At 33.7% G+C, this 144,179-nt stretch overlaps 2 protein-coding genes across 5 annotated transcripts; both read left to right on the forward strand.

Moving 5' to 3' along the window:
* Positions 1-12,534: 12,534 nt before the first annotated feature.
* LOC149530562 (floral homeotic protein APETALA 2-like) lies at positions 12,535-99,711 on the forward strand. Of its 4 annotated transcripts, none has more exons than XR_016358433.1 (11): positions 12,535-13,470; positions 13,563-13,588; positions 15,267-15,297; positions 15,472-15,559; positions 47,333-47,478; positions 47,638-47,682; positions 47,804-47,910; positions 48,039-48,095; positions 49,318-49,444; positions 98,024-98,058; positions 99,333-99,711. XR_016358433.1 is itself a non-coding variant. In XM_089808598.1 (11 exons), the coding sequence occupies exons 1-9, from the start codon at positions 13,025-13,027 to the stop codon at positions 49,435-49,437; spliced, it is 1,077 nt and encodes a 358-aa protein (XP_089664724.1). In that variant the 5' UTR covers positions 12,535-13,024; the 3' UTR covers positions 49,438-49,444; positions 98,024-98,058; positions 99,333-99,711. The 4 variants fall into 4 exon arrangements, 2 of the variants coding, with proteins under 2 accessions (XP_089664724.1, XP_089664723.1); XM_089808598.1 differs by having other exon boundaries at positions 48,028-48,095; XR_016358432.1 differs by lacking the exon at positions 99,333-99,711 and having other exon boundaries at positions 98,024-98,368.
* On the forward strand, positions 54,903-55,706 carry LOC149530563 (uncharacterized). The gene has a single exon (XM_089808213.1). The coding sequence runs from the start codon at positions 54,903-54,905 to the stop codon at positions 55,704-55,706; it is 804 nt and encodes a 267-aa protein (XP_089664339.1).
* Positions 99,712-144,179: the final 44,468 nt, after the last annotated feature.

A 144,179-nucleotide genomic window follows, 5' to 3' on the forward strand; every position in this document is an offset into this window, starting at 1 on the left:
AACCTTGATTATCTTCTATTTTGCTCTCTAAATAACATTATAAACAAGTTTTTAAGTATCTCATAACATAAACACAAAGAAAGTAAAAAACTTTATGCTCTACAACTTGGATTTGACCTCCGCTCATGGTGAACTTTTTTGGGTATGTGCAAGATCATATTGGTGGGCAAAAAAGTAGCAATTTGAAGAAAAAAGCAAGTCTAAACATGTCCAAGCACGCTTTAGAAATTGTTTTGATTCCCCCTGCCCCCCCCCCCCCTCAATACTAATACCAAAGAAAAAAAATCATTACCTCAACAAATCAGATACTTGATATATCTGGTACCTGATCCTTTGCCACTCATACTAGAGGAATCCCATGGAAATTGGAGGATTTGGATTCAAACTTAGCAAGAGGTTGAGATTATCTCCTCCTTGATCCATGTGATTAAAATTCAATTGGTCAACTTTATTCCTTTTTGGTTGTTATACAATGAGACAAATAAACAAATTTGTCTATATAACAAGTTTATAGCATATACTATATAGAATAGTATAATAATATATAGGCTGGTATTATGTTATATAATACATTAGATAGGATATTATATAATATTGTATATAATATATATTTTAGCATATATAATAATTATATAGTATAAATTTAATATACTATCTATATTTAATATATTTAATTATATTATATCTTAAACTATATTGTATATATTATTTTATAGTATATATTTAATTATATAGTATATATTATAATAATTATATAATGACATATCTCAATTGTTCGAATGTGTCGAAATGGGTCCTTTCAACCCATTCCATGACAACATACACTCTTAGGAGTCCTAGGATCCCTATAAACATATATAATGTTATTAAATGAGTTGAAAGGGGTCATAGGGTAACTTAGGACTCCTTTTGACCCATTCCATGATAAAATATATCCCTAGGGGTCTTAGGAGCTCTAGAGACATATCTTATTTGTTCAAATGGGTTGAAAGGGATCACGAAGTATCCTATAACCCCTTTCAACCCATTTGATGACAACATATGTCCCTAGAGGTCCTATGAACCCTAGGGGCATATCTCATTTGTTCGAAAGGATCAAAAGGGGTCATAGGGTATCCTATGACCCCTTTTGACCCATTCCATGACAACATGGATCCTTAGGGGTCCTAGGATCCCTAGGGACATGTCTCATTTGTTCAAATGGGTGGACAAGGGTCATAAGGTATCATATGACCTCTTTCGACCCATTTCATGACAACATACATTCTTAGGGATCCTAGGATCCCTAGGGACATGTATAACATGATTGAATGGGTTCAAAGGGGTCACAATGTATCTTATGACCCATTTTTGACCCATTCCATGATGAGACATGTCCATGGAGGTCGTAGGAGCTGTAAGGACATATCTCATTTGTTTGAAACGTGTCAAATGGGGTCATAGGGTATCCTATGACCCCTTTTAACCCATTTGATGACAACATATGTACCTAGGGGTCCTAGGACCCCTAGGGACATATCTCACATGTTCTAAAGGGTCAAAAGGGGTCATAGGGAAACCTGTGACCTTTTTCCACCCATTCGATGACAAAATGTGTACCTAGGGACCCCTAGGGACATATTTTGTCATTGAACATGTGGAAAAAGGTCACAAGTTTCCCATAGGGACATATTTCTTATGTGTGAAAGCAAAAAAAGGGGTTATAGGGTAATCTATGACCCCTTTCAACCCATTCAATAACAACATATGTCCATAGGTAGCCTACAACTTCTGGAGAGGCATCTCATATGGTCAAATGAATTGAAAGGGGTCATAGGGTATGCTATGACACCTTTTGACCCATTTGATGATAACGTATATCCCTAAGGGTCCTAGGACTGTTCGACTCCCTAGGGACATACCTCATATGTTGTAATGGGTCCAAAGGAGTCATAGGAAAACTTATGATGTCTTTTGATCCATTCAATGAAAAACATGTATTTGTAGGACCCCTAGGAATATATCTCATATGTTTGAATGAGTTGAAAGCAATCATAGAGAAAATATGATCCCATTCAACCTATCTGATGACAACATATGTCCCTAAGGGTCCTAGGACCCTTAGGGACATATCTTATATGTTCAGCTAGGTCAAAAAGGTTCATAAAGAAACTTATGACCCATTTCAACCAATTTGATGATAATATATGTCCATAAGGGTCTTAGGTGTTACAATCTAGAGTTGTTGCACCAAAAGATCGACCCATTAATGCTAGATACAACCACTAGACTTATAGAACATAGGAGGTAGTTAAGCCATGTCACAAATCTCGAAGGGAAACGTTGGCAGTTAGTCCAACAATCCCCTCCTCAGCGTTACCCGAGGAGATTCAAATTTGTGACCATGCTCTGATACCACTTGTTACAAGCTAGAGTTGTTGTTGTAGCAAAAGATCAACCTGTTAATGCTTGATACAACCACTAGACTTATAGAACACAATAGGCAATTAAGCCATGTCATGAATCCCAAAGGGGAACATTGGCAGTTCCAACACTAGGACCACTAGAGACATATCTCAAATGTTTGAAAGGGCCAAAAGGGGTCATACAAAAACTTATAACCCCTTTTGACCTATTTGATGATAATATATGTCCCTAGTGGTCCTAGGACCCCTAAGAACATATCTCACATGTTAAAAAGGGTTGAAAGGGGTCATAGGTTTCTTTTGATCCATTCATTAACAACATATGTCCTTAAGGGTCCTAGGACCCATAGGGACATATCTCGCATGTTAAAAATAGTCGAAAGGGGTCATAGGTTTCCAACCCATTGAATGACAACATATGCCCATAGGGACCCTAGGACTTGTAGAGACATATTTTTTATGTTTGAAAGTGTCAAAAGTGGTCATAGGATAACCTATGACCTCTTTTGACCCATTCAATCACAAAATATTTCCCTAGGGATCCTAGGACCCCTAGGGACATATCTCATATGTTTGAATGGATAGAAAGGGGTCACAGGGTAGCCTATGATCCCTTTCAACCCATTCAATAGCAAAATATGTCCCAGGTATACTAAGATCCCTAGGGACATATACTATATGTTAGAATGGGTTGAAAGGGGTCATAGACAAACCTATGACCCCAAATGACCCATTTGATGATAACATATGTTCGTAGGAGTCCTAGGACCTTTAGAGACATATCTCATATGTTTGAATGGGTCACAGGGAAACCTATGACCCCTTTCAATCAATTTTATGAAACTATATGTCGGTAGGGGTCGTAAGAACCCCAGGGACATGTATTATATGTTTAAATGGGTCAAAAGATGTCAAAGGATACCTATGATCCCTTTCGATCCATTTGATCAAGTTATATATGTGTCTAGGGGTCCTCGATACCCATAGGGTACCTTATGACTCCTTTTGATCCATTTGAAGGTTATGAGGTGGCAAGTGGGGATCATTATTTATTCCATGTTTACTTATGATAAACCCAAGTGTTACCATATTGTTAAGGGCCTTAATACCATTGATATTTAGTGTCATTTGGAAAATGTAATTCTTCTCGATTCTTTACAATTTTATCCTGGTTCTACTAGTTTCTTGGCTGAGGATATGGAAGAAGTTGTGGAAGATTTGGTGATCAAACTTGGACATGACGAAGCCATGGAGACTAGAAATTATCATATTGAGCCATTAAGAATTGAGTAAGCCATTAGAGAGGACAAAGGTTCTTGAACCTATTTGTGGGAAGGGGTTTTGATTCCTTTAATGAAATGCATCGAGGGTCATGATGAGAGAGTCTTAAAATAGTTTGTTGACTCCTAGAAGGGCTGAAGGGTGACTATTAATGGAATTTTGTTTGAAGTTGGTAAGGAATTCATCACGAATGCCACTAATTTGGCCATGGAAGGAAACAAATGGAGATAACAAGTAAGGGTTGTGGATGATGAAAGTTTGAGGAAATTCTTTAGATCTAACGAGGCCCCTGAACATTTTTGTGGTGGGTTTGCTTGTCAAAAACTTTCCAAGCCATGGCTATGGTCTTCTATATGATTATAAGGTACAATACTCTTGAAGACAAGTTTAAAATGATATATTACTACCATTTTCATATCCTTAATCAATTTAGGAATATAGAGCTTATTTCATTTCCTTACATGTTATTACACTCAATGGATGATTGTGTTTGGAATGTGCGTAAGAAGAGGGAGGAGGGTGAGAGCTATATTATATACCATCAAGACCTACTGTTCTACCTCTTTTAATTTTATAAAGGCCTTAACCCTCAAGTACAAAGTTTGGCCCCTTCCCCTCTCAAAATCATTGATTCTCCCAAAACTTCTTCCCCTTCAAAAAAATCCTTGGATGATAAGGAACCCTCTATCAATGTTAAAAAATGGTTAAAACGGTGAAGCTTGAGATCCTTGATGTGGAAAATTCTGGAGCCACTTCCATGAAGTGAACCCATAGGTCCAGCAAGAGAGACAGAGACAAGCAGTCTTCTACCCCTTCAGGTCAATAAAAATTGATTTGTTCAGAATCCATAAAGAAAACATGTAAAAAAGGTCATCTTATGCCTAAATAGAAAGCCACAAGGATAATTTATGGGGAGAAGGAGGAAGAGGAAATAAGTAGTGAAGATATAGGTTAGGATACCACAGTCAGGGGTCAGGATAGTCCCATTCCATCCTGGGTGTCAGATACTTTTAAGGCTGAGGTTGACACCCTTGAGTCAAAGATGAGGGATGGAACTAGAGACCAAGGGATAGTTACCTCCTCTTTTAGGAAATTGACCAAAGAAAAGCAGAGCTAAGGAACATAAATTAATATGGAGAAACAGGTTGAAAATCACATGGGAGGTGATAGCCAGAAGGGGGATAATCTTGAACCTTAGGAAATTGGTCATAAATATCCCTCTATTAAGGAGGATTTTTCCAAGTTGGAAGAAACCGCCACTAGTCTAATCAAGAAGAATGAGGACCTCATGGATAAGCTTGACATAATGAAAAATCTTTATGTTCAAGTCATGCACTTGGTGACTACCACCCTTCATCTTCTGCAGGCTAGAAAGGAGCAGAATAATGATGCCAAAGATATGAAGACTACCTAGACTCACTTTATGGTTTCCAAACATATGATTGGCTATGACTCTTGTTAGAGAACCCGAACAACCAAATGAAGGAGAGTTATCTCTAGTTCGTTGTGTTTTAATTTTTGGCTCTTTCTATTTTAAGCTTAGTGTTGGGCCCATGGGGCCTTTTTTGTTAGAAATCATTGGACTTTTTTTATGCCCAGGAACTTAAATTGGGGTATGTATAATTGTAATTATGATAATTGTTCAAGTGATAAATATAGTAGTCTCAGCTATAGGAATATGGTAGTCTGGGGGTTTTTGATATTAAGGAAGAGAGTTGGTTAATCTATTGATAATGACTTCCAGTTGATTCTCAAGCTTTTTTTTTTGTCTTTGCATCTGCCCCCATTATGGCTGCTTTTTTTCTGTTAAAAACCTAAACACAAATATAGGAAACTAAAGTAATGGTGCACATCTAGATTGATAAATAATGATACTAATGTTACACTAAATATTAAAATGAAATGATAATGAAGAAGCCAAAGGTAAGTAGGACGAGCAAAACATATAGTAATTTATGAAAGATAAAACCTAAAAGAATATGCCTGTTAATAAAATATAAGGAATTACATACATAAACTCTAACAAGATCTAAAAATTTATAATACAATTTCAATAAAATGTATAATAAAAAATAATCCAGTAATGAGGGTGTTTAAACGATAAAGAAAAACCATATGATACCAAAATAAGATAAGATGAGCTTAAAAAAAGTCTAAATTTTCTAATAACTAATTTTTATAATTATTAACTATTTTTAGAACATGAGTATTAGTGTAATACTTTTGACCAATATAATTGATATTATGATACAACATTTTAAACCTAAAAATTACTACCACTGACTTACAATTTTGTGTGTGTTAAACTACCATTGACCATGTGCATATTTAAAGTATGTTTTATAACGTAAGATGAAAATATTTTCTAGATCCATTAAAAGTATTTGAATTTAACACAACAAATTTGTTTAAAATTTATTATTCTTTCTCAAGGAAGAACCCATATATTTCAATTATTTGTCATGCTTAGTATTTATAAATTAGTAACTTAGTATTCAATATGCTTCATGTAACACGTTGCTAACTGTCAATTTTTACTCTATATGATTATAAAAGAAAATTACAGTTTTCCTAATCTCAAATATAGACTTGTTTAATACAATGCACATGATTTACAATATAGAAAGAGAGGGGTGATCACTAATATTTTTTAGGGATTTTTAAATCTAAGCAGTTCAAAGAATTTCATTCATAAATTTTAGCTCCTAAATTTAAGAAAGCTAATGGTCCCATGAATTGTATATTGAAGATCAACTTAAAATTTTGAATTAATGGTGTCATATTTTATGGCTAGATTCATTTTATTTTGGTGGGAACATAACAAACATATTAATTGTTGAATTGACACAAATTTCTCTAAGATAGTGTGGCTATTTCCAACACCACTCCATTTTTATCTGCTCAAATTGAGAGGGCTAAAAAGTAGGATCTCCTATTTTTTAGGAGAATATTCCCAATAAACCTTTACCCCCCTCAAAAAATTCTCATGGGACCTTCCACTCTTAAAAAATAGAGCCCAAGCCCCCTCCCCCACCATGAGACCCCTTCCTAAATGTGATGTAAATAGAAACCTAGTTTAGATTCTCAAATCTATTATTTTGGTATAAAATTATTAATGTAGGTTATTCATTATCTGAAAATTTCTATAATTAACAAATTTCTGTGCGAGTTAAACTATTATGTTTTCCACATTACCAGTTGCCAACTTTTATTTTCAATTTCATTTGGTATCTTCATTATTTATAGTAATCTATGAGCGATGGTATTTATAAGTAACTTAAGAACTTGTTTGTTGACAGTTAAGGAACAAGGTTCCTTGGGTCAACCATTAAGAGAGACTAGTTTGTAAGGTTGCGTTGAAGATAAATAAGGATGTAGACACCCTAGATGAAGATTTAGAGGTAAATTTTATTCCTCTTAATGTGCTGATTGAAGTTTTTTTTTTAAATACTTCTTAAATGCATTGGGAAGTTGAGTGAGGCGAGGTTAATAAAATGAGTACAATTGAATGTATTTTAATACATGAGTATATAATACTAATCAAATGAAATGTGTATCTTGAGTTGCATCATGACAAAAATAAAACATGTGAGAATGTGATCTAATTTTTAAATTAAAAAAATTAAATATGAGAGATTAGATCTATAATATCAAAGAATCTTTGAACATTTATCAATATCTGATACATGATTATATTTGTAATTAGGAAACTAATGTAGGGGTCCCATGGAGGGGGGCTTCCTAAGAAATAGAGGGGTTAAGCATTGGGATTTTTTAGGGGTTTTTAAAGGTGAAAAATTCCATGAATTTTATAATATGTTTGAGCTAAAACTTTTAGCTCCTGAATTGAAGGAAGCTAGTGGTACCATGAATTGTATATCGAAGATCAACTTAAGATTTTGAATTTATGGCATCATAATTTATGACTCAATTCATTTTGTTTTGGTGGGAAAATAACAAACATATTAATTTTTGACATTGACACAACTTTCTCCTAAGCTAGTAGGGCTATTTCTAGCCCCACCCCATCTTCACCCACTCAAATTGAGAGGGCTAAGAAGTAGGAGCTCCTACTTTCTAGGAAAAGATTCTAAATAAACCTTAAGTCCCCTCAAAAAGTATAATGGGACCTTCCACTCCTCAAAAAATAGAGCCCAAGCCTCCTCTATGGGGCCACTGTCTAAATGCGATGTAAATAGAAACCTAGTTTAGATTTCAAATTATTAATCTACATTATTCACTATCTCAAATTTTCTATAAAACATATTTCTATCGGTGTTAATATTTTAATTTCACTCTATGTCTTGATTATTTGTAGTAGTCAATGATTAGTGGTATTTATATGTACCTTGATAATTTATTTGTGGATAAGGAAAAAGGATTCTTAGGTCAACCATTAAGAGAGACTAGTTTGTAAGGTCATGTTAAAGATAAATATGCATGTAAACACCCTAGATGACAATCTAGAGGTAAATATTGTTCCTCTTAATGTGCCCATTGAAGTGTTCTTTTAACAAAAACTTCTTAAATGCATCATTGGGAAGTTGAGTGAGTTGAGGTTAATAAAATGGATACAATTGAATGCTTTTTAATACATGAGTATATAATATTAATAGAATGAAATGTGCATCTTGTGTCGAATCATGACAAAAATAAAAATTTGTGAGAGCGTGATCCAATATTTAAATTCAAAATTTTAAATATGAGAGATTAGATCTATAATTATAAAGAATGAATAGTTATCAATATATTTTCTTAATTAACAACCCAAAATAGCCAATTGAAATAGAATATAATTTCAACACACTTTAATTAGATTTTGAAATTTATAAATATTATATATAATAATAATAAAAAAATTGACATAAGTTGTCCGTAATCCATCTTGTATTTACAAGAATGCTACAAGAATTGATTGTGTAATATTTGATATCAATGTTTTGCATTATACTCTTCCTCTTTCCAATGGAGGGTTACTTAGTGTTTAATCCAATCTTTTAGAATACACTCTTCCTCTTCTTGAAGCAAGATTATTGAGTGTAGTCCAATATCTATTACTCTCTACCTCGTTCTGATGATAGATTACACAATGCAATCTAAAATTTCAAATTAAATTCTTTATTTTCTATAAGAGAACTTATTGATAGCAATTTGGCATTTAGGTTACACTTTTTCTCTTCACGACCATAGATTATAATTTAATTCAATATTTTAGATTACATTCTTCCTTTTTATGCTCACACTATTTGTCTTATGAATCATAGAGTATGACATTTCAAAGTACACTCTTCCTCTTCATAATGCTAGAGTATTGAGCATAACTTAACTTTTCAAAGTATACACTGCCTCTTTCCACGATGATATATTATTAAGTGTAATCCAAATTGTCAAAAAAAAAAAAACACACAAGTTAATTCCAAAAACATCTTTTAATAACAAGTGACGCAAGCATCATAGTTCCTGCCATTTGAATTTTTAGTTTAAACAAAATAGAAGTAGCAATGTTTCCATTCAAACATTGATAATTGCATGAGATGGTCTATGCTGAATCTTGATGTGAGTGACTTGCTATGGTTTGAACAGTGTAAAAATAGCTTATTTGCATTAGATAGAAAATCTAGCTTCAGATAAGATGGTGCCCTGGTATATTAGCACCAAATTCACCTTATAATATAAGAAATATAAAAGATAAATAAGTTAAAAGAAAATAATGGAAGAATAGAGAAAAATATTCATAACAAAATATTTGAATTGTTGGTCTTTATATTGTTTAAAATTTACAAATATAATTTCAAATGTAAAAAATTGCTAAATTTTTATCGTAATTTCTTTGGTTTTTTAGAATGTAAAAGTTTAATTCCTAAAGTTATTATAATGTTCTTAAATAACCTTTAATCAATAAATAATTATGAATAAAATAAAATCTAATATATTTATATTAAATTATTGTGATTAAATATTTATATAAATATTCTGGTTCACAATCAATAATTGAAAAAGTAAAATAGAAAATTGAACATAATAATATAAAATATTAAAAAAAAATAAAACTATATTGAACAAGAGACGCAATGCGTCATAGTTCCTGCCTAATGCATACTGGTTGTAGAGGTGTAGATGAGTGAGAATCTAAATTAACACTATGAATGCATTAATGTTTGCCTAGAAATGCACTTGTGATCTGATAGGATTGCTCATATTTTGTTGTTAAATTCTCGTCCTAGAAATGCACTTGTGATATGATAGGATGACTCATATTTTGTTGTTAAGTTCTTGTGCTATATTATTTTATCTTTGGGCATTTAAGCCCAAGAATAAGAGGCCAAAGTTCCCAATATGGCACTAAGTACTTAATATCATACTATGATCAATACATATGCTTTAAAGACAAATTTGCACCTTCTAAGTTGACAACTTAAATTATGTGCAATGAGGAAAGATATCCATACCAATATTTGAATAGTAGAACTTGAAGAAGTGATGAAGCATTTGGAATATCACATTATATGTTTAAGCATACTATGCATGCTACTAGAAAACCATAAGTAGTTGGAATAACTCCCCCAACTATGTATTATTCTCATCTTGATTATCAAATGGAACTCACACTATTTTTAATCATTAGCATTGGACAAAAATTAGGATAAAGATATAGATAGAGATAAATAATAATATACAACAATAACAACATAAACATATATGCAGAGGGAAAAAAGATAGATAATATAGAGGAGGAAGAGGAAGAGAGAAAATAGTAAGATAGAGTGATACCAACATAAGTTGTGTGTGTGAGAGAGAATTAAATATAATTAATTTTCTTAATAAAACAAATAGTCAAAATAAAATCATGGTTATAATAAAGAATTAAAATATATTATATTTTAATTAATAAAATTAAGAATTTAATTTTTATATTAAAACTCACATTTCTATAAGAAAAAATGAAATGTATTGAAATATAAAAATATTTAATAAGTAAAACTAATTGTTTAATTTTACACAATTAAAGAAGGTTTACTATTTAATGTTTTGTATTTTCAAATTTTTAATAAAATTAAGTAATTTTTAATTATGAAATAATATCTATATAATTTAATATGTACATTTATAAATAATAAATAGATGTAATACATATAAATTTGATGTTGATGAATAAATATGATGTAATAAATAAGAAATAAAATATTACTATTTAATTTTTAATACATAGTTTATAAAAACCTAATAATAATTTAAATATCTTTTAAAATTGAATTATTTTTATTTTGTGGTTATTTCTTTAGTATTTTTTTGATATAAAATATAATTATTAATTTAATATTAAAATATATATTTAAGTTTTAAATGTGTTTAAACTAAATGATAAATTGTTTAAATAAAAAATATTAATAATAAAAAATACTATAATTTAAAAATTGTAACACTTATCAATTATACATATTACAAACACTATTATAAAATATAATTAAAAAATAATATTATTTAATTTATTTTTATAAAAGTAAAATAATAGTAATAACTTAACCACTTTTTTTAAAAAAAACAAAGTTTTAAAAAAATTAGAAATTTAAAATACAAAGATATAACATATTGAAATTATGTTAAAAAGACACACACAACACACATACACACACACATAGATATAAGCATAATTTTAACTTATGCATTAGAACAAGTTATATCAAATAGTAAAAAATAAACATCAATGTACAATTAATAATAAATATATTTAAAATAAGAAATTAAAAATATTTAATAGATTGTGATAATTAATATTGATATGAATGTTAGAAAATATTTGTATTTTTTGTTGAAAAAAATAGTACAGACCAATAGAATAGATGAAAAATATGATTTATAAAATACTGAAAAATTAAAAAAAGATATAAACATTTGAAATCTCATATAATCTCTTAAATTCTTGAATTTGATTGGTTAGTGTTAATATCATATTTTGGGATTGACATGAATGCATGAATATTCCTTGGCACGAACTAAAAATATTAAGATTTAAGTTTTATTTCTTATATAAAGAAAATAGTCAAAATGTCATGTCATTGATATAATTACTATTTGATCTTTATGTTTAAAATAGTTCTAAAAATGATTTTCTATGTTAAAAGAAGATTTGTATGAAAGATGACATAAGTTATAATTAATGCATTAAATATGGTTAAAAAATATTTTTAGAAAAGATGATATTATTAAAAATAGAGTGTACAAAATATCTTAATTTTTAATTTTTTATGAAGAAAATTAATTTTACTCCCTACTATTATGGCTTGCTCTAAGCCAATCAAAAAAAAGAAAAATTATTTTGTTTAAATCATTTAATAGATGAAAAAATTAAAACTATAATTTGTAGACATATGTTGTAAAAATTCATGACTCTGATTGGCTATTTAAAAGTTACTATTGCATCCTATGACATCTAATGATTGCAATAGTATACTAGCATGTCAAGAACTAATAATAATAATAACAATTGACAATATTGTAGAATAGAAATACTGTATATCCCTTACCTTGAAAGAACCATTAAAATTTTAATTCTATTTATGATCATTTCCAAACGCCAAGAGCTTTCTAATTTTATTTTTTTGGCATAGACAAGGGAGAAACATTGAAATATGTAATCTGCAAAAACATCACATCTCTGAAGAGGCATGATGAGTTCGCTATACCTGTTTGTGTATATAATTACGTACACTACTAATTCATCGAACGTCTGCATCAGGCAGCCCGATATTTTGGTCACGTTTTCCCAAATTTACAAAAATCACCGCATTTTTTTTGGCGGTGTTTGAATCTCGTTTAGCTAAAACGACTAAAATAAAGCCCATTTCTGAATGTTTTCCGTATGCCTATTTTGTACTGCGCCTCGCAATAATGCCGTTGTCGGGCGTCCTTGCTTTACAGTTGTCTTCTTCTACCCAGGCTCTTCTCTCCCCTTCAATGGCGGACTGTGAAAAGACCGGATGAAAGATCGCAAAAGATGAAGAGAAGCAAATCCATACTTTGCTTCTAAGCTCAGGAAAAGGTCATCTTCTCAAGCTTTCCGAGGATAGCTTTGAAGGTTGGTTTATCGTGATTATGGAGACATAAGCGTTTGAAGGAGCTCAAGCTTCCGGATTTTCATTTGGCGTGGAGAAATTCTGCAATGGATTACATTTTCTGAAAGAAATTGTGCGCTTTTTCTAGATGATCCGCAGATCTTTGACAAGGAGCGTCCTCAAGATTGGACTTCTAGGGTTTGAGGAGGCCGGAGAAACCCCAAAGGTTGGACTTTTAGGGCTTGCCAAAGCAGATCAAAGAGTGCAGCGCCTTTAGGGCCCGAGATGACGGGTCAGGTGGTGGATTGTTCGGGCGCGGAGCAGGAGGAAGTGAGAAGCAATAGGATTGAGAGCTGTAAAAGAGCCCTAATTGAAATTGAGGGGGACGAGAGTGGAACCTCCGACTCGTCCATAACTGGTACTAAACCGGAGACTGGTGAAGGCGAGGGGGATATTTCGTCTGGTCACAAGATCTTTGGCTTTTCTCTGAGGCACAAGGTGGCTGTGAGCAGTTCGAGCGAGGATAGGAAGTTGTTGAGTAATGAGGAAAAGCAACACCGCCCGGTGTATGTGACTCGGCAGCTTCTACCAGTGGAAGTTGAAGCGTCGGGTGAGCAAAGTACGGGTGGCCGTGCCGTGAAGAAAAGCAGGCGAGGGCCGAGGTCGAAGAGCTCGGAGTACCGCGGGGTGACCTATTACCGACGTACCGGCCGGTGGGAGTCTCATATATGGTAACAACTAACAGCAAGACCCAGCCTTTTTGGGTTTTTTGTGCCTTTTTCGGGCTGAGCTCCAGATTGATGTTCTCTTTGTACAATTGCAGGGACTGCAGAAAGCAAATCTATCTAGGTACGAGCTTCCCCTATTTGGTTATTTGTACTGCCGGGCTTTGAAACTGTTCGTTGTGTTTGCAGTGAAATGGTGTCAATGTATTGGCTGCAAGATGTGAACTTTTTAGGGAAGTAATTCATAATGCATTGGCTTCAATATGTGAAAATTCTAGTGAAATGATTGGCTTCAAGATGTGTAATTTTTAGTTCTTATTTGAAGATTTCTGGAACTTAAGCTTTTATTTTTAACCACATTTTCGGTTTTCTGAGGAAAAGCCGTGGAAAGTGATTCGAAATATTGGAAAAAAATACAGAGGGAGAGGATGATCACAAAGTCCTTTTTCTTCATCAAATTCTCTTCTTTTGTTTGTTTATTCTGATGATTGATTGGAAATATTAATGAAGAAAACTGTGACAAACATTCTATCATTTGTTTGTTTGTTATGATGATTGATTGGAAATATTAATGAAGAAAACTGTGACAAATATCCTATCATTTGTTTGTTTGTTATGATGATTGATTGGAAACACTATTGAAGAAAACTATGTCAAATAGTCTATCACGCTGATAGAAACATGTGCATATTTTTTTTTCCCTTCATCAAACTCTCTTCTTTTGTTTGTTTTTTCTGATGTTTGATCTTGAAGTTTGAGATCTTGAAAGTTTGATCTGAAATAGTGATGAATAAAAGTGTTCACATAGTCTATCACAGCGACAAAGGCAAATGCCCAGTGTCTTTTTCCTTCATAATTCTTTTCCTTCTTTTGTTTTTTAACTTTTATTTTGATGATTTACTGAAAAGTGGGATTTCTAACATTGGTCAAGCAAAAACCTTCACATAGTCTATTACAATGGCCAAGAAAAATATTCATTCTTTTTGCTTCAACAATCTCTCTTCTTTTCTATATTTATGCTGATGATTAATCTGGACTGTGATTCAAAACATTGGTGAAGAAAACTGTTTAAATAGTGTATCATACTGATAGAGGGAATTTTTTAGGCTTTTGTCTCCATCAAATTATCTTCTTTTGAGCGAGGATAGGGAAATTTTCAGGCTTTTGTCTCCATCAAATTATCTTCTTTTGTTTATCTATTCTAATGAGTGATGATGGAGTGTGATCATAGCATTGACAAAGAAAAGTTATTCACTTTTAATATTGATGAAATCTTCAGAGATTTTTTTTTTCCATCGAATCAATCTATCTTGTTTACTCATTCTGATGGAATGTCATTCAAAATTTTGGCATAGTATGCCATATTGATGAAGCAAAATATTAACATAATTTGTTTTTGTCATCAACTTGTCTCTTCTTTTGTTGTTAATTTATTCCAACTGGATGCCATTCAAAGCGTTGATGAATTGTTTTTTTCATATAGTCATATTATATTGACAAAGAAAAATGTTTATGTAATTTTTTTCATCAATTTTTTTCTTTTGTTTATTTATTCTGATGGTTGATCGTATAATGTGATTGAAAATATTGAAAAATATTGTTTATATGTTAAATCATATTGACTGAAGAAAACTGTTAGCATAATCTAATTCAAAATAATTTCAAACAAACATATGATATATCTTGTTATTATGTGAAATATAAACTTAGATTTGCCAATATGCAAGGATTTCATAATGAGGGATACTTTTATCTTTTATCTCTGAGGTTTACTAAGCTGGAGTATCTGTTTTGAAGTGCAGGTGGCTTTGACACCGCTCATGCAGCTGCCAGGTATAATTTTACAGCCCAATTTGGCTGTTTAGGCTCCACTATTTGTTTCTTGATGAGTAAATCCATAACTGACGCTGCTTTATTAAGTTACCGAATATGGTCCATGCTTAATATGGACCAAAGTAGTAAGAATTGAAGTTTAATAGTAATACAGTAAACTATGTTGCACGGCAGAGCTTACGATAGAGCGGCCATTAAATTTCGTGGTGCCGAAGCCGATATCAATTTTGTTCTCAGTGATTACGAAGAAGAAATGGGCCAGGTCAGATCACGCTTCTCTCTGATTGACTTTGTATACTTTCTAAATGCATTTATTTCTATGCAGTTGCAAGAGTTCTTGTATGATAATCTGCGTATCAACATTCATGGTTCACAGCTTTAATATTATTTACGAACTGGACTATTTGGAGGATTTTTTCAATAAGCTTTCTAATATCATCACCCAACTACCATCAGAATTCTAATTTGCTATTATATCATTTGGTAATGAAAATGTAGACATTCTGCTTTATCACTTTTTGGGATTATATTCCATGACATACCATCAGAATTCCAATCTGATACATATGATCAACTAATACAAAATAATAATGACACTCTTGATCCATCATCACGATTCCAATTTGACATATCTCAAATGCAAATGCATCAGAATTTTAATTTGAGATATATTATCTATTAATAAAATAAATGGAATTCCATAATTCATTATCAAAAGTTATCAAAAGTTTTAATGTGATATAAGCTACTAAAAAATATAACAATGTTAACAAAATACAATCTGTCCAAGATCTATTAAACCTCCATTATTCAACATGATATTCTTTTGATTGGACCGGTCTCCCTCTAGACTAGTTTTGTTTCCATTACAAACTATAATGTTATCAATCATTTTTTTTGTGATAATTCACACTACATAACAGTGTTAACAAAATACAATCCTTCCAAGATCTATTAAACCTCCATTATTCAACATGATATTCTTTTGATTGGACCCGTCTCCCTCTAGACTAGTTTTGTTTCCATTACAAACTATAATGTTATCAGCCATTTTTTTTGTGATAATTCACACTACATAACAAGTTTTAAAGTTAATTGTATAATTTGTTGAGAAAATGAAGCTCAAGTGGAGGATATTTTCAAACAGGATATTTTTGGGGAGTAAGATAAAATGAGAATATAAGTAATTAATGAATTTAAGTGTTTTCTTGGATTAAGGTAAAAACATGTTTTACAAGGACTGGAAATCCAATAAGTAGCACATTACATGATTATAACAATGAAGCCCAAAAGAAGAACTATGTTGGAAAACATATGAACCTTCATAATGTCTAGCATACCATCAAAAACCAATGACTAAAATCAGGCCCAAGAAACCAAAAACTGCCATGATGAGAGAGAGACTATGAAACTAAATTAGATCCTTAAGAGCCTTAACTACCTGAATCTATGGTACCTTAGGATCCCCTTCAGTGTACTTTAGTGCCAAGGTCATCATTTTCCTATTTTCTTTGCTCCTTGTCCTTTTTCCTGGATCATCAACAACCTCCCCATGTTGGTCAATTTCCTTGCTGCTCAAATCCACATTAAGCTCAATGCCCTCAAAGTCCATCTTGCTTTTGCCAATCATGAGCTTATAAATGGAGGCATGGATTCCATTGTCACTATCCTGAACAATTTTCTTGATTTTGCCCCCAATCTCCTTGAATTGCCTCAGTAAATGCTCATCCTCTTCTTTTCCTTGTCTCCACTTCTTCTTAGGCCTTTATCAACAATGAATTAAAGTGTAAGTAATATTAATTTAAAAATAATAATTAAAAAAGATAGAATAAAATGAGAATTTTAAAGTTAAAATTTAATTACAAAGTGTTGCATGTTATGTTGTGATTTTGTAGAAGTTATCATCATAATGAGATTTCAACTACACATAAAATCTTGAAGAGTTCAAAAATGACAAGGAGAAATTTAACCTCAATAGTTCCTTGAATATGTTCTTCATTTAATGGGAACATTGTGGTTGATCTCATTAGAAAAAGAGATAAACAAGATGATTATGAAAAACTTAGTGTTTAGTGGAATGTTTTATAATAGTGCAATGAAGGATAAAGAAGAAATAATAAAATGAATTAAATTTTTAGGAACATTTTTAGAGTGTTATACATGTGAGAACGTTTTTAAAAAGGAAGCATGGAACATTGGAGTCTCGACACTTACCATAGCACAAAGTAAGTCAAATTGGTAATGAAGGATTGTATAATTGCAATTATATTTTATTTTACTCAAAATATAGTGAATTAGCTAAGCAACCTTTTAGAGAAACCAGTAAAGATCAAGGAATTTGGAAAAGTATCAAAGAAAGAATTTGTGACGTGATACTAATATATTTTCCAAGGAAATAGAATTATGTAGCAAACATAGTTAAGAAAATTAAGTACTTTATATAGATGAAATTAGATCAACCAATGTGATTATCATTATCTAATGAGAGTAGCTAAAATAGAAGTTAAAAAAAATAAAAAGGGATTTAATTGAAAAGAAAACAATTAGAGAAGGAAGTAGAAGGAAACAACCAATTCAATAGTCCTTAAGAAAGAAAAATGTGGATCCATTTCTAATTTATAGATGGAAGAGTAGAGAGGTCAATGGCTACACAAGTATAAGACATATTCAATTAAATACTTGAAAAAACAATATAGAAAGTCTAATAAGGATTGTAGAACCAAGCAAACTCACATATATAATATTAAAGTGTATCGCATGTAAGCTCCACAATCTTTTTACATGTCACATGCACAACTAATGATCAATCAAGTTGTAATACTATCTATCTTGTAGTAGAGTTTTATTTGTAGCTATTCAAACCAACAATTAGGAGGTAAAATGTAGTTAAACTACTTTACTACTTGACTATCTTGAGCATAAGTTATTGAGCATAGGGTTTTTTGTCCGTTGAGAACAAATGAGTCAAGAGAAGCTTAAATAGATTGTAGACTCAAAATAAAAGAATACACGTGAGGAATATTTTTTCACCTTTAATATAGAAAAAAAATGTTTTATTTCTTGATTTAGGTTATTTAGACATGTATCTTATAATGGAGTTTTATATTTGTAAGTGAATAAATTAGCTATGAAGTTAAGTGAATTTTTGAGATAATAAGTAGTGGAAATTGTTGGAAAGGACATACTAGCTATTTACACTAACAATGGGAGGCAAAATACATTCAAAGTATTTTATTACTTGATGGTCTTAACATATTATTGAGTGTAGGCTTATTTTTTGAGAACAAAAGAGTCAAGTGTAGCTAATGGACAATGTAGTAGTAGAATGTGTTTTTGATTAAAAAGAAAAATTAGGTTTTAAGGAGACTCGAGACCCCATATAGTCAGTACAAATGATATTATATTAAAGCCCCAATAAAAGAATTGATTGTAGTAGTAGAATTTGTTAGAAAATGGACATTACATCTACACATATCTATTCACATCAACAAAGATGTGGTAAAAATAATTCAAGATAATTCAGTACTTAATGGTCTTAGATCATAAATGATTGAGGGGAATATAGCTTTTTGAGAAGATTTATAGAGAAAATGTGAACATATTTAAAAATAGAACTTACAAATGCTTTGATAAAAATCTTAGCAAATAAATTAATTAGAGCCTCCTTTATTATTATTAGGAAGATCTTCCATTGTGAGTAAATTTAAAAAATGTATAGGAAAGTAACATAGTTTTGATTAGGTAAAAACAGGTTTTGAAAGGACCTAAAACCTTGTACAACAAATCTAAGAATATGACAATATAAGGCCCAAAAAAAATAGTGTGAATCACCAAAAAAAGAAAGGGAACAACCGAAAAATTCCCACAACAACGAACATCAATCCTCAACAAGGGAGCTTAAAGATTTAGATTTAGATTTAGAACCTCCCTTGTAGGACCACAAATTCTTATCTAGAGGAGGGATCACAAAGTAACATAGTTTGTTTGGTCACTTGATCAATAAAGTGTTAAAATTATTGCATATTAAGAGAATGAGATAAAGCTTGCTAAAAAATGAAATAAAGCTAGAAGTTAAAAATGGTGGTGTATTATATTTCTTGATGGGAATTTCTAACAACTTTTAAATAGTTATTATTGATACAATCAAACATTTGTGGCCTTGTAGAAAGACCAAATTAGAGAAGTCTTTATTTCTTAATAGTATTTAAAACTATTTCATAAAACATAAATTTTTATTTTTAGTTGAAGCACAAATTTGTTATTTAATTCACAAAATTAGTCAAAAAGGGAGAACTAGTCAAAGGGGAATGTGGTCATTTATTTTAGAGTGTGAAGCTTGATCGTGGAGAGATCTCACCTAAAAGAAATCTTAACAAATAGTGCAATTAAGGTGAATGAGAAAGATACCTTGATATCTTACAACAACTTACACACCACATTAAAATAATATTATTTAGTGGAAATATAAAATGATTGTTGAAGTGACAAGGTCTATATTACATGAAAAGAATATGAGAAGGATTTATGGGTTGAAAAGTCATTAGGATTATGTATTTCTTCATTTGAAGTCCTATGTTTGGATTTACAAATCTTATAGTATACTTTAGCATTGTTAAATATAGGTCTAAGTCCATTGGTATTTATTGGCTTATGTGCACGTGGTAGATCAAATTAAAAAAAAGGATGTCAAGAGTATAGGAAATTAATGTACATCTTTAATTGAGGCCATACATTAGGATTGAAAAAATCTTATTGTATTTAAGCATGGTTAAATATAGGCATATAAGTCTCTTAGAAATTTGAGATTTGTTCTAAAAAATTTATTGGCATGTGCATGGTAGATTAGACCCAAAAAAACAATAAAAATTGTTGGATGTAAAGAGGATAGAGAACATATCTGTGAGATATTTTGAAAGAAATAAATGTGTAAGTTTTGAAACAAAAAATGGAAGAAAGTATTTGTATCTTGTGATGTTCATTACTTGATGAAGTTGTAGGATTGAAGGGACATAAATGACATAAAATGAATTAAAATTATTGTGGATATTGATTCATTGCAAGATGACACCATTTGTCTCTAAAATAATTTGAAGGACATTTCATGTAGAATCTGACTTTATATGTGATATTTCATTCAATAAGTTAAATCAATATTATGAGATCAACACCAAATACAAGGCATACATGAAGCCTCAAGAGTTTTAAAAAAATTATTATAACGATAATAATCAAGGTGATATATATTATCTTTTTAGTTTTGAATTGTTTTCTCAAATTTCAAGAGAATTAATTGTTTGATAGGTATAGATCTAACAGAAGAGGAACATAAGAGAAATTGAAAACAATACAATAAATCCATCATCATCAAAGAATAAAGATATATAAGAGCTGAGTAGATTTATATAATCATACTTGAGAGTGGAGAGATTGACAGACTAATGGTTGAAAAAATTTAAGAGGTAGTGAGACCTATAACGAGGTGTAAATATATAGAGAAAATAAATAGAATGTTAATATTATTTATTAGGGGTAGGAAAGTAATATGAGTTATTTGAACTTATTTACCTTTAAGAAGGATGTGTTTGCTAATGAAATAATTTTAAAATTTATTTAATTATAAAGGTTAGTGAGATGAATTAATCAAATAATAAAATTATTTAGTTAAAATTAAATGAAATATTACAAATTAATCAAACAATTAAAACTATTTAATTAATATAAATAGAAGAATCATGCTAGAGGTGGCATGACAAAATGAATTGTCAAAATGGTAAATCATTTATAGATGTCTACATAAATTAATTACAAAATTAAAATTAAGGAAAAAAATGGTAAGAAAATAATGTAATAATGTATGTTGATTAAAGAAACACTCTATTTTTAACAAATAAGTTGCAATTAGTTGCAATAGAAACCAAAGAAGGCTAAAAAAAACTAAGTAACAAGGGAAAATGTCTAGTTTACTTTTAGGAAGTAAGATGTTCATAAGAAAAAAAATGATATTTCTTAAATGACAAATGCATTTAGTTTATTTAGTAAAGATAGTATAATTTCTTTAAATATGTTATACTTAAATCTTGTATTATTATATTAAAAAAATTATCTTTTTATTCACATTTAAATGTTATTATGTGGTGTTAAAAAATCTATATAGTAAGAAAATAGAAAACAAATGTGACATTTTATATTTTGTAAATAATTGTATTTAATTATATTCTTTTTCAATTTCACATTATTTGTTTGCTTTAAATCTATGTTAACTCTCTATTGTAAGGGTATGTTCACAAGCCATTGTTTAGCATATTATCTTTAGTCCAATTTTTATAGGTGATATTTGTGGAGTTGGTGACCTTACATATGTATTTTGTTGCTTATTTTTCAGTAAAAGACTTGAAATTTCAATTATTAATTTAATAATAATTTTCAAATCAAAAAAGAAAAAAGAAAAAAAACTTATAAAAATAGAGGAAAAAATATTTGTGGAGCATGATTTTGTTCTTGAGATAATGATAGCAACTCCACTAAAAGAAATAAAAGATTCTAAATTATCCTTTTCTTACACTAGAATTACTTAACTACTTAAATTTAATCACAAAAATTACTTAAATAGTGGTATGAAAACATAAAGTGAGCTTTTTCATTTTTCCATTTTGATATCTTTAATTTTAAAGAATTAAAATGGTAGTTACCTTAACCCACTACATCTAAATTTATTTTTAATAAAACCATATTTTAAGAACACAATCTTTTTTATTATTAAATCTATATAATAAAATCATTTTTAAATCTATTTTTATTTTATTTTATTTTTGAAACACTTGTAAATAGTTGAGAATTAGATATAAAGGTCAGCTCTATAGATCTAACACCCTATGTAAGTTTGACAATTTTAAACTTGTGAGGATACAAAAAATCTAAAATTACAATTAAATCAAAGATTATATTCATGTGTTCTATAAAAAATATGATTAAATTAATGCTTAAAGAAATAAATTTTATAGTTGATTATAAAATTAGTTGATTAATATTAAGTTAATTTTATAAATTAGCACATCTCTTTACATAACTTTAATGTAAAATTTTAACAATTTGTATATATATAAAATACTTCCATAATATTTAATAAATACAAATTTAACTAATTATTATTTTTGTTACAATAAATGAAAAATAATTCATTGGACAATAAGTCACATTTAATAAGTGAGCTTCTTAGTGACAACTTTCTTTTAGATTGGAAACTCTAAATTTGTGATTATGTTTGTTCTTCTTTCTAATGTATCTATATAAAGAAAAATTCCTTGTTTTCTAATACTTTTATAGATACAAATTAGTATATAGTATGCAAATTAAAATAAAATTTATATATATTCAGCCTCTTATTTGTAATAAATTAATTTTAGAATTAAAAATAATTATGAAAAGTCAGTATTGGATGATTAAAAAACGCTTACCAATTAAAATGATTACTAAAAGAAATTATAACAATTTAGTGGTTTTTCATATACAAGACAATTATTTAAATACAAATAATAACATATTATATATTAAAAGTATTCTTAATTATTTAGTTTAGATTCATGAGTACAACAAACCTTATTTTTGTTATACTGGCTATCCATGGAGGTGCGATTCACCAAAATGGGTGGTTGGCAAGGGCAAATACCAATATAGCCACCCACATGGACACTTCTCATATTTGTTGGTGTAGAAAACTTACAAAAGAAAAACTTTCACAAGAAAACTAGACTCTCAACCTTGTGATAATCAACATGCTCTCCATTTTGGCTTCGAAAGTAGGGTACAAAATTCCCATGGTGTTTTGTCTCTCCAAGAATAGGCTCAGATATGATCTACAAACAAGTTCAATCCTAAAGATCTCATATTTGTAGGGTTTTGATTTTCTGAAATCTAGATTTGAATCAACATTATTTTTAGTTTGATTCTAGGTACATGCAAGTTTTTTCTAAACCCTTTTTGTGCTTTAGTTTTAGTTCTACAAGCTCATTTCTTATATGATCTAGTCATTTGTTTACTTCTTGATTCTAAGCAACAAAGGAATAGGGATCCTGAAAGCATCGATATTGTTTTGGCATCTTGTCAATCGAATGGTGTCAATCATATTCATATTTAGTTGGTTCTATATTACAATGGACTTTAGGATTATGGGATTATACTCCATACATTGATTCATTTTTCTTATTGCAATGTTGTACTTATCTTATTCTTCACCTCATTATCTATTGCTAATATTACTCTAAAGTTTTTCATCTGTTTTCCATAACTTCATATAATAGATAATAGATAAATAATAAATAGGAAGCATTTATTAACTTATGAAAGTATATGGCTACACATACAAAGTTCTATATATCACTTATGGTAAGGTGATTCAACTAACTGACAACCACCATAATCTTGAATGAATCTATCCTTATCTTTCTATTACCAACCATTTAACCAAGGTACACCAACAAAATGTCATTATACTTACACTTCTTACCATTTAACAATAGATAATTCTAATTTAATTTCTCAAGAAAAAGATAGAATAAATAAGGCTCATGTATTTAGTTGAAAAATAATATGTGACTATCTAGAGAAGTTGTAATAAAGAATCCAATTAATGGTCTCAATACCTCTTTCACAAGACAATGAAAGTATCCAACACATTACACAAATTGAATGACAAAATTAGTCACTCAAAGAGTCCTTGGTGTTAACCACACTTAGTCAGTAAGACGTGTGAGTGAATCAATCTATTACCAATTTTAAACTTTTACTTCAAAAAGTAACAATAAACTACAATGAGGAAGGATATAACATTCAACATCACTGCATATATTGATTTCTAGATTTACATGGAAAGCCCAAGGAAAACTTATGGTAGAATCAACTCACAATATATGAAGAATATTAGAAGAGCTTCCCTAACCAAACTTGGTTCTATAAAATATTATCTTAGGATAAGATACAAATGACATAAAGAAGAGAATCATCATCTCAACACAAGATACATGAGATTAAGTATAACTAAATAAGCATCGACAAACCATTTCGAGCATTCTCCTTAGAATGTTTATGATTTTGACTTGATCTCACTGGCAACAACTATTGATTCAATTCCACAAATCCCACCACATATTGCTACTTCCTTAAATACACATCTTCCTCAATGAACATATACTCCACACCCTTAAGAAATATTCAATCTCAGATTTATAACATTTATGTACAAACTCTAAACAATAATTAGGGCAACCAAAATAAGGGGTAAGGGGGAAATCCTAGAGGTTGACCACTAAAATATAGTTCTCGTGAAAGTGGTTCTATCTAGGAGATAATTAGTACATAAACAACACAATACAATAACCGATGTTATTCCAAACATCACACATGCTTGGCTCACATTATCCAAAGGTGGAACTGGGTAATGTATAACAACAATGATTCACCCCCAAAACATGCCTCAAGATGAAACCACTTAATATGGATCTCTACCTAGAAATTTGTTACCCAGTACCAATTTAACACACAATCTACTACAATAAAAAAAGAAGAAGACATAAACAAGAGAGAAAACCCTATTAGTTAGTTAGCCACAACCATCCCCATAAACCAACTCTAGAAAAAATGTAACACTAAAGAGAATACTTGTAATGTTCCTTGAACACCCAATAATATTCCCCAAAACATATATCGGAATTCTTCAACTATCCAAGCTTCCATAGCTAATCTTCATAAAGTTCCTCATGACTAGAGAACTAGGAAAACACAAACATGGGGAATATCACCAAAAACTTACTTACAATACACATCTCTACTAAAAAATGAATTGAGATATTGCACCAATGTTATGAACATTTCCTCAAAGCCACAATATTGCAAACATCAATACAATGTATTTGTTTGTATTAGTGTTGACAGACATCAAAATTGCCAACATATTATACTATTATGAAACATTAGTGGCAACGCTATGGACTTGAAATGATAGGAGTGCAACATACATAAAATATATAATATATATTCCAAACTAAAAACTCATAACAATAAATGCAAATGAATGCAAATAATTCTTTTATCTATCTCCTACAACACTTCTCTACAAGCAAAAGCTTCAACATTATTTACATATATCTAAAACATCTCAATGATTCATTATCAACATTCCATCATTAATGACAGTGTCATGTTGTAATCCTCATATTAATAGTTTCGTGCTTGTAATCCTCATGTTTACATTGTCATGATTGCAATCTTCATCTTAATTTGAACTTTGATTAATAAAATACATGCATTGCTACTACTTCTGATTAGCAAAACAGTCAACATCTCACTCACAACATGGAGAGCATTTACACAATCATATAACATTTTCAACATACCAATACCAAAGAAACTATAAATCTTGTAAACATCTTAGATCACCCCACAATTATATTTGCAAGAGTCTAGCAATGGAGTCATCAATGAAACATGTTAAGAAGTTATTAGTGCCATCACAATAACTTATCTCATGTGGGATAGAAAGCCCATAGGGGCTTGGTGAAGAGCTGATTTCATAATTGAAAAAAGTAACTTGGGTGTAAATCAATGACAATATATACTACCAACAATATCCCCGTTTATAATTGATGGGAACACAACATTTATTTTATTCTTGTTGGAAACATGATCTCCACATCCTCCCCTCTTTTACCAATATCTCTCTTGCAAATTGAACTTGTACAATCTCTACTCATTGATGAGCACATAATGGCCAAGGACTTTGAATCTTTATTGGCTTTCCACTTATCAAAACCTATCATTTCTATCTTTCTATGATAATCTTTCCCTCTATCAATAATTGCCAATCAAAGAACCTACTCTCCTAAGGATTAGATCACATCAATCCATGAATTAAGGAATTTATATTGAGGTTACTCCTGTGCAAAGATGCATCATATTATGAATCTAGTTAGTAGGGGAAATAGCCCCTTAGTTCTCCTCGAGACACTCAAACGTATTCTAAGAAAATTTGCACAAAGAAGTGAGTTCCTCACACAAGGAAACTCCATGACCTGTATGAGAAAATACCCTTGCGCGAGTCCATTCACGCTATTCCACACAAAAAGAAATCCTTCCAGGGCTTCTTGTGCAAGAGATGGGTATCTCTCGCATGAGAAAACCTTGCCTTACATGTGAGAAAGTTCCCTCATGGCACTTTCTTGTGCGAGCTTTCATATAGGTTCACATGAGAAAATGGATTTCTCGTGTGAAACTTGATGACAGTGAAGTTTGAAAGCACTCAAAACATGCAAAATTTCAACTAAAATGTGACAAATTTTCAGTCACAAAGCGATTAATTGAGTACTCACCGAAGGTCCGTAGTCTGTTGGTTGATTGTTTTCAAAGATGTCTACAATATTATTTGTAGTGGGAACATACTCTAATTTGCTTTCTTCTTTTATGTAACCTTCTCTCTCAAAACCTAATATTTGATGTATTGTACTTAGTCCTTGAATACATTATAGGATTCTTTAAAATGTTTATAACATTGATATTCTCACTCATAATTGGGATGGGATCATCACACATTACTTGGATGTCATTTGAAGTTTTCCTTGAACATCCACAAAACTTGAGTGCAACAAGTAACTACAACAATATATTCAACTTATGATGTCCATTTAAATATTTCTTTTAAAGTGAACCGAGAGGGCATTTTATATCACAAGAAAAATACATTTCCACTAGTATTTCTTTCATCACCTACACAACCAATCATTCAACAAGAAGTAGCCTTCAAGAATTTAGTATATTTTTTATATCATAAACCATAATTCATAGCCCATTCATATATTTGACAATTTTCTTAACAATCTTCTCATGTGGTTGCTTAGGATTGGCTTGATATCTTGCAACCAAACAAACTACATGGATTATATCAAGTCTAGAAGTAGTCAAGTCCAAAAATCCTCCAATCATAGACCTAAAAATGACATGATCAATATGGAGAGAATCATCTTCTTTTCTCATACTATAGTTGATAGTCATAGGTTTACTCATTTGATATTGAATTCTCCATAACATTTATTTTCAACATTTTCTTAACATACTTAGCTTGAGAAATAAATTTATCATGATCCAGTTAAGCAATTTGAAGTTTAAGAAAGAAACATAACTCACCAATCATTGACATCTCAAATTCTATTTCCATCTCATTTTCAAACTTTTTACATTCAACATCATCTATAGTATAACTATCGACACGTTATTCTCCTCAACCTTAAATTCTTATTTGTAGTTTCTTTCTTTAAATCGTGCTAGTGTAAATACTTGTCTAACCTTGTATACTAGGCCCTTTGGACTTGTTTGAGAACATACTGTAAAGCCTTTTTGAGTCTGCAAACTATATCTAGGTCATTTAACAAATGAAACCCATTCTATGTAAACCTCTTGTTCAAGGTAACCATTTAGGAAGGATGACCTAACATCCACAAGATATACTTTGAAGTCCTTGTGAGTAGTTGGAGAAAATGTCTCCTCAAAGTCAATCCTTTCAATATGTGATTATCCCTTATAGACCAATATTACATCTTAAACTGTTAGCTTCCCCCAAAAAAGCCAAAATATTTTTGGGAGGATGAAATGTATAAAGTGAATAATCTCCTATAAGTGCACGCTTTCCTTTCAATTTAAGGAGAACTATTGCACATTGGGCTACTTTGTGTCTTCATCGATGGGGCAATATAACATGTATGTTCATGTTGGGGTACTTAACATAGAGAAAAAATATAGGGCCATAAATTTCCTATATAGGAGAAAGTGGAATAGAGTAAGTGGTAGATTAAGAGGGTTTATAAAGGAAAATGGGTGTGGGAGGTATTGTATGGGTGTTAGAAGGGAGTGAAAAAACAAGAGTTTAAATCTCACATTCCTCATCCGCAATAAAATTAGAAAATATTAACCAAAAGTATATAATATGTTCTCTAACTGAAATATACCACCACAAATTCTTACACTATTTTCCATAAATACTAATTTTTTTTTCCTATATTGAACACACATTCAACATAATCAGAAATGATTTTCTCTCTATACTTTTGATATCGAGCTAATTATTATAAGTATGACAATTTCTAAAAAAAGGTTTAGCAAACAAAGTCTATTAGAAGGATTGACTTTAGTTGTTGAGTAAATTTTAGATTAATGTAAATATTATAAAAGTAAGAGTATCCATTTCTAGCAACCATACATCCAAGTACAAATCTTTAAAAGTGTCGTCGTTCTTCAAAAGTCTTTATATAATTAAAACTGCACACTTGCCAATCAGCCTGTTAATTACTTCATACAATCAAGGACTTGAAATATTGTATGAAATACAACTAATTAAAGAAAATTAAGAATATACTAGTGCTCCACACATTGTAATTTGTGCATAAAAATTATTTAGCATTGTGAAAGAAATTGAATACTTAATATTTTTAAAAATTAATATAATTTGTAGGTAAAGTGAGTTAAAATAGATTAAGTATAGTAAGACAGGTTGGGAGTTCTAAGACTATATTATTTATATTTAAAAAAATATTATTATAAAATGTAAAAAAGTGATCAAAAAATTTTCAAATATATTTTATCATAGAGATATTGATCTATAGTTATTTATAAGAATGTTTGTATTGTATTAGATAAAATTAATTTCTTATTCATTACTTTTCTAAATTTTGATATTAAAAGGAAGATAAATGATCATACTCATTGCAACAAATTCCTAAAGGCTTGTAGAACACATTGTTGTTGTTGTATTTAATATTTAATATATTAGAATTGAGATATTTTGCTAAACGAGCTCTTGATAAAGATAGTTTAAAGAACATACATCAAGCTTACTCATGATTCAAACTTGATTAGCGAAAGGTAAAATAAGGTCAATTTTCGTCGTGTCTACTTATGGTTTAAGTGAAAAGGTACCTTTCCATGTAAGCAAATGAATAGCAACACATGCATATTGTAATCAATTTATTATATTGTATCAATTGAAAAATATATATAGAAGACTACCATCTAGAAGAAAACGTTTGAGATGAATATGTAGGAATCATGAAGTATATTAGACCATACAAATGTATTTTAGTTTAAAAACTTAAATAATATCAAGTGCGTGGACTAGTGATTCTCAAACAAAATATTGTTATGATAATCCTTAGTTGTTTAAAATAATCCTTTTCAAGATTATTGGTGGTACTAGAATCAAAGATCAAGGACATGTAGAGAGAAATATTAATACTAGTTCAAGAGGAAGTTAGAAGCAAGGATGCATGATTTAAGCTTATTGGTCTTATAAATCCATGTTATGTATGAAATCCTATGGCTTTCTGTTAGTTATGCAAAAGATATGGTCACCAAAATGACTCCTACAAAAAATTCCATACTATTAAAATGGATGAGAGAGAATATTCTTAAAACTATATGGGGAAATATGTGGGGACTTGAGAAACAAAACCCTCGATCAATTTGAGAGGTGGGGTTGGGCAAAAAAATAGTGTTGATGATTTTGTTAAAGACACTAGTACTAATTGTTAGGAAAATGGTGCCTCAACCTTTCAAAATAAGAAAATAAACTATTGATATTTGAGCATAGGGTGTTGCGAGGGTGGCGTGGGGGTTATTATTGTGAATCTTACCTGTTCATCATTAAGTGATAGATCAAATATTGGATATTCCGTGCACTTTTCTCACCCAGTAAGGCAATCTTATAAGGGAATTGTATTATGACTATGCATTATAATGTATTGGAGTAGTATAATAGCTTTTGGGGTGCATCTTTATCTCTATTATTCATACTTCTCTAAGAACCTTGCTGTACAAGTAAATAGTAATATTTTGTTGATTTCTAAATATATATTGGGAAGCTCTTGAAGTGTTGGGTTTTTATCCTACAATGGTTTTCTCATGCATAAATGGTACAAACCATTGCACCAAAACCTCGAGGTGTTAGTGAAGACCGCACAATAGGATCGTAACATCCGACCACGCTTCGCAATGTAGACTCTGGATTGGATGTGCATCCATATGGTGGGCCCTCCCTTGGCCATATGAGCCTCGGACGAACACTGCAATGCCGACATTATCACCCGCTCTGAGACTTGAACTTGGGTGGAGGCTCCAATACCACATGGTATGAGCCATTGCACCAAAACCCCGAGGTGCTAATGAAGGCCACCCACTAGGATCATAACAATAAATGATTGTATTGTGGAATGCATGTTATTAATGCTTAATTCTACCAAGTTTCTTACAATCATCACACTAGACTACCTTTATGTTACAGACTATTTGATTTTGAGGTTAACATAGCTAACTTACTATAGATTCTACAACATAAGGGTTAAAGGAAGGAGACAAATGAAGCAATTGAAATATCATGCATTGAAAGTCAAATTAAGAACACCAAAGAGGATATTGTCGTAGATCTAGAGCAAGGAAAGGAAGCCCCACCATAGGTCAACCTTATAATTAATTTTAATTGTGCCTTTGAAAAAAATAATAACACTACAAGTCAAGCTTTTGATAGAGGGAGAAATATAAACTAAGAATTCTTGTTTCTCTCTTTAGACTACCTCTTAAAATGGCTAGTCCATGAAGGCTATTATTTTTGAAGACAAGAATACTTTTGAAGACCCATTGTTTTTTTGATTCTTATGAAATTGGATGGAATAACTCAAGAAGAATAGACTTGAGAAAATGAGAAAAAAATCAAGAAGATAAATCTAATGTAGGAGGAGAAAACAAGGGAAAAGGACACAGTTCACAAAGAGACACAAAAGTGTGAAGTTTCTTGGGAGGCCAGGTCTCACGAAACAAATGGATTGTTAGATCTTTCGAGGTAAAAAAATGAAGGAAACAAGTGCCTTTCGCTAGGGGGACACCCCTTTCTTCTTAACAAATGTATTGTTAATATTTTATTTTTTAATTTTTTATGAAGGTTATCTCTTGGAATAATAGATGACTTGATAGTCATTTCAAATAGCACCCCATCAAGGGCTGGTTAATAGAATTAGTTGAAATTCTATATTATCATCAATTATGAAACTAAGATGATGCACTCTTTCTTCTCTATATCTATAAAAGAGCATTTGTTCGATTATTCTATTGGCTCAATTGATGGGGCTTGAAGAGGTATAGCTGTTTTATGCAAACCCTCAAGATTTAAAGGGTTTCAAGTATATAGATTTACTTGACCAACTTTGGCTTTCACTTTTGATGATTTCAGAACCACTACCATATGAGATCTTTCCAATATCATGCTCCCAACACAAGGCCTATGGGAATACAACTTAGGGACTCCTTAAGGAATTTAATGAATGGAAGACATTTAGAGAGATGAATTATTTGAGGAAATTCCCCCCTTATTCCATTGGAAAAATTAGCAAGACTTGAGGCGAACTTATCTAAAAACATGGAGGATATCCTCTACTTCATCTCCCATTATGGTTTATTAGATGTTGATCTCCAATGATTATAGTTTACTTTGCCAAATTGATTAGATGTTGGATATATTCTTAATCTCTAATGGCTAGAATATCCTTTTGAATATTGGATTCTTCTAACTAGTTCAGACCATAATTATATTCTACAAAACTAGTTGGATGGGGTGTCTAAGGTCTTTCCCTTTTGAATACAAGATAATGTGTGCTTCTCATTTAGATTATAGAGACCAAGTTACAGTTTGATAGAATATTCCTTTTGTACGAATCATATATTTTGTGTAATGAAAAAAATTGAATAATGTCACTTGGGTATGGTAAAATGTTGAAAAATGCCTTCCTTTGAAGACATCTTCACTAAAAGAGATAATATTTTTAGTACTCTCAATGATATCCTATAAAATGTGACACTTGAAAAAATGACCAAAGATTACATGGTAAATAAATGGATATTAGAGTTAAATGGTTGGATCTCTCAAAATTAAAGGAAATATATGTATTGGAAATGAAAATAAAGAATCAATGGTTGATTAAATAGGATCACAATACAATTTGTTATAACCAATCTATTATGAAACATAGGAAAATAAATCTTATTATTATTTTTCTGTAAATGGAGAGATTCTTAAAGAAGAAGACGACATACTTCAATTTGTAGTCTCTTTTTTTGCCAAACACACATTATTCAATTCTAACTCAGATTTATTTATTCTTTAAAACCTTCTTGATGTTATTCTAATTATTTTGAATGACAACATATAATAAGGATTTGCAAAAACGTTTATTTTTGTGGAGGAAGTTAGAAACATTGTCTTGTCTTTTTCTACCTTCAAAGCTCTAGAGCTGGATGACCAGTTCCTCATAGTATTTTTTAGGACCTTTAGAAAATCATTGCTAATGATATCCTCAATGTTGTGAGAAACTTCTTTATATGTGGTTTATTTCTCAACATTCTACTTTTATGGTTCCTATTCTTAAAAAATATTAGGCCTTTACCTTATAAAACTATAGACATATTAGTCTTTGGAACACTACATGTATATAAGATCTTTTGAAAGGTCTTAGTTAATGGACTAAAAACATGTCTCAGATCATCTTGTCTTCTTGACTAGAAGAGGTTTATTAAAGGTTGTAAAATAATGGATGTTTGTCTAAAATATCATGAAATTATTCACTCTATGGATTATAGAAAAAACCCAAGTATGTCTTCAAAGTGGACATATCAAAGGTATATGATTTTGTTTCTTGGCCTTTCTTGTTTTTCGTGATCAAAAGGATTTTTTTTGAAAGGTCATATTGTCAACTTGATCAAAGCATGTGTCCTTACAATTTAATGCTATTTTTATTATCAATAGAGTTCTAAGAAGGAACATCTCTTAAAGAAGAGGCACAAGGAAATGAGATCCACTAATCGCTTCTCAATTTTTTGTGTTGGCGAGATCCTAGGAAGAAACTTACAAAGAAAGCTTATTCAAAGGATTATCATAGTTGTTGAGGAAACCTTGTCCTTATCCCCCTCTACTCATTAAAAATTCCTTGAAAATCCAATCCTTTTTAGAAAGCCTCTATCTTTGAAGCTAGGTATTAGAAGACTACTCTTGGGAGTTATGCTAAAGTTTCTTGGTAGTATAGCAATTACAAAAAAAGTGATTCTTTTTTTTAATATTGAGAATTGTGTCACACATAAAATGTTAGGATATTACAACGTCAATGTGTCAAATTACCCAATACCTTTTAGCCTACCTTTCATTATTAAAAGTCTTAAGGATTCACTTCGAATAAACATCACAAAAATGTTTCACAGGAAAAGTTAGTCAGGTGAGAAGGAAAAATTCTTAGTCAAGCTAGTAAATTAATATTCCTCAAGGCCTCTCTTCGAAGTATCTTTGTTTGTTTATAATTTTAGATTTCATGTCTCATACTATGGAATAAATAAAGGTAATAAATTTCTAAATAGGCACAAAAGAACACTCTAGGATGACTTTGGAAAACTAGGTCACTATGTGCCTTTCCAAGAAACTTAAGGTTTGGGAATGATAAAAACTTCAAATTTCCAACAAAGATCTACTTCCAAAGTATGTTGGAGCTTGATTAAAAACTATATATACTAGGAAAATAATTAAAGAAAAATATGTTTCAAAACCGTGGTGTCCATTGCGCCAAAAGATCAACCTATTAATTCCTAGTATAGATTCCACAAGAGGTGGTTAGTATCTTGTCACAAATGCCAAGGGGAGTGGTGAACACTTTTCCAACAACCCCCTCTCCAGCAATTCTCGAGGGGATTCAAACTTGTGACCTTTGATACCACTTGTTACAAGTGTTTTTTTTCATTGCACCAAAAGATGGACCTTACAATGCTTGATAAAACCACTAGACTTATAGAGTGTATAGGATCTAGTTAGTCTCTTGTCACAAATCCCAAGGGGAGTGCTGACCATTTTGCCAACAAAATAAATGAAAAATTATGATTAGAAATGCCTACTCTCTAGTCACAATCATTCCAAAAAACTAGTTATATGACACTATTCTTAAAATTATAAATATTTTTAGGAAAGGGGTCTAGTGGAGGATTGGTTATGGAAATATGGTTGACTTCTAGAATGACTTTGGGAGGGAATATCTCCATTTTTCATGTAATTAAAGTTTTAACCAACTTAAAATATACCCCTTCCATAATGAATGATAATTCTATTAATGGTTGATATAAATTGGTATGGAGACAAACATTGCTGTTATTTTTCTTTTTGAGAAAAAGAGGGAAAGTTTTATAGTAAAGAAAATGCTGATATCAAAGTGCATACAACTTTTCTCAAATGCTTTAGTAATAGATTGAAAAACTTGCATCTAGTTCTCCTTAAGAGAGAGATTATTACATCTAGACTTCTAATTCCTCAAGAAACTTCTATGTGAGATTTTCTCATATCTTACAAGAATACTAAACTTGTCTTCCCATCTTCATTTGAAACTCTTGTTTGGTCCCTAAGATCAAATTCTGTAGGTGGACAATGACCCATAACAAGATCCTAACAATAGATAATATATAGAAAGAAGACATTGACCACCTAATTATACATTGACAATATTCTAGGGGATTCAACTATAATATTCTTCAATCTATCCCTTTTTATTTGATTTTATCTAACTTATTCAAAGACTTCATGGTTAGGTAGTATCATAATCCCTTTTCTCTCATAATGTTATACATTTGTTGGAAATTGTTTCATTTTTAGTTTGGGGTCTTGGAAAGAAAGAAAGGTCCTCATCTAGTTGGGGATAAGTGAGGACTAGCAAAATGTTATTTATAAACTAAATAGAAAGAAAATGGAAAACCCTCTTCACAACCCTAATTTTCAAAAGAAATGATCCAAATTGATTAAACACAAGAAGGCGTTCAATGTAGAAATGGATCAAGTGACGAAAAATAGGGAGAAAGAGAGGGGTTATGAGTGATCTTTCTATTATGGGAGAGTTATGTGCCAAAAATTGAAAATAAATAAAAGATAAATACTTAACTTGAATCTGGAAAATGCTGATTTCTGATGTTTGTACAAAGTTTCTAAAAAATCTGCAACCGGTTCTGGACTAGAAATGCCAAGATGGAGAAAACCTAGAAATATTTTGTCTTTTTGAAGGGAGGTCAATCTTGACCCTATTGGCGGGGCACAATCTAACCCTAGGGCACAATTGTACCTTGAAAAGTCAACCTTGACCTGTACTACTTCGAGAAAATTTATGTTTGTAGATCTTGCAAGTTTGATGTTCTACACCTGTATCTACAAGAAAAATGGCTTTGTTTGGATCAAGGGTTTGCCTTAGTCAAACCCCAGTTTGGAATCAACCTTAATAATTGAATTGAAATATAGAATGCTAGTAAGTAGTTGAAGTAAATCTAACAATGAAGCTATGATACTCAATAGATATGCAATTGTATTTGAAATGTAAACAAGTATATTGATATGAAAGCTTGAACATAACATTAACAAATGTAAATAAAAACCTCTATAATTGCATGCTTAGAATCCACCTTGATAGAAGAATGAATAGATCTTGAAAATGAACAAAGGATCTTGAAGGATGATCACACCACCATGATGGCTAAATCTACGATTTTTAATGATGAATCTTGAATGCTTGAACAAAATCCCTTAAAGGCTTGAATGCTTCAATCCTTGATCTTCAATGGAAAACTTGAATGCTTGAATGATAGAATGCTTGCTTGATCTTGAAAAGTAGATAGTTGCTCATATGGGCTCCTAGGTTCTTTGCTTGTATAATAAGTGGATTGATTGTGCATAGATTGTTGATAGTAGATGTGCTCATGAAGTTATGGATGGAAAGTAGATGTCAAATGAGGGTTGAAGGCTTCCTTATATAGATATCTAGGGTACAAACTTTTAGAGAAGGCCAACATAGGAGCATTAAATCTTATTTAACCTTAACCCTTAGGAATAGACCTAGATTAAATGTAATTTAAGAGTACCATTCAAAAAATTGAAACAACTGACCCAGAAGTGGAAAAAGAAGCTTTTCAAAACTCGAGATCTTGAAACTCCCAAAAATTGAAAATGGGAATTGGGGTCAGGGACAAGGTCAACCTTGCCATAGGTTAGGGTCAAGGTTGACCTTGACCCAGAGGCCAAAGTCTTCAGTTTCATAGAGCAGATTATTTGAAATAAGCTAGAAATAAAGAGAGAAAAGCAGAATAAGGGGAAAACTACTAGGTTCATGAAAAGACCCATTCAAGGCACTTGACATGACCCTAGACCACTTACTCGAAGGGCTAAACGCTCTTAACATGGAAGTGCTTCCATTTTAAGACGATACATAAACATTTTTTTAAAATATAAAGGATAATTTAATCCCTCCACATTATGGCTAGTTTAAAAGTCCTCCTTAATGTCAAAATCTAAGGATGAAACAAAATTAGGGAATTGTTCATGATCTATCCAATGTTAATAGTGTTGGAAATATAGATGGAGTAACTGGGTGGGGTGGGGGGTGGGTGGGAGTGGGGGGGGGGGTGGGTGTGAATCAGTTACCACAAAAACAAATCCACAGATCCCTTAGATGTTTTATAAAACTAGTTACTATTGTCACTTGGTAAACGTACAGAAAAATGTTGTAACTCGGTAGATGCAGTGTTTGTTAACTTTAATAGAACTTAAACATTCAGAATGATTAACATACACGCATAAAGAAAATAACATGAACACATGAGACATTAGATTTAATGTGGAAACCCAATATGGGAAAAACCACCAAGTAACTAGCTATTGATTTTCACTCTTCTGAAGTGAGCCCTGTTAGGAGCCATCTCGGTTAAAAGTTACAAAACATACTATTAGGTGTGATCTTGTTAGAGGATTTAATCACCCTGTTAGGAGTGGCCTTGCAAAAGGACTTTAGAACAATTCAATAGAATTGTCAGCTTGTTAGAGGATTTACAAATGGCTATTAAACCAACTTTGTTAAGAGATTTTAAGAATCACTACTACAATGGTGAGAAAGTAACAATGAATTGACCTGAATGAGATGCAACTAAATTGCTGATACAGATCTCTATTCTACTTCACTAGATCCTCTCTGATCGAATAAATCTTTATTGTTCCTCAAGGATATCTGACCATCCTTCAAAGTTTGCTCACACTTTCCACTTCAAACAATCAATACACTTGCATGCTCGCTCATTACACTTTAGAACTCTCAACTTGACCTTTTATTTATACCTTACAAATTATCAAGTCGGCTTATTTACAAGTTACAATTACCAATAATCAATATCTCAGTCGGCTACAATCATTAGTTGAAATAATTAAACTTTATTTCCCAAAGCAATGAAATCCTTCATTGGCCGATCCTGTTCGGTAAACACTGTTCCAGAACTGATTTCCAGTGTTAACCAACTGAAGCTCGGTTAATACTATGAACCCTACAAAATCCTTTGGAGACCGAGTGAACTCGGTAAATACTGAATTTCTTTTGTTAACCTTGTGAGCTCAGTTACCACTGACTTCTGCCACAAAATCTTTCGATGCCCGAGTAAGCTCGGTAGACACTGTTTTCACAGAGTAATTTCTAGGAATGCTCAGTAGACTCTGAAATTTGTGTTGCTGACCAACTGAGCTTGGTAGATACTGTCTGTCAATCGATATAACATTTGTGTAACATCAAAGACAACACACAATTAAACAATTGTATCCAACAATCTCTCTCTTTGGCATTGATGGCAACACAACATGTCATAGCGCAATGAAATTTGAAAACAAGTCTTTTCTTGACAAAACATTTCTCCCTCTTATATTTTATGCCACAAACTTCTCTAATGCAGTAATCTCCCTCTGTGAAGGAATTACATAGCTTCTTTTCCAAACAACAACCTCTCCTTTAAACAAATTCAAATTTCAAAAAGATATAACAGTAAACTCTCCCTCTTTGACAACATATGTCAAAGACAACACATACCAAATGAGTAACAATGTACCTTAAGTACTGATTTATATGCAATGCTCCCATGACTATGCTGCATCAACTTATAGATCTTCAACTTAGTTCCTGTTGATGCATCACTAAAAATTTATTTTAGTGAGCTTTAGATAGGGGAATGACCCCCAACTTACCTCTTAGAGACAAGAATACATCCTTATGTAATGGCTTGGTGAATATGTCAGCAATTTTTTTCTTTTGTATGAACATATTCCAATCTGATTTCCTTATATTGTACCAATTCTTTGACAAAGTGATACTTTATTGCAATGTGCTTGGTTTTGGAGTGCATCATTGGATTCTTTAATATGTTAATTGCACTTGTATTATTATAAAACATAGCAATTGGTTCTTTGATCTCAACTTTCATGCCTTCCAATAACTATTTGAACCAAACAATATTAGAACAGTTCACTGCTGTTGCAACATACTCTACTTTAGTTGTAAATTGGGATGTACAATTTTTCTTTTTACTTGTCCAAGACACCAATCTCTTTCCAAGAAAGAATGCTCCACCACTTGTACTTTTTCTTTCATCAATGTTTCCTACCCAATTAGCATTAGTAAATACTTTCAAGTCCAAATTTATACCATAATCCATAATTTTCAGTGCCTTTCAAGTATCTCAAGATCCTCTTGATTGCCATCATGTGATTTTCTCTGGGTTTTGTTGAAAATCTTTCCACTATACCAACTGCAAGAGCAATATCAGGCCTTGTATGAACCACATACTGTAGTTTTCCAATCAATAATCTGTATAAGGTCTGATCTACCTCTTTTGAATCATCATCTTTGGTAAGCCTTAGTCCAGTACACATGGGAGTTGCAATTGGTTTTGAATCTTCTATACCAAACTTCTTGAGTATCTCCTTGATGTATTTAGACTGAGTGATGTAGATACCATTCTTGGTCTGCTGAATTTGAAAACCAACAAAGAATTTAATCTCACCAAACATAGACATTTCAAATTTCTTATTCATTTGTTCCAATTTTTTTTTGCATAGATCATCATTTCCTATAAACAAAGCATCATCCACAAATATTTCTGCTAAAACAATCTTGTTATTTGGTCCTTCCTTGATGTACAAGCTATTGTTATCATTAGTTCTTTGAAAACCAATTTGAATAAGATAGTTATGCAATCTTTCATACCATGCTCTAGAGGCTTGTTTTAGACCATACAATGCATTGTGTAATTTGCAGACCATGTCCTTTTTGTTTGGATCAACAAAACCTTCATGTTGCTAAATTTAGACTTCATCCAAAATACCATTGAGAAATGTAGATTTGACATCTATCTGATATACTTTAAATCCTTTATGTGCAACATATGCAAGTAGGGTCCCGACACCTTCCAATCTTGCAATAGGAGCAAAAGTCTCTCCATAGTTAATTCCTTCTTCTTGAGAGTACCCTTTACATACCAATCTAGCTTTGTTTCTTGATACCTTACCATCTTCATTCAATTTGTTCCTGAATACCCACTTAGTTCCAATTACATTTTTATATTTCGGCCTAGGTACAAGAGTCCATATTTTGTTCTTCTCTATTTGCTCTATCTCTTCATTCATAGCCTCAATCCAACTTTCATTTTCCAATGCATCTTTGACATTTTTAGGTTCAAAATCAACAAGTAAACAAGTACCTTTTAGCTTACTTCTTGTCACAGTACCTTCAAATTTGTCTCCAATAATCTGATTTGGTGCATGATGTCTCTTGACATACTTGGCCAATACAGGTTCCTTGCCTTTTGAATGAATTGCATTTTCATCCTCTTGAACTTCAACTTTAGGTTTTGGCTGCTCAGACTCAATAGGGATTTGCTCGGTAGCATCAGAATGTGACTCAGGTTCCTGCAACTCGGTTTGAACTTCTTGCAACTTGGTAACTGAAGATTCGGAAGTAGAAATCTCCTGATTGACAAGTGTATCTAGCATTGTATCAAGTTCAATGAAAACAAATCTCCTGTAATCTTTTAGTTCCTTTTTGCTTTCTTCTTCAGTCCTTTCTACAAACTCATCAACTTTCACATGTGCACCTTTTATGAGTTTGTGAGTAGACAAATTCAAACATCTATATGCCTTACTCTTGCAAGAATATCCAAAAAATATACCTTCATCACCCTTCACATCAAATTTGTCTTTTCTAGATTCTTTCAAAATGTAACATTTACTTCCAAATACTTTTACGTAACTTACATTGGATTTATAGCCATACCATAACTCATAGGGGGTTTTGAATGAGTCCTTCCGTTGTACTCAGTCCAAGGTATGAACTGCAGTGTTGATAGCTTCCTTCTGGTATTTGATAGCAATGTTCTTTTTAATCATCAGAGTTCTTGCACAATCCATGAAAGATTTGTTCCTCCTTTCAGCTATTCCATTCTGCTCAGGAGTTCGAGGAGCTAATACCTATCTTTTGATTTCTCTTTCAATGCAAAAGTTATTGAATTCATAGGAGATGAATTCACCACCTTTGTCTGATCTCAAACATTTCAATCTTTTCCCTGTTTCCTTTTCTACTTTGGCCAAATACCATTTGAACTTCTCAAATGCTTTTGACTTCTCTCTCAGATACATGACAATCATCATTTTAGAGTAGTCAACAAAAAGAATGAAGAACTTTTCTCCAGTATAGCTCTCAATTTCACTAGGTCCACACAAATCAATATGTACAATTTCCAAAATTTCTTTAGACTAATGGTTTTTACTTTTAAAGTTAGTCTTTCCCATCTTACCAATCTGACAATTCTTGTATAGACCAACATTAGGTATCTTTATACTAGGAATGCCTCTTATTTTTCTGAATTTGCTTATTTTCACCAGGATATCAAAATTCACATGACATAACCTTCTATGCTATAACCAACTTTCTTCAACTTGAGCAATAAAATATGAGCATTCACCAAGTTCAAGATAAAACAAGTTACCTTTTGTTTGTATGCTTTATCCAATCAACTTTCCTTTGTCATCCAACAATCTTGCCTTTCCATGCATGAATTCCACCTTGACTCCAATATTGATTAGCTGTGCCCCACTCAACAGATTATGTTTTAGTGCTTCAACCCAATAGGCATTATCACATACAAGTTCTTTGGTTAATGAGATTCGGCCTCTTCCTTTATGCAACAAGGTTCATTATTTTCAAACCTCACACTACCACCATCATAGTCTTCAAAATGTTCAAACTTTGTATTGTCACCAGTCATATGATGAGAACAACCACTATCTATGATTCATGTATCATTTTTACTTACATGAAAGATAAGTTCCATCTTATCTTGCTCCTCATTATCAGATTCATCTTTCACAACAATGTAAACAATTTCATCTTCACTATTATTAGAATCCGTAGAGTCCTTAGCCATAAAACATGTTTTCTTACCTTTGTCCTTGAATGATTTGAAGTCTTTCTTGCCATTGCACTTGTGACCTTTTTTCTTATCCTTGTTTTGCTTGTTTGGGCACCTAGCAACAATATGACCAATTTCCTCACATGAAAAACAAATTAGAAGAAGCTTACCTTTGTATTTTCCTTTGCCTCTAGAATATTTTCTTGCAAGTAGAGCTTCAATTACATCAAGATCATTGTTAGAACTTTCTTCTGATTCTTCTTCACTTTCTGATTGACTGTCCTTTATCTTCTTGCCCTTTTCTTTGAGTGAAAACTTGGCTTCAAATGCTGATTCAATGTTCTTGGAAGTTGGAACATAATTGTCATAGTTATCTAGCTGAAATGCAATCAATCTTCCTACCATGGCATCCAAATTTATCCTATCATTTGCTTCACATCTTCTTTCTTGAATATCCTAAACTGTAATTGCATAAATGAGAAGCAATGTTCTAAGAACTTTACTTACAACTATTTCCTCCTTGATATCTCCTCCAGAAGCCTTGATTGCACTGATACTTGCTTTGACTCTTTTAACAAATTTGGCAATGTTTTCATCCTCTCTCATTCTCATCTCCCTCTTAGACTTTCTGCTTTGGCTCTCCTCACATTGTCATCACCTCCATAGATTTCTTTCAGCTTGTTCCACATGGCAAAGGTAGTTTTGCAATCTTTGATATCATCAAATTCTTCATAGCTTAGAGTAGATGCAATGTCTATCATCATGGTGTTATGAGTCTTCTTCTCAACAATGTCATTGATAGATAATGTACTAGAAAGAGTTGTATATGCTTCATCAAGATATTTTAATCTTGTATCTCCAATAGAAGCCAAATGGAGTCTCATAAGTCCTTGTCATGCTGAAATGTTATCCTTGTTAAGCTTTGGAATTTCCCTCTTGTAAGACATCCTGATCTTTAGTTTAGATCTTTAAAATTCTTCTTGCAAGCACCAAAAACTCTAATACCAATTGTTGGAAATATAGATGGAGTAACTGAGAAAAGGGGGAGGGATGAATTAGTTACCTCAAAAACAAATCCGCAGATCCCTTAGATGTCTTATAAAACTAGTTACTGCTATCACTTGGTAAACATATAGAAAAATACTATAACTTGGTAGATGCAGTGTTTGTTAACTTTAACAGAACTTAAACATTCAAAAAGATTAACATGCATGCATAAAGGAAATAACATGAACACATGAGACACTAGATTTAATGTGGAAACCTAATATGGAAAAAACCACCAAGTAACTAGCTACTAATTTTCACTCTTCTGAAGTAAGCCCTATTAGGAGTCAACCCAGTTCAAGGTTACAAAACACACTGTTAGGTGTGACCTTGTTAGAGGATTTAATCACCCTGTTAGGAGTGGCCTTGCAAAAGGATTTTAGAACAATTCAATAGAACTGTCACTTTGTTAGAGGATTTACAAATGGCTGTTAAACCAACTCTGTTAAGAGATTTTAAGAATCACTGCTACAATGGTGAGAAAGTAACAATGAATTGACCTAAATGAGATGCAACTGAATTGCTGATACAGATCTCTGTTCTGCTTCACTAGATCCTCTCTGATCGAATAAATCTTTACTGCTCCTCAAGAATACCTGACTATCCTTCAAAGTTCGCTCACACTTTCCTCTTCAAACAATCAATGCACTTGCATGCTCGCTCATTACACTTTAGAACTCTCAACTTGACCTTTTATTTATACCTTACAAATTATCAAGTCAACTTATTTACAAGTTACAATTACCAATAATCAATATCTCAGTCGGCTACAATCATTAGTTGAAATAATTAAACTTTATTTTCCAAAGCAATGAAATTCTTCATTGGCAGACTGTACTCGGTAAACACTATTCCATAACTAATTTCCAGTGTTAACTAATTGAAGGTTGGTTAATACTGCGAACCCTGCAAAATCTTTTGGAGGTCAAGTGAACTCGATAAACACTGACTTTCTTTTGTTAATCTTGTGAGCTTGGTAACCACTAACTTCTGCCACAAAATCCTTCGATGCCCGAGTAAGCTTGGTAGACACTGTTTCCATAGAGTAATTTTCAAGAATGCTTGGTAGACTCTAAAATTTGCTTTGCTGACCAATTGAGCTCGGTAGATACTGTTTGTCAATTGATATGACATTTGTGTAACATCAAAGACAACACACAATTAAACAATTATATCCAACAAATAGGATAATGTTTCCTAAAGAAAAGCATTCCAATTGGACCCGTAGGAGTTTGGATGGATTAGATTGAATTTTTATGGTTGTTCCAAAGGGAAACTTGGGGAGATGACCACTAGTTAATTTATAAGAGAAGAATAAGATAATGGCTAAGAAGAAATAGAAAAGGAAGACTGAGAGGAAGATGATAATAGATCTATGCATGAGGATAGGAAGAAGATTGGGAATGAGGAATTTCACTACTAGATTGGAAAGGAAGACAATAGGAAGGACACTATGCTTCTTTCTCAAAAAAGAAGAAGCTGCAAAACATGGTGAGGTATCTCGAGGAAAGACTAGAATAGAAGAATAGTGAAAGTTCAAGAAAATCAAACATGGCTCAACACTATCATTGGGATTACCAATAGGTATAGTGACCATAACAATCATGGAGCAAAACGAGAAGAAGACATGCCATGAGGATACTAAATACAAGGAATAGGATCACACAATGACAGAGAGATATTTGGGATTCTCAATGGATATAATGAAAAAAGTGATCACGAGGGTTTGCCTATGGATGTCTAAGATAAAAAATTAACAGAGGAGGACATGTCACATAGGATAGTAAATACAAGGAATAGGATCACACAACAATAGAAAAAGGCCTAGGGAATCTTCAGATTCTCTCACAACAAATTAGAACCTCATCAAATGAAGTTGCACTAGTTTGTTGATGTTTGAGTTTTTGTTGTCTCTTATATCCTAGTTTTTGAAACTATTTCTTTATGATTGCCTTACAACCCTATGTCACTCAAAATATTTATCTTAGTTTATTGGTTGTTTAATTGTTCTTGTTTAGATTTTGATTATCTAGTTAAGGACTAGTCATGAGACCTCTTTAACTCCTATTTTTCTAGTTGTTTTTTTGGTTTCAAGACCTTTTTCATACTTTTAATTAAAAACAAACTCAACCTAACAAAGAGAGGTGTTTAAGAACACTCAAGAAATTCAAGATAGATAACTTTAAACCAATAAATACTCTAATAAAAGGCGCTACTTAGTTATGGTGGTTATGTGGTACTAAGTTATGGTAGTCATGTGTCCTAATTAGAAATGACAAGGGGTCGGTCTTTAGATAATTCACATGGAAATGGGGTTCTACTTTCTCTGTCTGAATCTAAAACCATATCATAAGAGTTTTACACTGGACTCCATCAATTGAAAATATTAGGAAGATTCTTCAAGGGGGTTTTCAAAGGGACTTAGATAAGGGAAACCCCTTCTTGGTTTAGTGCTTATAGAGTTTTTCTCCTTGTTATCCCTATGAATTCTCCCTTCCTTCTCTAGGGAGCCCATCTCTGACTCAATATCAGTATCCCAATCTTTCTCCTCAATGTATAAACTTTTAGATTCCTCAATTTCAATCCCCCTCTCCTCATAGGAAACAAGGGAGTGTGCAGATTTGGGCTTAGATAGGGAAAGGAATGACTTCCAATGTCAAATAGTAAGAAAAATAAAACCCTCATGTAGAATACGGTTCCTAGGGTTCTTCTAGAGTTCCTTAATGCTCATAGTAATAGAGGATAAAAAAATATAGAAAGGAGATCTGCAAACCTTATGCCAAAAGTGGTTGACCAAAATAAGGTGAGGCCCATATACTGTAGTAAACTGACCATTTAAAGAGAAGTACTAAGTAATGACCTTCAGAGCTAGGACTTGTATCTTCTTTATAAGGTTCATGGCATATCCATTCTTCTATTTCTTACAATTTCTATCTCCTTTAATGTCTTCAAATTTGTAGAGAAACCTGGCTTCTTTCACTCTGTTTTTAACCCCCACCAAAGAAAGGAAGAAGAATAGGACATAAATTTCTTAGAAAGTGCATGACGTAATTGTATGCATCCTTCTGTCTTTTTGCAAATCATCATGACACCTTCCAAAGGCTATTATTTCCAGGACACCCTCGAGGAGGTGATCCTTTTCTTGCCACCTAATCAACTTATCACTCCTTACCCCAATGTTGGCCAAATAATCTGCTATAGAATTCCCTTCACAGTACACATGGGAGATTTTGCATTAATCAAAGTACTTACTTTCCATTTTGAGTCATCAATTCATCTTTTGATAGGCCATGAGGGGTCCTGAGCTCCTCTTAGGCATTGTATGATATTGCTTGAGCCTCATCAATCGATCGAGAGGCTCAATCCAAACACATCTGTTGATCAAATGTTTAGTTAGACATAGGCCATTTTAGGTAGCCATAACTTCAGCAGGATGGTTACTTTGACGGCGTAAGGGCGTTGGTAGAAACTCACCATATTCATTTCTCAACACTTCCCCAACCTAGCCGGGCTAGGATTCCCTTTTACCGTCCCATCAAAATTCACTTTTAACTCAGCCGAGAGGTGGGCTTTCCCACACAATATTCTCTCTAATATGCTTTGAAGGATTGGTAGGGATAGACATGTCAAAGCCAAGGACCCAGTCATGCGCAATAGATCCCAATCATTGACAAAAATAACACAACTAGCGCGAGGTTTACAACAAGTTTTTAAGGACGACACTCTTGATTAATGGGAACATCAGAGATGGAGCTAATAGAATCTCCGAACACCTTATTGTTTTTCTCTTTCCAAATGCTCCAAACAAGATGCGGGAGAGGAAAAAGACCAAATAAAGATATGGCAGTATTCGAAGTAGGAGCCACTCATTCAGAAAAAATATGGATAGAAGACATAAGATGTAAAGATGTGAAGAATATTGAAGACAGTTTGAATACTTAAGAGAGTTATGACAACAGCTCATCACCTATTCTTTCCAACTTTGTGCTGAAGCAGACAATTATAACAATTGTGTAAGTGCAAGTATGTATAGTATAAATCACCTTTTCTTAAATTACCACAATTAAGTAGGATTCATTTTTTTAGTCATTTGGAGATGAATGTAGCGCTTACCATATCTCAAAGAATTTGTACCTTAGATATAGTGACACATTATGATCTTCGCCAATAATGCTACAGCCATTTATTCAAGTTGAAATTTCTTCTGTTTGCCTATATCTTAAACTATGTCATTTTGTATTTATATTTTCTAACCATAAATCTGGTTGATTTCGTTTGGTCTAATGGTATCTCAATATAATTCTTTAACTGAACTTCAACTGTGTCATTAAGGATCTAACTATCAATCTCAAAATTAACCAAGCAATTTCAGAAAGCTTAAATAAAATTATGTTAGTCAAAATTGTGCCTCCTAGAAATCAGACTTGGAGATAATCTTAACCCTATTATTCTGAAATCTTCACTGTTTTTATAAAATAGTTATACATTTAGCTTGCAATTGATGAGCTCTTGGTCATTTATGACTTCAATTTCAAAATATTTTTGAACGAAATCTAGAACCAATTTTTCGTAACTCATTCTGTCCATAACAAAACAAGTAGAATACTTCGAAACTTGTATTCAATTTTTGCATTTATCATTTTAATGAAGCAAAAGCTAACCTGTTTGTCATGTCCAGATGAACAACTTTTCGAAAGAAGATTATGTGCATACTCTTCGTAGACAAAGCACTGGTTTCTCACGTGGAAGTTCCAAATATAGAGGCGTTACTCTGCACAAGTGTGGCAAATGGGAAGCCAGAATGGGACAATTCCATGGGAAAAAGTAATGAATATGCTATTTTCATTTTCATTTTCATGCACTCAGTAATATTCAATAACATATTTCCTTAACCAAAATAGTATCCCTACTAGCCTTGCTTTTGTGGGATTTCTTTATGTAACATTCTTCTGGTTAACCATGTTGTTGTAATGGGTGAAGCAGGTATATCTATTTGGGGTTGTTTGACAGCGAAGAGGAAGCTGCGAGGTAGGCTAAATTGCCAATTCGCTTATATTTGGGCAAAACCACATTCGGGAATTAGTCTTTTCAATACATAAATCAGGAGAGTTTATTTCGGAGATTTGGATTTTTTGGCTGAGCTATGTAGGGCGTATGATAAGCAAGCCATCAAATCTAGTGGGAAAGAAGCAGTCACAAACTTTGATCCAAGTTTTTATCAAACTGAAAATCTCGATGAAAAAAGAGAGGACCCAAGTACGTTTTTTTATTACTACGTTGGAAAATGATTTTGATAGTTTTCTTTTCGAAGATCTAAAATAACTTGAAAGCAGGGAAAGTTTAAGATGTATTGGGTACTAATAGATTCTACAGGTGGTTACCAGGATTTGGAGCTTGGCCTTGGCATTGCTGTTCATAGACCTATTCCCACCAAAACAAGGGTAATGTCTATAAGATCAATTATCATGTAATTGATGTTCCTTGGTTGTTGTTTATGGGAATCCATAATTTCAAACAGCAGTTTTTTGGTTGATTACAACTGTGTAATGTGGTTCAAAAAAGTTCATTCTAAGTTTTGTTTTGTGCATGTAGTTTGTGAGCTTTATTGAATCCAATAAATGTCTCTTGGTGATTGTTTTTGGGCGCACACAGTTTGGAACAACAATTTTGTGGGTGTGAATCCAACACACAACATGACTTACTTAGTACACTCTAAAGTTTTAATGCAAGAAAAGCTCTCTGTGGCTTTCAAAAGCTCAAAACACAGACTTATACAGTCAGAGACTGTCTATTTGCTAACTCAAATGACAATAACCCATTCAACTTAATCAACTCTATTTTATTCATTCTCACCTTACAATCAAACTGCTCAATCTGCAACAAGGGAGATTCTTCTCATTCTTCTACCCTCTCATAATCTCTTTTCAAGCCCCCACATGGGCTGTGATTTTCTCTTCACTCTTGCTCCGCATCAGCAATTATTTCTGCTGAGTTCATGACCCATTTCCTTCTTGGTCGTTTTTGTACAGCCATACCACCTCAGTGCTTCTCCTAAATAATGACAACTTTATATGAACAAGTATCAAATAAATATGAACAATAAAATAGACTTAATTAACAATATTAGATTTCTACAATACATTTCAATGTATAAATTGATTTCTGGATTTGATTGTGTATATTTTTTTTTATCATCATCGTTTGAAATCACATTCTGTGATCTATCATCAGAATGAGAGAGTCAAGTATCAAATAAATAGACTTAATAAACCCAGATATAGATAAATGGAATAAATACCAATAATAATCAAAGTTCTACACCTTCTGATTGCTTAATATGAGACAATTAGACACCACTTATTCAATGAATCACTCTTCTTATCTACGCACTAACTTATTTTGTGATCAATTCTGGTTTTTTGGGTGGGCTTATTGTGCTTATTTTTATCTTATAGATTCTCGAATTCTACTATTATATCAACCCCCTTGACTCCATTTCTCACGCTGCATACTCCTATTGATTGTTGTTCGTCATATTTTCAATAGTACTTAAAAAATGCATTGATTGTTCTTCCTCAATTTTTTTTAATAGTAGTTAAAATATGTATTGACTGGTGTTCTTCTCATTTGAGTTTCTCAAATATTTGGTGTGACTGTCATCAGATGGAAGAAGCGAGTTCTCACAAAGAAAGTTCTTTGAAGATACCCGCCTGTGTACATGAGTCAACAGCTAACTCTCAGAACAGAAAGAATACCCATTCTACATCGTCACGGTTCCCTTGATAATAAGGCAAGTTGAGTTAATTCACACACATTCAATATCGCAATCCACTTAAACAATTTAGTTTGTGAATGCAATGCACTTATAGTGATTTTTTATGATCATGTTGTTAGTTTTGGGATTCTAGGGTTTTATCTGATTCTGATTCACCTCGCACGTGTTTCATAATAAGTTTGCCTTGGCAAAATTAAGGAGTGATATGTTTTAGTTTTTATTTAATAATTTTATATGTAAGGTACAGTCATCTATCTATATTTTCGGTTCAAACGTTCTATGTATATTCATTTATCTATCTATAGATCAGTTAAAATATTTATTTATGTATGTTCATTTCTCTTTATATATATATAATCAAATATTCTATTTTTTATCTATTTCTTTTTCACAAAGATTATATTTAGTAAGAAAATTATGATAGAATGAATATATTTGTATGTATGTATGAATTGAGAAATGAAAAATTCATATAAAGAAACAAAATAATATAGAATTGATGAGCAATTTATCTATATTTAGCATAATGTTAATTTCCAAAGTTATTCGATTAGTCACTATTATATTAAAAGAAATTAAAGTTTTGATATTAGAGTATAAATTGAGATATGAAGACAATTTCCTTCAAAGATTTACGATTCCTAGTATTATCTTATAACTATAGTTTGTCCCAAATACTTCATACTCACATGAATATACCAGCTGGTTGAGTGAGTATGCATGTATGCATGAACTATGAAGAATTGATAGAAAAAATTGAAACAAAATAGAACTGATAAATCATCTAGAAAGAGACGTACATAGTTTTGATTCTATAGTAGAGATTTATAATTCTTGATGTGAGCTGCAACTATAAATTGACCTCAAATACTTCAGTTTTACAGAAATATCCATTTGTACTATATATATATATATATATATATATACAAACTCATTCATTTATGTGTTTGTAGACACACCAATACATACATTGTTTGTTTATATGTCATTGGAATTAAATTTGAGGAATGAAAGATTGATGTAAAGAAATTAAATAACTTGGAAGTGATGGACAATTTAATATTTTGTATGATATTGATTTTGACATCTATTTGATTATATACTATTTTGGAAAAAGAGGGGTAAAAATTTATTAAGAGAGAAAGAAATACAACAAGGAGAGCTCAATAAGGAGCTCGATCCTGAGCAACAAGATCATCAAATTCTTGCACCATCTCAAAGGAAAGTTGCCCCCTATCCATAATATTCCAACTCGGATCATGACTAGAAGCCCATTTGGCTAAACAATTAGCAGCTCTGTTCCATTCACGAGGAATATAAGTGAACCAAATGAACTGAAAAGAGGTAGAGAAGAGAATAATTTGATTAACAACAGTGGCCAGCTGCCAACTAACATCCTCAAGCTCCTGTGAGGAAAGCAAGTTCACCACCACTTGGGAATCAGACTCATAGATAATCTTACTCCATCCCTGCAAGCAACACTGTTCCACAACATATAAAATAGCCTAAGCTTCCATGAGATTGTTAGTGTAATCACCCTTATGAACTGAGAAAAAGAATTTAACATCACCAAAACTACAACGAGCCACTCCCCCAATACTAGAAGGGCCTGGATTCCCTCGGGAAGAACCATCAGTGTTAATTTTCAGAACTCCACAGGGAGGAGTCGTCCAATGCCCATCTCGATTCACCCGACCTTTCCTCTAATGCTGAAGCTGCCTGGACACAGAAGGAAACCTTTGAGCTGCAACGCCATCCTGAAGATGAAAATTGAGGCGATTGCATATAGCAAGATCAACAAGATCCATACCCCCATCTAGCTCACACTTCACTTGAATAGTTTTCTGAAGAGAATGTGAGATCTTCCACCAAAGATGCAAAATACCAAGCCAAACATCTTGGAATATTTGACAATTCCTCTCCAGCTAGATATGCCAAAGCATGAATGATGGGCCAGCAATCCAAGCAGCATGGAGAGGAGAAAACTTGGAGGGAGCATTGCCCAAGCGGCCCTATAACTCAGGCAAAGAGGAAGCATGCCTACAAGAGCAACCCAAAGCACTCCACCAAAAGTGCCATAGTTGAATAGAATAGGAGCAATGGAAGAACATATGGGAGACAGACTCCTCCCCATTACCACACAAAACACAACAAGAGGGGCCCTAAAATCGACGTTTACAAAGATTATCCCACATAAGACAGCGGTTGTGAGCCACTAGCCATAGGAAAAAAATTGCACTTGGACCAAGAAAGTTTATTCCAAACTTGCTTCCACCAAGGGACCTTAGCATTCCCAAATAATTGTCTAGTTATCTCTTGATACCCAATAGAGACATGATATTTACCATACAAGGTACCTCCCCAAGCCAAAACATCTGGACCTAGCAAAGAGGAACACTCTCTAGAGGCTAGAATCTAAGAAAGCTCCTGACGATCCATGTCTGTGCCTCCAGGAGGCCAATCAGAAGAATGCTTCCATCTATAACCAACATGTCTCGATTGATAAGGAGTCTTGTAATGAACCACTTTATCCCATCTAGCAGCATGAAAAGAGTCACAAAGAGTTTGAAGATGAGGGTACATGGATAAAATGGATGGGAATCCATCCCAAGCATCAAACCAAAACAAAGCCTCGAAACCTCCTTTACATATCCAGAACATACCCCTCTTGACTAACACCGCACCTGTCTTCAAAGTATGCCAAACCATTGAGCCACGATCTTCAAGAGGAAGTGCAGAAATAGAGCAAGGATCAACACCATGAAAATATTTATAAGTGATAATATGAGCCCAAAGTTGATGTTGTCCAAAGCACCATCACCATTAAAGTTTAGCAGCCAATGCTTGACTACTCAAGGGAGCTGATCGAAGACCAAGACCACCCTCCTTTTTAGGTCTACAAACAGTCACCCAACTAATCAAGCTCCATTTAGTACTATGCAAATTACCACTCCAAAGGAATTGTCGAGAAAGAGCATCAAACTCCTTGAGAAAGTAAATAGGAGCAGCCTGAACCATGCTTCTATAAATGGGAAGAGCTTGGATAACAGATTGAAGAAGAGTAACCCGAGCAACAGTAGAAAGCCATCTATGAGTCCAATGATTTATCTTATCCTGAAGCTTGGCAATCAAATTTTTCCAAAAGAGATGTGGCTACCTAGAAACATCAATAGGAATGCCAGGATAAGTCAAAGGAAGTGACCCAATCTAAAACCACAGGATACCAACAATCTTGTGTTGAATAGAATCAGGAGTGTTAAAAAAAAATGGAAGATTTGTGCTCATTAACTTTCTAGCCTGAAGCTGGCAAATAAATGTCCAAAGTATGTTGAAAGGCTTCAACTTCCTTGATTCTAGCAAGACCCGCAAGAGCAGAATCATCAACAAATTGAAAATGGGAAAGAGAAGGTAAACCATTACCCCACCGCCATCCTTGAATAGAATTCTGGGACATCTGATACTTAATGAATCTACCCAAGTCCTTACCCATGATGAAGAATAGATATGGGGAGAGAGGGTCACCCTGGCGGAGGTCTCTAGAGGCACCAAATAGCTGAGAAGGTTGACCATTAAGAAAAACAGAAAAAGAGGCAGAAGTAACACAACTCATAGTCCAACTCATCCAGTGAGAGCTAAATCCAAAAGAAAGAAGAACACTCCTTAGGAAACTCCATTTAACTCTATTGTAGGCCTTAGCCATATCCAGCTTAACAAACATTGTTCTCTCCCTTGAAGTAGCCATAGAGTGAATAGCCTTAGTAGCAATAACCACCCCATCCAAAATTTGTCTTCTAGCAACAAAACCACCTTGTTCTTTTGAGATAATAATGGGAAGCCACTTTTTAATTCTCTCAGCAATCAAATTAATAATAACTTTGTAAACCACATTACATAAGGCAATTGGTCTAAAAAATGCCAATTGATTAGCACCCTCTCTCTTAGGAATAAGAGTCAAGAAAGTAGAATTCAAATCCCGAAGCATCTACTTGCTAGAATAGGATTCCTTAACCACCTCCAACAAATCATGGTTAATGATGTCCCAAAATTCCTGAAAGAGCTCAACTGGAAAGCCATCAGGACCAGGAGCCTTCCCCTTAGGCATGCCAAAGACCACCTCCTCCAGCTCTTCCAAAGATATTGGACGCATGAGATAATCATTCATTTCTTGAGTGATAAGGGAAGGAATACAAGACAAAATAATATTTTCTTCATTATTAGTAGGAGGAGAGTCCTCAGAGAAGAGGGTAGAAAAGTACCGAGTAGCCTCCTGGAACAAAGCTGGCAAGGAATTTAGTTGGATACCTTGAGAATTAACCAAAGAAGAGATATTGCTCTGATTCTGGCAAGATTGCACTATTTTATGGAAAAAAGCAGTGTTCCAATCACCTTCCTGGAGCCAATCAACTCTAGCCTTTTGCTTCCAAAAAAATTCCTCTTGAAGTTCCCATTCTTCTAGAGCTCTAGAAGCAAGGGATTCAACCCTTCCAAGATCCTCTAAGAAACCTTGATCTCTAATCTCCCTTGTGATGACATCAAGATCTTCTTGAGCAAGCCTCTTCATAGAGTGAAGGTTCCCAAAACATTGTCTATTCCATATCCTGAGCTTCCTTTTAACATATTGAAGCCTTTTAGAAAATGAGAACATAGCAATACCATATGCAGGAGCACCATCTTTCCACCAACATAAAACAAAATCACAAAGAGAGGAGTCAGGAAGCCACATCAACTAGAACTTAAAAGGAGGATGCTTTGGAATACAAGCCCCAATAGTAGAAAATTTGATTGGCCAATGATTAGAACCCCTCCAATCAAGGATTTTCGAAGAGAGAGTAAGGGTGCCACTAACCCAGAAGCAAGAAACAAGAAATTTGTCCAAACATTTTGAGATAGCATCAACTCTAGTTCTTTGATTATTCCAAGTATAGAGACCATTAGAAGGCTTAACAACAAAGAGATGCAAAAGAGATATGTGTTGCCGAAGAAGAGTAGAAGAAGGCCCCAGTGTAGCCAAACCACCTTGCTTCTCCTCCAGACTTAAAACTAAATTGAAGTCCCCTGCTAACACCCAAGGATGATAAGGGTGACAATTTCTAACATATTATATACTATATGAAAGTATTAAAGTAAAGTGATTTTTCCTAACTTAATTTATTAATATTTTAATAGTCACTTCTAGATATTGTATGTATCTTTTATATTAGTTTTTTCTATTATTTGTATGTTTCTTCTTAGAAACATCTTGACCCACTCTCTTTCAATTTTCTCAAACGGGGTCTCAACTTTTCCTTGTTTCCATGCTCGATTCCTCATGTTGATTTTCTCATTAGCATTGAGAATGCAATTCAATCTCTTCCTTTGGTCACCACTAAGGAAGTTAGAAAAGATTTTGCTATTGCTCTCTGACACACTAAGCCTCCCAAGCATAACATACCTAAGGCTGAGTTCTTAGCCTTCAAAAAGCTTGTGGGCAACAATGACCTTGTTATTGTTAAAGCTAATAAGGGCAATGCCACGATCATTCTTGACAAGGCAGACTACATTTCCAAGATGCTTAAACCTTCTTTCTGATACCAATAGCTACAAGGTTGCTCCTCGCAACCCTTGTGCCAACATTCTTAAAAAGGTTAAAGCAGCTATTTCTAACTCTTCTTTTGAGGCTAATATTAAAAAACGTCTGTTGCCCACCAAAGAGGTCACTCCTCGGATTTACAGGGTCCCTAAAATATTCAAAAATGATAATCCTCTGAGACCCTTTGTGGATACCATTGATTCCCCTACCTACAATTTAGCCTCCTACCTTGCCAAGCTTTTGCACCCCCTTGGGGGTAATTCAGACTCCTTCGTCAAAGACTCCAACCACTTTGTCCAATTCATCAAGGAGGTGAGACATGATAGAGATGACATTTTGGTGAGCTTTGACGTTGTGTCCCTCTTTACCAAGGTCCCCATTCCTAATTCTATTGAGTTAGTTAGGTGCAAATTCAATGTTGAGGTTGCCTCTCTTGTGGAGCTATGCTTGCGCTCCACTTTCTTTTCCTTCCAAGGTGTCATTTATGAGCAGGTTGATGGGGTAGCCATGGGCTCGCCCCTTTCTCCAGTAATAGCCAACCTTTACATGGAGCTTTTTGAGGATATTGCCCTGCGCTCAACCCCCCTCAAACCCAAGTGGTGGAAGCAATATGTAGATGACACCAATGTTTTTTGGCCCCATGGTCTTGATAGATTAGAGATGGTCTTGATAGATTGGAGGATTTTCACAACCACCTTAACAATCTAGTTTCATGCATATCGTTTACCAAAGAAGTCGAGTCTGACAATCATCTCTCTTTTCTTGATGTCCTTATCATCAAGAAATTAGATGGCTCCTTTGGTCATGGTGTCTTTCATAAAGCCACCCGTACGAACCGTTATCTTCAAGTCACCTCCCACCATCATTTGAGCCAAAAAGAGGGCATTCTCAAAACCCTAACATTGAGAGCCCATCTGATTTGCAATGTTGATCACTTACCTTAGGAACTCTCATATCTTCGGCAAGTGTTCCTGTGGAATGGTTATTCCAACAAGAAAATCTCCAAAGCCTTCCACCATGCTAGGTCCCTTGTTTGTTCCCTTCTGGTCCCCCCACCCACGCCTCTCGATCCTACCCCTTTCTTCTCCCTTCCCTTTATTGAAGGCATCTTGCACAAGATCTCTAAAATTTTAGTAAAAAAAGGGGTCTGGGTGTCCTTCAAGCCCCTCTCCACTCTCAATTGTTTCCTTCCCCCTCTCAAGGACCCTAGGAATTCCTATTTGGAATCCAGAGTCTACAAAGATCTTTGCTCTTGTGGCATCCCCTACATAGGCAAAATAGGTTGCTCTTTTGTCACCAGAGTCAAAGAACATGCAATAGATATTAGACATGAACGGGTTCTTAAGTCCACCCTTGCTGAGCACTCATCCTCTACTAAACATCATATTCATTTAGAGGACACTCTCATTGTTTCCAAGGAACACAAATTCTTCAAAAGAAAGTTCAAATAGGCAGTTGAGATATATAACAACCCATCCAACCTCAACCGTGATGATGGGTGGCACTTAAACCATTCTTGGTGTCCCTTGTTGTCGTCCCTTCAAAATTCTAGCCCCACCTTGTCTTGACTATTCCTTGTCTCCCCGTTGATTCCTTCTCCCCCTCCTTGGTCTCTCTCTCTCTCTCTCTCTCTCTCTCTCTCTCTCTCTCTCTCTCTCTCTCTCTCTCTCACCCCCCAATGGGGCTCTCTTTCACTCAATGGTTTTGTATGTCTTTTCCTTCCTCTCTCAATCTCGTCCCCTCTCTCACTCTAGTTCCTCTTGGGTTTTTCAATTTTTTCGTGTCCTTGTTCTTTTAACATTTTTCTCCCCCTTGTCAGCCCCTTTCGTTTTGGTGTCTTTTATTTTTCTCTCTTCCTTGTTAGTTTTGAGGTTTATGTTGTGGGCCTTCATACACATACACACACACACACTCTCTCACTCTTGTCCACATCGTGTTTGTCTATATATTTGTATGTAGGTATGTATGTATGTTTGTTGGCATGTAGGTATTCACACTTATAAACTTTACAAAAGTGTTTGTATGTGTACGTGTTTTTTTTTGTCATTTTCTTCGCATTCGCATATTTACACACACACACACACACACACACGTCCATATACATCGGCATACTTATATATCATTACATGCATTCTCGTGCATTTAGGTACATATGTATATGTGCATATGTTTAGGTACACACATATAGGTTCTTACATACAGGTATATAGTTAGACTCTTATATATGCCTATCTGCATACTTGGTTTCTTCTTTGCTTATATCCTTCTTGCTCATTCTGCCCATCTTCTCGTATCCTTGTTTATCTTATTTCTTCTTTTTATCATTCTTATTATTATTGGTTTTCTCATTAGTATTATTTTATTTTTACTATGTCTATTTTATTTTATTTGACTTTCATTAATTTTTTTGTCTCTCCTCTTTCGTTATACCCCTCCTTCTCAACACACACACCTCATAGTTGTAGGTGTGTGTGGGTATGTACACACACACACACACACACACACACACACACACACACACTTACTTCTATATCCATTGTTTTTGTGACTCATTTCCAATTCTTATTTTTGTTCTTTATTTATATTTAATTTTTCTTTTCTTTTTACCTTACCTCACTTTATTTATGTATATATAGTTATATATCTATATTTTTGCTCTTTTTTATTGTATTTTATTCTCATTTCATTTTAATTTTTAAATCTTTATTTCTTATTCTTTGTTTAGCTCTTTATTTATATTTCATTTTTCATTTTACCTTAACCCTCTTTCTTTTAGATTCCTTCTTCTTCTTTATTCTTATTCTTAATTTCTTTATCAACTTATTAATTATTTATTATTAATCAACTATATAATTAATTAATTAATGAACTAACTAGTTAATTAATTAACTAACTAATTTTTTAATTAATTAACTATTAAATTAATTCAATTGATTAATTAATCAATTATTTAACTTAACAACTATTTAAATAGTTAACCATCTATCTATTTCATTCATCTATTAATTAATCAATTCTCTCATTAATTTTTTAATTAATTTTTAATTTTCAATTCCATTTTTATTTTAATCAGGGTCTTTGAGTTGCTGACTTTGGTCTTCTCTTTGTGCCTTTCTCATCTTAATTCTTGTTCTTTTATGTGTTCACGTGTATGATTTATGGGTTTCCTTTGATTGGTCTATTATCTATCTTCTTTCTCTTTCTCTTTCTCTTCTCTTGCATGCATCCTGATGATTGATCACAGAGTGTGATCCGAAATGTTGATGTAAAAAATTGTTCACACAATCAAATCCAGCAAACAAATCATAACAACATCTATTTTGTGTACTGTATAAGAATAATTCATTCTTTGTAATTGACTTGTCCACTATTTTACCAATTATTTGTCTAATATGCTATCAAGGGCAAGATTTTAAATTCTTCTATTGAATTTTTTTTCCTTCAAATTTTTTTAGCAAATTTTTCTAAATGAATTTGAAGAAATGTGTGGGTTTGTTCTAAGGTAATACTCTTCCCTACCCATGTTTGTTTTGTCTTGTAGAACTTAGTTTTAGTCATTTTTTTGTTTCAAACAATGAATAAGACCTGCAACTCATTATTTGATTACCATTTAAGGTTTTTCCTATTTTTGGTTCATTTTTTCAAAGATGCAGTTCACCTTTAGGGCTTGATTTTCTTCAACCCATGGTGAAATTATGTATTTTGGCTTGCACGTTTCTTTCTCTCTAGAATGATGACCTTCATTTCTCAATGAATGCATTTGTGTGTTTTTTTTTTAATCCATATGAGTGTGTCTCCCACATTAGATGATTATTCCTTTCTTTTGCAACTCTTTGTGGTCAATCTGTCTTTAAAAAAATAACACTTCTTTGTGCTTTTTGACCATCATTGTACTCAATTTAGTTTCTCACATGATATCCTTCAAGGATTTTGGATTCTCTTGGGTATCATGCCATTTTTTGAATATTTTTGTGTAGCCGATTAGGATTTTTTTTAAGTTCTCAATTTATTTGATAGGTTCAAAATATGATTTTAAATAGTTGGGAGGTTTTAAAAATCTCAATGGGGTTGCCCTCAAATTTTTCTCTATTTCATTTTCCATGCCTTGAATTTTGTGCTACATAGAATTTTATTTCATTTATTTGTCTTTGATGTGTTTATGAAAACCTTAATTGGGTTGTCTTCATAATTTTCTAGGTGTCTCAGTTTTTGTGTTTCAAATTTTGTGCAAATAGATTCACATTGAAATATATGCACACATTTTCCTTTGTAACTAACACATTCAAAATTGTGTGTTTAACCATCAAGACTTCTTATTTTTTGTGCCTCAAAAAGTGTGTAATGATATCATTGACAAAATTTTTGTTAGTAGGCATTCACAAATTGAATGGCAAAAATTATAATACGTGGAATCAACTTATGATGACAATCTTTAAATACTAACGTCTTTAGAATATTATTTTTGGCAAGACTACTTGTCCTATAGATGGAGTAAAATGTTAGGATAATCTTGATTAGCAATGTTTTAGATTAAGGTAAAAATAGGTTTTGAAGGGGCCCCAAAACCCTTTACATAAAAAAGAAAGATATACCATGAAGCCCTACCAAGTTTTAAAAGGACCTAAAACTAGCTAAACATCTAAACCAAGTTTTACTAGGACCTGAAACTAACAGATGTGTTCAGAAAAAGCAACCAAAAAATACACTGGAACCTAGAAAGTAAACAGACTGGAGAGCAAAGCAACCAGAAAAACCTCCCAGACAAATAACAAGCAAGCCAGTGCCACAACCCACTTACCACCACAAAAAAACCAGTTAGAATAGGGGAACTTAATATTTGCCTTTTGATTTGAAGTTTCCCTTACGCGACATAAGGTTCATATCTAAAGGGGGAGTAGAAGGCTTAGATCTCTTACTCTTAATTGCTATCCACCCACCCTCAATCTTCGCAGCCTCAGCAACCCAAGCCTTAGAGGAAATAAAACAGTGGAACCCGAGGGGTGCCGAAGCTGCACCAATCTCCCTATGAGAATCAAATGACAACTGGCTCTTAGGAAGAGCATCCGAAATAGGGGTAGAGACCACCTCCTCTACCATTGGCTCCAAATGAACGCTAGGAGAGACCTTAGCTCAAAATCCACAGAAGTATCCAAGGATTGTTTCACCATATAGTGCTTAGAAGAGGCCCTTGACCACTAAGAAGGTGGTCACCTTGATTTAGACTTCCCAACAACACACCTAGCAGCAATGTGACCATTCAAGTGGAAATTCCTGCAACGAAAGGGGATACCTTCGAAATCCAACGTTTGTGTCCAAGAACCCCTCGAGGAATCCAAGAAAATTGCCTCAAGGAGGCCCTTAGAAACATCCAACTCAACAAGAAAACACACACAGGTCAAGTGGAAAATATCAGACGTGTCAGAATCCACATATTAGAAATCACCAATAGCATTCCCAATAGTTTCAAAAACCGAATCATGCCAAAGATGTATCGAGAGATTCGAAAGCCGGACCCAAATAAGGAACTTGTTAAAGGACTCCAAAAGTGGATCAAAATCCATATGCCACGGTTTGGCTATAAGTGGAAATCTGCCCTCCCAAGAAAAACTATTATGACACAAAATAATCTTCCTGTCATTAGTACTTTCAAACTTTGCTATAAAGAAGCCTTTCACACATGGAAAGATGTGGACGCAATTGTTTATAAGTGGCACCCAATTCTTGGAGATCCATTCATGTAGATTAGCAAGAGAGGGCCAATAACCCTGGAAGCGAAAAATGGCAGCAAAAGAAGAAGGCTCTTTTGCTGTATGGAAAATATCTTCAACTGATTCTAGGTCAAGAGAAACCTTAATAGGCTTTAAAGCACTTGCATCACATGATAGGCTTAGATGAAACAACATGAGGGAGAGCTCCATGTATACTAGCTTTGAAGGTAGCCGCATTTGCGAAAGTCCTTCCCCCTGAACCAAGAAACCTTGAACGAGGAGTAGGAGACCTAGGAACTGAACGAAGGGTAGAAGCCCTATCCCCACCTGCAGAAGAAGCCTAGTGAAGTGCAAATGGATCCCTAACCCCATCCGTAGATTGCCCACAAAAATTAGCTCCTCCACCCGAACGACCGGCGGGAGCAGAGACCTCCATGTTACCGAGCGCTAAAGCAGCAGGAGTGCCATGAGTGAGAGATCCATAATTTCGAACAGGAGATCCAAAATTTTGAACAGGAGCCATAATCTTAGTTTCTTGATTAGCAATGTTGAGACATTGGTATGCTCATCAAACTTTTAGTTGTTGATGACTAGCTCCTACAACATCCTTTTGGTAAAACAACTACAAACATTTAGTGTCCTCTAAGAGGTTTGCACGAAACTTTGAAGAAGATATTCTTGCATTCTTTCAAATAAACATGCTCTTCTCAATCATGATAGACGATCAAGTATCCTTATAGGATCATCTCATTAAAATCAAGTATATTTGTGATAAGTTGAAATCCATTGGACATAAAGTGGAAGAAGGCATGATGGTCACCCTCAAGAGCCTCCCATCTTCCCATGAGCACTTTGTTGAAAAGTTCAATATTTTTTCCACTCATTGTGATGTTTCATTTGATGATCTTTGTATGATGCTTCTACAACATGATTGCTTCAAACAACAATTCAAGAGTGGTATCCACTCATCTTCAAACACTCAAGCCTTCTCAACTTAATCCACAAGAAACTATCAAAACTCTTATTTTTCTCAACAACACCCTTAGTGATCCAAAGTCCCAAAGAAAACAAAATGTTCAATGCAACTACTTCCATAAATTTGAGTGTTAGAAGTACTTAGCTTCCCAAGCCAAGAAACCTAGTTGACATCCTCATGTGCATGTTGTGGAGTACATTAATTTAGGTGAATTTTTCATTTGCACCTTCATGGCTAAAAGGCTAGTAGATGATGTAAAATAATTTTCTTGATATATTGATTTAGGTGCCTCCTTTCAATTCACTCATCTCTGATTTCTCAAACCATGAAATATAGTTCATAGCCTCAAGCACATGCTATAGTGTACAAATTTAGTTGGGCGAGTTTTCCATTTACACATCCGTGGCTAAAAGACATGAAGATCATGTAAAATACTCTACCTCATATATCAATTTAGGTGTCTTCTATTTCACTCATTGTCATGATTGGTTCATATATTTTCAATCATTCAAAATTTAGTTTTTATGGAGGAGAAGAGTACACCACTATTAAAAGAGGTAATATCAAGATTTAGTGTAGAAAAAGAAAATTGACATTCCTTGATTTGTGTACCATATTCTAAGAATGCAACTCAATCTTCACTTTGTTAGTCAAGTTTTGGGACACTCCCCATGGTTTGATGCAACTTATTTCACATTAGTGCAATATCATTGATCAAGAAACCCATACCACAATTGCCATTGGTGTTGAAGATCATGGTCTTTTTAGAACTCTCAACTCTTGGAATTCACAAGAGATTTCTATGGAACCCCATCATCCCTTTATTATTACACTAACATTAATGGTATGGGCACATAAATGTGCCTTATATTTCTCAAATTGTTTGGGAAGACCTTGTCATTGGATTGATAGTGATTGAAACCCAAAATCTTGGAGTTTGTGGAGCATGTCAAGAGTGGAATCAATATTTTTTCCCTTTTTAGATGGTGGTTACTAGAAAGCTTGTAAGATATTATAACAAGTCCAAGATGATATTTACGGACCTATGGCTACATCCTCTATTATTGGTTCCAAGTATTTTTTACATTTTTTTGATTCTTTTTGTCATAAGATGTGGCTGTATTTCATTCACAAAAAAACTAGAGGTGCTTTTTGTATTCAAAAGTTAAAATCATTTGTAAAAAATGAGTCTAGTGAACATAGTATTCTCTTAGGAAGACATAGGTCCCTTAGGAATAAGAAGAAATAGGTGAAAATGGAGCCCAAGGCCAAACATGAGTGCCCTACTAGCTCAGATCCCACTGCTAGTGGCAGAAGAAAACCCCTGTAGAAAAGATAGGAAAAAATGGATTTTAGGAAGAAATACATTGAGGATGAGGAAGAGGAGACAACCAATAAAGGGAAATGGGGTGAAAGTAGCCCTACTGATAATCACTTAAGGCCTATCCCATCTCATGTTTCAAATACCCTCAAGAATGATACCCTTGACAACTATAAATGGATGGGTGAAAAATGCGCGACTCTCACCTCCCCTCCTCGTCATCATGGAAGAGGAAAATAGATCTAGGATAAGAAGCCCCAAGGAATCCTTGAAGGTGCAAAACCATAAACATGGCAAGGATTTGGTGGTCATTGAGAGGAGTTTCAAGAAACTAGAGGAGAGGTATTGTTGAACAAAGTCTTGATGATGTGGCTAGGTTTGTAGTCAAGTTCATGCACTTGATGACTTTGACACTTCACCTTCTACATGTTAAGAAAGATGACCCTACTGTTGTGGCGGGGCTGGACACCATGGGTTCTCTCTACAAGTTCCTAGCTGATGATTGGTTGTAGTTGCTGTTGGATAAGTCAAAGGGAAAGGAGAAGAACAAGGATAGATAGCTCTCCTTGGTGCTTTAGTTTTTTGTTATGTTTTCTAATATGGAACTCGACGCATGTAGGCTCTGATCATGGTCCTTTTATGGACTTTTTGTCAATATTGACAATGTATATATTATGTTTAAGATTGCTTGTAGTTTCTTAGCGATGGTTAGATTTTGAGACACTCTGGATTCAAGGTTTTTTGAAATTAAGAAGGGGTTAGGTTAATTTTTTATTTCAAACTTTCATCTATTGTACAACATTTTAGTTTTTGGGTCAACCACCATTTTGAGATAGTTTTTACTTTAAAAAACATATTATTCTCTTTGAAATGATAATGTGGGAGGGGGGAGATTTATTTCTCTACCTTCTCCTATATTTTTATTGAAAACAACATTAAGAACCAATCAAAAACACCTTAAACAATCCTCAACAAAACGATATCATGGGTGTCGAAATCACATGATTGTAGAAATGGACCAATCTATGCTTGAACGCATGCATGTCCCAACAAAATTTTTGGTTGAAGTAGTCCACACTACATTTTATCTGCGCAACTTATCTACGATAGTGGTTGTTAAGAAGCATAATTTGGAAGATGTCTGGAAAGGTTGTAAGACTATAATGAGTCATCTCAAAGTTTTTGGATTCACTACATTTGTCTTGATCCACAATGCTTAACACACCAAGTTAGATGACAAGATCCAGAAACTCATGCTAATTAGCTACAATGATAATCACAAAGGTCATCACCCACTTAACATCGAGACTAATATAGGATTGATTATTGAGATATGGGGGTGAATAAGTAATCACCAAATTCAACTTTTTACTTTTGTCTTTATCACAGTTTACCAAGTAGATACATTTATACCTACAGTTCTATTTTCGGTTACACAAACAATAAACTTGAAACAAATAGTATAAGAATCAACAATTGCAACACCAGATTTTATCTTGTGGAAACTTGATTATGGTGAAAACCATGGTGTGGGAAAAATGCTCACAAAATAAAGTACGCTTTAGGAATATGCTCAGTGAGGAGCTTGTCTGCTTAAGGGTTACAAAACACTGTTAAGTGTACCTCGTTACAAGATTTCCTTCTAGATCTTTTAGGATGTTTACTTTGCTTGGAGTAACCTTGTTAAATGATTTTAACACTCTAATCTAAGAATGTCACCTTGTTAGAAGCTTTATAATAGACTAATTAGGCCACCCTTCGTAGGGATTTCAGACTACTATAATGATAAGAAAGTAACATAAGTAATGAGCTATAATTTGCACTGCCTTGCTATACTAGATCCAATGAAGCTTATGAACATAACAACATACCATTTGAAATGTTCTTCTTGCTTCTTCCTCTGCTCCATAAGCTCTTCTTTTCTTTCCAACCACTATTCTTCTCTCTCTCTCTCTCTCTCACACACACACACACACACACACACACACACACACGCGCGCGCGCGCGCGCACGCACACACATGCGTGCACGCGCACGCACACTCGCACACACGTGCACACACACAGACACACACAAACACACACACACACACACACTCTCTCTCTCTCTCACACGCGCACACACACACACACATCTCCCTTTTTATTCTTGCAAACCCTAACTTGAAGCATACAACCTCAAAGACATCTTCATTATGCATGTAGAAACTTCTCGAACTATCTATTAACACTTAACCTAGAAACTTCTCTTTCCTTTTCAACTTCACTGATAAAAGATAACTTCTTTGATAATTCATGAGACTCCAATAACTTTCTTCTTTTGATAAGACTGTTTTCACTTACCATCCAATCTATTACTTGATAAGGTGCTTGTTTATTGCTTCTTGATACTTTGAACTAGTAAACTCTTTAAAAGAATAATAATCATGAAATGATATAACAATTATTTGACATCAATGAAAAACACTATAGCTAATGAATAATACAGTTCATATGTTCCTTTCAGTTATAAAAAACTTGTGAATCAGTTGTGCTAGAAATCTTCCCCTTTGGCATTGATGGCAAACTGATCACCAATGTAATCTTGTGTGCTGGTCTTCCCCATTCAGTATGATCTATCTTTATTATTTTTGACATTTCTTTTTCCTTATATCTTTCTCCTCGTTTGACAACAATGAAAAAGGCGTCATATCTTTGTTGAACTTGCAAATATTTTCATGTTCATGTTGTTCTTGTGTTCTTTCTCCTTGCACTACTCCATTCTAGAGAAGCCATTGTCTTCATCAGTTCATCTAAAAATTTTCATTTGATTTCCTTATGAACTATTGCATACTACATCTTTCTAGTTGACTTCCAATAGGGGTAGAACCTCTAGCCTACTTTGCAAGTGCTCAAAACTTTCTCTTGGTAGTGGCCTGATAAAGATATTAGAAACTCGTTCCTTAGTTGGAATGTATTCCAATTTAACTTATTTATTTTGTACTTGCTCTCTTAAAAAATGATAGCTTATGGCTATGTGTTTTGTTTTTGAGTGCATACCAGGTTTTTGAAAATGTTGATGGCATTGGTGTTATCACAATGTATAACTTCATGTTCCTCCATTGGTTCTTGTATACCCTTCATAATTTGTTTCATCCATACAACCTACTGACAAATGATTGCAACTGCCACGTGCTCTGCTTCTATTGTTGATTGGGATATACAATTTTGCTTCTTGCTGATCCATGCATCTAACCTTTCTCCAATAAAAAATAATCCTCCAATTGTGCTTTTCCTGTCACCAATATTGCCTCCCCAATATGCATATGTATAAACTTTCAAATCAAAATCTCCTTTCTTTTCATATCATAAACTGAAACCTTGAGTAGCTTTAAGAAATCAAAATATCCTTTTGATTGTCATTAAACATGTCTCCTTGGGCTGTGATGAAAATCTTGCCACAATTCCTACAACCTAAGCTATATCTGGTCTACTATGAACAACATATTTTAGCTTCTGAACCATTGTCCTATACATAGTTTAATTCACTTCTTGAGATTTATCCTCTTTTGATAATTTAGAACTGGTAACCATCAATGTGTTGATAGGTTTGGGTTCTTCTATTCCAAATGTCTTCAATATTTCTTTTATGTACCTTGACTGTGTAATATAGATACCCTTCTTCATCTGTTGTACTTGGAGTCCAATGAAAAACTTTATCTCACCAACCATAGGCATTTTAAACCCATTCATGATTTCCTCCACAAAGGACCTACTTAGTGCACCATCTCCTCCAAACATTATGTCATCCACTAAGATTTCAGCAATTAAAATTTTGTCGCGGCTTTCAGTCTTGAGATATAGGTTACAATTATCACTTGTGACAAATCAATTTTGATCAGATATGTGTGTAGTCTCTCATACCAGGCTCTTGGTGCTTGTTTTAATTTGTTTAAGGCTTTATGTAATCTGCATTCTAGATCCTTTCCTTGTTCTTCAAAAAAGCCTTCAAGTTTCTCAACATAGACTTCCTCTTCCAATATTCCATTTAGAAATGTTGACTCAACGTCAAGTCTGGCTACTAGAGAAAATGTTTCTTCATAATCTAAATTTTCTTCCTATGCATATCCTTTGCAAACCAATATTTCTTTATCTCTTATTACTTCACCACTTTTATTCAGCTTATTTCTAAGTACCCACTTACTTCCAATAACTTTTTTATGGTTGAGTCTGGGAACTAGTCACTAGGTTTTGTTCTTTTCTATTTGATCAAGTTCTTCATAGTGAGTTTCCAATCTTCATCTTTCAAGGAATCCTTCACCATCATTGGTTCTTTCTCCGATATCAAACATGTAGAATTTCTTGGTCTTAGCTAACTTCTTATTAATACTCCTTTGTTTCTATATCTGATTATATCTAATAGACTGTGACTAATCCTTATTCTTTTTGGTGTTACAAGTTCTATATTTGCACTTTTTCCTCAACTTGATCTTTTTGGGTCATTGTCAGTGGAATGTTATCTGTTCTTGTACTTGCACTTATTTGTTGGGTGCTTTCTTTCTCTAATTTAAAGTAGATCAAGTCATCATATTCTTCAGGTTTTCTTTTTTTGTTCTCCTCATTCTGATCCAACAATCTGTGTATCTTTACGTTTGCACTTTCAATAATTTTGTTTGTCTTCAAATTTAAACACTTGTTTGCCTTTCTCTTTGTTGAGTATCCCAAGAATATTCCTTCTTCACTTTTGGTGTCGAATTTTCCATTTCTTTCATTATTATTTATGTAACACTTGCTACCAAATATTTTGAAATAACTCGCATCACTTGTTTGCCTTTCTCTTTGTTGAGTATCCCAAGAATATTCCTTCTTCACTTTTGGTGTCAAATTTTTCATTTCTTTCATTATTATTTATGTAACACTTGCTACCAAATATTTTTGAAATAACTCACATTAGGTGTTCTTCCATACCATTATTCATAAGGTGTTTTATTTACTAATTTCCTAAGTTGTACCTGATTAAGATAATAAGATATTGTTGTACTAATGGCTTCTCTCAAGAATTTGCATTATACATTATTTTGACTTAGTATAGCTCTCGCACATTCAACTATAGATCTATTCCTCATTTCTGCAATACCATTTGGTAAAGGTGTTCTTGGTGCTATTAGTTCTCTTTTAATTCCATTATCTTCACAATTTTGATTTAATTTTTTTTGATGTAAATTCTTCTCCTCTACTGGATTTGAGACATTTCAAGGCTCTTCCAGTTTCTTTTTCTACTGCTAACCTTGTGTTTCCTCAACATATCAAATGCTTCTAATTTTTCTTTTAAAAACATTATTGACATCATCCTTGAGTAATCATCAAAAAAATGTATAAATAATTTCTCTCCCTAATAATTCTCTGGACCAATAGGAACACAAAGATCTAACAAATTTTGCATTGAATATTCCTTGCTAAATAAACTTGAACAAGTCATTTTGCCAAATTGATATTCCTTATAGACAACATTCTCCAGTTTGTTTACTATCGACATTCCTCTTACACTTTTCTTCTTGCTTACTTTTTCTAGATTGTCAAAGTTTATGTGACATAATCTCTTGTGCCATAACCATCTTCAAATTTTCCAATAAGACATTGACCTAATGATGTGTAAAACTTAAAAAGATTGTGTTTTGTTTGTTCACCTGTAGCAAGTAGTCTGCCGTTATTTTCAACTGCCGTTATTTTCAAATATTTTGCATTTTCTACTGACAAAGTCAAACTTAAAACCTTTATTGTTAAGTTGTGAAACACTCAAAAGATTGTATTGTAAACCGTCAGCCCAATAAACTTAATCACATACATACAACATCATCAGTTAGATTAATTGTACCTTTTCCCATGATCATGAAGGGTGATCCATTCCCAAATTTTATTGATCCTCCATCACATAGTTCCATGGTTGTGAACTCATCTTTGTCTTCTGTCATGTGATGTGTGAATCCACTCTCAATGATGTAATCATTGTTCTTTTCCATTTGTGTGATTAGTGCCTTTTGTTCTCCAATAAAGCCTTTGTTGGTGGATTCTTCTTTGACAATAGCAAAAACTATTTCTTCATCATCGTCACTGTCCTCATCTTTAGCTATGTAATAAGCTTTCTTCCCTTCTTGTCCAAAATATTTTTTCATTTTGAATTGGTTCATCTTTTCTTCATTATGTTTTGTCTTTGTCTTGTTAGGACATCTATCTGTGAAGTACCAATTTATCTTTAATTCCAACATGCAATAGGATTCTTTCCTTTGTATATACCTTTCCCTTTGGGAAATATTTTTGCTAGTAGACCACCTAGTTCTTCTAACTCCTTTACTTATGTTGCTAGACATCATATTGACCATCTTCAACAAATCTTCTTAGGTACGTTGTGTGTCTTTACTTGATGAGGCTTGAAGTGTTATGTCATTGATTGTTTTACTATTATCATAGTTACTTAGCTCGAACACTGTTAGTTTGCTGATAAACACCATGAGTCTACCGATAAGTAAATCAATGGTAATCTTACTCTTGTCAATAGTTCAAACTCTGATTGCATATATGTGAGATAAGGTTCTCATCATCTTTCTTACTACTTCATTCTCGTCAATAGAACTCCATCTCTTTTGATTGCAACAACAATTTCCTTTACTTTTCTCACATATTATGCAATAGTCTCATTCTCATTCATTTTTATGGCATCCAGTTTTCCTTTTAGTTCTTCTACTTTGGCTTGTAGAACATGTGTATCTCCTCCATGTACTTTTAGCAACTTGTTCCACATTTGCTTAGTTGTTGTCAGACCTTGTATATCAACATATTCTAAACTCTTCAAAGCACTAGCCAGTTCTTTCATTCTTATCTTGTGTAGTAACTTTATTTTCCTCTACGCATCATCAAGTTGTATAGATGGTTAAACATACTTCGTGGTAAGAAAATATTCTTCATTATCTCCAAGTCCTAATAGGTGCAATTTCATCTAGCTTGCCCACATCCCAAAATCACCTTCATTTATGTTGAACTTTGGTGCTTCCATCCTTTACATCTTGTGATCTTTTCCCTAAGCAGTTATGCTTCCAGTTTTGGTACCTATTGTAGATATATGATTGATTACTAAGAGGGGGTGGGTGGGGGGTGAATCTCTAATCACCAAATTCAAATTTTTTACTTTCACCTTTATCACAATTTACCACTAAGATTTAGTTATACCTATACATTTGTTACCAGTTACACAAACAATAAACTTGAAACAAATAGTATAAGAATCAACAATTGCAACATCATAATTTATCTCTTGGAAACCTAATTAGGGTGAAAACCATGGTGTGAGAACAATGCTCACAAAATAAAGTATTCTTTTGGAATACGCTTTGTAAGGATCTTTCCTGGTTAAGGGGTACAAAACACTATTAAGTGCACCTTGTTACATGATTTCCCTCTAGATCTATTAGGATCTTTACACTGATAGGAGTAACCTTTTTAAAGGATTTCGACACTCTAATCTAAGAATGTCATCTTGTTAGAGGCTTTACAATAGACCGATTAAGGCCACCCTTCCTAAGGATTTCAGAAAACTATAATGATAATAAAGTAACAAAAGTAATGATTTGTAATTTGTACTACCTTACTATATCAGATCCAATGAAGTTCATCAACACAACACCATACCATTCACTATTCTTCTTTCTTCTTCCTCTACTCCAATAGCTTTGCTTTTTCTTCCATCCACTGCAAACCCTAACATGAAACATATGATCTCAAAGAGATCTTCACTGCACACGTAGAAAATGCTCGAACAATCTCTTAACACTTAACCTAGATCTTCTCTTTTGTTTTCCACTTCATCAATAAAAGATAACTTCATCAATAAGTCATGAGTCTTTGATAAATTTCTTCTTTTGACAAGATTGTTTTCACTCACCAACCAATATGTTACTTGTTAAGGATCTTCTTTATTTCTTCTCGGTACTTTCAACTATTAAACCCTTTAAAGAATAAAAATCATGAAATGATATATCAATTATTTGATGAAAAACAATATAATTGATGAATAATATAGTTCAAAGCTTCATTTCAGTTATCAACAACTTGTGCATTAGTTATGCAAGTTATCTTAAGTCATGATGTGGTATTTGATGAGGAATGAGGTTTATATCAACCCTCTACTTTAGTTATTATTTCAGAGGATCAATCTCTTCAAGCTCAAAACTTGGATATATGCATTCCAGTAGGCCCACCCAATGGGAGGACTTAAGTTGAGAAGGCTCTAGTTGTTCCTATTCCCACCTCTCCACTAGCTCTTTCACCTACATGCTCACCCAAACATGCACCTACACAACTTTATTTTTCTCATGATTCATGCAATCTATTTGATGTTGATCATCCAATGAAACCTCCTTTCAATGTTAGAACTTCTCTCTAGTCTAAATGGCAAGCTAAGATGATTGAAGAGCTTCATAATGATGATCTCATCAAGGGATGAACTGCTCAAAAGAAGAGAAAACCTTTTGAGTCTGTAAATTTTTCTCTCATGGCTAACATTCACAATGTGTGTGAACCTCAAACATATATAGAAGTGAAGTAGGTACTTGAGTAGGAAGAAGATATGCAAAATGAGAACCATGGGCTATTCAAAAATAACATTTGGGTTTTTGATGTAGTGCAAGGTAGGAGAATCCCCAAAGGAGATGTCTGAGACCTCGACAAATAACCACACATCAAAAACAAAACAAAAATGCAATATCTAATACCAAACAATACTTGATTCATAAAATAACTGTTTACATGCAATGTGCTTGGTTGTAAGGCCTTTTGGGTTATGGGCAAATACAATAGCAATTGCAATAACAGTTCTGCAAGATCCCTCAAGATCTAATCCCAAAACCCTTAGCTAGTCCAGAACCACACTTTGGTAGAAACCTCCAAAGAAGATCTAAGCTTGTGCTTGCAAGCCCACCAAGTAATCTCCTTGTTTCCTAAGCCTTGGCTACTAGCCCTTGTCAAACTTTACCCAATCTCTAGGTGTAAACTATCTCACATTCGGTGCTCTATCCACATACTGAGGAAAAATTCACTCACTCAACTACTCCATCTTCTCTATGTTGGATTCCACACTAAATAATAACTCAATACTTCACAAGACCCCTTACTTATACCAAACTAAGCGAAAAGTCGGCCTAGTAAGATTACAAATTAAATAAACCCTTACATTAAATACATATTTAAGCCACAAGTCATCTTACATCAAAAATCAAATACATACAACCAAATTAAATTCCAAGGTTGGCTCACACTAGAAACTGCACACAAACAACTCGATCGAAGCCATAATCAAGACATGATTGAGCATCATAAAACTACTTCCAAGTATCATCAACTATTAGGTTCACTCGGCACATGAAGGACTAGAACTCGATCAACACTAGAACTTGGTCAACACTATAATTCAGCTAACACTGGAACTTGGTCAACACTGGAACTAAGTCAACACTACAGGTTAACATAGAAACTCAGTGAAAACTGCCAAAATCTTCAGGAACCTCAAATGCCCCTGCATCAAACTCCCGAGGTACAAAGAAAAGTGTGCTCCATACTTTGTTCCTTCACGAGAACTAGACTTCCACTTCATCTTCACCCAAGGCTTGCCAATCCATACTGAAAAAAGAAAAAATCCATAAGTCACCCACACTTGCAACATCCATCCAATTACCAGGATTCACTGTATCACCACTAACCATTTTGTATGAAACTTATCACTACAATCCATCGTAGTGACAAGGGCAAAAAACTCCACATCTGCAACACCAATAGGTAGGTTCAAAACCAAATCCAAATTAATAGCAATATGAAAGCCGTCTCCAACACATGCCAAACTCTCAACACCAACAATCTCATTACTTATAACAACATGGCTTGCAAAATGTAAGTCATCACCCACAACAACCCGATTATCTATGACCTAGCGCTCTACAATTTACATGTAAGATCAATCCAACTGATCATGAAAACAAATTTCCATCCCAACACCAACAAGGTTAGGAACTTCTTTAGTAAAAACCACAAGTTGCTCTACAGGTTTCACATTAGACTCCACAAACTGATCAAAAAAATAAACCTCAGCCTTATCTTGCCCTCTTCATTCTTGAACAAGTCTTCTAATTGGCTAGACAACTCTCTTTTGGATTAGTAGACTCCAACTCCAATAGCATAAAAATTCCTTCTTATGTTTCTCATCTCTTTTAGAAAAATCCGCATCCACAACAATGTCTAGCGAAGAAATTGTCTCATCAATCCTCATCTCCACTATATTATAGATATTGGCAATCAACCTAGGGTCCAATCTTCTTAGAAGAATCTTCCAAGATCTTTTTTGGTGTTTTTCATCTATTAAGCATAAAACTTAACACCAGGATAATAAAAGAGCACAACAATCTAAGGATTAGCTAGTTCCTATAAACAATTGAATGTGTTTCATATCTTGACCCAACTTCAACAAAATCAAGATAGACTTTCTACTGTTTAGGCTCTGCAGAACCAAGGTGGGTATACCTTAGGGATGGAATATTTCTCAACTTGACACTAAATACATATTCTACTCATTTCACAAAAATACACATCTCTTCAAGTAGATTTGGTCACAATTCTTCTTAGGTTAACACATAATTCTAGCAATAGTAGCAAGCTAAGACTCAGATATTAAGTATAAACAAGTGCTGACCAGCATTAATATCCTTCAAACAATGAAGTAAAATTGAATTTAAATTTGAGCTTGATGCTTGCCTATGATCTCTTCATCTATAGATTGAATTTAATAGATCAGTGTCTCATCCATTGGGATTCAGAGTCCATTCAATTCCTAGATCTAATTGATTGCATTACAATCAATACTATCATTAGTTCTTTACTAAAAATCATGCTTACAAGCAAATCCTTCTTGTTACCATGGAAATCCTATCAACATCACTGAAGCATTTATTTAATTCATTGAATTAATAGCAATAATGAGTTGACATGCAATTTGATTTAATTGCATTCAATTGGACAAGCTTTGCTTATCCAACTTCAAAATAACCAGATAATAAAAATGGACACAAGATTAAGCAAAAGACATAAATGGGGACAGTTCAACTTTATATCAATTTCCTTTGAAAATTGTGTGTAATTGATATGAAACTCAGAAAACTCAAGATGAAACAACATCCTACAAGACAAAATTTATTCTCGAATAGTTGCAGAGAATTACATCATACAATTCACATCAAGATATTGGGCCGAACAGACTTAAAGATAAACTTCATAAAAGCTGAAAGTAATACCACTATTCGGGGGGTTCTTCTAGCCTTGGAATCTCACTTATATAAGGTGAGATGCAATGAGCTTTAGGCATAGAGAACTAACAGCTGTCCTTTTGACAAAAGATATTTATGTTATATGACTGTCACAAAAAGACAAAATTTTGTGTAATAGAAAAACTTTTCATCAAAGTATTCTTTTGGTGGGCCTACCTTTTGTTACACCTATTGTCATGCTTTCTTTGTTTTGACAAGAGCTGATGATTGGCCTTTTTGCTATTCTGAATCCTCATAATATGTGGCCATCAGGTGTGCTAGTGATGTATCCGGCTCTAATCTCTGCAAGTTCACCTCAACTCAGGCATCTTCACTTATATCATCATGTAATGTTAAAGTAATAGTTATATCTAGGTTTGTTTCTACCATATCATCAATTTGGACCATGGTACTCTCCATTTGGGGTGGTTGCTCTTCTTTGTCTTCTTCTAGATGTACTGACATGTCATCTGTTTGGCTTTTGTCCTGGTTTACATTATCAGTTGATATCTCTATTTGTTTTAAATGGACAAAAACATCCATCCATTTGTAGAAAATTGTATCATCAGGCCAATCAAAGCTTAGGTTTTCTCTTTTCTTTTTAACCACCCAATCCCCTATTTTATTTATTTCAACAAATTCCTTTCTAAAGGAATTGTAAAATAGTTGTACTTCAACACATTCTTCATTTGTCTTTTCCCATAGCACATATCCTTTTTCATTTATGATTTCAGTTGTTCTCCGAGCCAATAAATCATTCAATTCTTTTCCCCACTCTTTTATTTCTTTTATTATATCAACCTATTTGAGTGCTTGGGGAAAAAGATCAAATCTCTCACCTAAATACCTAGAGAAACAAATTGGTACTCTTCTCTATAGTGCCTCCTTATTTTTAAAATCAGAGAAGTCATTAGTTAAATCAAAAAATTTCTCTATCTGTTCATGAGAGGAGTCAATAACTGAAGTGCATAAAAGGGTGATATCCTTATCCCTTTTGTCCCATTTGCTTATTATAGGTTTTAAAACCTCCTCAGCTTCCTTAATTTCTTTCCACATATCAAAAATGTTTACTAATTGTTCATAAAATGTAGCCCAATCAATCTTATCTACCAGACATAAGATTTCCTTTCTAGGTTTCTCACTATACTGATAGGTCAATTCATCTTGTAAAGCTTTTAGCTTACTCTTTTCTTTGTCCAACTCATTGACCGTATAAAACTCTGGCCTTTGTGGCATGTCAGGGATTTCAATAAATGGAGTGGATCTAGAAGATCTCACTAATGGTTGAGGATAGGTGATTTGTGGCCTAGTAGAATGTCCCACCACTTTATTTTCAAGTTCAATTCTTCTTTGAACTTCTTTATTATAGGAAGCCAATAGTTTCTCATACCTCTCCTGCAGTTCTAGCTTTTCCTTCTGATCTCTCTCTTTGCAGTAGCTAAGGTTAAATGAGATGCACCAACACCTTGGAATGCAACTTCTACATTAGTTGTATCCTCTACTCTCTTCACAATTATGTTGCCCATCAATCCAACATCACTCAACTATGAGGAAACAATCCTAGATCATTTCCTTATTGACCAAACAACTAATGCAACTTGATCCTTACTGAATTTGGTACCTTTTATTTCCTTCCTATTTAGATCCTCTAAATTTAACCTACTTGAAATAGAATTAAAGACTAGAGCATCTGCTATATCCCAATTGGATATCAATAAAACACCAGATGCCTTCACCATCTATCTCCCTTCTTCAGGGGTCATGCTTTAGAACTCTTGTATCATTTCTTCTTTTATCTAGTTCTGTTTAGCTGCCTCCTCCATTTCTGGGTTCTCTATTCCTAGTTTATTGCATCTTTCTTCATAATTCCCCATATTTACTCTGCATGCAATTTGGTAGAAGGCTCTTGTTCTAAAAAAATTGTCATTAGATAAAAATTCATGACTAGCCTGTTCAATTACAAGATCTAGCTATTTTCCTCTATAATTTTCCACTGTTAACTCTAAGCTCAAGATTGGAGGTTTCTGTAGATTTCCTTCTTCTAACTCAACTTGTGTGATAAATATTCCCCCTCGGGATCCCAGTTGCTCCATCTGCTCCCTGGTGAGCTGTTCATTGCTAGTTTGTAATGGGGATTGTGCACGTGAATATTCTTCAACCTAGGGTACCTATTCGCTTATTACCTTTTGCCTTTTAGGCAAGGGTTCATCAGGTCTTTCTTCGAGGGCTACATTGGTAGATGTTGCTATCTGTTTCCCTTTGTCTACAATGCCCCTTTTATTTTGAATTATATCATAGCTAGGTCTTTTCTAGATAATCAATTGTTCTGTCCCAACTGAAGGAATAAATGCCAACCTTCTCATGACTTCTTTGGCTTTATCTGGAAAAGAATTAATAAAGAATTGTTTCTTTTCATTCATAGCCTTCATGATTTCAAGAAAGGTAATCATGATCTTATTTATTCTATCTGCCTCTATTTTTGCATCCTTTAGAGGCTTGTAATCTTTATCAAAATAATGAATGAATTCTAGCACTCTAGAGAACACTCTCCATTTCTCCTTTTTAGTTTCTTGTTCTTGCAAAGAGAATTCGTTTCTTTTATATCTTCAGGAAAATAAGGCTCATGCTTTTTGGAACCAACCTTAGCCCCAAATCTAAAAACCAAATTATAAAACCCCTCAGTTTCACAAAAACAGGGATGAGATACTGCCATTTTATACTAGTCTAGAAATTTATACAAAACTAGCCAGCCAACCTTTGTAATTATAAAATGATGAGCTACAGTGCAAGTAGGAAAAATAGAACCTTTTTTTCTTCTATCGAGATATGCTTCCTCTAATCCTCCTAGCTAGCATAATATCCCAACTATCCCTACTTTTAAAGGTACTTGGTGGGGCAGTACATGAGGAGTTCCCTGAAAACCATAAACCCTAGTAACTATTGAAATAGGGTATGGTATGATATCATCCCAATTATGGGACACCTTTAAGCCACATGGATTATCCATTGGTTTGACAAAATTCAATAATGCCTAAGGGACTCTAGGATTGTCCCTTAATATGAGGCTTCTCAATTTGGAGGTGAAATATCAGTCAAATCTAACAAAACTAGCATTTTCAACGTCCCTAGTCATATCAACACTCCACAACTAGACTGTCATGGCTTCCCCTTCTTTTTTGTTTAAAACCATCTCTTTCCCAAAATATGTTGCACTTTTAAACAAGAATATATGCATCAATAATGAGTAATGACCAAAAGTCTTTTCCACTTTGTTCTTGGCAATTCCAACCACCTGTATATGGATTTCTTCTGCTATATAACATGCAAAATAAAAAACAATATCCACACCAAAAGAAGAAATCTGAGCCATCGTATACATGAAGCTGATTTGCATAAAACTTTGCTCATCCTCACCAAAAACTTTACACAAAGTCATATATTTCTAAGGCTCTAGAGGTGGAGTATTCCTTTTAAAAAGGTGGCTGTGACCAATGGAAGATTTCCAATTGAAGCCAAAAGTACTCTCAATGCGCCCTTTCTAGTCATTTCCTTCTTTGATATGTATTCCTTTTTTAGTCCAAGTAGGTCAATGGGTATGTGGTAATCTGACAAGGGTCCTAAACCAAAAACCTTTCAAATTTCTTCAGCACTGATGCTCATTAGGCACTGACCATCTAATCTTCTTACTATGTACTCTGACAGTAGAGTCATCATTTTGGGCAACGGTCATAAGTAGGTCAACATCCACAAATATAGTAGGGACTATGAGCTTTCCTAAATCAAAGTTCCAAATGTTTCCATGGGGAGCAAACAAATTTCTCTCTGAGAACAACTTTAAAAAGAGAGAAAGCCCTGACTTAGTAGTAATGGCATCCCTAATCTAATTTCCTTTATCATATAGTCCATTTGCTATCTTGAGCCTAGGGTTTACTAGAATTAACTTCTTCACCTAGGCAGACTCGTTTGTAGACTTAGGCAATAACTCAAGGAGGTTATCATGTATGTTTTTGTTTGCATAATCTACTTGTCCCGAGAATTCTTTCTTTGGAGGCATAAAGGATAAAATTTTGTAGAATACTAGAAAGCTTGAAATATAGTGGATTGAGAAACTTACTTGGCTCTTCACTACTTTGTTACTGCAATTCTATAACACATCGTGATTACTAGAGATTCTTTCATGTTCTGATCACACCAAGCACAATTTCTTAATGGCTTTAAGCTCTCTGGAAATTTGAAGATTTGTTTGCATGGAGAAGAATTGGCAAAAATCTCTAAAATATACTATGTTCCTAGTTCGCATGGGGAGTCTTCAAGCTTCATAAATGAATCATAAGGAAAATAATAGGGCGGCATCACCTTCTATTTTTAAAACACAACATTCATAGAAAAAAATCTAACAATCAAGGAAAAAGATTGTGGATGATTCATTTTCCCGTTTGCTAGGTTGGCAGTCAACCCAATAGAATTTCGCCATGTAAGCCTTTCCTTTTGCCACTGGCAAATTGACCTGGACCCACTGTCACTCACAGACATGTGTCACCTTCTCGCTATGTTGCTATGCTTAAATACTGAGTAACTATTCATAGTGACCTAGTGCCAATCGTTGATGCACTTCCAATCATACGGTGAGGAGTTTATGATTATCTTACTTAAGCTGTGGTGTGTCCATATGTTCTTCCCTTTGGTCACCATGTCGCATGGGATAAACATCAAGCAACTTTCAATAGTGAATTAATGCATGTTGTTGATACATCTTTGATCTGACGGCTCTAACTAATCACCTACTTTATTTTTGAGTGCGAATCCATGTAATACATGACAAGACATCACCTTGACATGTTGGCAAAGTATTTGTATTAATTAACTTTTTGGAACCACCTCCTTTTTCATATTCCACCGTATTTAGATTTAATGGGAAGGCGCTATATCGCTTTTGGCAGAAATGATAATTTTTCTGGTCACAATATAGTAACCTCCGTGTAATTTAAAAATAATCTAGCACAATGATTTAACACGTTCTTATTGCTTGTTCTTCATTCATGACTTTTGACATTCCACAATGATTACATGGCTTGCTGATGACAAAGAAAATTTACGGTGTCTATATGAAATGTTGGTCCAACCATTTTTGACTTTTACGAGAAGGCACTATGTTGCTTTCGGTGGAGAGGATGAATTTCTTGGTCGCAACATAGTTACCACCGTATTTCTAGGGTAAAACCCTCACTGTGAAAAGAAAGACAGTCTATTTACATCCCGACTAATCCTTTACTGCACCTGACATATTTTGACAATTTACCATGCTGGTAGGGCTCCTTTATGATGTGCAAGATCTCGGCACCATATCTAATTCTGGTCCCACCACTTTTGACTTTTACAGGAAGGTGCTATGTTGCTTCCGATGGAACAACCCCACTTTCCAATCGTGACATAGCGACCTCCATTGATGTTAGAAGATCCAACAGTTCAGGTAAAAACTATGAAACTTATGTTAAAATTTAATTGGGCCCCAGGGGTGATATTATATTTGGTCACTATGTTGCTTATGATAAAGTGACTAGAATCCTCCAATGCGATATTTCGACCACCGTAGATCTTAAAGAGATCTGACCGTGCAGGATTATTATCATGAAGGCCAAGAAAAACTTGAAAAGGTTCTTGCAAAAATAAGATATGATTTTTATTTTTTAAAAATAAACTTTCTCCCGCTTAATTATGAGATGATGCTCTCATGAACTAGAGGGCACACTTAGGACATGAATTTTAAAAATAGGGTTTTTTCCTAGGGTTTAAAGAATTTTTGATAATATCAAACCCTATTTTGCACACAAGACCAGCAACCCAAAGTAAGATGATTTCATGAATGCGTAGGGAAAAACAATGACCAACAATCTTCACAAACCCTTTGCAACAAATCCTTCCCACACTCCTTGTGACAAACTCAATCTTTCATAGTCATATTGGAACTTGCCACCTCGCATGAACAACTAGGAACAAATTTGCAACATAAATCATGTAAACCCTCTGCGATCATGCCCCGACAAGATCATCCTTCCATCTTCATATCCATCGATCCATCTGTAGGTCCTCTACAATTTCAAGTTAGAACTGCGATCTACCACCTCACAACCAATATATCTAGGAATCCACAAAGAACAATCCACCACAATATTAACTAGATCAAGATCTTCTTAGATCAATTTCTCCAATCCAATGTCTTAGTGCAAACTACCTCAACTTCAGCGATCTGTCTACATGCTCAAGAACAACTATTCTCTAATGCCATCTGATGTAGTGTAAGGTAGGAGAATCCCCAAAGGAGATGTCCCAGTCCCTAGAAAATAACCACATAGTGGAAACAAAACAACAATGCAAGATTTGATACAAATTCAAAGTACTTGATTCATAAAACAATTTTTTAAATGCAATGTACCTTGCTGTAAGGCCTTTTGAGTTACGACCAAATATGATAGCAATTACAATAATAGATCTACAAGATCCCTCAAGATCCAACCCTAAAACCCTTAGCTAGTCTAAAACCATACTCTGGTAGAAACCTCCAAGGAAGATCTAAGCTTGTACTTGCAAGCCCACTAAGAAATCTCCTTGGTTCCCAAGCCTCAGCTACTAGCCCTTTTCAAAATTTACCCAAGGTCCAGGTGTAAACTTCCTCACATTCGACACTCTATCCCCATACTAAGGAAAACTTTTCTCACTCAGCTACTTTATCTTCTCCATGTTAGATCCCACATTAAATAATAACTCAATACTCCACAAGACCTCGTACTTATAACCAGCTAAGCCACAAGTTGACCTAGTAAGATTACAAATGAAATAAACCCTTATATTAAGTACATATTTAAGCCACAAGTCATCTTACATCAAAAATTAAATGCCAAGACCGACTCACACTAGAAATCGAACACAAACAACTTGGGCAAAGCCAAAACTAAGACATGACTGAGCATCAAAAATGCACTTTAGAGTATTAGCAACTATTAGGTTCACTCAGCACATGAAGGAACACTTGGTTAACACTGCAAACTTGGTTAACACTTCCAACTTGATTAACACTGCAAGTTAACATAGGGACTCGATGAAAATTTCCAAAATCTTCAAGAACCTCAGATGCCCCTGCATCAGTTTTTGTTAGATCTTCCTTTAAGAAAGAAATGTATCAACTTCAAATGGGTCTACAAAGTCAATACCAAGTTGATGGTACTTTAGATAAGTACAAGGATCATGTTGTTTCCAAAAGCTTATCTCAAATGTAATGCATTGTTTATTAAGAGACTTTTTCTACCACTACAAAGATCAACACCATAAAATTAGTCCTCACCATGAAAGCTTAGCATATCTGGAAGGCCCATCAAATAGATTTAAAGGATTATTTCTTAAAGGGTGAGTTATTGGAAGAAGTGTACATGATGCAACCTCCCAAATTCAAGGTTTCAAGTAAGAAAAACACTAGGTATTCAAAATGGTAAAAGAAATTAATGACCTGATAGGGGCTCCTTAATCATGACACATGAAAACTGCTAAGTACCTCATATATTAGGGTTTCCAAAGGATTCCTTTTGATTCAAACTTATTTTCAAGGCTATTGACTATGATATCATAATTGTGGTTATATATGTCGACGATATGATTTTTACTATCAATTCTTAATTATTGATTCAAGGAATCAAATAGATATTTGTCAACATTTTTAATGTTTGACCTTGGACTTCTCCACTACTATTTAGGTGTTGAGGTTAGGTAGCTGTGACATCAAATATTCATCTCTCAATCTAAGTATGCATAGGCTTGTTGGATGAATTCATAATGTAGGATTGTAAACCTCTATCTACACCTATGGAGTTTGGTCTTAAGTTATTGGTCAAATCTTGTTCTCCAATTGATAATGAATATGTATTTAGACAACTAGTGGATAATTTTATATATCTCATTACCGCTAGAGTTTATCTTATCTTTACACTAAGCTACATATCTCAACACATGCTAGATCTTACTTTAGATCATTGAGTTGCAATGAAGTGAATCCTCCACTATTTCAGGGGAACTCTTGATAGTGGTATCCTCTACATGGATGAACCAAAGATTCTCAACTCATCGATTACACACCCTCAATCTAGGGAGCCTTTATTTATGACAAAACATCTACTTTGAGGCATGTCTTCAATTTGGGCATAAGTGCTATCGCTTGGACCAGGAAGAAGCAACATGGTGCATCTCTTTCCTCAATAAATGATGAATATTGGGCAATAGTCAAGGCAAATTTTGAGGCACTTTGGGTTTGTAGGGTGCTGTATGACATCTATATGTCTTAGGTAGATCCTTCACACCCCTTTTGCGGCAAGCAACAGGGCCTTAAACTTTCCAACAATCTAGTCTTTTATAAATGCACTAAACATATTGATATTCATTATTATTCAATCCATTAGTCAATTGAAGATGGATCAATGAATTTGAATTGTGTTCCTACAACTGACTAGACTACGCCTGATATTCTCATGTAGTCCCCACTAGTTTGTCAAATTTAGGGGGCCACTTTGTGTTATTGATAAGTTGATCATTAAGGGAGGGTATTAATATAAGATATTCTAAGTCAATTTATTTCTACTTTAATGGTCACTTCTAGATATTGTACATATCTTGTATAATAAATTCATTATATTATTTGAATGTTTCTTTTTAGAAACAACTCTTTTGTAAACTCTATAAAAATAATTTTCTCCTTGTAAACGAGCCATCCAATATTTTAGCAATTACTTTTCTAATAGAAAGAAGACAAAAATAATATTTCAATATTATAATTAATGTTAATAGTATCTTTCTCATGACATTTTATTTAAAAATTTATGAATTTTGGCATGAGGATACACCTAGTGTTTGTGTCCTACATATACACACAAACATTTACATAAATAGTGCGTGTTTATACAAGATTGAAATAAAAGTCAAGGCATGAGTGGTTGAGATAAATAAATAAAATGACATAGAAATGATGGACAATTTATCTAGATTATCTTGTGAAGTGTGTGTTGTTGATCTCCTTATGTTGTGCAGCGTAACACTTAGGTTTAGGGCATGGCTTAATTGTCTCATGTGGTTTTATATGAGTAGTGGTTGTATCAATCACTGTCATGCTGATCTTTTTGTGCAACGACAACCACACTTATAATAAGTGGTATCATACATTGTTCATGGGTTCAAACCCCTCCCTTGTGCTAGGGCGAGGGGACTGTTGCAAAGCGTGTGACTTTGGCCTTTTTTCTGTTGTGCAACACAACACTTAAGTTTATGACATGGATCAACTATCTCCTCTAGATTCTATAGTCCTAGTACTTGTATAGTCATTGATAGATTTATTGTCTGGTGTAACAACCACCACACTTGTAACAAATTTTACATGATGTTATTTTTCAAATTCGTTTGGGTAGCTAATTCTCAATGAATACAAACTAAACAATGTTTCAATATTAAAATACAGATTAATATGCCAAGACAACTTTCTTCAAATAATGCTACACCCATCCCTACAATTATATATTCATTGTGGATTTGATATTTTTTACTCATTTTTATAATAATGTGCATGCACATACATACATATATATTCATGCATGCATATATATCCACATGTACCTTGCATATCCCATTTAGAAGAATTAAACAATAAGTTGTATGAGGCAAAATTCTCATGTACATTATTGTATAGTTGTATTGAAAGTAATTTGTCTAGGAATGTTTTCATTATTAAACCTAATTAACTAAACATTGCCTCATTCAAAGTCCTCATAGTAGAATTTCCCCCCACCATTATAATTCAAACCTTTAGCCTACTTAAGTAGGAAGGAAGATTTATGTTATCTCATAATTAAACATAACATCCCTACCCATCCTTATACACAAGTATAATGTTTAAGATACCACCTATTCTTGGGGTAGATGGGACTATATTATGGGTGTGTATGCTTGCATGTATACATATGCATATCTATAGACATACACACGTTCAAACATTCTATGTATGTTGTCTTTTTCTCTCAAAAAGGTTTTACCTATGATTATGTAAATGTGTGTATGTATATATGTATTGACACATATACATATATGTGCAAAGACATATGTATGTGTATTCATCTATATATCTTTGTGCTTGTGTGTGTTTATAGAAGAGGTAGAAATGAAATAAAATTTGTGATATGAGTGGTTGGGATAAAAATATTAATAATGGAAAGTTTGGAAAACTATTCTAGGTTTTGCATGATATTGATAATAAAATTTGTTTGATTACTTTCTACTCTAGAGTAATAGAAGAGCTAAAAATGTTTTTATTCTAGAATAGAGATTAAGACACCACAATAATTTTCTTAAAATATTTATGATTCTTAGCACAAGGCTTCACCTATAGTTGTGTCCTGAAAAATTCACCCCTTAATGAATTTCCTTTATAGATTTAAATTTTTGTATGCAATTTCATAATTCTATGACTATTTATGAAATTTTATCTTTTTGACAGTCATATGGATGATCCTATTATGGATAGTTCGAATTCCATAGACTTCTTTACAAACATTCAAGTTTCTTGAAGCATTTTTAAATATTGAAAATATTCCTCACATAAAAGTAAATAGGTCTAGTGCCAAATCATAAAGAACAAGTTATAGAAACCATTTGAAAAGTTGTAGTCTCAAATTTAGGTCCTCACGTGATCCAAGAAAATAGTTGAATGCACCAGTTGATGGGGACACAACCCAAGTACAGAATGGACACAACAGGAAATGGAAAATTTTATTAACTTTGTAAATAGCTAATACATTTAGTACAGAGAAAATAGACTTCAAAAAATGCCCTATGGGCTTAGAATAGTATAAATCTAGAGATAATTTCTCCTCAAGTACCTCCTCTCAAACTCCACTCTGAATTGCCTTTTACAATGCCATAAATGTTCTTAAATAGACCCCTAAGGTTTAAGGATTAGGAGTACATTCTAGAAAGTGCTAGTTGGCATCCACCGACCAAATAGAAGGTTCCAAAAGCTGCGTTAGAAGTCGATGCGAATCTTGAAGAATCTAGAAACGGTAACCGAACTTTCGGGAGGCATAACTTTTGAACCGTAGCTTCGATTGACGAACTGTTTACATTTTTGAAAAGCTCTCGAAGTGCTCTATAGCCCTATGGATGAGCTTGGCTCGTCCCCCATTTTTTGGCCTTTTTTGAGGTCATTTAATGCCCTAACCTAACTTTGAAGCACTCTTAGGAGGTCTCCAAAAATTGAAAAACTGCAATAACTTTCAAACCGTGGGGCCTTTTGACCTGATTCTTTTTCTAGAATGCTCTAAATTACAATTACATTTATCTGGCCAATTTACACCTTCTAGTTCACCAAAATGATGGCTCAATTACATACTCCTTTTTTTTGGCATTTACACGTATCCCAAGGTGTTCAAATACTCCATCCTAGAACACTGATAGTGGAATTGTGAGAGTTGGAACTTTTATTTGACCCAAATGGGTATCCAAAAATGAAAACACATGAAATAGAAACTAAGTCTAAGTACATTTTTTTGGTTGACACAGAATTGCCCTTATACCTCTAGATGCTCCTGCATCACCAGTAAAGGTCCACAATCATAGATATCCATTGCAAGATGGGAATCCACCAACATTCATGTAAAACTAACAAGAACATAAGTACTCAAGAGAGAACTAATCAAAAATCAAGTAACAAGGACCCAAACTGAGTTGTGAATCGAAGAATAGGAACTATACTAGGTTTATGGATCATTACTCTAAACATTTTAAGTGTTGACTAGAACAAAGCAAGGACCTATGAGACAATCAATGAAGTAGAAAGATGGAAAAATTGTAAAGAGAATAATTTTGGTTAATACAAGTTTGTTCCAAATCCAAGATGCAATTACATCTCACACCTTGGTTTGATAATAAATTGAGTCTCTTATTTTCATGTGTAAGAAGAATCTAGATGATCCAACTCAGCTTGAGAAATCCAAGAAGAATCTTCAATTGGTCTATCCTTCTACTTGATTAAATACTCTTTATATTCTTTATGTCTTGTACTCCTTCGAACTCTACTCTTCAATATCCTCTTTGTATTGTGGAACTATTTCTAAGGGTACTATTGCTTCACCTTCGCTTCATCATCTAAACTTCCTTTAGCCTTATGATACTCATACAAATCTACAAATTTGGATATAGGTGAAACATCCATAACCTCAAGTAACTCAAATTCATAAGCATTTCTAGAATCAAGTCTCTTTAGAATCTTACAAGTTCCATACTTCCTCATCTGCAATTTGTTATGCCCTAATTGGAACTCTTCCTTTCCTCAAAAGAACAATAACTTCATCTCCTACTAAGAAATCATTAGGTCTCTTACTTCTATCTGCATTTTCCTTATAATTTTGATTCATATCATTCAAATGATGCTTAGCCTCTTCATGCAAATAAAAAATTCCTCTGCTTCAACATTTCTCTTATCATCTTTTTGATCCATTAACTTTGAAATTCCCTTATAACTCAAAGAAGTAATTACTTTAAATGGCGTCTTCCCTATGTTATTCAACGAATTGTTATATGCAGACTTTCTTTGTGCAAAAACTGAATCCCAATAACCAAGCTTATCTCCAATCAAACTCCTCAACAAATTACCTAAACTTCTATTCACCATCTTTATATTTTTGTTAGTTTTTGTATGAAATGTAGAACCAAATGTTAAATCAACATCCAATTGTAATCACCTAAAATTGGTCTCCTACATGGACCCCTAATCTCAATCATTGATCATAACCATAAAAGTCCTAACCTAAAAGGAAATTAAATTTGTATAATTAATTTGATATGATCATTGAAATTGCATAATTCATCAAGCTACATAAATCACTAAAATCAATTAATTCCTAAACACCTTGACATCAAATTGGAAAATAAGTCAATCCAAATCAATTAATTTAAATGAAATGTCCTATCACATTAATTCAATTGAACCCATTTTCCATTTACACATTAAAAAGAATTATTTTGAATTAAAAAATCCAAAATTGGGAAAAGGAAAAATTGACAAAAATAATATCTTCAAAATTGATAAAAACAAGAAATAAATTAAATCTTGAGCTAAAAAGTTGAGTTGCATAATTTAATAAATAAATAAAAAGGAGATTTTTTAAAAACTTTGCAATGAAGATTAAATCAATCTATTTTATCTTTATTATCTCCTCAAACCACGCAAGTGTGGATTAGCTCAGCTTCCACCTCCTTAAAATAATTAATCAACTCAATATGCATGTTTTAAACTCAAATTTTGCTAATCTTTGAATTAAATTTGATCGTTGATTCTACCATGGTTTTATATAAAATCATAGCTCCTCTCCTCATTTCTCATTTGCAATTCAAGAGTAGTGTTATCATGTTGAATTTTCTCTAGAGGTATTTTGTATAAAAATGAGAGCTTTATGTATTGCAATTTAGTTATTATTTGCATATCATGTTTAGCTTATAAACCACATTTCCTTAATTAAAATAGCTCAAATTTCATTTTTTTTTTATCATTGCATATAGATTAAATTATTATCCTATTTGCATCACAAATATCCAACAAAGAAGAAGATTAGTATTGCATCTTCGTATAGGAATCCTTCATTTAGTATTTTTCTAAAGTCAGTGAAGGCTTGAAATTCAGAGAGCACCATAATCACATTGAATATGAAGGAATATATCAATTTTTTGTGGTGTTTTTATGCTTTTTTTTCCTCCTTTTTTATTGACCTAACCATGCATTTAAGGATTTATTGAGTGTTTGTGGTTGCATCTTGCATGATCAAATTTCACACATACTGGATTCCTACAAAATGTCCTTCAAAAAAAACCTACAAACTTTCTATCCTTGTTTGAAACTACACTATTTGGTAATCCATGCAACCTTGCAATTTCCTTAAAGAATAAGTTTTCTACATGTATTACATCATATGTCTTCTTACGAGGAATGAAATGTAACATTTTAGAGAATCTATCCCCCGTTGCAATTATAGAATCATAACCTCCTTGTGTCTTTGGTAATCCCAAAAAAAAATCCATGCTAATATCCTCCCAAATTCCACTAGGTATAGACAATGGTGTATACAATCCTATATCCTGACTACTATCTTTAGAACAAAAAAATTTCAACTTTGAAGAAATTTTTTGATATCCTTATATGTGTGTGGTCGATAATATCTTTCACTTATCAAACTTACTATATTGTCAATACCAAAGTGTCTGACAAGTCGTCCACTAATCTAAATCAAATTATCCCTTATTCACTCTTGAGGTATGCATAAATGAATTCCTTTGAACATATCATCCTGAATAAAAAATCTTACCATTTGCTTAGTTCAACTACTATAAGTTTCTTACAATCCTTCCATGGATCTATAAAATTTGGATTTTTCTCATGCAAGATCTTCAATCCATGAAACTCAAGCACTTTTATCCTCATTTCTTGTAGCAAATTTTTCCTTCTACTCAATGCATCAACTACTTTATTTAATTTTCCACTTTGGTGTTTCAACACAAAAGTATAACTCTTTAAGAACTTAGCCCATCTTATGTGTCTTTGATTCAATTTCCCTTGACTAATCAAATATTACAATGTTTTGTGATCAATATATAATAAAAATTCCTTGGCAACAAGTAATCTCTCCACTTCTTCAAAGCTTGAACTATTACGTAGAACTCTTGATCATAAATCAAAATATTTCATCCTATCATCATTCAACTTTTCCTTGTAAAATGAAATAGGTCTACATTCATCAATTAACATAGCTCCAATAACATTCCCACTTGCATCACAATCCACTAGAAATACCTTATTGAAATTTGGTAAGGCCAAGACTAGTTTTTAGAAACTCTCTTCATCAATTATTCAAAACTTTGGTAAACTCCATGCACATCCATCTAAAATTCTTTTGATCACCTTTCATATTCTCTATCGCAGTGTTACAAATTGAACTAAAATTTTCAATAAAATTTTGGTAAAAAAACTAGACAATCTATGGACAATCTTTAGTATAGGCCATTCCAAAATTACATTAACTTTTTCAAGATCCTTCTTCAAACCTTCAGCTGAAATTACAAATCTAGATACACTATTTTTTCCTTCAAAAAATGATGTTTATTAAATTGATCAACAACTTCTCTTCCTTTAGTCTTTAGAATACCTGTCTCAGACGCCAAAAATGGTCTTCTTTACTCTTATTGAAAATTAGGATATCATCCAAGTACACAATAATAAAGTTACCCAAGAGTTTCTTCAATATTTGATTCCTTAATCTCATGAAGAAACTAGGAGCGTTAGTTAAACCAAAAGCCATAACCAACCACTTATACAAATGCTTAATTTTTTTAATGCATTTTTGTTCATCGCCTTCTCTAATTTTGATTTGATGATAACCATTTTTCACGTCAATATTGGTAAAATAACTTTCTCCACTAAAAAAACCCATTGTGTCATACATTCTAGGTATTGGAAAATTATACGTTATTGTGATCATGTTGATAGATCTTGAATTAGTACACATTCACCATTCTCCATTCTTCTTAGGTGCCAATATTGCAGGTGTTGCGCAAGGAATCAAGTTTTATCTAATCAAATCTTTTCTAAATAAATCATTCACTTGTCTATTGAATTCTATATTTTCTATGAGTGTCATTTGTTGGGGTGCTTTATTCCATAAACTTTCTTTTGGAACTAGGTCCATACAATAACTGATACTTGTAATAGACAATAATCTATATGGTACATTATCTAAGATGGTGTCTTCCATTTTTTATCAATAACTTTGTTATCTCCTTAGGATGTTCATATGTCATACCAAAATCAGTGTTCTTTAGAATCAATGCATAACACATAGTTTCCTTCTCTAAACCATCCAAGAATTTCCTTTATTTAACCAAATAAATCCTCATTGTGGTGCAATTTTCATTCTTATTATCTCAAATCAAAGGAAATAATACAACTTGCTTCATCCCATTCACTACTATGGTATATCTATTCAATCTACCATCATGTATAGTGTCTCAATCATATTTTCAAGGTCTACACAACAAGATGTGACAAAAATCGATTGACATTTTATCACAAAGAACATCATTTTACAATCCAATTTTAAATTTCACAACACATTGTTCACTTACTAGTACCTTATGATCATCTACAATCCTTATGATGCTAGATTATATGAACTTCCACTATCAATGATGAATTTCTCACACCTTCCTCCAACTTTGCATTTGGTTTTGAACAAAATTTTCCTTTGTAATAGTTTAATTAGGTTCTTCATTGCACAATGCTCTCCTAACCATTAGGGCTGCTCCATCTTTTGGTTCATTGAAAGATTCAGGCAATTCTTTCTCCATAAATGTAATATTACAACTGTTTACCTATCAAAGAGTATTGTGAGGTACAAGTTGAGGTTAAAGATAAGCACTGTGTTGTGAAAATTGATCAAGTCCATACTATGTGGGTAGGGGGAGTCTTGACATATGACGTCAATATTATCATTTGTGTGATTGTATGACATGTCATAGGGAACCATTTGGTATAGGCTAAAAAGGTTGTATAAACAACAAGGTCATATGGTATGGCATATTGTAGAGTGTTTTATAGTGTAAGATGAATGGACATGAAGGGGCATAAAGACTATGTGGGTAAGGACATACAATGTAGAGTGTGGGCACTCATACAAAAGGTGTTTAGTATGTTGGAGGGAGTGCAAAATTATCTATATGTACACCCAAATAAATGAATGGGAGTACACACAAATCCAGATAATAATGGAGCTCCATATTACATAATGACATAATTGATTATTAGAAAAGACAAAAACTCAATTGCGTTAAACTTCAAATAACAAAAGTGCTTCAATTACATATAGACATTAGACAAGATCTGAGGATATACAAGCAAACACTTAGCAAATCTAGCACATAAAATGAGATATCCAAGCAATACCTCCATTGATAGAATGTGGTGGCACTAAACCACTAACATTGCAATAGGAAGAGTAGGGAGGCTCTTCCACCTCCGAAACAATGTACGAACTATCTTCAACATTCATCCTCCAAAATGAAAAGAGAAATCAAATTCAATCCATGATCATTACAATGCCCATCCATCTCCTTATAAAGGCTTCCAAAAAGCATCTAGAAATTTAGAATAGACTAAAAAAATTATTTTTATTTTACTTTATTAGTTTGGATGTCATGTTTATTAATTAATTAAAGGTCTTTTTGTTATATTATTTTAAACCTTGGGAGCAATTAATTAATTAATTTACATTAAAATTTTGGGACATTAAAAATCCTTGGCACCCAAAAATTTCTTGCCGTCAAGCAATCCACAATTGAACAAAAATGCCATCAACTCCAAGGTCCCAAACCAGTCGCTCTGGTGGAATGAGTGAAGTGGCATCAAACCTGCATTGCATTATGTTGTGGAATTTTTTTTGTTGCACCACTCTGAGATAAACATTGTTGTGTCCATAGTCTTCAAGATCCCAAAGATGTCGATCTTGAAATCAATCAATATAATCCTTCATGATCACCACTAGAGGAGGATCAAATAATAGTAGCAATTGTTCCTACTATTGATTGTTAACAATACATCCACCTCTAGGTTCATGATTCCATTGATGTGACTCCAGATCTTTTCACCCATATGCTTCAGAAGACTTGTAGCCTTTCTCTCCTTAATAATAATATAAGGGTCCACTTCAACATTGGCTTGGTTGTCATCTTGTTTCAGATCTTCTATTTCTTTTTGTTTCCTAATCTTGACAGTTTCTCCATCATTAATCTTATTTGAATCATCCATGATTTCTTCAATCTTATGATTGTCTTGAGATATTTTTAATTCTCCATCTGAAGGGGCAATTAGAGTATTATTCTTGTCCATATCCTCTTATTTATGTATGACTTCGCCCAGGAGACACTTATCAATCTCTCACTTCAAAACATTGTTATAGAGTTTATTATCCTAAAATAAAGGACACTTCATTCTCAAGTCTATATAATCTCCAAGAGAAATGTCCGTCCAACCACCAATAACCCAATCTTTCATGACTTTCTTTAGTGACTAAGTCAAAGTAATAGTTTGCCTTTCCTTTTTCCCCCACTTTGGAGATGAATGTTGTTAAGGAAGATTTTGTATGTGTCAAGAAACTATGTGTTTCTTTTGCCTTATCATGGATCCTTTCTTGAATTTTTCTTATCTCTCTCAGTGCATAAACCAAACCATGGCTTGATGCCATGATTCAAACTCAATGCTCGACAATCTAGCAAGATCACCAGCTCTATTACCATTGTAATATTCCAATTGCTTGACTATCAAAGACTACTGTGTCGTGCAAGCCGAGGTGAAAGATGATCATTGTGGAGTGCAAGTTGATCCAGTCCATACAGTGTGGGAAGGAGGAATCTTGACATACGAAATCAAGATTACCATTTTTGTGATTGAATGACATATCATAGGGAGTCATTTGGTGTAGGCTAATAAAGGTGTACAAACAAGAAGATTTTACGGTATGACAAAATGTGGAGAGCCATACAATGTAAGATGAATAGGTAGGAAGAGGCGTACACTAAGGGGTTGGGTGTCATATGGTGGAGACATGAGAAAGACCATACAGGTAATAATGACATACAATGGAGACTTTGAGCATTCGTATGGAAGTTCGTATGGAAGTTTCTTGGTATGCCAGAGTGAGTGTGAATTCTGTATATACACCTAGATAGATGATGGAGAGTACACACAAATTTAGATAATAATAGAGATCCAAATCACATAGATGCCATAATTGGTTATCACCGAAGACATCAACTCAATTTCATTAAGCTTCAAATAATGAAAGTACTTTAATAACATATATGTGTTAGATAAGATCCAAGGAGATACAAGTAGACACCAAATGAAAACTATCAACAAATCTGACACATATAGTGATACGTTTAAGTGATACCTCCAGCAATAGAATAGGGTGGCACTAAACCACTGGAACTACAATAGGAAAAGTATGAAGGATCTTCCACCTCTGAAACTCTATACAAACTACCTTCAACCTTTAGCCTCTAGAAATGTAAAGAGAAAACAAATATAGTCTATGATCATTACAATATCCATCTATCTCGATATAAAGCCCTCTAGGAAGCATTTGGAAATTTACAACATACCAACAATATATATATATATATATACACACACACACACACACACACACACACACACTTTATTATTTTGGGTCTTGTGTTTATTAATTAATCAAAGGTCCTTTTATTATATTATTTTAAACTCTGGGACCATTTAATTAATTAATTTACATTAAAATGTGGGGACATAACAAAAAATGCATTTATATTACTACTGCTAGCATTCTTGCTTGAATTTCCATGAGTGCATTTAAATACTTCATATTCCTCTTCTCCACATTTCAAACAAGTGCCTTGAATAAAGCCCTATATTTTCTTTTATAACTATTACATATGGGTTAGCTATCTCATCTTCCCTAGTACAAATTCTCCTTTCCATTTGACTTACCTTTGTTTTGATCTCAATAGTATCTTCTGCTTGTAGTAAATGTCCGACATCCCTAAGTTCTGCCAACTGTTCCTCTTTGTCTATGTTCTTGTCTTTTGTTAAATTTCTCCTTAGCCTTTAGGGAAAATTGATAAGCTTCCCCAATACATTCAATCTATACCAAAATAATCTCATCCTAAATAGATATCCTCAAATCTTTAAGATTCCTTGCAATTGTTTCAATCATATTATCAATACATCCAAATCTAATATCCAACCTATAAAATTCTTTAGGATATTCCTTCACAAAAGACTATTTTTTTCTTTAATTTTGCATCTTCCTTAACAAACTAACTTGATAATAAAAAGGCAATAATTTACCCTTCAACTTATTAACCATCTTATCCCAATATTTGATATTTTCTTCTCTTCTCCTTTGTCTATTTGTTTGAAAGTGTTCCCACCATAATGATGCATGTCCTTTCGACTTGGTACTAACAATTTTCCCCATATCTACATTTGTACTTTCATACTTGAAATACTTTTCAATCTTAATGATCCAATCAAGCAATTCATCTAAATTTTGTTTACCATCATAATCCATAAGTTGAAATGTGGTATTTGATTAACTCTAGTGAGCCCTCTTAGAAATATTTCATTGCCTTGTTCAAGTTACAAGTTCAAAATTTCCTAGAACAACTTCCTTGGCTTCTTTATCATTCACATCTTCAATAGGAATTCCTTCTTTAGGAAGTTTCTATTGCTTCGAGTCTAGCCAAAACTATCCTCAACATATCCATCATTATTGGATTCATCTTTTCCTTTTTGTGAACCATCCTTGAGACCCTTTTCAATTGTAGGTTAGATCTAAACTCTAATACCTTCCAACCACCTTTTCAATTGTAGGTTAGATCTAAACTCTAGTACCTTCCAACCAAACTAAGTTATGGCTTGACAACTTAGGATCCACAACACAAGTTCACAAGGAACACAACCTTGTCTTTGATACCACTTGATGTAGTCCCTGGTTGGAGAGACCTCAAAGAGATTAGCTCAATTGTGCAACAAGAGTAAAAACAATTAAAAAAAAGGGTATTTGGAGAGTACCAAGTGAGATCACTGATCATTCACAAAAAATCAGATGTACAAAGGTTCAACAATAGACCCTTTTCATATGCCAGACTCATACATGCATGTTTTCTTACAATATTTTTCCTGAGACCTTAGATTAAATTGAAATGTCTAATGTCTTGTTACTAAGAGATAATTTCATCAAAAGATACATTAAATTATAATACATAGGAGATATAACACATAGGTTGGCCTCAAGATCTAAAATATTCTCCAAGAACAAGAAACATATTACAAAAAATAAGTCTAATCCCAAATAATAAGGAACATGTTACATAAATTATTTGAAAGCTTGCATCCCTATATTTAGTTCCTCACATGACCTAATAACATATATGAATGTGCCACCAAAAATCCATGATTGTAGATTTCCATCGCAAAGTCAAAATCCACTAGTGGTTATGATAAACTCATAAGAATGCACTACTCAAGACAGAACAAATCACAACCTGAGTAACAAGGACCCAAATAATCTAACTAGGCCTAGATCATACTCTAAACATCGCAAGTGTCGACTTGAAGAATAAAAGGACCACAAAAATGATCAACAAAATGGAAAACTAACAAAATAGTAAAAAAAATTTGGTTGATGTAAGATTGTTGCAAACCTAAGATGGTCCTCCATCACATATGTTTTTTTGATTAAGGAAAATAGGTTTTGAAGGGTGCTTGAAACCCTTTACATATCAAAATATTTTCAATGGAGCGTAAACAAAAGATAGAACAGGCCAAGGGTGAAATAGGTCACCAACCAAAAATAGGTGACCTCACAGATAACACAGTACACTTCTACCACCAAAATAGGTTTTGAACGGGTGTCTAAGACCCCATGGTTACAAAAGAAATAGACATTAAGTCTTGAACCATGTCGAACTACAAATAAACAATAGACCAAAAAGGCCAAGACAACCAAACAAAAAGGGATAACCTCAAAAAGAATAGGTGAGTAGCAAGTTATGAAGACCAAGCCTTAAGATTTACATTTTGGTATCGTCTTTTGAGATCATAAAGATATATCAAATGATGGATTGGAGGGCTTGACTTTTTTCCTTTTAGTATTGTCCATCCATCCTCCACCTTCCCAACAACCTTCTACCATGCAAGGTCGTTAGCACTGCAACCAACCCCCAACATCCTCACAATAGGAGAAGAAACAACACCACCACAAGAATTCTAGACCACAGTAGTAGAAAGGACTGTAGCACTGTCCTAAGATAGAGCCACAAGAGGGGAAACATTCAAATCAATAGCTATAGCATCCAAAGGAGGGACTATTGCAACATTTTTGGTCATCGTTGTAGGGACAACATCAGAACCATTAGCAACACAATCTGCCACCAAAGAATCCTAAGAAGAGCTAACCAACCCATCCCCAACATTGGAAACTTTCTAAACTATGTAGTGATCATTTAAAACCCCCAACCACCAAGAAGGAGATTTCTTCAATTGAACCTTTTCAGAGGAGCATCACACAGTGAGATGGTTGGTCTTATGGAATTTCTTGCATCTAAAGGGAATATGCTCATAATCAAGAAGTTGAATCCACAAGCCATTTGGAGAGGCCAACTTAATCATTTCAGGGAGCCCCTTGGAGATGTCAATCTCCGCAAGAATGCGAGCATACATCATTTGATACACATTAGAGGATGCGGTATCAACTAGCAAGAAGTCCACAAGAACCTCCCCCATAGCCTCCAGGATTGAATCTAACCATAAGTGAAGGGGAAGATTCAACAACCTGACTCAAAGAGGAATCTTATTAAAGGATTCAATCAATGGGTCAGAATTCATATACTAAGGTTTAACCATTTAGGGGTACCTCTCCTCCCAAGAGAAACCACAACACAAGATGGCTTTTCTATCTTTAGTAGTAGAAAATTTCACAATAAAGAAACCCCTTGCCAGAGGGTAAATCTGAACTAAATCCGAAATGATAGGTTTCTAATATTTGGATATCTAAGCATGCAAATCCGATAGAGAGGGTCAAAATCCCCTAAAACGAAAAATAGTAGCTATAGAAAAGAAGTCCTCCACATATGTGGAAATCTCATCAACAATATTAGACTAAGATGAATCAGAATCGGGTTACTTACAGCAATAGGCAAGTAGCTCGAAGCCCCAAACACATAGCGTGACCTCCAATACTAGCCTCATAGGCAACCACATCAGCATAAGAGATGGCAAAGCTACCCACAACACCTCGAGGTAGAGCATCAGGGGAATGGTGAGACTCCTTAGTAGGAGCCATAGGAGTAGAAGCTACACCCCTAACCACTATAGAGGGGCCACCCACTACCCTGGCTAGAGGATGAACCCTTGCCCCATTGACCGCTAGAGAGTGGGAGGGAGAAAATGCAGGTTCAAAACTAGCAAGGGCATTGCCGTCAAAGATAGAATCAGGAGTGGGAGCAGGAGCCTATCTAGCAATGATAAGTTTCAAAATGTTACTTTAAACCAAATGACAAAACATTATTGCCAAACATAGCTGACAAAATTTCCTAACAAGAATGTCTTCCAACATCCATCATATAATTGCTCTTGACATGTTCTTGTTTAGTTTGTAATATTCACTAATCATATGATGAATAATCTTGCCATGCCATTATGGTCCAACATTGCATAATTGCATGTATATTTGTCCTTGGTACTTGTATATTTAATACTTCGACTAATGACATTAAAAGTATGTACTTTGTATATTTAAGTTTCTTGTTTTAATATCAAGAAATTATAACTATATACTTAGAATTGGGAGGGATCTTAGTCATCAAGTTCCACTTGTATAGACTAGTTATGTTGAAAATAATCAATGTAGATATTTAATTTTATATAGAGGGTTCAATTGATTTGATTAAATCGTGTTAGTACCCTTTACTTGAATCACATTATTCATAATTTATTGTATTTTTATGTTTGAGTTTTATGAACCTAGTAGTACACTTGATTTATTTTCCAATGATATTCACCAAAATGTAAGTTATCATTTATTGTTGCAGGTTACCTCTAGAGATATCAATTGGCTTGAAAATAGGTAAGCTGACAAATTCATGTTATAAGATTTATATATTTACATGGGGGAGGTATATAGATATAATGAATTTTGGTAATAAACTTTATTACAAATATGAAATATTGAGATGAGATTCATAGATAATATTGATGTCATCGATATGCTTATACTTGTAATGGAGTCCAACATCAGTGAGCTCCCACATTTGATATATGATATTATTTGAAACTTATGGAGATGATGAAAAATCTACTTATGCTTTAATGTAGGAGACTAATATCTAGCAATTGCAATTCATAGTCACATATACTATCACAATTTTTTTAAGAAATGATCTACAATTCTTAAAGTCACTTTTTTCCTTAATGACGGGGAGGAGCTTTCAATAAATAATTTTTTTATCTCATTTTTGGTGGTTAATATATCATGTTTCTTAGCATACTTTCAAATCTAAGCATAGAATCATTGACTTTCTCAGTTAATCCCTTCTTACATTATGGAAACTTAGGAACTGTGGCTTTGCATCCTATATTTTGTTACAAATGGTGAATTTATATGTTAGATGACATCCTTAAATGAATGGTTATAATTACATGAGATTTAAAAAAATAAAAAATTTCATATTGGTGGAAGTAATTAACAATATTTGATCATACATATTCCCAACATATTTCATGAAAATTAAATGTAAGTTTCAAGAGATTACCTTAGATATCATCCACTAGAACATTAGTCGCTAAAATTCTCGTTGGTAATTTAGGATAGTCATCATCATAGGTCAATGACTTGTGTATTATCTCATTTCATATATCCATTTTGAGTAACCTCTGCAAACCATTAAAATGAGTTCTCATATCCTAAAACTTACACATGAGAGTGGAAAAGTGGATAGAAAAGTTATTTGAATATATTAACTAGTTGAAATATGAGTTCTTGAATGGAGAGTGGGAAAATAAGAGGAATATGAGCACAAAGGGAAAGTGGGGTAAATGAAATAAGGGAAAAAATGATATTTCATAATCAGGGTTTACAGGGCTTGATTATTTTTTTAACTAAAAATAAGGAAGAGTGCATCCATATGCTTCTTATGATAATCATTAAGCTAAATGTAAAAAATGGTTACAATTTAACAAAGTAATGTAGAATAAGAAATATACCATTAGGAAAATGAATTGTTACGTTTATTAAACATGACATTTATTTTGAATGATGTCTTTCATTCTCTGTTGTTTTCTCTATTGTCTCCTCTTTTGTGTTCCCCAATGACTTTTTCTGGCCTCATATGTGACTTACAGATATTTGCTTGGCATGGAGGATGTAGATGTTACCATTCAAGTTTATTTGTTCTTATTGGTGGAATTAGACTACTAATTCCTCTATTCCTATCGGTGGGCTTCGACTTAGGGGTTATTGTTAATGGTAGGGTTTATACAAGAGTTCTGCGCACCACAAACTCTTCATAGAGACATGGTATTGGGTCTACTAAGGTAATGAATGAAGGCCCCACAAAGCCTCCCTCTATAGCTTCTTGATTAAAATTTGGCCATGTTTCCTTGAATTCTTTGCTATTATTCCTCTGAAGGAGAAATCTCAACAATTGACCTATACCAAGACATTGTGTGTGGTGGTATGTGGATAATTTGGATTTCTATCGATATTGTGTTTTTATTTGTAGATTCACTAGTCAATAGTCTTAATATCCCTTAACTATTAAACTCCCTTATAATTCAAAGAAGTAACTACTTCAAATCATGTCTTCCCTATGTTTTTATTCATCAAATTGTTATATGAAAACTTTAGCCATACCAAAACTAAATCCCAATTACAAGGCTTACCTCCAATCAAACTCCTAAATAAATTACCTAAACTTTTGTTAACCACCTCTATTTTTGCATCAATTTGTGAATGAAAAGAATTAAATGTCAAATAATAATCCAATTGTAATAACCTAAAATTGTTCTCCTAAACCATGGACCCCTAATCTCAATTATTGATCATAACCTTAAAATCTCTAATCCAAAAGGAAATTAAATTTCTATCATAAATTTCATAATTAAAATTGATTAATTTGTCAAACTACATAAATCATCAAAATTTATTAAGTCTCAAACATCAACATCAAATTTGCAATTAAATAATTCTAAATTAATTTAATTTCCTAGCTCATTTGTTAAATTATAACCCCATTTACACAAAAATAAATTAACTGATACAAAATCCAAAACTGAGAAAAGGAATAATTGACAAAACCAATGAATTATTTTCAAATTTGATAAAAATATAAAATAAATCAAAGGTTGAGCTAAAATGATGAGTCGGATAATTAAATAAGTTATAAAAGGAGAAAAGCTATTAACTTAGGCACAAGATTAAATCAATCTATTTTATCTTTATTATCTCCTCAAATCACTCAAGAGTTGACTAACTCAACTTCCACCTTCTTAAAACAATTGTTCAACTTAATATCTTGTTTTAAACTCAATCTTCACTCGTCTTTGACTTAATATTTACCTTTGATTCTACTTAGGTTTTATTTAAAACCAGAGCTCCTCTTCCCATTTCTTATGAGCAATTGAAGAGTAGTGTTATCATGTTGAATTTTCTCTAGATATTTGTGCATACAAAATGAGAGATTTGCATAGTTTTATTTAGTTATTATTTGCATATCATCTTTAGCTTATAAGTCTTGTTTCTTTAATTTAAATAGGTCAATTTTCACTATTATTATCATTTCATGTCAATTAAATTCATATATTATTCATATCACAAAGATAAAATGAAAAATGAGTATTGCATATTCATATATAGAAATCCTTCATTTCAAATTGTCTATAGTAATTGGAGGGTTGAAAAATATGAGAGCATCATACTCACATAGAATAGGAGGTAATAAATAATTTTTTGTGTTGTTTGTTTGCTAATTTGTTTGATTATTGATTGACCTAACCATGCATGTAAGGATTTTTTTAGTGTTTGTGATTTCAACTTGCAAGTTCAAATTTCACACACATACCAGATTCCTCCAAAATGTCCTTAAAAAACAAACTACAAATATGATATCTCTATATGAAACTATACTCCTTGGTAATCCATGTAACCTTACAATTTCCCTAAAAAATAAGCTAGCTATATGTATTAAATCAAATGTCTTCTTATAAGCAATAGAATGTAACATTTTAGAAAATCTATCAACCACTACAAATATAGTATCACTTACCTTTTTGTGTCTTTGGTAATCCTAAAACAAAATTCATCCTTATATCCTCCCAAAGTATACTAGGTATAGAAAATGGTGTATACAATCCCATATTCTAACTTTTGTTTTTATATCTTGACAATTTTTGGAACTTTGAACAAATATCCTAACATCCTTACATATATGTGCCCTTGACAATACCTTTCACTTACCAAAATTACTATCTTGTCAATACCCAAGTGTCCAACAAGTCCTACAATATTTTCAATTAGATTATCCCTCATTGATTTTGTAGGTATGCATAATTGAACTCATTTGAACAACATATGATCCTGAATAAATAATCCTACAATACATCCATGCATGTGTAAAATTAATATTTGTCTCACATAAGGTCTTTAATTCATGAAACTCAAGCACTTTCATCCTCTTTTTTGTTAGTAAATTTGTCCTACTTAGTGCATTAGCTACTCTGGTTGACTATCCACATCGGTTTTTCAACACAAAAGTATAAATCTATAAGAACTCAACCCCTCTCATGTGTCTTTGATTTAACTTCCCTTGACTACTCAAAAATTGCAATTTTTTGTGATCAATATACAACAAAAATTCCTTTGGCAACAAGTAATCTCTCCATTTCTTCAAAGATTGAACTATGACATAGAATTCTTGATCATAAATGAAATATTTCCTCTTGGCATCATTTAACTTTCCATTGTAAAAGGAAATGGGCCTACCTTATTAACATAGCTCTAATTGCATTCCCACGTGCATCATGATCCACTTGAAATACCTTATTGAAATTCAGTAAGGTCGAGACTAGTTCTTTAGAAACTTTCTGCTTCAATAATTCAAAACTCTGGTCAAATACATGTGTCAATCTAAAACTCTTCTAGCCATCTCTCATAGTCTCTATCATAGTGTTACAAAGTGAATTGAAATTCTTGATAAACTTTCAGTAAAAACTAGCCAATCCATAAAATGACTAACTTCACCAACACTATCCAGTATAGGTCATTATTAAAATTCCTTAACCTTTTTGGGATCCATCTTCAAACCTTTAGATAAAATTACAAATATGAGATATACCGTTTCTTCCTTTGTGAGATGATATTCTTGATATTTATCAACAACTTCTCTTTCTTTAATCTCTACAATACTTTTCTGAGATGCAAGAAAATGTTTCTCTTTACTCTTACTAAAAAATAGAATATCATATATGCACACAATCAGAAATTTACCCAAGAATTTATACAATAACTCATTGCTGAATATTATGAAAGTACTAGGAGCATTAGTTAAACAAAAAAACATAACCAACCACTCAAACAAACCCTCTTTAGTTTTAAATGGAGTCTTCCATTCGTCACCTTCTCTAATTCTCATTTTATGATAACCATTCTTCGTGTCAATCTTGGTAAGCTACTTTTCTCCACTAAAAAAATCTACTATGTCATACATTCTCGGTAAAGTAAATTTATATCTTATTATGCTTTTGTTGATTGCTCTTGAATCAATACACATTCAACATTCTCCATTCTTCTTAGGTGCAAAAATTACAAGTACTATACAAAGATTCAATCTTTCTCTGATCAAACATTTTTTCATGAAGTATTGCGCTTGTCTATTAAATTCATCATTCTCTATTGATGTCATCTTTTGGGGTTCTTTATTTAGTAAACTTGCTTCTGTAAGTAGTTCTATACAATGATTGATACTTACAAATATGAACTAATCGATCTGGTACATTATTTGAAATGTTGTCTTCAAATTTTGTTCATAACTTTGTTATCTCTTTAGGATGTTTGTTGGTCATACTCAAATTAAGATTCTTCACAATCAAATACATAACACAATTTCTTTCTTTAAACCATCCAAAAAAACTCCTCCATTCAATCAAACAAATTGTCCCTTTGGTGAGATTTTTATTTTTAGTATCTCCAATCAAAGACAATAATAGATGCTTCATCCTATTTACTACTATTATTTATCTATTCAATCTACCATCATATATATGTGTTTATCATATTGTCAAGGTCTACGTGACAAGATGTGACAACAATCCATTTACATAATATCATAGAAAACATCATGATAGGATACAATTTTATATTTCACAACATATTCACTAGTACATTTGGGCTCATTTTTCGACCTTTATTGGTCAAAATTTTGACCCATTATTCGACCAATCTTCGACCAAATTTGACCAACAAATTGGTCAATAATTTTTCAGTCGAAAATTTGACGAACCTACTGGATGGTCAAAATTTTGACCAATACGTTGGTCAAAAAATGTCCGAGTTGTTGAGCCATTCTCTTCCATTCATTGGTCGAACTTTCGACCAATGCTTGGTAGAAATCTGCGAGACATTGGTCGAAATTTTGACCAATGCATGGTAGAAAACTAGATGGCATTGGTTGAAAACTTTTTGGTCGAAAATTCAACCATTCAGTAGGTTGGTCGAAACTTTGACCAATACGGTGGTCGAAAAATGTTGGCATTGTCAGCACTTTTTTTGCCATTCATTGGTCGAACTTTCAACCAATGCTTGGTAGAAATCCGCAGGGCCCATATCATGGACCCACTTCCCATGTACTAGTATGAAGATTTCTGATCGTGAGATCGAGCTGAGATCAAAGGGTGGTGTTGACTCTCTATGAAGAAGTGCTCGGAAGTTAAGTATAGTGAGTGAGTGAGTGTGGCCCACCACTGTTGAAGTAAAATTGCTGTCCACAAGATCAAGTCTGAATTGACGACGCTCGTTGACTCGCTATAAAGAGAGGTGTGAAAATTAGGTATAGTGAGTTAACGAGCAATGGACCACCATCGTGTTCTTAAAGGTTGTTTCAATTTTCTACCACACGACTAAAGTACTGATTGATCTTGTCGTGTTAAGCTTGGTAAAGACGTGAAACTTTTCTTCTGTCGTTTGAGAGAAATTTTAGAAGTTCAGAGAAGAACAAGTTCAGCAAGTCAAGTAAGTACTCATATTATAACCTTTGTGGCATTCCAATTCTCTCAATACTGTCAAAATGCCTCCTAAGAAACCATTCTCTGGGCAAATTAATTATATGGATAGGAATGTCCACGATGATTTATTAGAATTACTCCCAGAATCTACTATACAACCTGCACAAGTTAAAAAGTTAATTTTCTTAAACCCTAGGCTTAAAATTGGTGATAGCCTATATGACAAGGGGAACTGGGTTAGGGATGCAACAACTACTCAAACTAGCCTTATCTTGTTTAAAAAGTGGTTTTCAGAAAGAAAGTTGTTTGCCCTGCATGCTAATGTCTGGAATTTTGATTTGGGAAAGTTAGTAGTCCCAAGTGTTTTCATGGATTATGATTTGCTTGAAGCAATTCTAAGAATTATGACCAAGCCATTAGGGTTGTAAGAAGAAAGGATGGTGTGCCTTTGGTCTCGATTACTCCTGAAGAAATTAGAGAGGTTTTTCACCTGGAACCATTATCAGACTACCATGTGCAAATCAATCTGCTAGAATTAGAGAATGAATATAAAGCAAAGAAGGATGTAATTAGGGGAGGTGCACTAAGGGCACATATTGGTACAATAGGAACTTTGCCAGTAATTACTACAGCCTCTAGAGAGCCTTTTAAGAAGAATCTTTTCACTTCCCGGGCTGTAGAGATATACAAGACCTTATGCTGAGTTTTTGGTGAAGATGAGCAAGAATTTATGCCCATTGGTTTCATGTACATGATGGTTCAGATTGCTTCCTTCAGTGTAGATGTTATTTTTGATTTTGCTTCCTTTTTGGCTGAAAAAATTCACATTGGTTTAGTTGGGATTGCGAAGGGCAAGGTGGAAAAAACTTTGGGTCACTACTCTCTATTAATGCATATGTTTTTGTTCAAAGGAGTGACATATTTTGGTAATGAGATGGAACTAAACAGAGAGGAGAATGGGGAAATACTGCCAGTCCAGTTGTGGAGTGCAAATATGACTTGGGATGCAAGTAATGCTAGTTTTGTCAGATTTGATAGATATTTTGCTGCTAAATTGAGATGCCTCATATTGAGTGACAATCCCAGAATCCCTAGGGTACTAATGAGTCTCATCAGGCCTATGGATAACCCCCATGACTTTAAAGTTTCACATAATTGGGGAGATATCATCCCCTACCCTGTTTCTACTAATTTTAGAATCTATGGTTTCAAGGGGAACCCTCATGTTTTGCCTTACCAAGTTCCTTTGAAGGTGGGAATGGCTGAAGTTTTATGGCAGTTAGGGGGAGTGGAAGAAATGTTTTTGTTGAAAAGGCAATTAGGGTCAATTTTCCCTACCTGCACAATGGCCCATCAGTTTGTGATTACAAAAGGGAGATGGATCTTTTTGCATAAAATTTTGGAGCAATATATGATGGCTGTCTCTCATCCCCGTTTTTGTGATTCTAAGGGATTTTTCAATCAAATGTTGAGGCATAGAATCAAGTTGGGACCGGTCAAACACGATTCTTATTATCCAGAGGATATTATAAGGAATGAATTCTCATTGCAGGAGCAGGAAACTAAAAAGGAAAAATGAAGAGTTTATTCCTGGGTCTTAGAATTCATTCATTGTTTTGATAATAAATATGATCCTTTGGATAAAGCTATTATAGAGGCTGACAAAATAAGTAAGCTCATGAATACCTTCCTTGAAATAATGGAGGTCATGAATGAAAAGAAATAATTTTTTATTGATTCATATCTTGATAAGGCTAGAGAGGTCATGAGGAGGTTGGCTTTCACTCCAAATGTGAGAACTGATAAAATAATTGTACAAAAGTGGCCCGGATATACTATAATTCAGAATAAAAGGGTTCCTATAGACAAGGGCAAACAAATAATAGGGTCTACCAGTATAGCCCAAGAGGAGAGACCTGAAGAGCCTAGTCCTAAGAGGCAAAAGGTAATGACAGAAGAAAGGCCTCAAGATGAGGAATATTCACCCACCCAGTCCCCTTTGAGGATTGGAGAAGAGCAGCTCACTGGTGAATAGGTTGAACAAATGAGATCATAGGGAGATATTTTTATTACTCAAGCAGAATTAGGTGAGGGTAACCGTCCAGAACTTCGTCTCCCAAGTTTGGATCTAACAATAGTTGATTATAGAGGCAGGGAGTTGGACCCTATATTAGAGTAGGCAAGTCATCAATTTTTTACTGATGACAGTTTTGTGAAATCAAGGGCTTTTCAACAGTTTGCATGGAGGACAAACATGAACGTTTTTGAGGAGAAATGTAAAAAGATGAAAACATAGCATCTAGAAATGGATGAAACTTCCATGCAAAACCAAATTAAAGAAGAAATGATGAAGGAATTGCAGAATATAAGCCCTGAGGAGGGGAGGAAAATGATAAAGGCATCTAACATTTTATTATTGCCCAATTGGGATATTGCAGATGCATTAATTTTCAATTTTGTTTCAAGTAGATTGGAGTTGCAAGACCCAAATAGAAGAGACTTCCAAGGCACTTCATTCATTGAAGCTCAAGCTGCATTGGTTAGTTGGTGATTGAGAAACGGATCTAGAGCCACACCATCACAATTAGATGAGTCTGGGTTGATGGGAAATATACTTGTAAGAAGGGTTGCTGACACTTCACATGTATAGGCAACATATTTGAATGTGGATTCTTCTAAGTTTGTGTTGGCCACTGCTAAGAAGGAGGAACAGGTTATGTCTGAGTTACAGAATAAATATGAAACACTTCTTGAGGCCTATAATAGGGAGGTAAAAAGGAGAATTGAACTTGAAAACAAGGGAATGGGGAAATCCACAAGGCCAAGAATAACATACCCCCGTCCTCTAGTGGAACCTTTTAAATCCACCCCCCTTGTAGAGATACTAGACACACCTTAAAGGCCTGAATATTATACAACTGAGAAATTTGAAGAAGAGAAGAGAAAACTATGGGCCTTACATGTAGAGTTAAATACACAGTATGAGGATAAGCTTAGAAAGGCTCTAATGTATTTAGTGGACAAAATTGAGTGGCCCTTATTCTTTGATCAGTTGGTAAAACTAATAGATATATGGGAGTAATTGAAAAATCATGATGATACCTTGAAGCCTATTGTTAATAAATGGGGAAGAAGGGAAAAGGAAATCACCCTTCTATGTTATACAGTTATAAAGTCTTCCAATGACCATGTTGAAAAATTGTATGATATTGCTAATGACCTGTCAGATTTTGATAACAGGAGAGTTGCTCTGCAACTAAAAATTGTTTCTTATTTGAATAAGTATAAGAATCAAAAATTTGATCTATTTCCTTGTGCCTTGGATAGAAAGAAGAAATTGAAAAATAAGGAAGAGTGGAGTAAAGAATTGGATGACCTTTTCTGCACAAGGATAAATAAAGTTATTAATGAAAAGGGGCATGCCTGGTGGGCCACCACGACAGAGGAATTGGTTAAAGTCCAATTTTTTTTAATTCTTTGAAGCAAGAATTTGTTGGTTTTGAAAAGGAGGCTAGTTATATTTTAAAAAAGCAAATGATATCCTACAGTTTAGCTGGCCAGATGATATACAATTTGACACTTGGATGGTAGATCTTCTGTTGGACAAGTAGTTAGAGGAGGACAGTTCAGATGATGATGAGAAACAAGAAGGTGAGGTGCAGGTTATTGACACCTCTACACCAGAATTGAAAAAAGAAGAAGGGGAAAAGGTAATAATGCCTGCTCAGGGTGAAAGTAGTGAGAACCCACAGGAGAAAACCGATTTGGAGGCATCACAAGATCATCCTTCTTTGGCCAACTTGGTAGCCACGTATTTTGAGGAGCCGAAATAATGAGAGACAAATCATAAGTTGATGATTCACAATAGAAACTGGAACAGGCCTACCTGAAGAAATATTTGGTACGCCTGGCATTCTGTTGTAATTGTTTTTGTCTTTTGTATGATGCTTTGTTCCTTGGACACTTGTCAGATCACAATTGCCCTTTGCTTGTTGCAAATCATGGTATATAAATGAGTTTTCAAAGCATTGTGATGGTCCGAGACTTGTGCAATTTTTTGTTTCTTTCAAGAAGAGTACATATTTAGTCAGTCCAATAGTATGCAGAGGTTTTGAGTTTGCTTCCATTGTACTTTTTGATAAGCAAATTGAAATGACAGAAATGGCAATCTATTCTGGGCATTCAATTGGTTTTCTATTGGTCATTGTATTAGTCATATGAAAAGGATAATACAAAAGGGTATTTACACTATATCTGTGGATCATCAATTTCTGTCTCTAGTTTATGGGTTTGTTTACTTTGAAGTCATTTAAATAAGGTTTATTTGGCTGAATGCAGTCTAGATGGGTTGTATGCTGGTTTTTTTGTTGCTTTTAATTTAAGCAATTATATAAATGCTTCAGTAAATCAGTAGAGTTTATGAGTTCATAAAAGGGATATTGCATAAGAATGGAGATGGGTGATTGCAGTTGATTAATTCTTATACAAGTTATTTGAATTAGATCTCCCGCCAATAGTCAATTTCTTGCCCAATGGATAAGGCACTGGCCCTATAAATCAAAAGTAAACAAGGATGAATTCTGCTATTGCATATCAAATCATCTTACAAAATCAAAATTATTTTCAATCCTGTTCAAGAATTATAAATGCCGGTCTCAACTCATTTATATCTAATTCCTGAGTCTTAGGTAGCTGCTATTTCTAGGAATATTTATAAATTTTAGGAGAATTATGACCAGATCTGTTGATAAGGGATGTGTATAAGTTTGAGAGCATTGAAGAATTGAAGTGAGCTGTGTATGTATGTGAGGGTAACAGAGGAGAATTAGAATGAAACTAAGACAATTTCATTTTTGAATTCTACTGCACCGTGCACTTGTACAGATCCTTTCTTGTTCCTCTTTGTGCCCACCACTTAGCCCACATTATTGAGTGTCATATACAAGAAAGTCTTATAGCAAGCAATTTACCCAAGATTCTCTGTAGTGTTGCAATAATAGCCAAATCACCAAAGTAGGAATGCTTTTTGGATCATATTCTCTCTTAGACACAGATGTAACATGCATTTTGGTTGCAGGTGATTTCTAGGAGCTTGGGGTTCGCTATCAATTCCAACACCTTCGACTAAAATTTTTGAACAAGTCAAAATTTGTTCCACTATAATGATTACTAATAAACATTATCATTGTTCAAGTCAAAAGTTTATCATTAGCAAAAATGTTAGATAATTTTGTTCATGGTCTCAAGGAAAACAAAGACTGCTTGACAATAGCAAGAAACAACACAGATGACTTAGAAATAATCTATCACAATGAAAGACATATTTTGCCCATCATAACACTAGCAGTGCTCTACTGTCTCGTTTTTGGTAACAAAGACACCCCCCAAACATGAAGGATTCACCCCCCAAACATCTTTAGACATGAAATGATCCACTGTCTATTAGACTGGTGTCTAATCTAGGCTAGACCTCCATCAGCAATTACCATCCAACACTGCACTTGCACCAAGTTTTCCCACTCTCCTACATTTGGTTAATATAGTACAAATAAATTATCACAACCTCATTGTCTCCCACCAATAACAGTGACTACAGGTGGTAGGAGAGAATCTAAATTGGAAACTTCAGAATAAGTACAGTTGACTGTGCCTAACCAGTCACTGGTTTGAATGCACCTGTCTATTATTCCTTACTCAACTTGCAATGAAAATTAAAAGAATGTGTGGACAAGATAAAAATAATAATAAAATGTTCTCACATTAAATATTAGTCAAAATGCATTTGATACATCATAGGAACTCACTGTTCCATGGGACAGAGATTGAATTGCAGAGAACAAGATTATTTTATTGATTATAATTTTTTCACAATGTCTTGTCTCACCACCCCAACTCTACTTCTCCCCCAAACATTCGAAAAATCCATTCAAAATAACCAAACAACAGTAAACAACCACTGCTGTCTAACTATCTGACTGTTGCCAGTTAGTTATAAACTGAAATTTGTCGTCTAAGTTGACACAAAGTGTCAAATTCGACAACTTACAATCATATATGCCTTTAATATATTTCACTAGCCTTTTCAAAGGTTTTATAACTTCACTAACCCTTCCGAAGACACCTAAAACCCTTACGAGCCATACTAGGCCTAAAGACACCTAAAACCCTTACAAGCTTTACTTTGCATTTTTTCTACATTTGATACTTTTCTTATAGGTGGACATGTCTATAACAAACATCCAACATGTCCATCCTTAGACTTCATGGAAAAAACCCTACAAACAACAGAAAAAACAAGGACATGAACCATCCAAACATCTCTAATAGCTTGTGGATATCCCAAAGATGCATAAGTGCATGACTTGTGATAAAAAAGATAAGACTAACTTGTATAACAAGCGAATAACCAAAGTGATTTTATGTCTAAATCTATATAATAAAATATGCAGGTTTCTATGCCAAACTAACTCCAATGTGGACAAATATCTAATAATTGAGATTTAAACTAAGCAAGAACTATATGTTCAAGGAACCAAAAGATGACTACAATGAGACTATTACAAGCGAAAAAACTTCAGTCTCGTTAAAGAGAATTCGGATGTGTGTTTGAAGACTTAACAAATTTGAGCTTCACTTGGTTTCAAGAATACTATAATATTCTCTACTTAACAAGGCCAAACACGTGGAGATGGAAGCTCATCTGGCCTCACCCCCCTCCCCCTAACATCAATCTAAAGTACCCATTATCATTTAATTACATACTTCATTCATTCATTCATCCATTTATGAACTATAACATTCAATCAATACAATCACATAACATTCATTAATATGATATAAAAATCATTAATACACAATACTAATCAAAACTTCATTAACACATAACAATATTCATTAACATAAAATAAAAATCTGTATTAATATGCATCATTCATACATAATTACTTAAAACAAAGTTCTTTCATTATCCAACAAGGTTTATCAAAGAAGATTTTTAAAACATCATTTCTTTTTTTTGTTTTTTTGAGCTCTCTTAAGAAAAGCACTCATAGGGACATCCATATCTACTTCATTCTCCTCCTCTTCTAGCATGTATAATGTCAAATTACGATGGCTCCTTCTCTTTGGAGGAGCAGGAGGTTGTTGCACTAAAGGGGGCTTTGTTGCAAGAACAAGTGAATGCAATAAATTGGCATACTCTTTTTCTTTTTCTAACTATTATAAGTTTGTAATTAAGTATGAGTACAACATAAAATGCATTTTTCTTACCTGACAATGCCACATCATGTACATTAACATTTTGATCTGCCACCGCGTCAACATGTTGAACACTTGGAACATGGTCCAGTCCTTCAGCATGATGTTCAACATGCTCTGAAATATTCAAAAAAATGATACACGTCAAATTCCAATTGAAGATTTTAAATTGTATTCATAATTGCATAATTCATTTTCAATAGAAAATTAATACCTCCACCACTATAATGCACATCATGGCCTTTGTCAGGAGCAGGTTCTATGGTAGGATATGAAGGCTGCATTAAAATGTTATGTACATTGTTATGTAGTCAATTTACATTTAAAACTAATACCAAAAAAGAATCTTCTCAACTATTTAATTTCATTTACTTTTCATCTGACCAATTTACCTGTGAGATATCATTTGGTGCATTGGATTCTTGGGCAAGGCTTACAGATTCTTCATGTAGGTGTGCAACCACAACTTTATAGCCTTCTTTCAAGGCAATTTTTCTATCTTCATCTGTGACCTCCGCATTGAAATCTGTGCCCTGTGGTTTTTGCTTGATAACATCAATTTTCCATGTATGGTTTCATTTAAAAAAACTATTTGCAACATTATATTAAAAAAAAAAACAAAATTCATTGCTCTACTTATAAGTCGAGACTACAGATTCATATAGCCACCAAAGCCAAGTTTGTGTTGGCCAACCTTTTCTATTCTCGCTTTTGTAGCCATAGATGTGTCCTGCAATCTATGAACAATTTCAAACATCTTAGATTATATATTTAAAAATATCAATAATTAGTGCATGATTACAATGTACTTAATACTATAATGACATACCTCTTTTTGCCCTGTGTTGCTTCATTATCTCTATCTTCACATAGCCTTTTCTCCTTTGCATCTTCTATTATTTCATTCCACTCCATTGGTGGAATCATAGGAGGACAGTCGTACTTTAGGTTATCCTTAAGAACCCTTCTATATTGATCCCTCACAGTCTTTATATGCTTTGCTGCTCTTTTCAGAAGTAGGCTAGTGTCAAAAATGTTTTTCCCAAATTTCTTCTCAATGGATGCAATCAGGTGATTTTTTAATTCCCTAGCTTGTAAATTCCACCTTTTTAAAAACAAATAGATTGTTAGATCAATAACTTTAATATATTACAATAAATAGAAGAAAATAAAAATTATGTAGCAATGATATGAAACTACGTACCTTTTACGTATGGTGGGTCCAAACAGTCTCAACATCATATGAAAAAAATGTTCAAAGAAAGCATTATTACCTACAAAAACATAAGGAATTTATCAGTCCAAAATGAGTAATGTAAAAGTAAACTAAATTTACACTTTAAAAAATATCAATTTTAAAGCACCTGGAAGCTTTCATTCTCTTAATGGAAACATAGTTTTCTTATTCAGCAACAATGTCCCTTCATACGAACTAGTACTAATCACACGAACTGCTCTAGTAAATGGATCAGCTTCAGTAGTAGTCCTCTCTGTTGCTCTATCAACTGAAACATCATAACAATTAAATGACAATTTTAGTACTGCTCTCTGTTGGTCTACCTCCTTGCCTATGTCCATGTCTCTCTATGTGTGGCTATATATATATATATATGTATATGTATATGTATATGTATATGTATATGTATATGTATATGTATGTATGTATGTATGTATGTATGTATGCGTGGTGTGTGTATGCATGTGTTTGTGTGTATAAGCTTCTGTAGACATCATTTAAGCACTAATGTGCTACTTAGTTGTTCATCAACTTGTAGAAAGATATTACAAAATATAGCACATTAAAAAATATAGAAAAATAAGGTTTTACCAGTTCTGCTGGGAATAGACGATGATGTTTGCATGGTCCTTGTTGCCGACAATGCAACAGACAATAGTGGACCGCCAACCGAAGGAGGAGTTCGCACTTCATCATGAGCTGAAGAATAGAATATTGTTAGCAAAGACATTTGAAATGGATAAAGATCAAATGGGATACTAGCGAGAAATGTCGACAAAAAAAAAGGTAAGTGTTATAATGTTGATCAAAACAAACAAAGTGTTACTTACACGAAGAAACTGTGAAACAACCCTGACCATGTTCAGCATGTGATGTCACAACTGGCACATATGTCTATACAAGAACACATAAAATTAGAGATCATGATCCATAAGATACTATAAAATATTAATATCTATTGAACTTCTATTACTGCTTTAGTCGAATAACTGCTTACTTTCAAAGATTGGATTCTATGGTCCAAATCTATTCTCAGTGCCTCTTTCTCCTCACTTCTGTCACCCTTGATGATAATTTGAACAAGTTCATCAGTGTATATTTGTGTAATTGGTTGGGTGATGAATACAGGGTCAGTACTAAGGCCAATGTCATGTAGATATGACGCTCGTATTTCAGATTGCATTTGATCAGCGATCATTGTAGCTTTTTCCTATCATTTATGACATCAAATATTCGTATACTTTCATCAAAATAACTCCAAAGACATAAAGAAAAGAAAATAATAATAGGACATTTGTTTCTATATTAACCTTAAAATTTACAGTAATTAATGTTTACCTCTACTGAAGGTGTCTGACATGGTGCATCCATATCACCCTGTGCAAAAAATTAGTAAGTCTTAGAAATCAGTAGCGAAATTGAAGTAATAGACTTACCAAAAAAAATATTAATAATAAAGTAGATTGTATATGTAAATCATTTGTCTTAAGTTAAAAATATAGCGTAACTAATGTTTATATCTAAAAAAATATTTGGCATGTTCTACTTAATGTTTATATGTGCACATATGGTTTGGAAAGAAATATTTGGTCATACAAGACCCCATCATAGTTGACATTGATCGTACTTGAAGATTTCATTGATCATCATGATCGTCATCCATGTCATTATCATCATCATCATCATCATCATCATCATCACCATCATCATACTCGTCACTTTGATTGTCATCGTCACCACCACCATCTTCATCACCATCATCATCCTCTTGATCACTATCATCATCATGACCATCATCGCCATGATCATCACCATCTTTGTCACCATGATCATGATCGTCATCAACATCATCATCATCATTATCACCATTATCGTTAGCATGACCAAAATCATCACCATCTTCTTCTTCTTCATCATTGGGTAACTGTCGTTCCTGATAATCATTTACTTCCTCTTATGCTTCTTCAATATCTTCTTCTTCGATCACATTATACTTTACCAGCCTTCCTCTTGGGTCATGTCTAACAAAAAATGACCAACCTGGTTTGTCTGGAACACTAAAGTAAAACACTTGCTCACATTGACTTGGAAGAACATAGGGCTCATCTCCGACTGGCTCAAATGACCTTGTATTAATCATAGTAAATCCACTGTCATGTTCAATAATAGTCCTATCAGGATCATTTCGATTTAGTCGTAACCTAAACCATTTGACGACAAATAGAACTATTTTGAATGAATTAAAGTCGCACTCAAGTATATCATCCAAAATGCCATAGTATCGATTTTTAGATTGTTGAGGATGTATGTCAGTTGTAGATGAAATATTGGTGACTGCAAAGACATCACTTATCCCGGAATCACACGTTTTCTTCGTTTCATCTAACTTTTTTGTACGAAATTTATAGCCATGGTAGTACATAGCTTTGTGCTGTTTGACCTGCAATTATTCAAACATGTCAAGAATCTTCTCATTGATCTGTGAGTTGATATTAAACTTATGTCTCATGATTAGTAATCTTATGCATACCTTTGTATCTCTTAAGCCATATATTAGATCAAGTACCACTGGCGTAACATTGGGATCTCCATTACGATGAGCTTCTTTAACCAATGATGCAACACCATCCCATTTTAATGAATGACCATTTTCTTGAGATTGTTCAATCCACACTGTCATCCAATCAAGATTGTTTGCAATATACAAGTGTAGTGCATCTCATTCATGACCAACTATAAAGAAGACAATTACACCAGTTAGAAACAACTTATATATATTGATGATGGATAAGAATTGTTAAATTACAAAAAAAAAATTATAATTACCTCTCACCCTCCTCAATCTACCTTTCCCTGTCAGGTATTCCCCTTTGAATTTGTCATTACAGTTGGGATCCCAAATGTGATCTAGATGGATACCTGTTGCAAACTTTGGAAGATATTCATTGATATACACCATGGTCTGGTATATCATATATCCCTCTATCATAGAACCCTCAGGACATGCTCTTTGTCGAACCAAGCCCTTCATAAATTTCAAATGCCTCTCAACCATCCACATTGATCTAGCTTGTACAGGTCCACACAATTCAATCTCCTCAACTTGATGTATAAGGTAGTGTTCTTGAGCATTGAAAAATGTTGGAGGTAAACACTTTTGCATTTCACACATAAGTTGTGGAATTTTTCTCTTCCAATATTTTATATCTTTTTTATCAATTTCTTTAGATGATAACCACGTAAATGATATTCAACATGCAAAAACACATAGAGGAGATTTCAAATAAAATTATACAATAGATTTTAGAGAAAAAGCTACAAATCTAAGAAAAAATACTCTTCTAACCTCATGTATTTTCCAAGATCATATATAACTTGTTTAATACTATTGTGAAACTATTGTGGAAGGGATAGAGGTAGGATGAATTGCAATCATTAAAAAATGACCATTTCAATATATTATTAAATAATGCAATTGGTACTACATTCAATCTTACAAATATACTGTAAATGGAAAACATGACTTACCTTGAGGAAGGTATGCCAATCATGTGTCTTCAACCCTGGCCCAAAATCACCTTTCTTTGATAGAAGAGTACTTATATTTGCAACAAATCCTATTGGAATTTTTATTTTATTTTATGACCTCTTTTAATGCATCACTTTGTTGCTTCGTTAATAACCAAGGAAGGGCACTTGTATTTATGCGATCTCCATTCCTATTTGATTCAATGAAAACTTTTAGTGCATGATTAGATTCATGAATGTTAGTACAATTTTTAACAATTTGTTCTCTATCATGCCTTCCATCCAACATTTTTCATAGTGTCTCTGTTACATTCTTTCCAATATGCATAGTATCAAACAAATGCGCGATTGGGAGATCCTTGTAGTATGGTAACCTACTAAATTGAGTAGGATAACTTTTCATTCCTCTAGGAAGTTGGTCATTGATGCCTTGACGACCTTCATGAGCATCAATTATAGCGTTAGTAAATATAAGACAATATCGAAATACAAATTGTAAACTTCAAACGAAAAATTGGACATTACTTCGATGATTTAGTCGATTGTATTCCAACTTCCATAAATGAGGTGTCATTCTTCGTGGCCTTGATGATGTCTCTTCTTTCCCATTGAAAAGATGTTTTTTGGAAATTTGACACCTATGATTATTGTGGAGAAAGTATCTAAACTCATCAAACACCCACTTTCCTAAACTTCTCGAATGACAATATTTCATCTTCGGACCACAAACTGGACATGCAAATTTTTCCTTTGTACAAGGAAAATTCGTTGCTCTTTAGCTACTAATCTTGCTTTGTGCTTGTCAATTAAACTATTATTTTTAAACTTGACCTTAATACTTTTTATAATCAATGGCTTTCTTTCCAATGTCTATCTGTCTATCTCTTGACTCAACACATTTTTTCATTTTTCTTTCCATACTTGGTTCACAAGCACTTATGGTGTTCTTCTTGCTAAGATTATGAAGTCGACAATGAATTTCAATCTAGATAATCAAATGTTTGGCTCAAATTTGTTGGGTAAGTGTGATGATATGTAGTGCACTATAAATTTTATCTTCAATGAAAGGATTAGCACCTCTAATTTTCAAATGGCAATCAAGCAGAACTAGCTGACAATCTAACCTAAAAAATACATTTTATGCCAAATTCCAATCACAGTTAAAGACATTTAGCTATTGAAAAATGGCAAGATTATGTCTTATTTCAGATATGCAATAAAATGAGCAAGAAATGTGGAAGAACGTTAAGTTTTTATCTACCAAAACATGAGTAAAATTGTATAAACTTAATGTATTTTTAAAAATAATGTCAATTCCCTTCAAAAGAAATATTTTGCATGCAACTTACTTGCTGAAGATATTTCAAGTTCAGTAACTCTTTAATCATAGGATCCACAATAGTTGGAAGCTTTGACCTGTCTTTCAACTGTGGCTTGGCCTGTAGGAACAAAAAATTCTTAGTATATGCATCTCAACATTTAAAAAATACATCAAGCAATTCAGGTTAGTTACAGTCAGTAAATTAACTGGCATTTGTTTCTTCTTTAACATATTTGACAATCAAGTACAATTAATAGAAATACAAGAGCAAAACTTGGAATTCTACTAATGTCATCAATGTTAATCTTGGGTACTAGTACAAAGCCAGTAAGAAATCTGCAGTTGTACCAACCAAGATATTTACAAGACTTGATCACAAAAGGTTCATTTAGCACAAAACAACTTCAAAAATATTTTATATATACACTCTTTGACCCTGTCAAAGGAAACAATTATTTTAATGATGTTTTACGTAAGAATTGCTAGAGGAAATGATAAGCATGAAATATATTCAAGTTTTGACACTAAGGAATTGAAACATCCGCACTTAGGAATTTCCTGGAGTATTTAAATTCTCTCAAATTATGCCTTACAGCTTCTTTGAAAAATAATGATTTAGATAATCAGTGGTATCTTAAGTACTATATACTAGTGCTTGCACCAAGCACAGGTGCAAGAGTATAGTCAATAGTGGCATGCAATTGATCATTTTAGAAATGTGGTAGCTAGTAGCATTGTTTTATAGAAAAGCCCTATACTATTATTTGGTAGGAAGATAATTAGAACCAAAGTAAACATGGTGTGCACAACTAGCATCATTTGATTGTTTTCTATTTTGAGGTGTAGAATATTTGGTGGATCTTAATTTTTGTGGAAACTATTTTGAGCAAGGATATGCTAAAAATGAGTTCTTGTTCTACAACCATAAAAACATTATCAGATTCACCATCCAAACTATTGAGTTTCAACCAAATATCAATATGTAGTTTACAAATAGTTGGCCTAAATGGTTGTTGTTATAATTGAGAATAACATCGAGCTTGATTTGATGAGTTTTTTTTTATTGACTCGTAAATTTTCTAATAATTCAATAGATTAACCCATTGATAAAAAAACATGGAAACTCATTAGCTATTATTGTGGAGTTATATCTCAACATTGGCTCTAGTATTTCTTTAGTTGGCAATCATGCATTGGTTACATCTAGATTATCACCAGCTATTGCAAATCATGGAAGTCATACTATGTATGAAGCTTCTAATATAAGAACTCCATGAGAAGCTAGAGATCATTTAATGGAGATTTGGTGATGAAAAATAGGATCTCTAAAGATGAATAGAGCTCGTTGAAGTTAAGAGGGCTCGTCAAAGTGTTTGTTGAAGTGTCCTATGTGTTTTTTGACAAGTAGGATTGGTTATAAAGTGTAATGTCCTCATTTTAGCTCACCATGGTTTATGTTTGGATTGACCTATTATTGGCCTCGTAGGTTAAGGCTGATGGCTAGAGAGCCCCATCTAGAAAAACAAGAGGATCTTTCCCTTCTATAGTACATAAGTGTTTATGATTGCTCCTCGTTTGTTTCAGTTAGGTACACTTACAATTTATAGTAAGTTATGTATCCAACATTTCTACATTTGGCAAGGCACCTAGACCAATCTCAACATAGTGATGACCCTTGGCAATACTAATTTTATCAAATATTCAAGGAATTATTAGTTATAGTAGGTTAGGAGTTAATAGAGAGAACCATTACTATTTTTAGTAAGGCAGTTGGTTGTGTGAAGGAAGCAATGGTTGATCAACTAGTTCAGATGAGACAGAGAGATGATGAGTAATCAATGAGATATTAAAATTATAGTAACAGTAATAAAGCTATTTATAATGGTTATATTGTAAATTTATTACTTATCTTCATAAAGTATTATTGAGGAGCCATTATATTTAATGGAAAAGTATGCCTTTAATAATGACATAACTTAATTCAAACACAAAAAACAGTTATATAAGTCATTAAAGTGACATATTGGTGAAGCCTCATGAGTCAAAGTTTAATGAGGAATTATAAAAGCCCTAGAAATGAAATTTATTAATTTTTTGTTTATGAGTTTTGACTTTTATATTGGATGTTCCAAGGAAGAGTGCAATGTTGAGTTACAAAACATTATATGACTATTCTGAGTCTTTATTGCAGTCAAAGCATGAAATTTAATACTGGTCCTAAGTTTTCATAGCAATCAAGCCATGGATTTTTTATTGATTGATTCTAAGACTTTATATTATTCAAACCATGGATTCTAATGTTAATTCTAGGTTTTTATGGCATTGAAAACATGAACTGTAGAAGAATTTATATGGTCTGAAGGGATGCTACCCCACACTTCTCGTCACCACCCTTGTAGTCAAATGTTGTTCTTGGACTCCTGGGATATTATTATTGGGTAAAGCTTAAACGGTCTTGAATTTGTTTGTTTTCTTTTGCTATTTGGGTTCTTTGGAAAGGGAGGAGATCTTGGCAGTGTCAAGCCCAAACTTTAGATTGTTGTTCCTTCTACGACATTTGGTGGAGCATTAATAAGTTTTGTTCATTCTATGAGAAGAAATACACATAAGAAAATAAATTCATTGAAAAAACCTGTGACAACTTATCATAATAGACAAAATGTAGATGATACCTTCTATTTGGAAAATAAGTAAATATTTCTAAGGAAATACCAAATTCAAACTCATGCTTAGGTTGCATGTGTCAACATTCCCCATCGACCTTAGTCGCAAGGCTAACTAACTTATCAAGAGTGTGTATTCCACAAATGAAATTGATATAAATGTTACAACCACCAAATTTGGAGGGCATGGAAATTCACTCATCACTATCCTATGTAGTACACTTAATTTCATATGTTGGAATCATTTTCTGACTTGTACACATGATAGTCCAATAGTTTTTAATGTCATCTTCATCACAATTTTTCTATGATAGTCCAATAGTTGCATGATAGTTTTGTTGGTATGAATTTTTGCATAATCGAATTCCTTTGTCCAAGGTATAGAAGAATTCAGATTGGGATCCACCTATGGTGAATAGAGTTTCTAGCCAAGTCATATTTTGTAGGTCTTTGTAGCACATTTTTGTTGAAACCCTAGGTCTTGTTTTCTTTTAAAATTTTTGGGCGTGAAACTAAAAATATGCGGAAATTCCCATCCTTTTCAAAAAATTTGTGCCCTGAGTCACATCTTTTCTTTTGTGTTTCTGACTGCCCAATCCTAAAAGATCTACGGCAATCGCTATCTCACTATGAAAAGATACAAGTATTTTACCCTTAGCGATAGAGTGACCATCGCTAAGTTGAAAAGCGATACCGTCACGTGGAAATATGGTGACCGAAGATTGTATTATTTCAGAGATATTTCATCATGTTTATAACAGACATGTCAGAACCTGAAAAGGAATTACAACATTGAGGTACAAAAGGAGTCAACAGAAATCTTAGCTTTTTCAATTAGTCGCTTTGTCGCTATCGAAGAAATTGGGCACTTCGCCATTAGCGACGTGACGCCTTCACCAAAAATAATGGCCGGTAGTTACTTTTAAATTTTTTGATGATTGTAAGTTTTTTCAGGCTGTGTGGTGCACGTGCTATTTTATTATGTGTCAGATGCATTAACGAGGGTAGTTATGACTTAACTCACCTTTATCTTTCTGACCTTGAATTTTGATGAGTCACTAGAAATCGCTATGTAACTATCTGAGAATTGGTGTCTCTCGCCGTTAGTGACATAGCACCTAGATGGAAAGTAGTACTGCAGAAAATTTTCAAAGTAAGTGGGTCCCAAAAAGTACTCCATCAAATATCAATTATAAAGTTTTGGAACATGCTGGCATCTAATGGGCTACACGTATACGCCGAGAAAAGCAAAGACACCAGGATTCCCTATGTCGCTATCGGGAACTTGTTCTTCTCGCCGTTAGTGACATAGCGCCCGACCAAGAAATAAACAAATATCGGCCCCAAGCAGCAGGTAATATAGCCAAGATTTCATCATGTCATCAATGATTGGACCCATGCTTTATTCGCAAAATATATGAAAGACTTTGATCATCAGATCTATCTTAGATCCATGATCGTCACTTTCTCGCTATGGCAAGTTGCACGAAGGTTACGAATAGTGACATGGCGACAAGGGGCCCACCATATTTCTTTTGAGCAATGCATCAAATGTCATCCGCATGATCAAATCAGGATCAATGACGGGCGCTATCTCGCTATGGCAAGGTGCTCACTCTTTATGTATAGCGAGATAGCGCCTAAGTGACACGTGTCCTCAAAGTTTTGTGGGTCCAGTTCAGAGGCACCAACAATGAAGGAAAGGTACACATGGAAAATTTTCATTGGGTTGACTACCAGCTTGTCAAAAGGAACATAAGTCATCTTTGCTTGCATCCCTAGATCGTAGGAATTTTTGTAAATCCACAATGTAATTTTGAATATAGAAGGTGATGCCACCCTGTGCATTTATGAGAGATGAAAGATTCACGTGTGAAGAAAAATAGAGTATAACACAGAAGATTTTCTTAATTCCACCATACTCGAACAAAGATTTAGAGCATTTCTAAGCAGAAACAATTGTTGAGAAGATCGTGCTGGATTCGGTAACATTGTGAAGCAGTTTGTTCACAGAAAGATTGCAGTAACACTAAGAAGAACTAGAGAGAAATTCAAAGTAAGTACTTGCATTATAATCCTTCTGTTGTTTCAATTCCTTCGAGAGTTAATTAAAATGGCTTCAAAGTAGAAAGCATTTTCTGGTCAAGAGAACTATTTGGATAGGAATGTCCACGATGATTTGCTTGAATTGCTCCCTTCTTCCACTATTGAAACTGTAGAAGTTAAGAGGGAAACTTCATTAAACCCTAGGCTAAAAATAGCAGATGGGTTGTATGACAAAGGAAACTGGGTTAGGGATGCAACAACTTCACAAACTAGTCTTGTTTTATTCAAAAAATGATTTTCAAAGAGGAACCTTTTTGCCCCACATGCCAAAATCTGGAATTTTGTTCTAGGGAAATCAGTGGTTGCCAGTGTTTTTATGGATTATGATCTTTTGAAAGCTATAGCTAGGAATTATGACCAAGCCCTTAGGGTAGTGAGGAGAACTAATGGTGAAATCTTGATTACAATCAGCGTAGAGGAGATTAGGCAAGTTTTCAGTTTAGGGCCTGTCACTGATTATCATGTGCCCCTGTCACTGATTATCATGTGCCCATTGATTTGAAAGGGTTAGAAAATGAGTATATGTCTAAGAGAGATGTAGTTAGGCAAGGAGCGCTAAGCACACACATAGGTAGAATTGGAACACTACCAGCAATAATAACATCCTCCAGGGAGCCTTTCAAAAGGGCATACTTCAATTCTAGGGCTATAGAAATATATAGGTCCTTGTGTAAAGTTTTTGGGAGAGATGAAGAAGAGTTCATGCTTGTGGATTTTATGTATATGATTACTCAGATTTCCTCTTTTGGTGTGGATATAATTTTTGATTTTGCTTCTTACTTAGCTGAGGAGATTCACATTGGACTAATTGGAATTGCTAAGGGTAAGGTGGAAAAAACTTTTGGCCATTATTCTCTGTTAATGCACATGTTCTTATTCAAGGGAGTAACACATTTTAGTAAAGAAATAGAATTAGATAGAGAAGAGAGTGGGGAAGCATTACCAGTTCAATTGTGGAGTGTAGATATGACTTGGGATGCAAAGAATGCCAATTTTGTCAGGTTTGATAGGTATTTTGCTTCAAAGCTGAGATGCCTCCTATTAAGGGACAATCCCAGAATCCCCAAAGCATTAATGAATCTCATTAGGCCTATGGACAACCCAAGTGGTTTGAAAGTTTCACATAAATGGGGAGATGTCATTCCATATTCTATTTCTACTGTATTTAGAATATATGGTTTTAAAGGAAGCCCTCACGTACTACCCTACCAAGTGCCTTTGAAGGTAGGAGTTGCTGAGATATTGTGGCAGCTGGGAGGAGTGGAGGAAGCCCTTTTATTGAAAAGACAAAAGGGTTCAATTTTTCTTACTTGCATAGTGGCTCATCATTTTGTAATCACAAAAGAAGGTTAGCTTTCTCTGCACAAGATTTTGAATCCTTATAAGATGGCCACTTCCCATCCTCATTTTTGTGATTCTAAAGGATTTTATCATTTGGCCCTGAGGCACAGAATTAAGCTTGGTAAAATTGAGCATGAATTTTTTTTTCCTAAAGACTTAATAAGGAATGAGTACTCCTTGCAGGAGCAAGAGACTAGGAAAGAAAAGTGGAAAGCCTTTTCTAAAATTTTGGATTTCATTCATTGTTTTGATCCAAATTATAGTCCTTTGGATGATGCAATTAAAAATGTAGATAAGATGAGAAAACTTATGAATAATTTTCCTGAAATAATAGAGGCAATGAATGAAAAGAAGAAATTCTTTACTGGGTTCTACTCGGATAAGGCTAGGGAAGTAATGGGAAGATTGGGTTTTACTCCCAATATAAGGGCAGGTCAATTAACTATCCAAAAAAGGCCGAGATATACTATTGTTCAAAATAAAAAGAATACAGTGGACAAAGACAAACAAATAATTGAGTCCACTAGTAGGGTTTTGGAAGAGAGGCCTACTGAGCCCTCCCTTAAGAGGAGGAAAATAATAAGAGAGGAGGATTCTCATGTTGAGGAGTATTCACCTTCACAGACCCCTTTGAGAACCAGGGAGGAGCAGCTCACTATTGAGCAAATTGAACAAATTGGATCACAAGGGGGAGTTTTTGTCACTCAAGCAGAAATCGATGAAGGGAATCCCTAGGAACCTCCTGTGCCAAGCCTCAAGCTGACTGTAGCTGATTTTAAGGGAAGGGAATTGGACCCTATTTTGGAACAAGCTAGCCAGCAATTTTTGTCAGATGAAAATTTTGTAAGGTCTAGGGTTTTCCATCAATTTGCTTGGAGGGAAAACATCCACAATTTTGAGGAAAGATATAAGAACATGAAAACAGAGCATCCAAAAATGGATGAAGCCTCCATCCAAAACCAAATAAAGGAGAAAATGATGCAAGAATTCCACAACATTACCCCTGAGGAGGGAAGGAAAATGGTAAAAACTTCTAACATACTATTGTTGCCTAATTGGGATATTTCATATGCATTGATTTTCAACTCTGTTTCTAATAGACTGGAGTTACAAGACCCAAATAAAAAGTAATTTGCAGGGACTGCTTTTAGTGATGATCAAGCTGCTCTTGTTATGTGGTAATTAAGAAGATGATCTAGGATTGTATCAGCACAGCCTAATGGTTTAGGACTCATAGGGAATATTATTGTGAGGAGAGTTGCTGATACCTCACACGTACAGGCAGCCCACATGAATTTGGATTATTCTCAGTTTTCCTTAGCCACTACTAAAAGGGAGGAAAAGGAAATGTTTGAATTACAAAGTAAATATGAGGCAGTTGTGGATGCCTACAATAAAGAGGTAAAAAGGAGAGTTGAGCTTGAGAACAAGCTATTGGGAAAATCCACCAGACCTAAAATAACATACCCTCACCCCCCTATTGAACATTTCAAATCTACCCCCCTCATTGAAATACCAGACACACCCCAAGGGCCACAGTATTACATTGCTGAGGATTTTGAAGAAGAAAAGAGTAAACTATGGGCCTTACATGTAGAGCTGGAATCTAAATATGAAGATAAACTAAGAACAACTATTACATATCTAGGAGACAAGGTTGAATGACCACTAATCCATGATCAATTGGCTAGGGTGATTAACATCTGGGAGGAGTTAAAAGTAGATGATGAGGCTCTAAAGCCTATTGTGAACAAATGGGTGAGAAGGGAGAAAGCATCAACCTTATTGTGTCTATCTATTATAAATAATTCTCGTGATCAGATTGATAAAACCTTTGACATTGTTTCTGATCTTGCTGATTTTGATAGCAAAAGGATACATTTACAGAAGATAATAATAGGCTACTTAGACAAATATAAGAGCCAAAAATCCAATTTATTTCCTCATGCCCTAGATAAGAAAAATAGTTTGAAAAGAAAAGAGGAATGGGTGAAGGAACTTGATGATTTATTCTGTTTATAAATGAATCAAGTCATAAATGAAACATGGCATGCATGGTGGGAGACCACAACAGAAGAAATGGTGAAAGCCAAAATATTCTTTAATTCTTTAAAATAGGAATTTGTTGATATTGATAATGAGGCTGATTATATAATAAAGAAACAGAAGGATATTTTGCAATTCAATTGGTCAGATGACACATTATTTGATAGGTGGATGTTAGAAATGGCTTCTAGTGAACAATTTGATGTAGATGAAACTGACAGTGATGAGGTGCAGGGTTAGGAAGTCCAAATCATTGATACCATCACTACTTAAACCCAATCCAAAGAAGAAGACAAGAAAAACCTGTCACTTTCAGTTGTAGAACCAAGACCACAAGATGCCAATACAATTAAAGAAAAGGAAAAGGTAGAAGTTGTCCTTACTATGTAGAGTGAAGGTGGTGGAAGCTTGCAGGTCGAGGTTAATGTGCCCTCGTCATAACAAGCTTCATCGTTGGCTAATTTAGTAGTTACATATGAAGATAAATTAGATCAATAGCCAACTCAGCAACATCAGGACATGTAACAGAAGCTGATCCACTGAAAGGAATGATTTGATTTTGATATCTTCTATTACACATAGTTTTTTCATTTTGTGATAGGTGTATGTAGATATTCCTTGTAAAAGACACCTATTAGTTTCTCTTAGCATGAAGCTTGTTGCATTTCACACTATATAAGTGAAATTCTAGTGCAAGAGAAAAGGTCCGAATTCTATTTGCGAAGTGATACATTTAGTCTGTTTTTAATCCACCATTTTTGAGCAAAAATTTGTGATGTATTTTCTTTGTTTGATCTTTAGAATACATGAATATAGAATTATCTGTGTTTCTTTCTGAAGGTCATTCTGAGTCTATTGTAAATTGTATACAATTTTCAAGGAAAATGAATACAAATTATGAACTGTCCCCATATCAGTTCTTTCTTAACTTTGTCTCCTTTTGATTACTTGGTTATCTTGATGTTGTATAAGTAAAAGCTTGTGCAATTGAATGCAGTTCAATTAGGTTGTATATCTATTTATCATGGCTATTAATTCAATGGATTAAGTAAAAGCTTTGATGAATTTGATAAGGTTGTTGCAGTAGTGGAAAGGATTTTGAATGATGATTTTTGATAAGAATTGCTGATAAAATTTGTTCGAAGGCAACAAATTAGATCTAGAGATTTGTAGTAGACTCTGAACCCCGATGGATTAGGCATTGATCAAATTTAATCCAACTGAAAGAGAAATGTGTCACAAATGATTGTCAAAATGCAGAATTATAATCAAGTTTACTTTTATTTCCTGTAGATTTTCAAAGCTAGCCTCTACTTGTTTGCATGAAATGTTTTAGCTTTAGTTAGCCATTATTGCTGAGAACATTTGCAGACCTATAGAAGATTTTTGGCCATATCTGTTATATGGGATGTGTTTATTAAAGTATCAAGAATTGTACATGTATTGGAGAATTTGAGATGAGAATCAGAATGAAACTAAGATAATTCTCATACAATTTTTCTAGTCTTGTATCATCCATGGGTATACCCACCCTGGTTTTGCAGAGCCAAAAGAGTAGAAAACCACCCTTGGTTTTGTAGAAGTTTGGCCCAAATGGTGTGCACATACAATTGATAATAAGAATTGGCTAGTCTTTAGACTGTGTGAGTATTGTCATCTTGGTATTAAGCATTTTGTTGCTTAGTAGTTTTAAAACACCAACAAGTTTGTTATTCATCCAAATGGAAACCCTTGTAGGAAGACCTAATTGCAATGCAACAATTAAATGTAATGTTGAAATATAGGAGAGAGATTCTTTTGGTTGAACTAGAAGATAAATCATCTTCTAACAAAATGACAGAGACTTTCGATGAAGGATCCAAAGTACATCAATTCAATTATAGTCTAGTAAATTTAGGTGCCATCTTCATCATAAATTTTTGAAGATAGTCCAGTATTTCTAGGAGTCATCTTCATAAAAAAATTTCCATGATAGTCTATTAGTTTGAGGAGTCATCTCCATCACAAGTTTTCCATAGCATACTTGTAGTTAGAGGTGCATTGAAGACCTTTTATCACTACATGAGCTAGTAGTAGCTGGTGATTATTCATTATCATCATCATCATCTAACATAGAATCACATGAATATCATGTTTTATAGCCCACATGGCCTAGGTATTGAGGGCACAAATCCAAACACTAAACACACCAGATTTCAAACTATTATCTTTATGTGTTGATGTTTAAGTTGAATGTTCTAGAGTTGAAGAGAGAAACACACTCAATTTTGTTTTTCTTTTTGTTCTTTTTTTGAATATGAAACTGTTGTCTAAATGATACAATATAATTATGTATTATTAAAATAAAAATACAAGAAAAATATGATACCAACACAACTATATTTATAAAACAAAAAAAAATTCATTATTATTTCTTCTAAGCTTTTACAACTACAGCTTCTACATATACATTTTCTTTCTTTTCTTTCATTACTATAACAAAAAGTATAATAGTTGTTACAGTAGACCAACATTCCAAATGATAAATCTGCATCTACACACTTTCAACAAAATGAAACAACAAGAACATTACATTCTTTTTGCAACCAGACTCTTTTTAACACTTATCATCAAAACATCACTGATAAAAAATACTTGAGTAGAGACTCTCCCATTTATATTACACAACAATGGCTGAACTTTGGCATAAAAAATAATAATGATAGTAATAGTATTCACTTTCATCTTCAATATTATCTTAAAAACCTACAACAAAAATACACATGTACCTATGGAAATATGCTCGAAGAGAAATCCCTCTCCTCGACCACTGGAGATGCAAGTGTGATTGTAGGTCGTGAATGGAACAACTTTTGAAGTCGAGCACATCAGGAAGAATGAAAGAAAGACAATATTGAGAGTTTTGAACTACTATTTCGCCCCCCCTATGTTGATGCAAATGCAGGGCCCCGTTTCATATTATTCTCAGGGCTAGCAGGCATCATTAATCAAGTGGGTGGAGAAAACCTAAAAGAAACTGGGCTCAGAGAAAACCATGCGAAAATGTAGAGATAACCATGTGAAAATGCTCCAAAAATGTCAAATGAAACCGGGTGCAAAAAATGTAATTGGGAAAATGTTTTTTGAACTTTGCGGATGTATAAGCCCTGTGTTGGTCAAAATTTCGACCAACACGGGTCTTTTATGTAAAAAAATAAAATCTTTGCCTTTACATTTCGACCACCCTAAATTTATTTAGTTGATGGTCAAAATTTTTGGTCGAAAAATGATGTTAAATGTACTAGTGATTGTTCACTTATGGTTACCTTATGACTATCCCCTATCTAGGCACTTTGATATGGCTTCAAGTGCTTCGTCCTTGGTAACTAAAACTTGGTAGCCATTTGATGAAGGGTGCTCCCCTTAATACCATAAACACATAACATAAACAAAGAAACAACAATAATTGTAGGAATAAATATGGGCTTCTTATTATCACCGTAAATGCATAAACGCACAATTCACAATTACAATATGCTAACCTATGTGGGCACCTTCATTACAGTAATATGTAAGACAAAGTTGTGAACTATCACCCAAAGCTCTCCTAAAGAATGTTTTGGCATTTCTTAAATAAGTAATTTTATGTCGTTCGGCAAGGTTCTAGACATTCAAACTTAATAGCTAGGGCCAACAGACCCTAACAATACATATAAAGTCGACCAAATACACCTTTGACATTTATTTTGGACATTTTGGTTGGCCCAACTTTATAAGATCAGAACTCTCGAACTGTTGCTCTGATTGGCTATTATAACCACTTTTTAGAAACTTTAGCTCCTGATCTATAGGAAAGGATTTGCATAAGCGCCTATCCGTCAAGTTTTGGAGCCTCATCCAGGAAATTTAAGGCCTCCAACGGTGAGCCTAAAGTTTATATACCTAAATTTCAAACAAAAAAGTCTGCAATAAATCCATGAATACACATGATATGGCACTGAGTGTCAACTGGTAGGCTGATATATCTAAGGTAAATATCTACCTCTGATATTAGGACATCCTAAGCTCATATGACTGACTTACTAAGTAGAAAACCTCCATAGACAACAACTCTACATTAAGATCCCCCTTATTGTAACAATTGAAATGAAGTATTTTTGGTTGATGGAAGATTTCTCTTATGCCTAGGATGATCCTGCATCAAACACCCAAGGTAATTTGAGAAGTGACCTCGTCAAGTCTCAAGTATTTAGAGTAAAACCAAGACTGTTAACCTCCTCCCTTGCTAGCCATGATGAATCTCCTACTGGTCTCCCTTTCCATTTGACCAAATATTCTTCATAACTTATGTTCCTTGTACTTTTTCCAACACCATTGTCTAGTATCTCCTCAATCTCTTTTGTAGCTACTAGAATACTCCATTGTGCTCTTACAACTTCATCTCCATAACCTCCTTCATAATACTTTGTGAAATCTAAAATCTTAAATCCTGGTGAAATATTCAATTTAGCAGGCAACTCTAATTCATAGGCATTTCCAAAATCATGCCTTTTCACTATCTTGCACAATCTAAACTTCTTCATTTTCAACTTATTATATGTACCCACTAAAAAATGCTCTTTTCTCAAATGAACCATGACTACATTCCCAATTTGAAATTTCTTATACCTCCTTTTGACATCTGCCTTAGCTTTATACTATGTATTGATCTTTAAAATGTTCTTCCTCACCTCCTCATGGATGTTTGTCAAATGTTCAAAAAATTCTTCGACTTTAGCACTACTTATCTCTCCTTTTTCCAACTACCTCAATTCAGAAGTATTTCTAGGACTACTCCCATATACAATCTAGAATGGTGATTTGCAAATACTCTTATTGATAGAATTATTATATGAAAATTCTACCTATGGTAAACTCATATCCCATCCTTTTTGCTTGTCTCCTACCAAACATCGTAACAAATTTCTTAAACTGTGATTCAAAATTTCCATCTATCCTTCGGTCTGTGGATGATGTGATGAAGTGAACTTCAACTCTATCACCAATTTCTTCCATAATGTATGCAATAAATACCTAACAAATTTGGTATCGTAATATGAAACTATACTCTTTGGAAAACCATGCAGTCTCACCACTTCTCTAAAAAACAACTCTACAACATGAACAACATCACTAATCTTCTTGGAAAGAATGAAATGTTCCATCTTCGAAAACCTGTCAACCACCAGAAAAATAGAATCATGCCCTCCCTGAGTCCTTGGTAATCCAAGAATAAAATCTATGCTTACATCCTCCCATAACTTCTTTGGTACACGTAATGGCCGATACAACCTCGTATTTTTCCTCACTCCTTTTTCCATCTAACATGCTCTTCAACTCTATACAAACTTATTCATATCTTGCTACAACTATGGCCAATGATAGTTCTTAGTAACCAAATCAATGATTTTATCTCTACAAAAGTGTCCAACCAATCCTCCACTATGCTTCTCCTTGATGATATCCTCTCTCATTGAACTTATTGGAATGTACAACTGGCTTCCTTTGAACAACATACCATCTTGGATTATGAAATTTAATCGCTTTGTCCTATCAAGAGTAACAAGTTTTGTACAAGCCTTCTGTGCTTTACCAAAATCAGGATCCTCTGGATACAAATTACTGAGTTCCTTGAACCCAACCAACTCAATTTGCATTTCCATCAGCAAAAGATGTTTTCTACTAAGAGCATCTATAACTTTGTTGAACTTCCCACTCCTATGTTTCAAAAAAAAAGTATAACTCTACAAAAAATGAACCCACTTCAAATGCCTTTGGTGTAATTTTCCTTAACTATTCAAATAATGCGAAGCATGATGATTAGTATACAAATAAACCCATTAGGAAGAAGATAGTGTCTCCACTTCTTTAATGCTTGAACTATAGCATAAATTTTTTGATCATAAACAAAATATTTTCTTTTGGCATCATTAAACTTCTCACTAAAATAAGAAATGGATCCACCTTCTTGGCTCAAAAAAACTCCTATTGTAGTACCACGAGCATCACAACATACTTGAAACACCTTGTTAAAATCCAAAAGTGCTAAAATAGGTTGCTCTGTAACTTTCTAATTCAATAGATTAAAACTCTTATCTTCTTCTATAGTCTACTTAAATTCTTTCCTATCCCGTCTCATTGTTTCTATCAAGGGTTCACAAATACTACTAAAACCTCTTATGAAATTTCTATAAAAACTACCTAGTCCATGAAAAGATCTTGCCACTGTAGCACTCTTTGGAGTAGGCCATTTAAGGATAGCCTTCACTTTCTCTGGGTCCATTTTTAGACCTTTTTTTGAGACTACAAATCTAAGGTGCACCAACTCCTCCTTCACAAAATTGTGCTTCTTCAAGGTTTATCAACAACTTTTCTTCCTTTAACTTATCAAACACCTTTCAAATATGCAAAAAATGCTCCTCCAAAGTCTTACTAAAGATCAAAATATCATTAGGTAGACAATGACAAAATTACCCAGAAACTCCTTCAGTACCTCATTCATGAGCCTCATGAAAGTGCTCAGTGCGTTGGTTATCCCAAAAGGCATGACTAACCAATCATACATTCCCTCCCTTTTCTTGAATGTAGTCTTCTACTCATCACCTTCTTAGATATGAATCTAATGGTACGCACTCTTCAGATTGTCAGTAAATAGTTTGTCCCTTTTGCTAACTTTGCCTTATGTTGACTCTGAATTCCCAAAATATGAGGAAACAATCTGCCTACAAGAGATTGTATTAGTGCAATCTGATGTCACTAATCCCTGAATTGAAAGGTACAACTCCCCTATATGAAAGATGTGCAATAAATTATGTTTTTAATAGATAAAAAAGGGGGGAATTCTCTTAATGTGAGAGCAATAGAGGCAAACAAAGATGCTCATAACTACAAACACCTTAGGCATAAATAGATTTGGGCAACCTATAACATCCAATGGAATGGATATCACAAGTTACCTTAAAGCCCTTCTAATACTACTCCTACTCTAATCTAAATGCAGATTAGTTGATACAGGAGCATCCAATGGTGTAATGGCAATCTTGTATCACCCAAAAATATGCTTAGAGATAGTTTCTATTTAATGTGTTTTTATTTCTAGATACCCATTTGGGTCAAATAAAGGTTCCAACTCTCACAATTCCACTTAGTTTTTTGGGTTAGAGTTTTAAAGCACCTTGAGATATGTGTAAATGTAGAAAAAGGGTTATTTTTTAATTAAGCCAAAATTATCATGAGTTAGAGGGTGTAAGTTGGAGGGATGATTATACTTGTAATTTAAAGCGCTCCAGAAAAAGAATCAGGTCAAAAGGCTTTACGATTAGAAAGTTATTGCAGTTTTAATTTTCCTGGAGACCTCCTAAGAGTGCTTTGAAGTTAGATTTGGGGTATGAGAAGAGCTGGTCCATATAACTATAGAGTGTTTTGAGAGCTTTCCAAAAATGTAAATGGTTCGTCAATTGGAGTCATACTTCAAAAGTTATGCCTCCCAAAAGTTGGACTACCATTTCTGGATTCTTCTAATTTTACACCGACGTCTAACATGACTTATGGAACCTTTTGTTTTGGTAGTGGATGTCAATTGTCATATTCTATAAAGTATTCCTAACCCTAAACCATTTGGGGCTTATTTAAGAACACTTTTGGCATTGTAAAGACATTTCTTAGTGGAGTTAGAGAGAAGGTACTGTGTGGAGGATTTCTTTCTCCAGAATCATACTATTTTTCATTGATAATTAATAATTCCCTTTCCTGTGTGTTCATTCTGGTCTTTGGTTGTGTCTCCATCAAGTGGTATCAGAGCAAGTTTTCTTGAGTGTGTAGACAAAGTGTCGACTGGGAGGTAGTTTGCACTAGTACTGTGTGGTTGTGGGTTTGAGACAATAAGATCCCTCCATGAAGGGAATGTGGTGGAAGGGCCAAATTTGTTACTTCTAAGGTTAGAAACCTCTAGAGACAAGTTCAAGCATTGCAAGAGGAGATCTGCAGAGGAATGAATGTTACTGCAAGCAATGAAAGTGAGGAAGAAAATGAAGAAGAGGAAAATATTGGATAGGAAGGGGAAGGTGATGAAGAAGTCCTAAGTTAGGTGGATGAAAGGATTTTTAGGGCCATTTATAAGCTTGGAAAAAGACCTAAAATTGATGTGGGTATGTTTTTGAGAACTCTAAACCCAGATGAGTTGATTGATTGGATCAATGAACTAGAGGAGTATTTTGAGTATGAGGATATCAAGGACCCAGAAAGAGTTAAGTTTGTGAGGGCCAAAATGAAAGGCCATGCCAAAATCTAGTGGCAAGAGATTCAACTAAAAAGGATTAGAAGAGGAAAGCAGAAAATCACAAGGTGGGATCGCATGGTGGACAAACTAAAGAAATAGTTCATTCCTGTTGATTACGAGCTTGATTTGTTCAAGAAAAAGAAAGGGTTAAAGCAAGCAAGAAAATTTGTCCAGGAATATATAGAGGAATTTCATTGACTTCTTATTAGGGTAGGGTATGTAGAAGCAAATAAGGAGAAGGTTACCCATTACCTCAGTGGGTTACGACCTAGCATTCAGGAGGAGTTAAGTTTGGCTAAAATGACTAGCATTGAAGAAGCATACCAATTTTTCCTATGAGTTGAAGATAATCTAAATAAAAGGTTTGAAGGAAGTCAAAGATGGTGTGATCAAGGAGGAAGGGGTAGTAGTAGGTCGTTTGGAGGCCGAAATGAGACCTAAATGAAAAATGAAGATGTGGGTACTAGTAGGAACCAGAGGAACGAGGGTTTCAATTGCTCTTGTGATCAAAACTTTGGAGATCAGAGAGGAAGAGGCAGAGGATGTGGACAAATTTTAGGAAGAGAAGGCTTCCATGGTACCTGTTTTCATTATAATGAAGAAGGTCATTGTGCCTTTAAATGCCCTCAATGACAAGGAAGAATAGATAGGAGAGTTGATGGTGAAGAAAAGGTTGCTCATGTGGATGAGGATGTACAATCATTGCATTCAGAAGATGTAGAAAGAGGAGGGGTTCTAGTAAATGAAAGGGTCTTATTAAGCGGTGAGACTAAACCTAGACAAATGAGGAGTTTGTTTCATACCATGTGCAAGTGCGAGGATAAGTGTTGTGATGTGATTGTTGATGGTGGAAGCACTGACAAATTGGTGTCTAAGGAGATGGTCTCTAAGCTAAAGCTCAGGAGGGAGAAACACCCCCAACCCTATCGGATTACTTGGGTGAAGGGTGATCATAAGGTCCTGGTCAGTGAACAATGTTTGGTGAAGTTCAAGATTTGGAGTTACCATGCTGAAGTTCTCTATGACATTATTCCATTGGATGTCTACCATTTATTATTGGGAAGATTGTGGCAATTTGATAGGAACGCTATACATGATGGTCATGCAAATAAATACTCTCTAACAAAGGATGGGATTTGCCACAAACTGAAGCCCTTGATAAAGGAAGGTGAAAAGGTATGCAGTAGTGCTAGGATATGTCTTGCTAATGGAAGAAATTTTTTGGATGGTATGAAACATCAACATATGTGTTATGCTTTGATTCCTAGAAAAGACAAGGAAGGTAGTAGTGAAATTCCACCTGAAGTTTAAGGCCTATTAAGTGAGTATGGGGATGTCATCTCTGATAATGTTTTAGAAGGGTTGCCACTAGTAAGGAAAATCAGTCATCAGATAGATTTAATCCCTAGAGCTAGTTTGCCTAACAAAGCTGCTCATAGGATGACTCCTACTAAATTTTAGGAGCTAAATAGAAAAGTTTAGGAGCTATTGAGGAAGGGTTTGATTTAAGAGAGCCTGAGTCCATGTGCAGTACCTGTAGTACTAGCACTAAAGAAGGATGGAGAGTGGAGAATGTGCACAGACTCTCGAGCTATAAATAGAATAACCATCAAGTATTAGTTTCCTTTGCCAAGAATGGATGATCTTATGCATTGCTTGAGTGGAGCTCAGTACTTCACAAAGATAGATCTCAAGAGTGGTTATCGCTAGATATGGATACGAGAGGGAGATGAGTGGAAGACTACATTCAAGACCAAGGAAGGTCTATATGAGTGGTTAGTCATGCCCTTTGGACTAACCAATGTGCCAAGCACCTTTGATGCGGCTTATGAATGAGGTACTAAATAAATTCTTGGAAAAATTTGTTATTGTCTATTTGGATGATATCTTAATTTTCAGCAAGACTTTGGATGAACATTTATTGCACATTCACAATGTCCTTGAAAGGTTGAGAGAAGAGAAATTATTGATTAATATAAAGAAGTGTAGCTTTGTAAAAAAAGAGTTAGTCTACTTGGTGTTTTTTGTATCATTTGAAGGTCTCAAAATGGATCCAGAGAAGGCAAAGGCCATCTTGGAATGGCCTACTCCAAGGTTTGCTACTGAGGTGAGATCATTTCATGGTCTGGTTAGTTTTTATAGGAAGTTCATTAAGAATTTCAGTGACATATGTGCACCCTTGACTGAAACAATAAGGGGGGATAGGAAAGAGTTCAAGTGGACTACAACAACTGCAAGGAGTTTTGAACTATTGAAGAAGAAGGTGATAGAACAACTTGTGTTGGCACTTTCTGATTTTAGTAAAGTGTTGTAGGTAGATTGTGATGCTAGTGGTAGTGTTATTGGGGCTATATTGAGCCAAGAAGGTAAGCCTATTGCATATTTTAGCGAAAAATTGAATGATGCAAAGAAGAAGTATTCTATTTATGATCAAGATTTCTATACAATTGTTCATGCCTTAAAGAAATGGATGCATTATTTATTGCCAAAACAATTTTTCTTGTATACTGATCACCAGGAATTGTAGTACCTAAATAGCCAAGGTAAATTGAACCAAAGACATTTAAAGTGGGTAGAGTTTATGCAGAGCTATACATTTGTGTTGAAAAATAGAAGTGGAAGGTCTAATAGGGTTATAGATGCATTGAGTAGGAGACAATTGTTGCTGGCAGTAATGCAGGTTGAAGTGGTTGGGTTTGATGAAATCAAGAATCTGTACCCTAAGGATCCTAATTTTGTGGAAGCATGGAAGGCTTGTAAAGAACCTGTTATTGTAGACAAAACTAAGTGGCTAGATTATTTGATTTAGGATGGTATGTTGTTCAAGGGTAGTCAATTGTGCATTCCAAGGAGTTTCATGAGGGAAAATTTGATCAAGGAGAAACAAAGTGGGGGGATGGCAAGACACTTTGGTCAAGATAAGACCATTTCCATTCTTAGAGAACATTATTTTTGCCTCAAATGTCATAGGATGTGAAGAAATTTGTGCAGAGTTGTTAAGTGTGTCAAGCAACCAAAGGATTTATTCACAATACTGGAGTCTATCAGCCATTGCCTATTTCATCAAAGCCTTGGGAGGACATAAGTATGGATTTTGTTATTGGATTGCCGAGGACAGAAAGGGGTAATGATTCAGTATTTGTGGTGGTTGATAGGTTCTCCAAGATGGCACATTTCATCCCAAGCCACAAGATTCATGATGTTGTACATATTGCAGATTTGTTTTTCAGAGAGGTGGTGAGACTACATGGCCTGCCAAAGAGTATTGTTTCCAACAGAGATAATAAATTTGTGGGTTATTTTCTAGAGGACTTTATAGAAGAAGTTGAGTACAAAATTGAGGTTTAGTTCTACACATCCTCCGTAGACTGATGGATAGATCAAAGTGGTAAATAGAAGTCTAGACAATTTGTTGAGGTGTTTAGTAGGGGATAAGCCCAAGGGATGGGATTTGATTCTGGCACAAGCAAAATTTTCTTACAATAATTCTGTAAATAGGAGTATTGGTAGATCACCATTCTAAATTTTGTATAGAAGTAGCCCAAGGACTACACCAAAATTAAGGAAGATGGAGCAAGGGAAGAGGACAAGTGCTGAGGTAGAAGAATTTGTTGAACATATCAAGAGCCTACACAAGGAGGTCCATGCACACATTACCAAGATGAATCAACAGTATAAAGCTAGGGCAGATCAAAGGAGGAGATATAAGGAATTCCAAGTAGGGGATTTGGTTATGATACACTTATGAAAGGAACAGTTTCCAGAGGGTACTTACAACAAGCTGAAGATGAAGAAATTTGGCCCCTGCAAAATTTTGAAGAAACATGACTCAAAAAATGCATATGAGGTGGAGTTGCTAGATGGGATTCACATTTCTCCTATCTTCAACATTTCAGACTTAACAAAATATCATGATGATGGTGCAGATGAGGTGTTGATGTTAGAGCCCTGTCCAATTCCTACTTCTAAGAAGGAGGAGATAGAAGAGATTTTGGATAGCCGTGTGGGTAGGAGTGCCAAAAATAGGCAGTATGAAGAGTACCTGGTGAAGTGGATAAGACAACCAATAGAAGAATCAACTTGGATATCAACAGTGGAGGTTTCCCATTTGGGTTTCCCTCTACCAACCATTAAGTGATAGGGTCACTTTTCAATCCACCCTGGGTGTCTAATGCAAGAGTAACCAATGGTGTAAGGGCAATCCTATACCACCCAAAAATATGCTTAGAGATAGTTTTTGTTTAGTGCATTTTTATTTCTGGACACCCATTTGGGTTAAATAAAGGTTCCAACTCTCACAATTCCACTATTAGTTTTTGAGGTTAGAGTTTTTAAGCACCTTGGGATATGTGAAAATGCATAAAAAGGGTTATTTTGTAATTAATCCAAAATTATGATAAGTTAGAGGGTGTAAGTTGGAGGGATGATTATACTTGTAATTTAGCTCCAGAAAAAGAATCAGGTCAAAAGGCTTTACAATTAGAAAGTTATTGCAGTTTTAATTTTCTTGGAGACCTCCTAAGAGTGCTTCAAAGTCTGATTTGGGACACTAAATGGCCTTGTACAGGGCCAAAAAATGGGGGATTAGAAAAGCTGGTCCATGTGGTTGTAGAGTGCTTTGAGAGCTTTTTAGAAATGTAAACAGTTCATCAATTGGAGTCCCGGTTCAAAAGTTATGCCACTAGTGCATTTGAGGTCATTTTGCGACCAAAAATTGTGACCAAGTTTTTAAAATGGGTTTCTTGGTCGCGTTATAAAGAAAATTTTTGTTTTTTTTAATAACTAGCCTGTGTTGGTCGCAATTGCGACCAATTATTTTGGTCGGAATTGCAACACACAGGGAAGCATAAAAGAAAAAAAAAAGGGCAAAACATTTCATTTGGCTTTTGTGTGAGGTTCATTTGGCTTTGGCGCGAGCGAGGGTCTCCATCAACATTGGCTCTGCTATAGATCCTTTTCATCTGGCTTTCGCGCAAGGGTCTCCATCAACATTGGCGTGAGGGTCATCAACATTGGCGCGAGGGCCTCCATCAACATTGGCGTGAGGGCACGTCTGATTTGGTGCGTTTGATTGTAGAAATTTTGAGGGCACGTCTGAAATTTTGAGGAGTTCCATGTGATTCCATTAGACTAATTTATGAAGATCATTGCAATGTGCCTTTAAAATAATGTATTGGGTGCATTTCATTTCTATTTCCATTTGAAATTGCTTTCAAATAGTCTACTGCATTATGCTTTGACATCAGTTGATGGGTTTATGATAGTTTGCATTCATATTAATTGGTTATTGTATAAAATTAAAGTTGGCTCAATGTTTTGATTTGTATAGGCATAACATTCCACTTATTCTCATTTGTGAAGGAACTCCAACCGATCACAGTACCATTTTTATCACTAACCTTTTATATCAGATAGTGATAAAAATGGTCAGTGGGTCATTCAGAACAATGACTTTTCAAAGAAACAACTTTTATCTTTGAATTTCTGATATTTTACTTGAATTAGATGGTTTCATATGCATTTATAGGAAGCCAAACAACATTACATAAATCTTCGAAGAGATTTCTTCTCATAGTATTGGGGAACAAATGAGTTGGGTGGCAGGCCACAACACTCATAGTTGAATGCCATTTACACCGCACATCTTTTTCCAAATTTTTTATTCAACAAGACCACATCACACACCATAATAAAAATGGACCTTCCTGAAACTTATTCAATATCTCAATTATATAGCCCATGCAAGACATTATTTAGCATCACAATCAAAATGGTCATCATGTGGTCAATCTTTCAACTTATTACCGTATACTACGGGTATGTCTATTGAGGGAATGATTGGAAAATTGCACAGAAAATGCAAAAAATTGTATAAAACATGGGTGAATACATAAATCTTAAAATGATGAAACTAACGGTAGAGATTTTAGGGAGTCAAAGAGATGTTTACTGACATGATTATCTTTCAGCATAGATCATATTACATAATTAGGGATAAGGATTGTAGTCTGTAACTCTTTTTTGGGGCATCCTTTTTATGATATGCAGTGTATCATCTCATTAGATTCTTCACTCATACTATGCGACTTTCCACGAACTACCTATTTGGATTATGTTCATGATCTCAACTATTAGGGGAAACTTTGCACACTCTGTCTTCTCTCGACTATGTAAGGTTCTAGAATTTTGAACACTTTTGATCTCCTTACAGCTTGAAGAGCCTTATCTTTATCAGGTCTTCTTCCTTTGAAATGGATGTCGTCTGAATTGACACTGAGTTTCTTATCAAATGCAATTGGATACTTTGCATAATTCACACTAATAGAAACAACAACAAAAACTACTTGTTACTCTGCAAGGAAAAAGTGAGCATCTTCTGCACCCCTTTCACAACTTTCATGCAATCTTTTGTGTCTGTTACAAAGTGCACTCCACATTTAATGATTCGTCTTGATAGAAGTCCTCTCCGTGGAAAATAAGAAGCTTTTTCATTCTTGAATAGGGCTTGACTGCTATTCTATTTATCCCAGGAATGCCATGTAAAACTCTCTGCCATATACTAACATATTCAGGTTGTATTGTGTTTTTTAATGGACACTTTTAATGGATTTCTACCAAGTCACTACTTTAAGAATATGCTCTCTTTCGTCAAGATTACTTTCTAGGATAGTTACTAAACTTTTTATGTCAATACTTTAGTTCAAAATATGCTTTCTTGTTCAGCAACACAAAATCTACCTTGTCTTCATAATTTTTATTATAGTAATATTTACTTTAATATATTTTTATTAATATTTACCACAATGTCAATTAATATTTACTTTAATATATTTTTATTATAGTAATATATTATAAGAAAAAATTAAATCTTTACAAAAAAAAAATTAATACCAAAATATTTCTTATGAAAAAGATATAGGCTAGTGTAAATGTAAAAAAAATTAACTAAATTTTTCAGATGTTAAAAGTAGCACATATGTGAATTTAAAAGATTTATTTATATAATCTATTAATATTTTCTTAAAAATTTATCTCTACTCCAAGGAAAAAGCTAAGGAGTGAGCAAACATAAATTTGAGTGGTAAATGGATCCACCTAGGATTCTATTGGAAGCCATAGTGGATGCCCGTATTGCTGTTCTTTTTACTAAAATAGATTCAAAATTCATAAGCTTGTATTAGATAAAATGGAAAACTTTATACAAATTGTCAAAAACCTGTGACTGTCAAATTCAGGGCCTTTGATCATTTCTGCCATAAACATTCAATAGAAAAATCTCTCGTCCATAAGTTTTGGCTTCCTCACACTTACAAACACCTCAATTCTGATTTATATATCTAAATTAAGAATCATGAAAATTAATTATAGTTCATAATTTTTTTCTACTTTCTGAGATCTATATAATTCTGATGATGGGTGTGATTTCAAAAATTGATAAAAGCAATTTGAGACAATCAAATTAAATTGTAAATTTTTCATCTTGGAAATCTTAGATTTGAATCTATTGAAACTTAATACATAATAAGAAAAACATTTATAACAAAATCTACCTGAGCTTTGAAGACAAGTGGTTCATAGTAAACTGACAGATCCTCAAAATTGAGTATAGAAAGACTTTCAGTCCACTCTCCAGACAGAATCTCTTCCACAATCTCAATCCTCTCCTCTCTTTCCACTTCCACACTTTTACTTGAACTCACATTGAATGCATACCTCACCTAACCTCTTGATTTCCTTCTCTTCCTTTCACACTGAGATACTTGTGTTGGTAATAATGGCAGTGCAACAAATGCTACACACTTCAATTTCACTGCATTTACCAAAGACATTGGTTGTTCCTCTCTACTTTATTATACTCAATTCAATATCTCTTGCATTTTGACATTTATATAGCAAATTAAATGGGCCATACTAAAATAAATGAAAGCTAAATGGTTTCAGAATTCAGCTTCATTTCGTGCAGATATACATTGAATCTTATCTGATATGTGGGTCCATTTTAAGACAGATGTCTATACATTGGCAAAGATTTGGAATGCCTTGGCACATTCCTCTGAATTATTGTGTAGTGGATAAGATGGACTAAGCTATTGAAAGAGATTGATGGTGAATTCTGTGGACTCTGATTTGCATGAAACAACTGCGTATTACAAGTGGCTTCTACAATGGAGGACAAACTATTTTTGACTCTTGTAAAACAACTGGCTTCTATCATGGAAAGTGGGGAAGCTAAATTTTAGGGGCTTCAAATGAAGCCAAATCTTTGAATGAAGGTCCCAAGGGGCTTCACTTGAAGCCTCCATGCCGATATTGGTGTGGGGGATTTGAATGAATATTAGGGCTTCATTCAAATCTAACATGCAGACCTCGTTCATACTCCTAATAATCGATCGGAAAAGATTTTAAATCCAACATTTTTTCTTTTTTGTCCCATGGTTTCATGTATGAGTTGGTGGACTAGGGCGCTAAGAGGGAAGTCAGTAACATCATACCTTGCATCAACATCTCTGTCTATGGTGCAGGAGCACCTAACTCTTATGAAGTACAACTTAACAACTGTTTGACAAGCTTTAATAGTTGACATGTAATGGGTGATTGGTGTCAGGCTACTGCGTATGCATTAATCCCGATCTTGAATGCAAAAGAAACTGTGAATTCACTAAATAGGGTCAAACTTATTTTTGCTGATTTAATAGATTTGATTTGAGAATGATGGTCTAATGATTTAAGAGAAAGAGTTGAGAGACAAATGGAGAGAGAGATAATACAAGTGATAGAAAGACTCCTAGATAATATTCTTGAGGACAATGTGTATTATAGACCTTACCATGTTTTCCTTTGATCTACCAAAAGGATGGTGGCGTCCTGCAAATGGCATGGCTCTTTCTACCACTTGTATTATCTCTCTCTCCATCTGCCTGTCCATTCTTTCTCTCAGATCATCTGACCAACATTCCCAAATCAAATCTTGACCCTATTTAGTGGATTCACAACATAAACTTCAAATGCTTCTCCTATCAAATATGTAGATTTCACAATAGCTAAGAAACATAATTGTAGGCATCATGGTCACATTTTTTTGGAAACGTAATTGGGTTGTGTACCCAAGCAATGCAAAGCAACTTCCACACCTTCAATTCCAAGTCGAATTCATCTATAAGAATGATCGCTTGCCAATAGTTGCTGAATACATTTGTAGCTCATGAATACAAGGTCCTCCAACAAATGTATTCAACAACCGTTGGCAAGCGATCATTCCTAGCTCATGAATACAAGGTCCTCCAACAAATCTATTTAACAGATATTGGCAAGCGATCATTCCTAGCTGCTTTTGTTTTATAAGGATTTTCTCAATCCCAATAGGTTGTAGTTTCATTTTCTAGATGCACTTCATCGCTTGGGTATACAACTCAATTACATTGATTCCAAAAAAATGTGACCATGATGCTTACAATTATATTTCTTAGTTGTTGTGTCCTAAGATCCCTTATGATCCTTTAAAACCGTTTACGATCCCTAAGAATAAATCTTAGAGCTCTTAAAATGTTGTAAAGGGTCATAAGAGACTCCTAGGAGGGGCCATGATGAGCTTCCACCTTCACGTGGTTGGCCCTGTTAAGTAGAGAATGCTATAGTTTTCACAAAACAAAGAGAAGCTCAATAATTTAAGGTCTTAGTCCATAGACAAATTAAATTAGACTTATTATCCAAAACACATAAAAAACATGCACATAAACATGGTAGGCACTAAATAGAGATAGTTGGAAGAGAATTAAAAAAAAGATTAAGGATTATGTTATTTTAAGAAATATTTAAATAACAATTATAAATTGAGTTAAATCAATAAGTATTTGTTTCTACCTTTTCCAATATAAATTTAAATATTGAATGGTCTCTCCTTTATATCTTAATCCTTCAATACTCATAACTCTTTATTGCATTCATTTTGATCATTCACTAAACTTAATTAAATTATAATTATATTACATGATATTTTAATTTTTTATATTTTTACTTTTTATTTTTATTATTGAATGTCATGTCAAAAAGGGGACATTATAGTGAGATGCATTACAATATAGCAAAATAACAAGAATATTATTGAAACAAATAGATACAACATTCAGATTATAAAATCAGATTGCTGCAACAACACAAATTAACCTAACAGAAAGCA

Source organism: Cupressus sempervirens, chromosome 11 (assembly GCF_028749045.1).
Source record: "Cupressus sempervirens isolate cs-2001-9-10 chromosome 11, ASM2874904v1, whole genome shotgun sequence".
Classification (NCBI taxonomy): Eukaryota; Viridiplantae; Streptophyta; class Pinopsida; order Cupressales; family Cupressaceae; genus Cupressus; species Cupressus sempervirens.

Coding starts and splice junctions, on each gene's coding strand:
- LOC149530563 (XM_089808213.1), top strand. CDS start 54,903: ATGACCTTGTTATTGTTAAAGCTAATAAGGGCAATGCCACGATCATTC.
- LOC149530562 (XM_089808598.1), top strand. CDS start 13,025: ATGACGGGTCAGGTGGTGGATTGTTCGGGCGCGGAGCAGGAGGAAGTG. Junction 15,560..47,332: donor ACGAAGAAGAAATGGGCCAG/GTCAGATCACGC, acceptor TGTCATGTCCAG/ATGAACAACTTTTCGAAAGA. Junction 48,096..49,317: donor CTATTCCCACCAAAACAAGG/GTAATGTCTATA, acceptor GACTGTCATCAG/ATGGAAGAAGCGAGTTCTCA.